The sequence below is a fragment of the Setaria viridis genome, chromosome 7 (genome assembly GCF_005286985.2).
Source record: "Setaria viridis chromosome 7, Setaria_viridis_v4.0, whole genome shotgun sequence".
NCBI classification, from domain to species: Eukaryota; Viridiplantae; Streptophyta; class Magnoliopsida; order Poales; family Poaceae; genus Setaria; species Setaria viridis.
The window spans coordinates 30637433-30773370 of NC_048269.2; the positions used below are offsets into that span (position 1 = coordinate 30637433).

Genomic DNA, 135938 nt, shown 5'->3' on the forward strand with positions numbered 1-135938 from the left:
AAACTTCCTTTCAGTAGTGCAATGTGCTCGAAAGTTTCAGAATGAACTACTTATAGTTCAATACTTGCTCTCAGGGTTCAGAATTAACCACTTAATAGTTCAGTACTTGCATCTTTGCAATCCTTAATTAAACTGGAAAAATTCCTAGAAAATATTGATAATCCAGAAGTCAATAAAAGTCCAAAACAAAATTGGTAGTTCCTCGAATAGTAGTGATACACACTAACACACGGGCAGCACCTTGTGCACCACTCCGAATCAACACAGATCTACATAAATTACGTGTTATGGAACGGGAACCAGCCATAATGAACAGGGAGAACGTCTTGCTCACATAGACACAGTTCCATCACAGTCGCCAGAGGGGAAGCGAGCACCATATTCTGTGGAATCGCTGTCGTGCCTGCACCTGGCTGTTCACATTTTGTGGCCTATGTGCGGTAATCCCTAAGTCCACCCACCGATGCTCCTTGTGTTCTTTAATTTCCACTACTCAAAAACGATCCAATTAAAGCAAATGAAAACACGCAGCGCCTTATGTGGATTAAAGAACGCTACTCCCACTTCATACTGCTTGTGCATGTATTTTGGACTGTATACGAGCGTGCATGTTTTGCAAGATGTTGGACTAAAGCGATACATTGTTGTATGATGAGTGTAATTTACTTTAAAAAGTAGAGAGAAGCAACTGGAACAGTGCGGGTACGGCACCAAACTTGGCGTTCCACAAGTCATTCAATCGAATTCGATGATTCGATGATTAGCCCATATGTACTATAGCACAATATAAGCTAATTGTAAACTAATTAGGTAAATGGATTCTACTCATCAATTAGCCACGACCTATACAATTAGATCATATTTATATGTTCTAATTAGTATCAAAACATTGAACTAATTTTTAGTCGGAGTCTTCAAACGGAGCTAAAGTGAAGAGTTGGATGACACGGTCTGGGATGCTGACACGCCATCGAGAGAGACAACGACACTCGGAGTCCAAATGTCCAATACCTTAGACCAGAGAAATTAACAAAACAAGAGCCTGTTCGGTAGTGATTGCAGCAGCTGCGGGCTGCGGCTGCCCAGCAACTCGTATGCTTCAATGCAAATCCCCAGTCCAGTGATCTCAATCTGGAGATGAGGGTGATGAGCACAATGGCGCACTGTATGTCGCCGAATGCCGCTAGCAGCACCCAGCGCATACAACCATAGAAAATGTTCATTGTAATGAATTAGTAGTAATTATTATAATACGAAAGCAAACATACAGTGTAGCATTCTGAGACACTAGCAGACTTCAGAGATTTTCAGTTCGCAACAGTGTCATAGCTAGGATTTTATCATAAGTATGTCACGATAAATTTTTCATACATAATTTGGTTCGATAAATATATAAACAGCACAATCCATATGTAATTCGGTAAGCAATTTCAAAAATTAACAAAACTAACATACCAAGTCTTAAATTAAACACTTGAGTGCAAAAGTTGCATATATAGTATATAATATAATACAAATAGTCCAAAATATGTCTCTGTTCCTCTTCTAATTCAACAATTCTACAAATAAAAAAAATGCATGCATCAATATTTGTTTTAATTACAAGAGTATGAATGGAGAAGAACTGAGGAACACTTCTTACTGCATGCATCAATATTTGTTTTAATTGCAAGAGTATGATTGTATGAATGGAGAAAAAAAGCAACACAAGAATACTTCTTTACTGCACCTGCGCTGGGTCCTACAAGGCTGCAACAGGAACTGAGAAAAGGATTAGATGAATGGCCGAATGTGGCAACCGGTGGGGCTAGCTGCCTAAAGCTTGACATTGCAAGGGTATTTGACACAGTTAGATAGGACTATTTAATGGAGGTAATGGAACATATGGGATTTGGGAGCAGATGGAGGGAATGGTTTTCTATACTACTGCACACAGCAACATCGGCAGTACTGGTAAATGGGTCACAAACCAAAAAATTCAAGCATCGAACTGGACTTCGGCAGGGAGATCCATTGTCACCTATGTTATTCATCCTAGCCTTAGAACCACTGCAAAGGCTATTAGCAATGGCTAAAAATGAGTCCACATTGTCACCAATTAAGAATAGAACAACAAAGATTAGAATAAGCTTATATGCTGATGACACAACAGCCTTTGTTAACCCGATTAGAGAGGAGATTGATCTGGTAAGAGGAAATTTTTATGCTTTTGGCCGGGTGTCAGGGCTGAAGATAAACCTGCAAAAAAGTGTTGCACATCCTATCAGATGTGAGGATCTGAACATCAATTCAATTTTGGAAAGTTTCCCATGTGAAGTCAAAAGCTTTCCATGCAAGTACCTTGGGTTGCCCCTGAGCCTAAGAAAATTGAAAAGAATAGAAGTGCAGCCACTAATTGATCCAGTAGCAGCAAAACTACCTGCATGGAAAGGAAAGTTACTTGCTGGAAGGCTCACTCTTGTGTGATCAGTTCTGACTTCTATGCCAATCTACTTCATCATAATATTTGCACGGAAGAAATGGACATTGAGGAAAATAGACAAAATTAGAAGAAACTTCCTGTGGAAAGATCGAAGCAGACTAGTGGAGGACATTGTCTAGTAAAGTGGTAGAAAACAACACTGCCGAAGAACCTTGGTGGTTTGGGTATCCTTGAACTTGGTGCTTTTAGTAGAGCTCTTCAGCTCCGATGGTTATGGTATGAGTGGACTGAAACTGATCGACCATGGGTAGGATCTGCTACCCCATGTGTTGAGGTGGACAAGCAACTATTTAGAGCCAGTACAATTGTTACATTGGAAAATGGGAATAGGGTCAAATTCTAGCAATGTTCTTGGGTCAATGGAAGGGCACTTAGAGATATAGCTCCAAGCCTCTACAAATTGGCATGGAGGAAAAATAAGACGGTGAGGGAGGATCTAATTGACCACAACTGGACTAGAGGTTTATGGATGATGCAGTTGGTCGAACAAATGGCAGAGTTTGTCATCTTATGGGACTTGGTGTAGAATACTGAATTCAGTGATGAGGAGGACCAAATCAAATGGAGGTGGACATCAAATGGCTCATACACCTCAAGATCAGCTTATCATGCACAATTGAGGGGAACTTACAGTAGTTTTGATGGCAAAGTCATTTGGCAGGCTCATGCTGAAGCTAAGCATAAGTTATTTGCATGGCTGTTGATACAGAGCAAAATACTGACAGCTAATAAGATGGTGGCTCAAAATTGGCAATGCAAACAGGAATGCCCATTGTGTGATCAGGAAGCAGAAATAGCAACACATCTATGCCTTCAATGCAGTTATGCCAAGGAAGTATGGATGCTGGTGAGTAACTGGACCGGGGGGATATTCAAGATACCGGAAGATGATGATGTAGAAGTGGAACAGTGGTAGAGGAGATCACTTGCGCCATTCAACAAGAAGCAAGGCCGATCTGTGGCCGCGTATCTAATCCTCACTGCATGGAACATAGGAAGGAGTGCAACTGACGAGTGTTTGAAGGAAAATCTCTCCGGCCGATGCAAGTGTTCGACATGATACAAGATGATGTTAAGTTGCGTCAGAGAGCTTGCGGTACCCCGAGTTGGTTTAGTGTATCTTAGTTTTATTAATGAGTAAGCCTAGAGAGCTAATTATCCTATGTAATATCGAACTTATTGTAAGCATGAATTTCTATCTCCTTAAATGAATCAGCAGTGCTCCTGCTTTATTTTAAGAAAAAACACATTAGTATTCCTACTTAAAGATATATGTAGTTTCTAGTAGTATGCAGTGCATTTGTGTAGAATTGCAGCTATTTTTCATTTAAAACGCAAGTTTTCATCCAAAACATGGTGCCCTTCTTTTTTTGAAACGAATGGTGCCATTTTTAGCTTCTCTGTGGATGAACATCTTGTGGCCGACAAAAGTTTTGTTGGTGCCTCAACTTAAACGCTGTTGGGCCAGCAGTATAGCAACAATTTCTTTTTTTCGAAAGGGTATAGCAACAATTTTCACTAGTGATCTTTCAAGAAATAATTTTCACTATTGAGGCCTTGTATTCTAGAGAAAACAAAGGGACCCCTAACACAATACTTGCATCGGAAGGCAAAAAGGTTTTCTAAGCAGACATCCACTTTATCGAATTATGACGAAATTAAGATCACGACATTGTTGTTGAGAAGAATTGAAGAGGTGAAACGGACGAAATACTGACATATATCACGCGATGAGGGAGCTTCAAATGATCGGGATCTCCAAGAGGAAGGTGCTGCAAATGCGGATCGCTGGTGATTGCATATAATAATCAGGAATATGAATGACCCATGGTGGGGGAGAACGGATCAGAGGTGGATTGGGCAGCGGGATCCCGATCCAGCTCGCCAGGTCTCCTGTAAGTTTGCGACGGAGGCAGGAGGAATTCCAAAGGAAAAGGGAAAGCGGGAGTTTAGGAGGAACGGGAGTGGAGTGGAGTGTAGAAGGGGCAAAATCGACAATTCACAATCTCATTTCATGCTGGCAGGTGTCACGCCATGTCAGCGAAAGTGGCAAATAGTAGAGTAATCTTCTCCCTCCGCTGATAAAAAATGTAAAAACCATTCTAAAACTAACTATGGCAAAAAAAAATCCCTCAAAAAATAACATGCTCTATTGCATATGGATGATCATTTGAGAAACACACGCATTAGTGATTACTCATAAAAATGTTTCATCCTACCATACTTTTAAGAACTTTATTTATTAATGCATTTGGAAAATCTTGCTAACGTACTATATTAGAAGATGTATTGTGCTTATCACTAATGCGTGTGTTTGAGGACGTACGGGGTGCACATCTATTTGCACACAAGTGTTTATTGTAGGTTTAAAAACGTGTGGAGTTATTAGCGCCTGGACAATTCAAGTGCCAGCGCTCGGGCGCTTATTTTTGTGTAATCAGGAGGGCAATTTTACAGTTAGAAGTGAGAGGTAGAATTCATACATTAAACATGTCGAAGATATATTACTTCAAAAAAAACATGTCGAAGATATATGAGAAAGTTACCTTGTGACTTCTAAAGTTCCTGACTACGACAAAATATTCCATATTGACATTATAAATCTCGGGTTACCGAAGTTGTAGACATGCGACAGCTAAAACAAGAGATGAAGCGACACCTGTCCTCCATACATGTGAAGGTTGTCAGATTAATCATAAGGTTTGGCAGGCTACTATATATTCGGCCTGTTCAGCTGGACTTATAAGCTGGCTGAAAAATTAAAACAGCTGATTTGTTATGAGAGAAAAATATTGTTTGGTGACTGATAAGCCGGCTGATAAGCTGAAGCGAACAGGTCAATTGATTCCACCTAGTTAGCTACTAGATTTTGGTTCCACCTAGCTAAAAGGACTTGTCATCACCGAACCTTCTGAATTCCGTGCTCCAAAGCCGCTAGGATGCCCTCCATTATATAAGTAGCAGCTCCGTCGCTGCAGAATGTACAGCAAAGATGATGGCGAAGACATTCATCGCCTTTGCCATTCTTCTTCTCGCTACCAGCCAGCTCGCCTATGTCGTGACATCACGACAACTGCCAGTAGAAAATCCAAAGCTCGATGCATCGTCTTCACTGATTAATCGTGGTGTGGGAAAAGGTGGTTCCAACGGTTTGTTCTCACCATCGTCTCCTCCTGCTGGTATCTTATTCGTCTTTCTCAAGTCTTAACTAAAAGCTCATATAGTTATTGTCGTTTTGGCCAGGAGAAGTTGGTAAAGTCGGCAGTATTGGAGAAGAGAAGGCAATACTTTATGCACCCAACATGGTGTTCCGTCCTCCCCGCATTACGCCCTGCAAGGCAAGAGCATGTTAGCTTCACTGAAGGGATGAATCAGCATGAATCAATGGACAATAGACCATATCCCAAGTGATTCCGTTATCTTCTCGTGGAATTAAAAACAACTCCTGTTTCATGAATTTATCTTGATGCAACCGATTGAGTAAGAGAAGCATAATTAAGTATATTTGTCTATTTTCCCCTTTTGTTTGGCCTCTGGCCTCTGCCATGAGAAGCTAAGGTTCGGCTGGCTCCTGGTAAATCTTCTCTTCCTAACACCAGCACGCCTGCGGAATTCTGCGCTGCAGAGCAGCTAGGATCATCCCAACATTATAAGTTTAGGCACTACCTCAAAATGATTGGTAAAGCACTTGTTGTCTTCACAATGATTACTGGCACCGCAGAGTGCCAACTCGTCTCTCTTTCCATGTATAGCATCGAACCATTAATTAGACATTTAAGGGCTTTAAATATAGACTTTTGCTACTTCTAAGTTACATAGAAAATTTCGAAGTTAAAAAGCCTTTTCGAGAAATTCCTGATGGACTTGAAATTAGAAGCATAACAAATTGCTAAGAAAAATAATACAACAACTTAATCAAACTTTGGAAGCACTAAACTGTATAGATTGTTTAACTTGTCGAGTCGTCCCCTGGGGCCTTAAATTTGAATGTTAACTCTACTTGAAATTAGAAGCATAATACTTACTAAGAAAAATGATAGAACATCAAGATTAAATATTAAACAAGCAATAAATAAACTGTATAAATCGTTAAACTTGTCGAGTTACCACCTGGAGCCATAAATTTTGAATATTACCTCTACTGGTCCATAAATTTGCATGTTGTGCCATTTAGTCCTGAGTCACTGAAACGCTTAATAATTACCTAAAAGCATATTGATAATAAATTTGCATGTTGTGCCATTTAGTTCTTAGTTGCTAAAAGGCCATAATGGCCTAAAAGCATGTTGATGAACTGAAGTGATACTTTGCAAATTCAAAGACCAGTCAAATTACTTTTCCGGCTTCGGTACTTAAGTGGCACTTCTTTAAAAGTTGAAGGGCTACAATACAGTTCTCTTTTGAGAACGGGGATGATTGCAAAAATAAGTTTAAATGAAGTATCTGCCGAGAAATCCCTTCTCACAAGTCATTAGATCAACATGCAAAACTTTTGCATGATCATGAAAAGATAAATCACTTCTCAGTGGTCCTTACCCCTTACGGCTATTGTGGTGGCTTGACGTGGGCCAGCACTGTGAATATGGTCTGAACAACTGTGCAGATAAGCACGGCAATGGTGGCTAAGACCGCAAGCACAAGCCACGCAACCATGCGGTCCATCGGTTTAGTCTACTCTGGTAGTGGCTTTCCAGTGTCTGGCACATAGACTTGAGGTAGTAGTTGGTCTCAGCATTGATCACTACTTGCTTAACCAACCTGGCAAACAGAGATGACAACTCTTCGTCGCTGTCCATCATGTGTACTATAATCCCTTTATTAACGAGCAATGCCGCATCATCAGGCGTGGTTACAAGTTGAGACATGAAAGAGATATAGGCTGTGAGACCATTTCCATATTTTGGATTCGTCTGTTCCAATGCAATTAAGTTTTTGAAAAGAGCTTCAGTATTCTCATCGATCGGTAAACAAAGAATTTCTATGGTCCCATTGCTGAACTTTACATCCAATAGTGAGTGCCTGTTATATTGATCATGCTCCCTTTTCTAAGTGTAACTCCAGCTTTATGATACTGCACTGCTCGACGCCATCGACTTGGAAGATGTTCAGATTCCAAACAAACCAATTGATGAGTTTGCAAGGATAATTGCTGGATTTCGTCTGGTTTGTGACCAAGACTGGCATATTTCTTTCCAAAATGAAAAGGGAAATTCTTCTCAAAAAATTGAAGAATGCGGCAGAAGGACCGCAGCCTTGCTTGGTCCTGATTCTTCTTCTCAAATTTCTGGCTAGGCCTGAAGTATATATGACACAAGTGGAGCAAGTGATGAAATTTCTTGGGCCTATCAGATGACTGAATAGCGATTGGATAGTGACGTAAGATACTCTCCATGCACTCAGCAATTCTTTCTGCAAGAAAATTTAATTCTGTCTCTGTCCTGTTAAACACTTCATAAATTCCTTCCACGATATAGAAAGGAATTTGGTTTTCAAACAAAAGCAAATCATGGATCAGACAGCAACTGTACCATCCCCCCATTCCAGCAGAATCATTTAGCTCCTGACTGTTCTGGTTCATCGTTTTTTCTTTAGGGTCACTGCTGCTTCGTACCTCACAAAGTTCCAAATTATTATTACTCTGGTAATCTTCGCGAGTTGTTCTTTCAATGTTGGATTCTTCTTTCTTTTCAAGACTTAAGCTTGCTGTGTTGTTGATGGTTTCACTTCGTATTTCTTGACTAGTGCTGCAACCCTCATCTGTTCCTCGGTTTCCCTCTTCATTTCCCATTCCATTAAGGAAGACAAGTATGAAGCACCCATCAAGCAAGAGCATCTGAAGATTTTTTTTCTTCTCCATTTTTGTATCCTCTGAGTAACAGGTCCTTGCTCTTCTCTCAGATCGAACAATCACTTTCAAGTAATCTTGCAAGTTTCTGCTACAGTTCCATTTTTCCTTCTCCATAGCCTGTAAAGGTTCCTTTCCATGGTAATATGGCCCAATGGAAAGAATTATTGGCTCATAAGCAGTCCTATCGACCCCAAGGATGTGTTGTGGGACTTTATGCAGTGAGAAGGGATTGGCCGCACTGCAGGCAAAGTCATAATGTAACCAGTAACTATGGATTTCCTTTCTCATGGAAGTCCCCATCTTGTGAATGTCAATATAATCTGTTCTTCTTTTGATGCCCGAACTCATCATTTGGTCTACACGAATCTGCTTAACATTCATATACAAATTTTATAAAAAAAATCATTATCCTAATGACTCATTAATTTCATACTATTGGAACAGACTATTAACCTGTAGGACTTGTTAGGAACACATAAACTTCATGGGTACATTTAATTCCTCAAATGGATTAAAAAGATCATGTGTTCCAAATTCTCTCTACCTAGGGAATGGCCAAAACGTTCAGGCTACATTTGCAATGGATGATCTTACAGGAAATTTAACAATGAACACACTCTTTATTGCTAGTTACTATGAAATTCCTATGAGATTCAAGCATGAATGCTAAGTTCCTGGCATGCCCTGATAATTGGTTTCCAACAATTAACTTAAAACAATGTGAAAAACAGGCATTAACACACTAGTTTTTTAGGGGATTCAACACAGTACTTAAAAGAAAGATCAGGCTATTGCCAGTTCACCACTGAACAGCAGGAGTTAATTCGTGGCGTGAACCTGGGGCAGGAAAAACATCATGGCATGACCAAGGTTGGGACTCGAATGGGATCAGATTTGGGATCGGCCTCCTGCGCAGAAGAGAGCCCAAACCCAACCATGACACTAAGATTTTTTTTTCCCTGTACAAAGTCAAACGATAAATTTAACTAGAAGACCGTGATTCCACGACCAAATGTCAGGCAGAATAGTCGTGATTCCATGAAGTGGAGACGAACCAACAACTAATTCATGGCGGACTAGAGAAAAGTGCTGTGACGGATAGCGCTAGGATGCAAACTTAAGGGGCATCAAATTGGCTTCTCTCTTCCTTAGATCCGCGGAGGCTGTGAGAAGTTGGAAGCTGGAACTTACATGGCCTCGCGCAGAAGCCGTCGATGAGGGGATTTAGGGCTACTCTCTTGAATTGAGGAAATGAGGGCTGTATAGGGTAAAACGGACGGAAATCTCTCATCAGAAAATGTTGTTAAAAAAGTAGTGGCGGTCAGATCTGAAGGAAAAATAGTCCGGTTTTTCTTTTTCACTCTTTGTTTTTTTTACGGCTCAACGTTCAACGATCTTAGGTGGCGTTCAGTAACAAATCTCATTACACATATTTGGTTGCGGTGGTACTGTAATCGAATCCCTTTTCAATTATCTAAATTATCTAATAAATAAAGTAGATTATCTTGCTATTAAGTTTACAATTTTTATGATCTCTTCCCGAACCAAACATGAATCTTTCGATTCATTTGGCTCTCCCGCTCCTTTTTTTCTCTTTTGCTATGTATTATGGTTTACCTAAATAATATCTATACAAACTTCTTACTCCTCCTCCACCGTAACCAGATACAGCACCCACACCGTAATCTGATTATGTTAACAGAGTGTAACCAAACAAAAAGGTTAATCATTCATTCCGTTGCTAAATACACTGTAATTTGATTCCCTTTACATTTACATTACCTTAGCACGAACCAAACACTATCTTAAACTTTATGCATCATAACCCCTAACTTATGTCATATATAACGTTTCAAAAAGATTATGGGGGCGTTTGGATACCAGGGCTAAACTTTAGTACTGTCACATCAAATATTCGGATACTGATTAGGAGGACTAAATATAAGTTAATTACAAAACTAATTGCAGAACCCCTAGGCTAAATCGCGAGAAAAATCTATTAAGCCTAATTAATCCATCATTAGTGAATGCTTACTGTAGCACCACATTATCAATTTATGGACTAATTAGGCTTAATAGATTCGTCTCGCGATTTAGCCTAGAGGTTGTGTAATTAGTTTTGTAATTAGTCTAGATTTAATACTCCTAATTAGTATCCAAACATTCGATGTACGGAGGCTAAAATTTAGCCCCCTCCTCCCAAACACCCCTATGTCAAATACTCGCTGGAACTCTGAAAGTAGGGTGAGTTATTTCAAAGCCGTAGAAGCCAAACCTAGAAGATATGTTTGTTGAAATACACCGATCACCACGCGGTTTGGGTCACTGCAGCTTTCGCTGAGAAGCCATAAAAGCTCAACGCCCCGGCTCTGCTCGTGCCATCGACCACCAGAGCAACCAGAACGTCCTGACCATGGCTGCGAAAGTTTCGTCACTCTTCCTCGCCGTTCTTTTGCTAGCCAGTCTGGCCCTTGTCCCGCCGGCAGTTGGGTGGAGGACATGCTGAAGGGTGACCGCGAAAAGATGGAAACGCCATTGAAGCCTGCCAACAGTGAGTACTTTCTTCTGAATTTCTTTTTTCCTTCACCATCTGTCGACACATCTGAATGAATCGGTGGCTTGCTGCTCGACTCGTCTTGGGCAGCAGGCGGCATGGGAGCCACCGGAGCTGAAGAAGAGAAGGGGTACTTCGCAGGACAGTCTTCGGGCGCCTTCCCCCGTGCAGCCGGGCGATGCTCTGCTGAAGCTAATCACGATTACCCAATAAATCATGCCTTGTTTCTCTCGATGTCAGTTCAGACTTCAGAGCTATGTTCTCCAATCTCCACTATTCGATCCTGATAGAGAGTCATCACCGGCTTTGTAAATGTTAAGTGATCCCATTGTACTGTAGTACATTATTCCCCAGTTTGTCAAAGAAAAGTGGATATGTATTCCTTAATAGAAGTGCATAATTATGTAAATTGGAACTGTCGAGTGCATTTGCGAAAAAACAGTGTTTGGCAAAGGAAACCAAGTGCCACTCTAGAAGATCGGTGCTGCAGTACGTAATGCCTACTAAGATATTGAATGACTGTTCGCACATGCGTCTAAGTCCATAAGATATCGAGCATGAAGTAGAAGAGTAGAGGAATCGCCTAAAGAGACATAAACAAGGGAAAAGAGTTTACTAGCTCGACCAGAGATTCCTGTAGGTTGTAGCCCCTCTTAAGCCTGGTCAATATCTAGCACAAGGATAAGAGGCAGCGTTCCTAACATCAGACCAAAACAGGCAAACAGCATGTGCGAGCAGTGACTAAACAGATATTGGGGCTCCTCAAGCCATCTGCCTATCGACCGATCAGGCAAACCATTCGTGCTCCCGGAATATATCATAAATATTCCGAAAGTACTTCCTGCTCAAAATTTAAGTACATTCCTGTACTCATGTTTGTAAAGATATGTTTAGCATCTGTTTTTACTTTTTAGTACAAACAAGTAACAAGTAGTTAAAAAACCCCGGTGAAGACCATCTTATTCATTGGCAACTGCTGAAAACAGATACATCGCCCATCACCCATCAGACGATCACTGACCGACTAATTAATTTACAGAGATAGATCAGCCAAGTCGAATGATCTTGAAACCGCCTTGTACCAGGAGTCTGCTCTCTTCTTCCTGTGGGTCTCATCCAACTGCGGGCGAAACACTGTCGTATTCTCTTTGTGCAAGCCAGCAAATACTTGCTCCCCAGTCCATACTCCAGCAGCCAATCCAGCTGCATATGCAGCTCCAAGGGCTGTTGTCTCAATGTCAGCAGGTCTGACAACTGGGCTACCCAATAGATCAGCCTGCAGGTGGGTGTATATGTTGCTAGTAATTAACCAAAGTATCAAATAAATCAGTACAGTTTTTTAAGACTATTGACATACTTTGCTACAGTCTGTTCACGAGATGAAATGAAAACAGTTTTTACACAGGCCAAATCTCAGAACATATTGCTGTATCTACTGTCTTACTGCAGAGTATGTCCCAGAAGTGGCTGGTCCATTTCTGTGGAAGTAATAATCGGTGTTTTCCATGAATCTTAATGGACAGGGGGACAAAAAGAGTTAGCCTATTGCATTTATCCATTAAAGAGTTGCAATTATCCGTTTTTAGAAAGCCAACAAGTACAAAAACATGAACCCTTCGACGTGATGCTAATATTTCTGTTGATGAACAACTGAAATTCATTAATTCTTAACCTTGCTCCAGTTCAGCCATCCACAGAAAATGGAACATGTATTTTTCATCTACAAGATAATGCTCCTAGTGGAAAAGCTAGTAATATAGTACTCCTACCGCTTTTCTTTGTATAAGACTGCTGGAAAGAGAAGAATATTTTAATTTTACCTGGATCTGCATGAGAAGATTATTAACAGTAGCGCCACCATCTACACGCAACAAGAACTCCCCTTCTGCGCTCTTTACTTCTCCTGCCTCTCCAGCATCCTTGTGCATGGAGCTGAGGACATCATTCACCTGAAAGCACATACTCTCAAGCACTGCTCGAGCAATGTGTCCCTTATTTGTGAACCTTGTGATTCCAATGCAGATCCCCCTTGCATCATCCCTCCACCATGGTGCAAACAACCCGTTGAATGCGGGCACGAAGTATATGCCACCTGAATCCGGCACAGTTTCAGCCAACTTTTCAATTTCAGCTGCTGTCTGAATGATTCCAAGACTGTCCCTCAGCCATTGAACTGCTGCGCCTGCAATGGCAATAGATCCTTCAAGAGCATAATTAGTGGGTGCAGTTGGGCCAAGTTTGTAAGCAATGGTGCTAAGAAGACCATGGGAGGACTGGGTAGGCTCTTCCCCTGTGTTGAGAAGGATGAAGGCACCAGTTCCATAGGTGCTTTTCGCTTCACCCTTTTGGCATAGCTGCCCAAGCATAGCAGCATGCTGATCTCCTAGACATCCTGAGATGGGGACACCTGCCAAGGGGAACCCATCGGCAACCACACCTATTTTCTCTGAATTACTGATTATTTTTGGTAAAATAGCTGCAGAAATTCCTAATGCATCAAGTGTTGGCTTATCCCAATCAAGTGTCTTCAGATTCATGAGCATTGTGCGAGATGCATTTGAGCAGTCTGTGACATGCTTCCCACCAGCAACACCTCCTGTAAGGTTCCAGATCAACCAGGTGTCTATTGTGCCAAATAACGCATCACCTGTCCGGACTGCATCCTTGACAGCATCAACATTTTCCATCAACCATAATAACTTCAGAGCACTGAAATAGGTACTGATTGGCAACCCGCATGTCTCCACAAAGTGGGTTCTACCGCCTGATAGCTCACTTTCCAATCTCCTGGATAGTTGAAGCATGATGAGAAAACTGGACAATATCAAGATGTTAACAGAAAACTAGTGATGGACAAAAAGAAGACCTGCAGACAGGGCTTGTGCGAGCATCCATCCACACAATGGCATTGTACAGCGGAAGGCCAGTGGATTTACTCCACATAACAGTGGTTTCCCTCTGATTTGTGATCCCAATGGCCTTCAAACCAGCAACCACATTGTATTTACCATCTTTGGCTTTGTCAACTGCCTCCTTCATACAAACCTTCACAGTCTCTATAATCTCCATAGGATCATGCTCAACCCACCTTGTAGTTCACAATAATAAATAGAACAATATCAGAGATCATGACTAAATAAAAAATTAATCAACAGCAAAAGAAAGTGAAATTCATTATGATAGTTGACATCGCTTTAAAAAAAAGATGACACCAGATTACAGACTACAGTGGCTCAAACCAAATAGCATAAAAAGGAATGATGAAAGGTATAGTATATTACTCCCTTTCACAAATCCACAGAGAAATGGAAACAATAGTGAAATAAAGAAAATATGTGATATTCCTTTAAATCTACCAAAATTACAGGTATGAACAACATGTTCAAGCTTAGAGTAGAAAATTAGCAGTCTTGAAAGTTCAGCATGATAGTAAATATAGTACTATTTTTGGAGTGAGACAATTAGTTAGACGTTTTTCCAATAACATGGGTAATTAAGGGAAACTAAAAGGAGCCAATTGATAAGTCGCCGAATTGATCTAGCAGAAAAAAGTTCAACCTCACGTGAATCCTTTTGGAACTTGTGGTAATATGTTTTCTTAGAGTAAACATGACTCAATAATCATCTAAGTTTCTACTCATAAGTTCAGAAGAGAACTACATGACCCTAGTTGTACATTGGATAGTCCACTAATTTGCCAATTAAGTTATTAAAGTACATATGACATGTAACATGTGAGTCTCACTCTCACATGTCTTAAAAGTTAATTATTTTTTTTGAGAACAAGAGAGCTGCGCATCTTTGTATTAAGAAGAAATATCTTAAAATTTAATGATGAACCTTCAAGCAAATAAACCAAAACATTAGAACCGCAAAGCTAAACATCTTAAAACTAGCAACTCCCTAATTCCCTCCAAGTCAATCAACGGTCCAGAATCCGCACAGGTCACACCACAATCCTTAAAGCAAACACGCTACTCAACCGATCCCCTTCCCGAGATTTGCCGAGAGAACAGGAAACCCGCCCACACTCACCCTGCCTCCGGGTAGTGCTGCTTGAACTCGAGCTGGTGCGACGCGACGGGCTTGGCGTGGCGGTCGTAGACGATGAATCTGGTGCTGGTGGTGCCCTGGTCGATGGCCGCCACGTACACCTCCTCCCCTTCCCCCGCCATGTCCCCTCTCGCCGGCGCCCGCGAAGCAGGACGAGAGATCGGCTGCGGTGGAGGTCGGGAGCAGCGACCGGCGAGTGTGAAGGGAGGACCGGAGGTGGCGTCAAACAAATCGGTGGCAGTTGGGAGCTGGACCCCGGAGAGGCGGAGAGTTTATAGGCCGCGACGAGTGGATCCGATTGGGAGGGAGAAGGAGGGGCGGTGGGCGGGAAAGTCAATGGCCGTCGCGCTGTCTACACTGCTGCGCTGGGCGCCGGGATCTTGGGGGACGTGACGGGATTTTTGGCGTCCGCGCCGCGCCCCGGCAAAAGCTGGGTTTTTTTTTGGATAGCGCCGGCTTGTGGTTGCTGGCTGTGATCGCCTCGCCTGATTGGTTTCTCCACGGCGACGGACAAACCGTGCAGCGGGCGATCACGGGGATTATCCTAAAAAACAACGGCGGCTAAGCATCGGATTAGTGCGTCGTGTGTGTTGACGTTGGATTGGGGAACTGTCTCATGCCGAATCTTATCCGGATAAAGACGAGCTGAGATCGCATCTTGAGTTCAGCGGCAGGTGCATTGACGTCCCAAGCCCGTGCTGCCGATTGCTACTTGCAGAACAGCAAGACACATGCACGAGAGTCCATGGACCTTACTGGCTTGCCGCAACTGGGGCAGTGTTTTGGATCGGAATTAAAGATGGGGAGATACCATCATTTTACAAAAGAGAAAAAAGATGCAGACTGTTCTTCGCTACCCGTCTCGTAAACGGCCAGTCATTCGAGTACTTGACACTGAGAGTTGCCTGATTGGCCTACAGGTCAACTTGCCGCAATCGGCACGGATCCTCCGCTCTCACGCCAAAGCTTTGTTCTTTTGGTATACCTTTTGTGCACGTTCAGAAGACCCATTGGTAGTTTGCTACCGCGTACTAGTACGTGACAAGAATCAGGACGGGTACACCTAGGAAAGGGGCAAATTTAGCTGGAAACATGGCGGGTAAAATAACAAGTTTAAGCCAAACTCCGTCGAATCCTGCAAGGATGCAGACTGCAGAGTTACCTCAGCTCCGTGATGGAGACAAACAGCACATTCGGCCGCCTCATTCAGGTTTAACAAAGTGCTCCACTTGTCGTGCAAGTAGCTTGTCTGAAGAAGATGCGTCAGGGACAACTATTGGGAACCATGGAATAGGATAAGATAGAATGGGCAAAAATCATTATCTCCTTCAACCACTTCCTCTGAATTCTGGACTCTGAAGGAGAACCTGTTATACAAAATATGCAGACCCCGTGGCAGTGCGAGCTGCAAGCGTCGGCGAGCACACAGAATATGGCTGCCACCGTCCTGCTCCGCTGGATCGTGTCTGATGCAGCCGATCCAATCGGATTGGCGGCAGTTAGTTCATTGGCAGAGCTCCGGCGAGACCACGGCGACAAGGTCCCTTCCAAAAACATAGCCTTTGCATCCGGCAACCCATCGAAATCAATGGCAAGGGAGGAAGTGGTGGGTGGGTATTAGTATTTGCTGGGAGGAGTCGCACCAAACTCATCGGTGCAGGATTGCGCTTGCGCAGGCCGAGCTTGGCGCCATCATGACTCGGTCAGGTTCGCTGCGGCCGCTGGACGAACGGCCGGCTCCTGGGCAACGGCTTGATTGAGCAGCATTATTAGGTGTCGTTATTGCCATCAGACTAAACAAACTCACGCATCACGCGTCATTTTCTACGATTCCATGGCTGCCGTGCACTTTTGCTTTCTTTTCTTTCCCGACGAATTCGACAGCAGCATTAGGTCATGTTTAGTTCACTTCAAAATCCTAACTTTATCACATTAAACTTGCGGTAAATGTATGGAGTACTGAATGTAGACGAAATCAAAAACTAATTGCACAGTTTTGTTGTACTTTGCGAGACGAATCTTTTAAGCCTAATTAGTCAATATTTGGACAATAATTCACAAATACAAACAAAACGCTATAGTATTGCTACAGTAATTTTGACGCCCAAAGTTGGGCAACTAAATCAGGCCTTACAGCAAGTCTAGTATTATGCATTCACAGAACAGGCCACGTGCATCGTTAGGTGTAAATGAGACAACAGAGCGACTCAGCGTGTGGTTCGTGTATGTACATTTTCGTGATGGCTCTAACGGGGCTGAGCTCTTTGTAGTTGCCACGCGGATATTAAATCAGCCCGTTAAAGCCCGGTTGGTTTCCTTCTGTACGGCCCATAAAGCCCCAAGGATATCAGCCTGTTAAGCGTGTGGTTCTTTGAGCCCACGAGCCTCCCCTCCCGGCTCCCGGGGCTCCCACGGCCCCAACCAACAGGCAGCAGCACCTCTGTCTGTACGTTTCGCACTCGCCGACGCGGCTCGCCGGCTGCCCTTCCAGCGGCGCGGTTAAACCCTTCTTCGTAACACCCTCGCCTACCCATTGCCGCCGCCGCGAGGTCTCCGTAGTACCTATTGCTGCGCATTTCCCATTGCCTTCACCACCATCCGCCCCTCAGCTAGCGCGCGTTCCTCACCGCTGCGTGATCGTTCCCACTCTGGATCCCTAAGCATGGCGATCACGGCCATGTCCTCTTCTCTCGCGAATTCTCCCGTCGCCGGCACCGTGAACTCCAGGCTTATGCGGAGTCACGCCGCTACCGGCGGGACCTTCCACCTCCCGAGGATCAGTCGAGGGATAAAGTTGCGCTCGTGCTGCGCTCCCGCTCCCCCTTCTGATCCCGATCCCAAGTGGTGGGAAATGCCCCTGAGCCCGGATGATCTGATCGAACCGACGGGGCAGGGTCTGGAGGAACTCGGGGCCATGTGGAACGCGCTGGTCCAGGACCCTCTCCGGCCGATCTTGATTGCATTGCAAGAAATCAAGGCTACCAAGGGGGACTTATTCCGCTGTCGCTGCTTCCACGCCGGCTTTGTGTCCGGTACGTCGTCAGTCTCGTATATTTGTATCAAAATGGTTCCATTGCTTGTAGATTTAATTAATAATCTAACCTTGCATAATTCATATCTTATCTTTCCTCTGGTAGTTAATAATTGCTTGAATAATTTGAAGTTAAAAAATTTATTCATACCTACTGCATTTGTCCTCGTTGTTGTCACCATTTTACTTATGCTGTTATGCATATACTCTGTTGGGGACCGCCCCACAACGCGCCCTGAACGAAGCTGGCGCGAACCTCTCTTCGACAACCGACGCTGACCTCGTCATTTTACTCTTTTACTTATGCTGTTATGCATATACTCCAATATTAACTGAGGCTCTACAAACACTTGAGTTGCTTAAAAGACAATGTATATATTATGTGCAGGTCCATTGCTAGCTTCTTGTGGCTGGTTTTTATCAGGTCTATAAGACGGCACCCAAACTATGCGTGGATATTGTTCTAGGGTATATATGCTACAAGTTAAGTGTTTTAGCAGCTGAACTGAAAAGAAATGGGAAAGCAAACAACCTTTGTGCTCGGATGCAGTTTGGTGAGTTCAAAAGATCGATATACCTTTAGTGTTCACTGTTCACCACATTAGCAATTTTCGTTTTTGAAACAATCAGGTTCTTTGATCTGACTATGAAAATACTGCACGTTTAAGATGTTGAATCAAGGAACTACCCAAAACCATAGGATTTTCTTTTCATGTCCATGCCAATTCGTGCTGGCAGTTGTGGCTCACATGTCAATATAATAGGAAATAGGCAGGGCATCCCACATGAAAAGGTTGGCTGACATGTGTAAACTCTTATACAGTATCTTAAATGTGCAGCTCTTTTTTATGTAGACAAGCCAACAAACCTGCAGTTTCCTTAAATTTACTCCAAATTTCAGCACTTATTATGGCAATAAAGCCTAAGAGACGCCTTCAGCTTTGTTTGTATATGGTAACATATGATCAAAGATAGCATAAAATATAAGTTGAAGCAAATTAATTAACAAGTATATGGTTCAAAACAATGAGAAATATTGTTTAGTTATTATTTAAGCATTTGGTGTCTTGAAATTGTTTTACCTTTGCTACACATATGCAGGAATTTATGGAGCTGCACTAGTCTTATATGCCCTTTTTTGTTTTTGGTGCAGTTCTTTTGGTTGTTCTGTTGTTCAAGGGTGACCACTCTAAGGTATGGTTCTTGTTTGGAAGGAAATAGCCAAACAGGCCTCAGGTCAATTTTCTTGAGAATTGTTTATTATGCTTCCTAATGCACCTTTTTTTTGCTAGGACTCCTACTTATACTTCACACGGATTATCTGGTTAGTATATTGTTTATTAATTGCTGAATACCTATGATAAAAATCCTATGACATATTAAGGGTTCGTTTCTTACCTTGTAAATATATATGATTGATTAATGTCTTGTGATTGATTTTATTGCATAGTTATTAGCAAATCATGGAGGAAATTTCTCAGGTTTGCATTTGCATTATTGCTAGGTTGCTACCAAACCGTTTATGTTGGTTGTGTTGTAATAGGATGAGCATAATGCTACGATAGTGTCAATGTTGGTATTGCTATTTAGGGGATCACCCTACAGATTTATTTTGAACCTACCTGTGCTCATGTTCATTGGCCTTTTTTTATCTACTGAAAATGGAAAAATTTTAAGAACGTTAACAAATAGGAAAGATAGGGCGGTCCTCATGTACTGGTGACCACAATGGTTTCTTAAAGTTTGGAGTTGAAATACTATTGACAGTAAATATTAGAATTCACACAATGTCCCAAACCTCTCCTTATGCTATATGCAAATATGCAGCCTCTGAAATCATGCAGGAACCTCACGAGAGTTTGTGAAGTGTGAAGTGAAACTAATATACAATAATAAATTATAACTTCATATGCTTTGTACTTTCTTTACTTTTCATTACATAAGCATTATTTTGCTGTAGATATGACATGTATGTAGTGGGGCATATGTAGCGTGAACCAACAATTTTGTGTTAGTACATCACATAAATATTTATTCAAACTAAATTGACGTCAGTCATTGACAAGAAAAGGTAAAACATTGGTCCCATGAATTAATTCTCATTTGTTTTATCACCTGAGGCTTTTGGTGTTTGCACTTGAAATTAGAATGTTGAATGCTAAAAGCCTGCAGGCTGCTCTGTTTCTATACAGCATCTGTTTCTTTTTAAATATTTTGTTTCAGTTTGCACCCTAAATCAGCATGACTTGTATCTTAGCCTGGTTGAGTATACCATTTTTGAAACAGCTATCTGTAAACTGCAGGACCCTTGTTTTGCATGTGTATGCATGTGTGGTTGTATAGGAATGCCTCGGTGTGAAGCATCCCAAACGCTACCTAGAAGCAACATTTAAGACACTGCTAACAATAGGCGGAGTGGTAAAAGTGCTAAAGTTTATGTTTTTAGGAATAGAATGAGTTGAATGGTACATCTTTGGGGATTTGATGAAACAATGAGACTATATTAGTAGATTTCTTATAAGACTCTGGTTTACATATCGTGAAGAATCCAACATGATCCCTCGGATATAGAACAACTGCAAATACAAATTGTTCAATGCAGCACGAGAAATCGTTTCGAATGGGATTGGAATTAGCCTTGGATGGCCCACTGCAAACAAGAGAATGGGTCTCTGTTTATTGATCAAGCTGACAACATCGACCAAGCTAATAACAACGGCCAAATACGATACACCCCGTTGCGACTTGCGAGAATGTTTCATCTCCCTGCTGCCAGCACAGCACCTTGCAAAGTGTGCTGGGAGTTGGTTCACTCAACTCTTTCTTCCTCTCTCTCTCACGCACAAAAGCAACTTGCACACAAGCAAGAGACGAAAAGTTACATGGAAACAAATCACTTGCACTATACTGAACTGAAACTGAGCACATGTAGGCCAATAGAAACTGAATACGTACATTGGCATACTAAGGTACTTCTTTGAGCATTGCCATGCCATGTTACTGTGGCCGGTTATCATGCTCTCGGAGCATTCTGATATCAAACAAGAGATCATGATCACAGTCACATGATAACCGTCACAAATAATGCGATAGCATTTTGCATTGATCACTAAATTATATCCCATGAAATAAACAAAGCCCTCAGTATACGTTTTCTCGAAGATCTGCTCAGCAAACTCAAATCCTCAACATTCAGCAGACATGCCGAATGAGCTAACAACACTGCGAATCTTTGGTACGTCTCCCTAACCGCAGCCGTTCGGGAGATGCCGATACCAGGCTGATCGGCGCTCGGGAATCGGGGGCATTCACCACGATCGTCCAATAGTAGATCGACCGGTTTCCGCTGCTTGGCGCCGCCGCCACCTCGAGGACAGCGGAATTCCGCGACCGCAGGGGCTGAAGCGCTCCTCCGTCCAGTCGCTCGGGGGGAAGCCGACCTGCCATGGAGGTGCGGCGGGCGGCGGCGGCGAGCCAATGCCGTCCTACATCTCCACTCGGCGGCGAGAAGCATCCCCGAACGAGATATGTCCGCGGGGCGGCGAGTGCGGGGGCGGACGGGCGGTGCCGTCAACCTGACGGAAGCAAGCGCGGGACGCGACCTCGCAAGTTGCGATGTCGCCGGCGCCCGGCGCCTGAATAATCTCAAAGAACCCCCTGGTTTGGATCGATATTATTAATCGCGATCCAATATTTACATATAGACCCCGTGTATTTACATATAACCCCTTAATTTGGATCACGATTAATAGTTGTCGTCCGATTATTTCCAATTAGGTCCCTAACATTTGCATATAGCCCCCTGTATGGGGTTCCCTCCCGCCGTCTTCTCCGCCGGAATCGAGGAGCCCCGTTGTCCCGTCTCGCAGCAAGGACTGGGTGGTCGCCGTTTGCGACTCCGAGGATTCGGACTGCGTGCACCGACAGCCAACGCCGGGCTGCTCTGACAGATCGGCGCGGCGGCGGCTCCGGGTCCGGGCTCGCCTTGCTCCGATCGCTCGCTGACGATTCTCCGTCTGCTACGGCGTCCTTCTGGCCAGGCAACAACCTCCCATCAAGGAGGGACGTCGTGCAGCTCTACAGATCCAAGGGCACCAACGGGATGCGCGCATCTGTTTCCCCGACAGACAAGCAAGCCCTGCGCGGCTCCGGCACCGGCCTCATCGTCCTCGACGCCGACAACGGCGATATGTCCTCGGCCAGCTCGCCGGCAGCAGCTCCAACGCGGCGTCGTGGGTACGGAGGTGCATGCTGTTGCCGGCGTGTTGCAGCAGAACTCATACAGCGCCAATCCCATGCCCATGGCGCACGCGTTCGAGGGCAGCAACGTATGAGGTCTCTGGTAGGAAGGTGATCAACGACGGGGACGGCCAGATTGCCGGAACGCGCCGGCGAGCCACGGCATGCCGCGGAGGCGGCGTCCTTGCGACTCCGGACGATGCCAAGGACTGACACGGATAAAAATTCCAAAATTCTCGACAGGTTCACCTGAATGAGCATCTGCCATGCCGATGGGTTCTTGCCTGGTGTAGGGATCTGCTTCACGTTAGCGACAGCATTGCGACCACAGCCTCGCCAGGTTTCGAAGACAAGTCTGGGGTGCGGCGCAGCCAGTTGGCGCCCCTCGCCGGCCAAGTCACCGACCATCTGCCTCTTCTAAGTCAGCGACCGCCACGCCTTCGGCCAGATTTGGGTTAATGAACTCACAGGTGATTCCAGCCGTCAAGAGGATGCATTGCCGGGATTGCCGGAACGCGGCGGCGCCCCGGCGAGCCACGCCATGCGGCGCTGACGGTGTTCTTGCGCCTCAAGGGGTGGACGGTATTTCTAATCGCGTCCGGGGGTGGACGGTATTTCTAATAGCGTCCACCCTTGGGTCCCCTGCCTCCGTCCGATCAGGTTTGTGCGGCCAGGATGTTCTTCGGATTCCTCGTATTAGAGATCCTCTTTACTGTGCCTCGTCTTCGTCCATCCCTTCGACGAGGTGACTCTGCCTCTGCGGAGGCTCCGGCGAGCCGAGCGCGGCGCCGGCGTCTGCCGTCGTAGTGAGATCAAGAAGGGACGATACACCACGTATCGCGAGACCAAGAATGTAAGGATCTGCTGCATGGTTGGGCGCTGCCGCTTGGATCGCCGTCGACACTGGCAGCTCGTCGCTGCAACCGCCACCGTCCATCGACCATAGTTTCCTCTGAGCGCAAAGCTCAGCAAGGCAGCAACATTGCCGCTGCAAATCTGGACATCTGGTATGGCATTCTTCGGCGCCTGTGGCGTTGTGTTGACCATAATCCTCTTCTGCATCATTCCCATGGACAGCCGGAACCTGGCGGCGCTCCGGCGAGCCACGGCGTGCAGCAGAGGGGGGCTCCGAACGACCTCAGTGACAAGGAGTGGTAGCCACAGATTCTGCGAATCACGAACGAAGCAACTCTCTTCGTTGTGAGGCACGGATGCCCGAGGCCAGAGGCGATCGGTGATGTGCTGCAACTGAAGTTGCAAACTCTGATCCCTGGACACAGTCGATTTGCTGTGTGAGGTTCAGGATTCAGAAAAAGGTGCACTGAATCATCAGCATACAGTAGCCGTGTGAATGTGTTCTCTGGTAGATATCAGAAACAAACTGCAGCTCGTCGGCAGGAGAAAGCCTCGCAAGGTGGGCGTGAGCGCGTAGTGTCCTCATGGCTGGAGTAGTGGAGTTTGAAGGCGATCCGGCACTGCACTGGTGCCGGTGCCACACTGAATTCGTCAGGCCTGCACAGCACAGGTGACAGGACTCTGCCCACTACACAATAATGCGTCAGTGAAAAGAGAAGTTGACATGGCTGGCCTGCCACGAACCTCTGCCAATCAATCAAGAATGTCTAGGAAGGGCGCGCACTCCTCAACTAGATCATTGATCAAGGTGTGGCCGTGTGGGGTTCCGGACAGCAAATGGTAACCACGCATAGAAATAGACACCCACCACCGCCCAGGCATCCGTTCGCGGACATGATGAAAACATGCCGGAATTCAACACGAAACAGCTGCATATAAGCAACACCTGAAAGCTTAATTGAGTCAACGACCATAGACCATCCATAGTTTATGCCAACGAGAGCTGCTTTATTTTATCATTACTCTCCCAAAAGGATGAGCAGCTGCATTCTGTTGGAGACCATGCTTTGGATCCTATGCATTATGCTTCAGTCCATGTTTCACATGACATGCGGCTGTGTAGCTGAGGAGACGATTGCTCTTATGCATCTGCTATCTTCGTTGGTCAAGGCTAACTCACTAGTCCCTGACTCATGGGGACAGAGCGACGACTGCTGTTCTTGGGAAAGGGTCACATTCGACGGCAAGGTCGCACGAGTGTCAGGTCCTGACCTTACCAATATGTACGCTCCCATAGGGAAGTCTATCGCAGAAAGTGAATGCTGGAACCTGAATCTGGCGGTTTTCTCCCCATTACATGAGCTTCAGCTCCTGGAGTTATCTCTGAGTTACGCTTGCTTGCATAATCTTGATGGTACGTAAACCTTCTCCCCATGCAAAAGACTAGTACTTCTTCTCTTTTACCAAAGCAGCTTGTTCATGACTCAAGGAAAGCTCCAATCCTCAGGTCTTCAAGGGTTGACAAAGCTCAGGCATCTCAACCTCAGTGAAAACAGTTTCATTGGGAATGATACCATGGGATCACTCGGCAAATTGGCATCTCTTGAAGTCATAAATCTTGTTAGAAGCAATATCAGCGGTACTCTTCCAAATACAGGTACTTGAACAATAAGTAATTAAACATTCTTTCATGTTGGTGTTGCTTGCACTAATTAATTATTATACTGCATGTGTATGCATCAGCTTTCAAAAATCTCAAGAACATGCGAGAATTGCATCTAAGATCCAATCAATTGAGTGGAAGCATCCCATCATCCTTATTCGAGCTTCCACGCCTTGAATACTTGGATATTTCAGAAAATCTCTTCCAAGGGCACATACCTATGAGCTCATTTGCAAGTATTTCTTCAGCACTGCGGACTCTAAACTTATCCGGAAATAATTTAAATGGAGCATTCCATTTCTTCTGGCTAAGAAACTGCACCATGCTGGAGAAGGTTGACCTGTCCGGAAACAGTGATTTGTCTATTGATGTGAAGTTCCATGGACTTGTACCTCCATTTCAACTGAGATCACTAGTGCTCTCTGGGTGTAACATTGACGACATCATCATTGTGGGACCAAACTTCCTAGGCACACAACGTCATCTACAAATGCTTGACTTGTCTCACAGTAACTTGACAGGTAGTATTCCCAATTGGATCTTTACGAACATAGCGACTCTAGTCTATCTGGATATTGCAAGTAACTCGCTAGTAGGATCAATAGATCCAATGTGTCAACACCAATCTGCTCTCCAAATGATCAACATCTCTAGTAATCACCTTGTAGGGCAGCTTCCAACCAACATCGGCTCAGCGTTTCCGGGTTTGGAAGTCCTTGCTGTTTCTAATAACGTCATTTCTGGATATTTGCCACCATCATTGTGCAACATTATCGACATCATAATTGTGGACCTATCAAACAATAAATTTACAGGAGAAGTCCCAACTTGCTTGTTCACTGATTTGCCTTCGCTGCAAATCCTGAAGCTCTCAAATAACAATCTTGGAGGTTCAATATTTGGTGGGTTGGCTATTTTTCCGTAGGGGCAATATACCTTGGCAGCAACAAGTTTGAAGGAACACTCCCTAGCAATCTCTCGGGCAATATGGTAATTATGGATTTAGATGCTAATAAGTTGTCTGGCAAACTCGATGTTTCATTTTGGGATCTTTCTTCACTTGCAGTTTTGAGTGTTGCTAGCAATAACTTAACTGGCGAGATTTATCCAGATATTTGCAAATTAACTAGTCTTCAGATTTTAGATATGTCAGACAACAACTTTGTAGGGTCTACACCAAACTGTGCCGGTGAGTTGCAACTGTATTTTCTAAACATGTCTCGGAACTCCCTCTCAGGATTCTCCCATGGTTTTATTAACAGATCCCACATTACAGTTCTGGATCTAAGATTTAATCAGTTCATCGGCAGTCTTGATTGGATACACAGCCTTTCTCAAACTAGGATGCTTCTGTTGCGTGGGAACAGGTTTGGGGGCCAGATCTCCCCAAACACATGCCATCTCCAATACTTAAACATAATTGACTTATCAGACAACAGAATCTCAGGTTCATTACCGCCCTGCATCAGTGCCATCTCGTTCGGATATCATGCACATGACCTCGACTTTGAGACCTTGTTCAGCTTCATCGTCTTCGGAACCGGGTTTTCTAGTATGGACAATGATGATCCAGCTTTCACGTATGACACTCATTATGACCTGCAAGGCTTCACCTTCTTCAACCTGATGTTCGGTGTTGATTTCTCTGGAAACATGCTGTCAGGAGAAATCCCTTTGGAGAAATTGTAGATCGGAGCATTGTCATTCAATCACCACTGAGGAACAGCGTACCGTACAAAGAGGCAATCGTGAAATACTGTAGCAGCTGCCCAGTCTGCATTTGCGAACTTGCATGGATTGGAGCGTATGACTAGAAATTTTGGGTAACTGCCGGTGTTTTCGTAAATTATCCCATGTGTAAATGTAACTTATTATTAAAAGATGGCTTTACTACTTGTAGTGACCCTTTTGGCAGGTTTTTCTTGCTTCAGTGTCTTTTGGAACCGATCCGCAGGGTGCAGGAGTGAGTGAGATATCCGTTATACGTACAGGCGTTCAGATACAGCGAAGGCCTAGTGACGGTCTGACGGACATGTAAAACTAGGCGTGTTTGGCCATCCAGGATTGACGTCAGACAGCGAGGATTCATTCTATTCTATGATTAATTCGGCTGAAGACTGAGATAACTTTCGTAGGCCACCTTTAATTCATTCATTGCGTGGACGACCGGGCACGGCGGGGCGTCAACGCGCTCATAGAGGAGCCTGGTCGTCGTGCCATGGAAGTCAAGATGCCAAGGACAGCAGAATATGGTAACTACGCAGAAATAGATCTCTGTCCCACCCCACAAGCCACAATCCACGCCGGAGCTGAAGACGAAACACCTGAAAGCTGAGTTCATCACCATAGTTTGTGCGGGCAAGAGCGCAAAACCTTTTCGATCAGCGCTCTAGCAAAATGATGAGTGGCTCCTTTCCGTTCAAGATCCTATTTTGGGTCCTATGCATCCTGCAGTGCATGCCTAACATCACATTTGGATGCGTCCCTGAGGAGAGGATTGCTCTTATGCATACCCAATCTTCGTTGATGAAATCAAACTCCGAAGTCCCGTCTTCATGGGGACAGAGTGACGACTGCTGCTCCTGGGAAAGCGTCACATGCAACGATGACAGCACACGAGTGTCGGGTCTTCACCTTTTTGGGATTCACGAAGGCGGACCCTGGAATCTGAATTTGGAAATCTTCTCTCAATTTCATGAGCTTCTGCTGCTGGATTTATCTTGGAATATGCTGTCTGGCTTACAAAATATTGATGGTATGTAACTTGTTCCGTTCCCATGCTACTCCTACCTCTCTTTGACCAAAGCAGTTTATTCATAGTTCAAGCAATTCCTTCAGCTCTTTGAGGACTGACTAAGCTCCGGAATCTCGACCTTAGTGGAAACATCTACGAGGATGATGATATCATGGGATCTCTCGGAAAATTCACTTCTCTTGAAGTCATCAATCTTGCTATGAACAATATGAGTGGTACTCTCAAGAATACAGGTACAGCAATAAGTAAAGATTCCTTTATGTTAGTGCTGCTTGTAATGATGAAACTACATGTGTATGTATCAGCTTTCGGAAATCTCAAGAACTTGCGAGAGTTGCATCTACGTCAAATCAGTTGAATGGAAGCATGCCAGCATCCTTATTTGAGCTTCCACGTCTCGAGTACTTGGATGTTTCAGAAAACCTCTTTCAAGGTCATATACCTATAACCTCATCTTCGAATATTTCTTCGTCGCTTCAGACTTTCAAATTATCAAAAAATAAACTAAATGGGACGTTTGATTTACTCTGGCTAAGAAATTGTACCATGCTCAAGACTATAGGCCTATGAAGCTCTCCACCATAAACAATGGATTAGAGATATTGTCGGACGGGCGACAGTATCCGCATTCCGCAATATCACAGTACGTTAAGCTTTGGCATGCGGTGGACAGAATCCAGTTAACGACAGGGATTGAGGACATTGTATCCTGGAGATGGAACCTCTCTGGAATCTACTCCGCGAGATCAGCCTATAGGGCATTTTTCCAAGGAGCAACAAAATTTGCTGCAGCCAAGACCATTTGGAGAGCATGGGCACCTCTGAAAATCAAGTTCTTCATGTGGCTTGCGGTAAAGGATCAGTTGTGGACAGTTGACAGGAGGCATCGTCGGGGCCTACAAGATCATACATCTTGCGCATTCTGTGAAAAAGAACGGGAAACAGCTGATCACATCTTCGCCAGATGTTCCTATACTCTGCAGGTCTGGGAGGAGATCAGTTCATTTCTGAACATTCAGAATCATGCCCCAACGTAGGAAGTCTGTCTCATCAACTGGTGGCTGCACAAACGGAGCGGTCTGAATACCCTGAACAAGAGAGGATTGGACTCTGCGTTTATGCTAATCTCCTGGAAAATTTGGAAGGAACGTAACGACAGAGTCTTCAACAGATCGCCGGTAAAACAGCATGGACGGTTGGTTCGCGAAATCTCTTAACAAGCTCACCTATGGTGCAGCGCTGGTGCTAAGCACCTGTCCCTCCTAGGTTGGCCGGCGTCAGTAAGAGTGCCGGGACAATAGCATCCCTTCTCTGAATTCGCTGTTTGTCGTTTGGTTGTTCATCCCTTTGTATAATCACTAAATGAGATAACGCGTGTGCGTGCGCCCGGTTAGCCCGCGTTGTAACTTAACTTTCTATCATTTACCTCTTCTTAATACAAAGATACACAGCTCTCCTGCGTATTCTTGAAAAAAAAAAAAGACTATAGGCCTATGCAAGAACGATGATTTGAATATTGATGTGATGTTCCGTGGACGGGCACCACCATTTCAGCTGAGATCACTAATGCTCGCTGGCCGTAACCTTGACGACAGCATCATTGCATTTCTTGGCACACAACATCATTTACATGTTCTTGACCTGTCTAGCAACAAATTGACAGGAAGTATTCACAATTGGTTCTTTGTGAATGAAGCAACTCTAGCCGTCTTGGATCTTTCAAACAACTCTTTGGTAGGATCATTAGATACAATGTGGTGGCACCAATCTAATCTTTCAATTGTCAACTTATCTTTGAACCATTTTGAAGGACAGTTGCCAATCAACATCAGCTCAGTCTTTCCGAATCTAAGAGCTCTAGATGCTTCTTGTAATATTCTTTCCGGAGACGTTCCACAGTCATTGTGCAACATTAGCGGCATGAGAATTATGAACCTATCAAATAATAAATTTACGGGACAAGTGTCAGCTTGTTTGTTCACTACCGGTGATCCTGGGCTAATCTTGAAGCTCTCCAATAACAACCTTGGGGGTCCAATATTTGGTGGGGCTAGTAATTTGTCCGCGGGGCAAATATGCCTAGACGGCAACAAGTTTGAAGGAACACTCCCTAGAAATCTGTCCGCTAATACCATGTATATCATGGACTTACACGATAACAGGCTGTCAGGCAATCTCGGTGTTTCGAATTGGAATCTCTCTCCATTTTTGACTGTTCTGAGTGTTGCTAGGAATAGCTTAACTGGTGAAATTGATCCTGCTATCTGCAAATTAACTAGTCTTGGGCTTTTAGATCTCTCAGGGAACAACTTTTCGGGGTCCATACCAAATTGCAACAACAACTTAACATTGAGCTTTTTGAACATGTCAGGGAATTCCTTATCAGGCTTCCCTAGTGTCTTTTTTCAACAGCTCTTATGTTACAGCTATGGATCTAAGACATAATCAGTTTACCGGTACTCTCCACTGGATACAATATCTTTCTCATATCAAGCTGCTTCTATTAGGTGGAAACAGGTTTGAGGGACATATCTCCCCAAATTTGTGTCATCTCCGGTTCTTTACTGTAATTAACCTCTCACAGAACAGACTTTCAGGTTCGTTACCGTCTTGCATTGGTGGCATAGCGTTTGGGTATCATGCAGACGACCTCCAGGTGGTTTAACAATGGTTGGCAAATGTCCATGGAAACGGGATTTGACGATTCTGATTATTTTAATGATCAAGATTTTGAGTATGTTGATCAGTATGGCCTCCAAGGGTTCACCTACTTTACTAAAGGGAATCTTTACACATATCGTCACAGTTTCATCAATATAATGTTTGGCATCGACCTATCTGGAAACATGTTATCAGGAGAAGTTCCTCAGGAGATGGGAAATCTGAGTGTCAAGTCCCTCAATTTATCACACAATTTCTTTACTGGCAGAATTCCAGCTACCCTCACAAATATGAGCTCAATAGAAATCTTAGACTTATCTCACAATGAGCTAAGTGGAACGTCACGATACCATGGGAGTTAACCCGGCTATCGTCGTTGGAGGTGTTCTCTGTGGCGTACAACAACTTATCAGGCTGCATACCGGACTCCGGTCAGTTTAGTACGTTCAGGATGAATAGCTACCAAGGCAACAAGAACCTCCGAAATATGTGCCCTGCTAGCTTAGTTCCTGCTGCCCCTGCACCAGAAGATGTGGATGATGATGAGACGTCTAATGATCCAACCCTTTACATGGTCACCGCTGCTTCCTTCGCGTTGGCATTTTGGGCTACAGTTGCATTCACATTTTGCCATTCATATGGGCGCTGCCATACTCAGACTATAGATCATATCATTGGCATCCAACTGACCACCTAGTTGAAAATAAGTAGTCATCATGAAATCCTGTAATAGCTTCAAAATTGCACGTGCAACCTTATACGTTTTGCGTTTGACCTGAAATGCCGAGAGAGATGTAAGATGGCTGTATGACACTATTAGAAGAAATGATGAATTGGACTCGACAATCTCTGTTAGTATTTTAGCCGGAAAATTAGGTTCTGTTTTCCTTGTGTACTGTCAGCTCATAATTTTGAGAAAAGAATAGTGGCTAGCACTGAGAAAGACTACCAGTAATAATACACAAGAATACGGTTCGCACCCAAGTCTTCCGGTCAGAAATAACTTGCTAGCCAACAAAGGGAGCGCCACTATGCATGATAAGTGCTGGAGGCTACTAATTCCTCCTCTTGCTTGTTCTTGATGATCTTTTACCCTTGCCTCCAGAATCTGACTCCATATGAAGTGGCACCAGCGTACCACCCTTGACACCATCGTTCTTCTCTATCGACTTCTGCAACTTGATGGAAAATTTGAAATCCTTGATCTGCAACAAATTTTTCACAACATATGTTAACGGGTGGCCCTTGTACTACCACTCAACTACAAATATAAACCTCTGAAACGAAAATAATGACAAGCACCTGTTCTTCCAGATCACGAATTGTTTCGTCCTTCGATTTCAACTGTGCCTTTTCCCTGCGAGTGCATATTTATCAAAGAAACAAAAAAGGAAAAGTTACGGTCCCAAAAAAAAAGAACAGAGCAAGAGACCTTTTCACCGAACTGATACTTCAAAATATATAATGCCATCTATAATCTAATAGTATTATTTCTGCTTTTAAAAACCATAATCACACCATTCCTTCTTCGCCAAAAAAAAAGGTATCAAGCATACCTTTCCTCAATATCTCTTAGTGTCTGACGCCACATGTCTTGGCTCCTAGTTAGTTTTTCATTCTTCTGCAAGTGAAAGGCAGAAAATAGTTACACCAACGCAAGGAGTCATGAGTTAGAATGCTAACAACTAGTTGCGCTTGATAAACATGCATGAGACAAAATGCTCACATCTGCAACTTTCTTTTTCTCCGCCATTAGGTTCTCGAGCTTAAGTTGGAGCTCTTGAAGCTTATCATTCACAGCTTTATCAACAGCTTCAGAGATGCGGCGTTCCTTGTTTCTTTTAGCCTCAGACAAAAGTCCCTCATAATACTGCGAGTATGAACAATATATGCAGACATATGCATGAGAGAAACTACGATTTCAACAGGCCAAGAAAGTTCATAGAATCAATAGCAACGACAAAAAAAAAACTTAGCAGTTAAGTGGAGTGCACCTCTCTCTGAGTTTCGAGTTGACTTGCCAGGAGGCGATTGTACTCGTCCACAATCTATTAAGAAGAGTGTGCATGTAACTTGTCAAAAGAGATTACCAGTAAGGTATGTCGGAGTAATGCAAATTAAGTGGACTTAAAATTTCTTACTGTTTCAGCTTTGCTGCTGAACATAGCTCCACCCATGTCTGAGTCATCATCGCACGTGCAGTTCACACAGTCATCCCCAGAGTATTTACATTTTGACTTGAATTTAGCATTTTTCGCATCACTCTTCGAGTGATTCAGACGATGGACAAAACTATCACCAACGTAATCCCAAACACGCTGTGTTTCCAAATCTAGCGAATAGCAGTGCTGAGTGTCTTTCCAGTGCTGTTTTGCATGGCCTTCTTGATACCTAGAACATGGAAATCAATATGGGCAAAACTAATGTAGAAAGAGGTTGAACGAACCCAAAGCTGTGTATATCAAAATTCTTCTGATGACAACAAATGTCCCACATCATTATAACTGGTCTTTCCATGTAGCAGTCTTAACCACTGAGTAATTATGTACAGTACTTTAACATGAACACCCTTAAGATGCCAGAATGACTCAGAAAATATTAAGTCAGTAGGTAATGTAATGGCATACCTTCCACATCCAACAAAACCGCAAATCACACATATCCAGAGGTTTCCGGAAGTTGGGCAAACAGAGCAAGTAGAATTTTCAGGCTGCTTCTGACAAAACTGACATACCTGAAATGGAAACAGCTCACGGTAAAGGGCTAAAGGCACAGATCATGCTAAAGAAAGTAATGCCTGTGATAAGAGAACGGATCAGGAGCACCCAGCCCTTGGGGTGCTCCCGTGCACCCGGCCGGGTGCATCCGTTGGATGCACAGCTAACGGCCCAGATGCACACGCTGTCTATGATGCACTTTTGCGTTTTAACCCTTGTAGTTTTTACAAAAATGCTGTACATCTGGACCATTGGTTGTGCATCCAACGGATGCACCCGGCCCGGTGCACAGGAGCACCCCAAGGGCCGGGTGCACCCGATCTGTCCTCCCTGTGATAATGGAAAGAAAGAGTTCTCGATACACCGGAGGCAACTCTATAGTACTTCAAATTGAAGTACTAACAATAATTTGGAGTACATGAGAAAGCAGTTGCTCCTTATTTACAATGTTATGATCCATGTATTTTAGTATAATGTCCCCAGGACTCACATGTTTGCCATTACAATTCAATATTTTCCCCCTTGCAGTGCAATTACTTGCTAGAATGTACATGCAGGCAGTGAATGTTCAGAAATCAGTATTGACATGCCCCTGCCGCTGGAAGTTCCTACTGGGTGCCCAAGATATCAAATTGACACGTTCAAGGTCCCAAGATTCTTTAAGAAACTTTATGTCCAAATGGTTATTCAGTACCAAATACTAAGAAAAGAATGACACGACGAGGAATTCACCATTCATCAAGAAGACTATCCAATTAACATGACTAGACATTTTGTATGACATAGTTTTCACTGCAAATGCAAATCCAGAGCATTTATACATCACACAAGGAAAGAATAATAGCCGTGAATGATTGTGTGCTGCCCTAGAAGAGCAAATAATGGGAAGAGCAAAAACAGCCATTCATTACCGGACAAGATGAATTGACCCACACTGAAACGCATGAACACTGGAAGGAGTGATCACAAGTAGTTGCCAAAATCCCACTGATGTCTTGGTCCAATCTTTCTGATCAATTAACACATGAAGATGGCAGAGAATAGTTAGGCATGCAATGCCCTAAACAAGACAGGTAACAACCAGCAAAATATGAGAAGTGAAAATAACAAATGAAGTGTTGCGTCAAATAGAAAGGCATTTAAAGTTCAAACTATGCCCAGGAAAATGAGAAATTTAGTATCTATTTATGAAGTGCCACGTGTGTACATAATGTTGAGTACCACGTGTATGTATGTAATGTTGGTTGAACAACACAAAGAAGACATAAATCAAGTTTACTTTATCTGAAATAAAAAACTTCGATGCGTAATTTGATAGAACATGATCAATATGGGTATCGAGCCTACTAGGTTAGAAAGCTACACCCTGAAGGCAGCTCTAAAGCAGTTCATCAAAATTGATAGGCATTGGAAACACTTCAGGAAAACGGTTATTAGTTAAGTCTCAAGGAAATAGAAATAGATTCCCAACCTCAGAGATGAAGTTTCCAAGCACAGAACAGAAGTGCCTAAATTTCTTCATCAGAGGTCTCTTTGGAGACATCCAATAAATCTCTTCATCAGAGATCACAACAGGAATTCAAATGTGACATTATGGTGACATTTACAAATGATTGCGATTGTATTGCAGAGCCCCCAAAGCAACATAAATAAGAAAAGTTAAGATCACCTATGCAAACAGGGCATATCGGAAGTTCGGTGGATCCAGCCGGTGGAGTTGTGGCAATCTCCGAAGAAGGTGTATACTGCACAGCTGCTATAAACAGAACATGGCACACCTCTCCCTGCACCATGGAACAAAAGGTAAATCAGGCACACTCCCCAATTTAGCAAGGGTCTGGCATATGATCAGCAAACAAAACTGAAATCCAATTGACAATGTTATCAACCTCTGAGGATGAGAACCTCCAGCCGTTAAGGTCCAGGTAGAACCCATCAGCGCTCTTCTGGTCCTCAAACTCCACAAGGACGCTGTACCGGTCCTCCACTCCATCATCCCTACGGTACAACGGCGTGTGTAAGTAAATCGCTCAACAAGCAGAGAATGGCGCGATTTGCTAAGGAAAGCGATAGCCGGTAGTTCACCTGATGAAACGGATGTCCGAGGCGCGCTCGAGGTAGGGGCCACAGAAGCGGATAAAGTCGTCCGGCGAAACGCGCGTCGGAACGGCGAGCACCAGGAGCCGCGTGCCGCGCCATGGCTGCGAGAAAGAGGAGTCAACTAGACGTAAGCGCGCGAAACAGAAAGCACACAAGTACTAGTAGAGAGAAACCGAGGGAGAGCAGTTACCGGGAGGAGCGAGTCGGAGGCGGGCTGCGGGGCGGCCGGCCCGTGGGAGGAGGAGGAGGTGGCGGCGACGGCCGAGGCGTAGGAGGAGGAGGAGGTGGTGGAGGTGGACGACGACGAGTGGTAGAGGTGGATGACGCCGCTGGTGTGGTGGATCCTAGGGCTTCGGGCGGGCGCCGCGGAGGTCGCGCCGGGGAGCTCGAGGGGAGGTATGGACGACGTGGTGGTGGATGGGGGAGGGTTGCTGGAGGGCGGGGAGAGGGGGTGGGAGGTGGCGGCGCCGCCGCCGCCGCTGGTGCCGACCTCGTCGGCGGCGGCGGGGAAGTCGACGGACTGGATTCGCAAGACGAACATGATGATGGATGGGTTCGCTGGGCTTTTGGGCCCTTTTCCTTCTTTTTTGCTGGACGAGTTCAATTACTTTGCGTTTTATTAGCGATTTCTTTAACTAAACAATTACAGCGAGTTTGGCTTCAGAATAGTGTAATTGCCCCTCGACCCACAGCATGTTCACCACCCCAATCACTGTAAGTTACGACTGAAGGTTAATGTTTTCTTATGGCTGATGATAAGTGTCGGTATTTTATACTCGGCAACCTACCGAGTGGTATCTCGAGGTAGTAAACTGGTTGGTGGGGGATCACCGGACCTGAAATTTGATGGTAAAATCAAGGACACAAGACACAGATTTATACAGGTCCGGACCGTCAGAGTGGCGTAATACCCTACATCCTGTTTGGAGTGTTGTATATTGTGCTCTGCACTTAGGTGTTGTTTGGTGTTGAGGATTTGGTCCTCTATTGTAGTTTTATGAAATCTTAGCCTACCGATCTAGGGAACCCTACCCTCCTTCATATACTCCAGGGGATGGGATTAGTAGTCAGTTATAAAGTAGGAGTCCTAGTAGGATTACATGGCATGAGTTCTAGTACGATTACATAGGAATTCTAGTAGTACGATTACATATGAATTCTAGTAGAAGTTCTTACGGGTATTGGGAATCTATTCCCAACAATTAGTTCCAACCCGCTTCAATTCTCAAAAGAAGGGGTCGGAAAGGATGCACGGGACGGCAAAACGGTGGCATTGGCAGGGTGGTGCGGCGAGAGATACCACGATTTACAGAGAAAAAGATACGTTCTAAAGTTGTGAGATCTTCATCCATTGTTGCAGCCCCTGAACCATGATTTAGAGTTTTCAGGCAATGCTCTTCTGTTCGATTCCGAGCACAGAGCTTTTATGAACATCCATGGATTTTCTCCTTAGAATGAAATTACCTGTTTGGGAGCACGATGGTTTTATCTTGATCAAAGCATTCACTGTTCGGACTGGCATTCATGCTGTATTGCAGCACACGGGCTTCATTCTTCTTGAGGATTTGTGATATTTGCGGCACTTCTTTCTGCTGAGAATACTCCGTCGTACTCTCTCCGTCCTGAAAAAAAAATACAATTCGGACTCCGAACCTGGACATATTTTTTTTCGGTACGGAGGGAGTAGTGTTCGAGCTCCTTTTATTTTACCACTGACCAGCGTTACGACTTTGCCAAATGGCAATCATGCGGTATGAACGTGTCGTCTAGAGCACACAGGAACGGCACGCGCTCATACCTCAAACTACGATGACTACTCGTGCGGTCAGAGCAGAACGCGCGAATCTTTTGGATTCACAACAGTAGCCGGATCATTGCCTTCCCGCCAAAAACACTCGTCTCCTTTCCCTACCCCCAATGATCAGGTAACCACTAACAGAACGATGCTTAGCTTTATCTACAGCGCTAGCTTCTCACTCATCAGCCACCAGCTCCCAGTGAAGCAGTGACAGATTTACCCTACATGGCTGGGACCCGCTTCCAGTGAAAGGGTTCAGAGTTTCAGACACAAACGAGTGGCCGCTGTTTTCTTCAGACAACCCACACGCTAGTCGTACCCGGCTCTAGCTTTTGGAAGTAACCCGCCTCGGGAAGTGGCTCGGAAGTTGATCAATGGTGGTGGATTAGACAATCAAAGGCATCGTCTCCTAAGCAGCTGCAGCTTTCGTCTTTTGATGCGACCACAAGCAGTCGCCGCGCCACCTGTTGGCTGCACTTGCACACAGTACACGTTCCTCTCTTCTCTCTGCGCTGCATAGCTCCTCCACTCCGCTTCGCTCGCCACGGCGCCATGTTCACCGACGGCATGTCGAGGCTGGCCGTGGCTGTGAGCGTGACGGTGGCGCTCAGCCTGGCCATCTTCCTCACCATCCTGGTACTCCTCCTCGCCGACCTCTTCTGCGCCCACCTCCGCCGCCGGCGCCTCCGCGCCGAGGCGTCCCAGTCGAAGCTCGGCCCGCTGTCGCTGTCCCCCGCGCGCACCGAGGACGGGTCGGTGGCGACCACAGCGGCGGCGCGCGAGGCGCTCTCCGGCACGCCGCCGTTCTACTACGCGCACGGCGTGCTCCACGCGCCCAACACCAAGGACCTCCTCCTCGCCATCCCCAAGCTGGAGTCCGCCGTGTGGCGGTGGTCGCCCGCGCGCCGCTCGACGCCGTCGCGCTCGGGCTCGTCGACGGGCTCCTCGGCGCGCGGCGACGGGTTCATGTGCATCTCCAACCCGGTGTACGACCGGGGCGGCGCGCGGGGCCAGGCCGCGCCGGACGGCGGGGACTCGCCGCCGTTCGAGACCCCGGGCGCGTCGCCGTCGCCGTTCGGGATCACGGAGGAGGGGGACGAGGAGGAGGGAGGGTTCTCGCCGCCGCTGTCGGCAATGCGGAGGCTCCCGCCAGTGGGCGTCGTGGCGTATCCCCCGCCCTCGCTGAGCTTTGCCGATGCCAGGCCGGCGCTGACGGTGACCGACACCAACCGCGCCTCCTCCTCCTCCTCGTCCAATCTCACCGCCGCCCACTTCTTCTCTTCATGGTCATCGAAGTAAGAGATCACTTGTATGCGATGTAGTGAGAGGGGCGATGTGCTTGTATGATGCAGCTTGATTTCATTCATTATTTTGGTCATTTTCCTGTTCAGTCAGATACTCACATCACCTATCGATCTCCGCGGTCCTGCTAGTTCTTTGCATATTTCATCTCCACTAAAATCAATCTTTGATCAATATTCTATTCATCACTAAACTCGCTAACTTTGTTCAACTGCCAATGAGAAAATGTTCACAGATATCTTAATAAGTGAATGATTAATCTCACTGTTAAACAGAAGAAATTACAGTTTTGCATCGTTCGAAGTTGAATGGCATATTGGCATTTGTTGAGTGCTTGGGCGGTCGTCGCTGAGTCTCTTTGAGCCTGAGCACCGGTACAGAGGGGGTCCCGTTATGCTGTGATCAGGCTCGGCTGGCGTCGAGTCAGTGGGTCCTCGGCATGACATCAAACCCAAGAACACTATTCCATAACCGAGCTGTAACTTTGTTGCACAAAAGGTCCCAAACTGTTGACTACACCACAAGTCCACAATTACCCCATTGCAGATCGTGCAATAAATCCCTCACTGATCGACAAAGCGTTCACAGACAGAAGCACACCGCCCCCGTCTGATAGATGCCATTGGAACATGCAAAAGCAAGCTCCCACACGCCCCTGCATGTGTTCGGTAACTTGGCAATTGGTGAAGAAGGGGCAATGCATATCTCGGGGGCGCCAAAAGAAAAGGCCGAGCCCCCTCCTCTGCTCCTGCATATATTGGCCATGGTGGCAGCGCTGAGAAAAGGCGTGACGTGTAATTATTTAGCCGCACGAAAAAGCCTGGGCGAAACGTGCATCCTTGGCCTTTGGCGGCTTTGGCCTGGCCTGGCCTGGGCGAAACGCAGCAAAGCCTGAGGCGGTCACGAGCTCTGCTGAGCTCGGCCTGAAGGCCCGAACCAAACATCACGAAAAGGCAAAAGGCGCTACCTGCCTCGGTGGAGCTACCACCGGCTAAGGCTCTACCTGACATGTTAATATTCATATGCTGTAGTGATGCTGTTCACATGAGTCGATTTTCTCTCTCCTCCTCCTCCCCTTCACGAACGTTGGAGGAATCCACAAATTGTAGCCTCTCCGGTTCCGGCTCCTCTAACAACAGTGCGCGTGTCAAGAGAAGCCGGAGCTACTCCAAACGCGCCCCTACTCGTACCTATAGATGACTCCGACGCCCCCAGTTGTTTGTCTCGACGAGCGCTGGCTTTTCCCAGGGTTTCAGCAGCGGCGTGGCTCGCGTGCCGAAGCTGCTCCTGCTGCGCCCTGTGCCGTGCGCATGCATGTTGCGGCGTTTGGGTGTCTTGTCTGCATCTTCATTGAGCCCCTGCTTTTGTTGCTTGCTTCAGGGCATCCCTAACGGGGAGCTCGGAGCCATCCAACGTCTGACCCCTTCCCTATTGCGCGTAGTGCACATTCCGAGGGTACCTGGCATGCCATTTCTCTCTCCCTGTCCCTCTTCCGCGTCATGTGCCCACTCGCCGTGTACTCCTCCATCCAAAAAGAATGCAACTCTCACTTCTTAAGGAGTCAAACAATTTTAAGTTTGATCAAATTTATACAAAAAATACTAACATTCACGTTTCCAAATAGATTTAGTATGAAAATATATTACATGATTAATCTATTAATATTTATTTTGTACCATAAATGTTAATACTATTTTGTATAAATTTGATCAAATTTAAAATTAGTTGACTTCTCGGAAAGCGAGAGTTGCATTCTTTTTGGGATGGAGCCACGAAGGGAGTAGGATGGAGATTGAAGGCATACTCTATCGACGAAGTCATGTTTCAACGAGGGGAAAGGGAAAAATTGACGGAGGAGACCACGGCCGGCGACGAAGGAGGAAAGGCCGTTGGCGGCGACATGACATGGATGAAGTGACATTGCGTAGGAGAAGGAGAAGACGACGACAGTAACAGGAGAGGGTTGTGATGGCAGTGTGCAGAGGGGGCAGTTGCGACGCCATGGCATGTGAGGAGGAGACAACAGTCGCAGAAAGGCTCATGAGGACCTCACCCCTGCCATCGCACTATCTCTAGCGGTTACCATTGCCGACCTTGCCCCATTGGCTGCCTCTCCGCCATTGCCACCGCCTCGCCACGCTGCCCTCGCAACCCACCACCACGGACTGTCTTCCCTAACACTTCAATCCCTTCTTCATCTAAAGCTAGCGGTGGTGGAACCCTTGATCCGTCCCTCCTCCTGAGCAGCATCGCAGCTACAACAAAGGGGATGAAATCCCTAGGAAACATGACTGTCTGATAGACTAGAAAAACATCTTACACGGAAGCAGACGAGTCCCTCCCTCTCCACATTTTTTTGATTTTTTATATTTAATAATTTCTTATTTTAATAATCATCTGGAATAAAATTTATATGTCTATACCTATATAGCCATTTCAAACAGCTAGTTGGCTAGAACTAAATGAAATGGCTGTAAGGTCTTTGAAAATTTATGTTTTGCTGCCAACTCAAGCGGTGATTGCTTTATCGATTTAGAAAAAAGGTATAAGTTATATTTATAATTGGATTGTGATTTGAACAAAAAAGGTCAGCTATCTGTGCTACTTTTGTTTTACATTTAAGTAGTTGACTGCCGGGACTCCTATATTTATATTTATTTTAGTGTTCAATTAACTCAATGCATAAGATCTGAAATTTTCCAAAATGTTACGCGTGCATCTTTATTGTTTCATGTGCAAGAAGTTTTATGTATATAATAATTAGATATACGTTAAAATTAACCAACTTTTTATCCTTAGCAACCATACTAATATAACTTATACATTTTTATTTTACATATCAATAAAAGTCACCATTTTTAGTTGGTGGATTGAAAATAATAAATCCAGAGACCTTATACACGTTTCATTTGGCTATAGTCTTTTAAAATGGCGATAGGTTGACATGGCAACCATGCCAGAAACATATAGCTATTTGAAATAGTTACTATATAGGTATAGATTTGCAAATTTTTCTTCTAGATAATAATTTTTTTAAAAATAGAAATTATTAAAGACAAAAATGGAAAAAAAGTTCCTCTCTCCACGAGCGCGGCGCACCCAACAACCCAAACGAGGACCGGCCCACGGCGCTCTCGTGCGCGGAGGCAAAGACGGCCGAGCGGCCTACTGGTTGGGCTGAGCCGCAACGAAGCCCAGGTGCGCGCCGCGAGCGTGCACGGTGCACCACCAGCCACCAGGCAGCAACGCCAACCCATCACCACTAGCAGCGCCGAACCGCTCAAAATCCAAAATCAAAATTCCCCGTTCGTCTCGCCGGCGAACCCGCAAATCGAACCGCCCATGGCGTCCTCCCGGATCCCCATCGTCGACATCCTCGACGACGACGACGACGACCTCGCCGCCGCCGCATTCGCCTCCCCTCCCTCCTCCCGCAAGCGCTCCCACGGCTCCGCCGCATCCACCTCCTCGGCGGACTTCCTCGACGCCTTCTCCCCGTCCCCTCCCCTCCAGAAGCGGCTGATGCTCGCGGCGGGGGACCCCATCGTCCTCGACGATACCCCGTCCCCGCCGAAGCGGCGGTCCTCCTCCTCGGCTCCCAAGCTGCCGGTCCTCGTGGTGGACGACGACGACGACCCCTCGGCCCCCGATGACGTTGTTAGGGAGAGACCCTATCCTGTCCTCGACTGCGCCGGTTTCTCCGAGACGCCGGAGACGGCTGCGCTCAGTTCCTCTAGCCTCGGCACCGTTGTTGCTGAGACCCCGGGCTTCACCTCCCCGCGCTCGGTTGGGCCAACTGCTGCTCTTGGCCTGTCGTCTGCTACTCCGGCACAGAAGTTCTCCAGTAAAGTACCCTCACTGAGACTGCCTTTCCGGCTGATAGATGAGAATTATTTTTAGCATGTTTCAGCTTACATTAAGAGATAAAAGAAAGAATTGCAATGCGGTTGTTGATTATGTGAAATTTAATCTTTATGACTCACTAGTTAATTTACTTGTGCGATGCTATAGGCCACAAATTTCATGTCACCTGAATGAGAATGCCTAATTAAAAAATTCGCAGCAATGCATTGTATGTCCAGTTGTAACAGCAATGCATACTATCTGGTAGGAATAACGCTCTCTCTATTTTGCAGGAGTTGCTTCTCTGATATCTCTGGACAGTGATGATGAGGATGATGACACCATCTACAAGAACTCCTCGAAATCATCTGCTGGGTGTGGCACAACCCTAACAAGAATGCCAGTAAGTCACAATTGTAGTTTATGTATTGCTGTACTTTCTAAGTAGAATATTCTACAAAAGGGAAAACATATATGACTAGTCGGTATGTCTGTTTATGGATATACGATACATATTTCAGCGCAGGTTATTCTTGCATAAGTAGAAACATTATATACTATTCAAGAAAGACACTGCTTCATTGCAGAAACAGGAAAGACAAAACATCCAAGCTGTGCATGACTTCTGATTAAAATTAGATATGTTAACTCAATCAAGTGACAAACATAATGTGTATGTAGGAAGCGAAGACGAGGCAGAAGGAAGATGATGCTCAACAGATTGAAGGGAAGGAGAGAAAACAACCGGTATGACTCTTATATAAAGAAACTCAAGTTTTAGTGTTTTAAGTTTAAGTGACAATGTGTTCTTGCATTACATAGGAAAAGAAGAGACTAACAAAGGAGGAGAAAGCCAAACAGATGGAAGAAAGAAAACAAAAACAACAGGTTTGGCCCATAAAGTGTTTCATAGAACAATATGTCTATTCATGCACATGGTAGATTATTCGAGAGCATATTTCTTGTTTCCTAGGAAGATAAACTACGGAAGCAGGCTTTGAAAGCTCAAGTAGCTGCAAAGAAGAAGAAGGACAAAGAAATTCAGAAGTGGGAATCAGGGAAATGTGCTTTAGAGTGCATTACTGCTGAGATTGACTCAAGTATTATTAAAAATGGCTCAATTGGAGGTTTGTTTGGCATTGGTGATTCAAGTCGTTGTACCGAACTATCTGTCGATGTTGACTATATCCATATTTTTCTACTGCTGATATATCTGCCTGTTTCCGAGCAGGTCCTCTTCTTTCAAGTTTGTCAGAGAATGGTCTTCGTTACAAACCTACAGATAATAAAATTAGTGGATCAATCTTGTGGAAGATGGATGTTCCTGATGATATTGCTCAAGAGCTTTCCAGTCGTGATGCTTGCGATATGGTAATGAATGTCTTTCTACAGAATCTCTCTCTTTCCTAATATAACCACATGTTATATCCTAATTCGACATGTTTGTTTTACAGAACCAAGCTTCAGTCTCAAGAGTGGAATATATTTCGATTGTGCTTGAAGCCGAGGAATTCTGTGATCTTATAAGCAGTGGATCATTCTTTAATCATGTTCAAAGAGTTCGGAATGAATACCCGTCCTTCACTGTTTGCTACATCACTAATAAATTGATGAGTTACATTAACAAATGGTAGCTCCTGTAGTCTGAACTACATTTTTAACTGTTTAGTTTGAACTTTGAAAAAAAGAAATTGTTCAATCCTTTCATTGTGTGTTCACTGCCAAACTTCAACAATATCTTTTGAACCTTTTAAATGCATCAAATATAAGTAGGTAGTGATGCTACTTATAGCTTCTTTCTTGCTGATTATTTGTTGGTGCTTGCCTGCACAAAGTGTTCACAACTGCTGCCGCTAACAACTTGAAGTCTAGTGTCATTTTTTCTAATTACTTTTTTGCTAAAATATTATGTCAAACAATATGCTGGCTAAATTAGTCCTATCATTCGGTTAAACAAGTGCAAGTAAGATGCTTGTGTAGTTGTATGAAATCCAAAGTAGAGCCTTTCTAGTTTCTATGATCCCTATAGTTCTGTTTGACCCTAGTATTTCAAACTGTAGCCTAGTGAATAAGTTGATACATTAATCCTCCTTCCCCAAATGGAAACTCTGTGCATAAATTACAAGGGAAGGGAGAAAAACTTGCATAGCTGAATTGTGTGCACTAAAAAACTGTCAGAAGAAGGTTGAGTAACAACTACTGGAACCATGCTAGGAAACCAAATATACATCCATGGAACAGACAAAAGTCACAAAACGAATACTAACAACACTAGCTATTACAAACACTACATTTCAGTGCTTGGTGAATGAGAGCGTAGATTGAGGAAAAAATGAACAGACAATCAGCCAATGTGCTTTTATTAATCACAAAGGATGGCAGTGCACCGCTTATAACCGGTCACCACTCACCAGCCAGTCAGCCCTTGGGGTGTGGCTGCTGTTCATTATGTACCTACATTTGGGCTCTTAAGGTGTTATTGTGGACATGCATGGCGTGGTAACTTTTATGTAGTAAAAAGTGCAATCTTTATCTGAACCTTCTAAAATAAAAACTTGCTCTTTTGTCATGTCAGTGAGCAAAGTCAGTACAAGAACAATTCAAATACTTGGAAACGTCCACCAGTGGAACAGGTCTGTCTCGAATTGTATAATATTTTCATGAACTTTTCTTATCCTGGGAATGTGTAAAAGGTATTCTTTTTTATAGGTTTTGTGCAAGCTGGCAACACACTACACTAATGTTCACTCTAGGCAGTGCATAGATGAAGCTGAAGTAGCAGAGCATCTTGTTGGCTTGACATCTAATCTTGCTAAATGCAAATTCAGGCAAGTTACATTCAGTTAAATGAGGATTGGTAACTTTGTTCATTGTTTCTAGTGAAAGTAGGATATTTGTGATGCATCTGTAGTATCTTCCCCATCCATGTTAGTATGTTTATACTGGATAAACAGCACTGTCCAAAATGTTGAATGTACAGATGGTAACCAGCTGCTTACCGCTAACCTGGACAAAAACAGGTTTATTGGATACAAAATATTTTTTATTGCCTAGGTAACATATGTTCTTTTCTTTTTGACTCAGGAAATATCTGAAGTATAGAACTTTGTGACCTATTTTTTTACTGATCTAGATCAGTATGACTGGTTACAGCCAATTTTTCACCCTGGTTGTATTATTTACATGTTAAAATAGAAAATTTAAGGCTTCTATTGACATTGAAGTCACAGCATTAGTATTGCCATGTTTCTCTGGGAAGATACAAATACACAATACATCTGTTATCATAGTAGAGCACTTCTGTTGTGACCTCAAATGATGTTTTGATGCAGTACCCAGTTTCCTCCTTGTATTCACTGATGTCTTTGACTAATATATTTTGTAATAGTGCAATAAAATACAACACTTGACATGCACTAGTTATTTGTGACTAATTTTTATTAATACCATTTGATGCATGTATGTACTTTGATTTTACTGTGATTTGCAATTCCATTTTTGTTAATGCCCCTCTGATTGTTCTGCTTCTGCAGGAAACCATTGACATGGTTATCTGTGCATGCTAATGGTGCGATTATTTCGAAAGGTTTTGTTGATAAAAATCTGGCTAAGAAAGACACCTGGTAAGATCTGGTTATAAGTATATATAGAATGTTATCACTTTTCGGTACAAGATAAGCAGCACATTCCAATTCACCACTTCGTGGCTTTACTTGCAATTTGTTTCCTATCTCACTTTTCTTCAGTGGAATGGAGCTTTAGTTGTAGTTTGAAACTTCTATACAGAATCTAGTTACTCGTTCCTACACTGATGGGATTGCTTTTATGCAGTGTCTAGCCTAGCCTTTCTAGTACCTGACTTCTTTCTTGCTTAGTAGTGGTGTTCTGGTTGACCTTTGGACTAGGCCAATTGGAACATTATGCTTATTTTGAATTAGAGAACTGAGATCTAGCTTTTAGTTCATTTTTTTCTTGAATTCTGTGTTACAGTCCTTTCTTTAATTTGGCTGTCATGGGCTTGAACTCATGTATTATATTTATATGTGATAGGTTGAAAGCTTTAATAGCGATTCCCGACATCCAGCCAAGATATGCTATGGCGATCCGGAAAAAGTACCCCTGTATGAGATCCCTCCTGAATGAATACATGGATCCCAGTAAAACTGTGAGTGCTTTCCTTTTGGTTCAGAGGAGCGCAATGTTAGGCACCTACTTTGTTGTGTTAACCTGTCCCTGCTACAGGTTCGGGAGAAGGAACTTCTGCTTAGTGACTTGAAGTGGGAAAATATCCTGGGTGAGGAAGCCAAGAGATTGGGGGACAAATGCTCAAGGAGGGTTTACAGAATGCTCACGGCACAAAATGGAGACTTTGATACAGATGATGCTGAAGCTGGCGGTAGGGCTTCGAGGTAATGCTTACTCATCTGGATTTGGACCTTGGCCATCAATGTTTACATGACCTCGTGATGGCAAGCTTGTGTGCATGTCGTCTTCTGGTCACGCTTAGCTCAAATGCTCGTACTTACTGATGCGCTGTCAAGGTGAAAGAGTCGCATTAGCTCATGCGATCTTTACTGTAGAAAGCATCACATGCTATGTTACTCGATGGCACATGATGTATCTGTATATTTTGTTCATCGTGCTGTCAAAAGCTTTTGGTCGTATGCTAGGAAACTGGATGATAGTCCATGTGTATCCTACCAGATGTGCTTACTGATTGTAAGTTATGTGGACAATTGATATGGAGCCCCAACAAACTTGTTCCACTTTGGAAAGTCTAAGATACTCCAATCCAGAAAGGCACAAGTAAAAGCTTGGTGTTGAAATATGAGTGTGTTTTAATATTGTATGGGCCCTTCATCGACCAGTCCTGCATTTGTCCGTGTCGGCAGTGTCATATAAAGCACCTTCTGGTGCAGCCGTGCGTTGTACGAATACCCGCATTAATCCACTGAAAGATGCCATTGCTCTTTGTCTTTGTGGAGTACAGGTTCAGTAAAACGAGTGCCTTGGACAGCTAGTTTTGCAGTAACTCCCTTCGTCAGAATATGCTCTGTCAGAATGTGTGAAGCACCTGGTTCCTTCTTTGGTGAACACGATCGATTCTTTTCTTCCTAATAACAGGATCAAAATTGTGGCTTGTATAGGAATGCTAAATTCGAAGCACATTTGGGGCAGTCGATTGAAGAAGAGAGATCTGGGACAGGCATCGTTTTCGCTGTAAATGAGCCCTGTCCGTGTGGTCTGTAGGGCAAGCCGGAGAGAGATGGCGATACATTGATCGAGTACTGATGGTGCATGGGCGGCATGTGGCCTGGACAAATCGACGTCCCCTCGTTGCAGCTGCCGCCTGAGCCCTGCCGGCTGGGGTGGTGGAGCACGGGACACGCCCGCGTGCTCCAGGCACGGTCGCACGGACGAGCAGGAGGCCTGGAGTAGGCAGCATGCACTCCGGTGGGGAGTGACTACGGAATCCAGATGCTCTGCTGGGGCTCGCCGCTCGCGCTCTGTTTCAGATTCCAGCTCGAGCCGATGCATTCAGCATGATTCTGTCGATCAGATTCAGAGGCGTGATTCCGTTTTCCAAGCCACCAAAAAAGAAGTGTGATTCTGCTATACGCCGGCAAGGGGGCCAGAATGTCTACAAAACCAATGGGACCGTCAGAGCGAAAAAAGGAGCGGAAATTGCTTAAGAGAAACGCCAAGAAAGGAGGAGATAGGAAAGAAGGGAGGGGATAGGACGGAATTGATGCACGAGTAGGCATCGCGAAAACTGCCCCCATGAAATCCTGATATCTTAGGCCAAATCCCTTTTGGATTCGTGCCTAAGTTAGGATTAACAAATGGCGGCTACTCCTGCAAGAGATCGCCATCAAGTGAAATTTCGCAGCATTGCAATGACGAGACTGAGGCCTAACCGTGCCCCATCATTTGCCTCGTGACAAAGAATCCCTCTCTTGCCTTGCATCCGAAGCCGACATGTACATTTTTTTTTTTGAAAAGTAAGCCGACATGTACATGCCTTGCACAAGGGTCGTCGACACGCCAAATGGGGGCCATGGGCACGGGCCGGTACGCGATTGTCGTTAAGGAAACCCCATTATGTTTGATCACATGCAACATTTGCCGAATTGCGAGGTGAGCACCGTGTCGTCGGAGCCGCTGGATTTCACGTCCCATAATCCATGTGCTCAATGACAAGCTGCTGTCTAAGTATCTCGAGCAAGCCGCCCCGGTGGGGCATCACGCAAAACACCCGGTTTCTTTGGTCGCCATGATGAGGTCATGATGCAGTTTTCACGAGGGTGGACAAGTTTACATTATCCTCAGCTGCCTGCGTGTAGCTTTCTTTGGCCTGTGAGGCAGATGCCAAATGGTCCATCGTTGATTAGAGTATAAGATGGTAGCTTCACCTACAGGCATTTGTTAACCTCTTGGATGCGTGTTGCTTCTCCATTGGCAGGCTGCGTGCTTAAGGCTTTCTTGATCGGGACACGTTAGCAAAGCAAAGATGGTAGATGATTGGTAGTAGTAGCATCAGCATCCTACTGGTACTAGTATGAGGTCGCTCTTCTTTTGCTTTGCTTTCCTTCTCTTGATAAAACACCCCAAATTCTGCTTAAAGAACACCCAGAATTTGCTTTGGCTTGAAAAAAAATTGTTGGATTGACGCCATCATTGCACGTCGCAGGGACAGAAGAAATGATGGAGAAGAAATCTCACGGGAATTGAATATATTCACATGGATGGATGGATACGCGGCAGCACAGCTTGAGGCAGACGGTAGTGACGGGTGAACATTCTTTTACCTAGTTGGCGCACGGGCATCTGCGATTCTGTACGAGACGAGACGAGCGGAATCGCCGTCCCAAAGAGAGGAATCTCTCCCTACGGCATGGCCACCTCCGCATGCCCTGTAGCCATATCCTTCCTGCCTCTGCCTGAGCCATCTCTACAAGCAACAAGAAAGAACCGGCCAGTCACTCACTTGTCACCTTCACAAGCCTCGCTGAGAACCGTATACCTACTTCAAACACACACCGAGCATACGGCAGCCTGTTACTGTTCCGGTACTACATGGTGGTCAAGGTTTTCTGTAACAGTGGCAAGCCTACGGCCGTAGCCTTGAGCTTTTGAATCATGTGCCTTTGCTTAGACCAGGAGCCTCCTCTCATTGTCAGGGGTGGAGACCATGCCTTCATCTTTGCCAAATGCCAACCCTTGAATAGTTGGATTGGATGGTAGAACCACTGGGTCGTCTAATTTCAACAAGGCTACTGGGCGCAGTAGGATCAGTAGGAGTACTCTATAATTTTGACGGGTTTAAATGCGGCCGCACCTGTAACCAAACCGACCCAGAGTCGCAATGCGAATTTATCAACTGCTTCTTTCAATGTCAGGTTTGAACTTCGAAAGTTGCAGCTAGGTTGCCTGCTGCCGGTTTCGCCCATAGTCCATCCGTCCTTGTGGTCATTGTCATGGCAGTACGTCCGAGTATGGGTTTGACTCACCTGCTAAAGTTTAGCACCTATCACGTTAGATGTTTGAATATTAATTAGGAGTATTAAATGTAGACTAATTATAAAATTAATTGCACATATGAAGTCTAATTCGCGAGATGAATCCATTAAGACTAATTAGTTCATGATTTGACAATGTAGTGCTACATTAACCATTGCTAATGATGGATTAATTAGCTTTAATAAATTCATCTCGCGAATTAGCCTGCAATGAATTTTATAATCAGCTCATATTTAGTCCTACTAATTAGCATCCGAACATACAATATGATACGACTAAAGTTTAGCACCTGGTATCAACCACTCCCGGCTGCCCGCCTAAACGGCAAGCGAGTCGCAACTTGAATTGCCAACATTTCTTCTCGGCTCGGTCGCCGTTGCGTCATGGATGGATGGATGGATACAAGCTTGAATGCGTGAGCCCGTCCGGCCTCATGTCGCTACCGCTGACAGGGGAGGCATTACTAAAAGACGATTAGTTGCGGCCCCGGCGTGGTGGTTACTTGCCGCTGGACTGTGTCATTAGCTGTGGAGTTACAGCGATCGATGATGCCTAGAGCTGTAGTAGAGCATAGCTGGGTGGGCAAAAGCTAAGCTACGAGCTGATGACAAGGGTAGCCTGGATTAAAATGCAGCGATGTGTGCAGGTGGCGTGCTACGGCTGAGGCGTCCCTCCCTCGGGTGCAGGTGCAGGCAAGGCAGGGCAGCAGGTGCGCACCGTGCCTGTCACAAGTTGGCGTAGGAGGCAGCTGGATTAAAGAAACAGGAAAGAGCGTTGCCGCCGACCCTGCTGGGTTGCTGCTGAGTGTTGCGCGGCGTCGGTTGGGTCGCCTGGAACCGAGCGGAACAGCCGGCCGACGCGGACGGTGAGGGCTCAGGAGATGTAGGGAGCAGAGGAGCAAGCAGCGCACCCTGCGGTGGTTGTGGTTTTGCCTTGCCGGCTCGGCGGGCCGTGCAAGCACGACGCGAACGCGAACGTGAGAGAACGGGGCGCGGCTGGTTGGGGTTTGGGTTGGGGGCGTCCCGTTTCGCTCGCGAGCCGTTGGATCACAAGCCTTTTTTCATCAGGCGTTGCCACGCCGCGAGGCGTCTCTTCTCCTCGAGTGGCAAGCAGGTGTACACAAGGCGGCAGCAGCATCGCGATCACCGCATCACGATTCACGACGCGGGGGGTGAGCGAGCCTCGTGATGCAATTCACGTCTGCCCACGCACGCCCCGCCCGGGAGACCTCAGCGTCGTCTTCGGCGTACCGAGCCGCAATCACAGGCAAGAGTGTCTCCGCCCGTCGAGTTCACGGCGCAGCAGCCCAGGAGTAGGAACAAGAAGGAAAGGGACAAGCGGCTTCGGGGAGCAGCACAAACACCCAGACGACACGCACCCTCGCTGTGATGGAGAAAAAACAAAGGCGAGCGCCTGTTCCCGGCGGTAATCACCCACCACCAGCAATCCACCTGCTGCCACGCCGCGTCATCAATTACTATAGTACTAGTTTTACCCATCAGGCCATGGGCGTCACCCCCGTGCCGTGCGCATCGGGAGCGGCGCGGCAGGGCCGTGGAACGGGGAACAGGAAGCGGCTCGAGCCCTCCGCCCGCTGCCGCCCTGCCCTGCCCTGCCCTGCGCTCCCCCCGCACGACACATCGGTCGCCACAGCCGCAGGGAACCGGCCGGAAATTATGACTCGCCCGTCGCCCCGCTCCTCTCACTGCCCAACCCAACCTGGCAAAGCCGCGCACCGGCAGCAACGGATCACAGCTACCGATGGCCACCACCACCGCCACTCCACCGAGGCGAGGCGAGGCGAGGCGCGGCGCGGAGAAGAAAAACCCACCCACCCCAACACCATGAATCCATGACGGATGGGATGGCCGACGCAACGCAACGGGGTGGGCTGGGAAAAGGAGCCGGAAATCGGCGCGAGTCCGCCGCGAATTCTCACACGATCCCTCCCGTCCCTCTCCCCGCCGTACGTCATGATGGTCGACGGATGCATCGTGCGCGCACTGTGCGATGGGAAATCCCAGTCAAGCCAGACCCAACGAGATGGATGGTCCAAGCCAACAAGGCCCAAGGGTGGTGCAATGCTGTGACTTGCGTGCGTGGCCGTACGCCTGGGCGCTGTGCTGCTGCGGCGGATGGCATGGCCCCTACTACCCCGTTTGGACCTGCGTGTAGTGTCCATGGGAACCCCCCCTAGCATTAGTATTGGTTGGCAGGGCAGGCCAAGCTGGGAACAAAGGCGCTCTGAACAAGTGAAGAACCACCGCTGCAGGCTAGTAGTAGTGTACAGTTGCAGGCTCGTCGAGCGTTGGCGTGTGGGTAAACTCCGGATGGCTTCGGCGGATGGCAACGACGCCCGGCCCCGGCCCCGGACCCCCTCTGAACTCTCCTGTCTGTGCGTGTACTCATTTCATCCGCGGGATTGGTCTTTGATCCCCTGTGGCATCAGTAATTGTTTGGTTGACTCGTCGCGCTTCTGCATGCATGCATCGACATTGGGCGATCATGCATTGCAGTTGCAAATGAGCCCACACGGGGACAGGGTAAAAGCTAGCTAGATTCCATCCGTGACAATCCCCGTCACTGTATGCTTCAAGGGGGAGCAAACCAAGCTGCCACTTCATCGGTATGGGCATGTATGGTCACAATTCAGCGGTTCTCGTGAAAACAGTTGCGGTTCCTCGATCGCCTTCCGTTGCAGTCTTGTCCGATGGCCCATGCACAATTGCGCAGACAGAGGAAGGCGCTCATACGGTTTCAACTTTCAACTGTATGCGGCAGGTCAGGATACGAGCCTCCCTTAACTGCCGCCATGACCTTGAAGTTGCAGACTGCAAACAAAAATGAAAAAACAAACAAACGCTGAATCTCGATAGTCAATGGTTCTAACAGTCCAACGATGACATGCCAAAACGGCCCTTACCGTGCCTGTGCGGCCGTGTGCGTCCACGGTAGGCAGCTTTTACCAAGGCAGCCAGCGGCGTGCCGGCGTCCACGTCTGACGGCCTCCTCTGCCACTGTAGCAGAGCGCACTAGTATCCGGCAAGCCCAGGGAAAAATGGACAGCGTTTCTGGAGAAACAGAGACCAAACAAAACCTCGGTAGAAAATGAAACGAAATGATGGGTGCTGCTGCTGATCAGAAAAGATGCTTGGAGAAAAGGCACGTAAAGCCACGCATCATCCATCACCTAAACAGCCGAGGCGACTGGTAAACCAAAGCACCCAATCAAGCTGATAAAAACGTTTATCTACACTGTTGCTGATTTGCTGGAGAGAGCGTGCTTGCCTTTCAATGGCACCAACTTTGCGTCGTTCTTGCCTGACTGCCAGCCAGCAAGTCATCAGTCCATCCCTTCTCATCCACCATGAGTGCTCGCTCGCCTACTGCTCTCACCTTCTTTACGTTTCCGCGAGCGAGTGGCAGATTGGCAGCGTGGCTAGCTCCACCATCCAGCAATTTTTTTTTCCTGTTGTTCAGGCAGGGTACTTTCCAGCGATTTTCACCATTTTCCTGTCAGAATTTGGTTGCTGGCCTGTTAACGACATTGATCGATGAGAAAGCGAGTACTTTGCTCCCAATTTAGATGCTTTCAAGCCGGCCAAATGGCAGCGGACGCAAGAGGAATAATCCATGCATATGCTTCCCCGCCTTGTGAGCATTTTGTTAGCTTTCAGGGAGATTATTATGATTTATGAGCAGCTGCTACTTGTACGAAATTATTTGCAAACGGATTATTCTTTCATTATCCTTTCCAATCCTGACCCACTGAAAAGACAACCGCTAACACAAACAATCGTAGAGACTAATCCTCCTCATTGCAACTCTGAAGAACCGGTCAAAACAGAGACACATGCGCAGAAGGGTGGCAGAAGATAACACCAGCAGCACTATTTTGGATGATGAGAGAGGAATCCTCTCGTCCGAACTTCTGAGGAAAGAAAGAAAGAAAGAAAGAATCCATTCATCACATTCGTCAGTGACGGCTGATGAGGTGAGAGGTGGTGAACCCAAAAGAAAAGAAGAAGAAGAAAAAAAAGAAAGCTGGCGCCGCATTTAGGCGAGGTTCTCTACGTAATTTAGCCCAAAGTGGCAAGGGGAAAGGTAAAGACTAAAGAGCAGAGGGAATCCGACCCAAACGGAGTGGGAACTAAAACAAGGCAGCAAAAGCCATGGCAGATTGGCAACGCATTTCTCTCCTCTCCCAGCCAGCCGTATATTCGCTCATGGCCCGGGGAAGGAGGAGGACTAGAGGAGGAGGAGCACGAGCCCCGTCCGTCAGATAAAGCAGCGAGCAAAGCAGAGCACGCGCCGCGCGACAGGGCAGCCAGGCATCCGCATCAAAGCCAGGCACCCTCGTTTACCCGAAAACTGCGTGAAATTAAAACGGCCAGCCTCTCACGAAATGCTCATGAGCGGGTGGCTGATGAGCAGCCTCTTTCCGTGCAGTTGAACGGAGCACACACAGAAGAGTCTCGTCAAACTGGTAGCAGTGATTCTCAGGCCAAGACGCAGGTAATCTAGGTGAAGGACAGTGATGGTGTTAGCTCGCTCATGCAGCAGTGAATTTCACTGATCACCGCTGTTAGTTTTCAATTGGTTGTTTGGGGGTCGGAATTTCTTTTCTTGTGACGGGATGGATTCCATTTTCAGACGACTCAGGGATTAGGACGGCTTCTTTTTTTGAAAAGCTCACTAGGAGTCTAGGACTGCTTCTTCTTTAAGCTTTTTTGCATGAATTTCACAGAAAATTTGCGTAAATTCTGCACCGTGTTGCTAAAGAGAGCTCTGGCGTGTGAAACTATTCCCGTGTAGAGAAGAGCTATCGGCATTGCTGGAGTTGTTGGTACGTGGTGAGTTGCTTCCATGCTTTTCATGCATGTAAACAGGGAAGAGAAAGAGATACTGGTTCTTGATTTGAAGATTTTTCTTTCATGCACTGTAGCAATGCTTTTTATTTCCTTTGCCCTGTTGTTTTGATCGAACAAGTCAAGATATTGTAGCGTGGCTCTTCATGTCCGCCCTCGTTTTAAGCATTGCCACCAGAACATAGGCACCTGTCAACCAAAAATTGACACTGGGACAAAATGAGACGCCACATGGACAATCACAGCACGATAGTAGCCCGGAAATGACCTGTAGTTTTACGGCCTTTAGCAGGTGAAAATAAAATCGCCAGGAATCCTCCACAGCTCACAAGTTGATGTGTATAATAAATTGCCAGAAATCCTCCACACCTCGCTTTCATATTTTTCTCATGAGCTGACAAATGTGCAGCCATTGCACACAACCCAACTAACATATCCCATGACACTTGGATTACACCCGGAGATATTCAATGCAAAGGATGCTACCTTCAGGCAAGAAAAGATATTCAATGCAAGGGATAGATGAGCTTGGGCATAGCCATCCTGTTGCCGCAGTGCAGGGACATGCAAAGGAAGAGAGAGAGAAAGGGAGGAGAGAGAAACTGGCATTGCTGTTGCTGCTGCATAGCTGCAAGGCTCCAAAAGGGGCAGGGCAGGGAGGTCATGTGAAAGACAACACGATACAGGCCTCTAATCTTTGGCCCTTCTTAAAGGAGCCGCTGCTAATTCTAATGGGGCGCATTTAAAGGTTTTAGTGGGGGAGGAAAGGGATCCTTGCAAGACCCCAGAAGAGAGAGAGAGAGTATGAGAAGAGGAGAGAGAGAGAGAGTATGAGAAGAGGAGAGAGAGAGAGGAGGGAGAAATAAATAAACCCGAATTCAGCCAAACTTCTCTCTCTCCCACCTCCCTTACATCCTCTCATCACCACCCCCACCCTCTTCCCCCCTGTCTTTCTCCCTCCCCCTCTTGACAAATTTTCCTCCACCCATTCCCTTCCTCCTCTTCTCCACCCACTCCACCGATCCCCCTCTCTCGCTCTGAATTCTCTCTCGTCTTGCTCACCGTACCATCTATTCTGCTGCGTCGCTCTTGGAATCAATCCGTTCTTGTTTCCTCCGTCTGTTGGGTTGATTCTCTCTCTTTCTCTCCGTGGAGAGGATCAAGAAACAGGGCAGAGGGGGAGTTTAAAGAGGAGAAATCCAAACACTTTCGTTGTTCATCCTGGATTGCGATTCTTGCGAGTTGGTCAGAAACTCTGGGACAGTTTCTGGTACGGTTTGTTGCATCTCTCTGCCAATATGCTCCTTTTTTCTGTTTTTTTTCTAGTTTTATCTCTTGATTTGCATGCCAAAACATTCCCTCTCTTCTTTCAGTACATGATTCCTTCGCAAATATGTGTTTTGTTTCACTTTGGTTCGTTCATGGTTCATTCCACCACAAGTTCATCAAACCTGGGCACGCCTCTTGTTGAACTGCCAAGAATTTTTTTTTTCAAAAACAAAATTCTCGAGTCCCGTGTCTGAAAAAAAATCATTTTTTCTGTATGCTGTGCGATACAGCGATAGATTGATGGCTTCGGCGTTCTGGGTTGGGTTAAATTTCTTTCTCTGCTCCCATATTTCAATCTCGTGATCGGAGAGCGAATCGATCCTTCTCTTTGAAACCGTGGATGGCTACCTCTGCCTTTCCCTTTATTTTTGCTTCTTTTACTGCGTCCTTTTGCAAACCGATAGAGAAGGGAAATTAAATGCAAAAGAAAAAAAATTGTATTTTTTTGAGCGTCCACAGAAGCAATGGGGTCCATCTGCATGCGGTCCATCTGTTTAGGTCGCATGCATTGTACATTCACCGTGCTTTGCTTTCACCCATTAAAATGCATGCATCACCACAGCTTTTTGCTTGCGACAGCAACCCAAACCATCAAGTTTGGTGCACGCGTACGCCACACCAAATGCGGCTCATGCCAAGATTGCTACAGTCACATAGTTACCAACACCCTCTTTGTTTACTTGCTGTCCACCACTATTTGTAAAACCAAAACAAATGCAGTTACTTCCATATACTAACAAACAAGAGTAGAATTAGAATAATTTGGAGTGCAGACAACGTACCCTGGGCATATTTTGTTAGTATCCTTCAGTGTTCCATCCATTGCAATCTACTATTTTCTTGTGGTTTTCTTGTGTTCTGGTAAAGTTGGAGCACATATCTGTTGCCCAAATTTTTCATGTTTTACTTGCATTTACAGGTCTTTTAAACCACTACTTGAAAGACCAACCATCTGAGATGCAACGGCCACACATCAATTGAGATCTCGCTGCTGTAGTTGGGCCACAATGCAAGGGCAGAGGAATTCCATGGAGCATTTTGCTGATGTTTTTGGATTCGACGTTGCATCTAGTTCAGGCAACCCAGTGATGGATCAGCAGGCATATTGGAACAATGTTCTCGGATCGGTAGAATCACAGAATCTTCAAGGCTATCAGATGAATCATAGTGATGCCACCATCCCCTATGGAAATGAGCCACAGCAAGATGGCACATTTCTTGGTTTCTGGGAAGCAGGCGAAGCTAGTTCAAGTGGCAGTGCACTAAACTACGGCAGCTCTAGCAATGCCAAAACAGAGCATCTTAACATCGGCGGTGGCCTGAGGATTGGTGAAAGGCGACTGGTAGCTGACAATGACCTTTCTCTGGATGTGGACATCAACCTCAATGCCAATGTTAATGATCTATGCGGTCAAAGTTCAAATGCTAATTGTGCCTCTCAAGATCCTGAGCAGTACGGTGGCTGTAATCGTAATGGTATAAATGCTCAGCCATCCAACCTGAGGTTACATCCGTATAGGACATTCCTACTAGGTGCAGAGCAAACGGACTCTTTTACTTTGAATCCTAGTGAAAATCCTTTGGGTGATTTTTCATTAATGCAAGAAGGCATTGATCAAAGACCAGGGAGTTCCCTGGATGGTCGCCGGCTAGCATGCAAGAGAAAAAATATTGAAGGAGCCAACGGGCAGAGTTCAGCAGGTGCTAGCACAAGTTATTCCCACAGGAATGATAATGCCTTCCATAACATTGCTTCTTCAAGTTACAATCCTGCTCCTATCAGAAATTCGTCCTCTCCAAATTGCTTGCTGGTTCCAAGTTCTATTGAGGATCAACTCCCACGTTATGGAACTAATGCAGGACTGTCATCTGGTAGCTATGATCTTAATGGAGGGATCAACAATGCTGGGAATTCACAGAGAAGTTTCCGGGCAAGAACCACTACAGCTCAACAGATTGCTCCCTGTACTGTATGGCCCTCTTCAAATGCTGTCAGACTTTCTAATTCATGGAATCACCAGCCACCTCATCTGCAGAGTACATTTGATGACCCCCAGGAGGTTATTCCTGTGGTTAGTAGCCTGAACTTGCAATACCAACATCCAGTGAATGTTCTTGGTGCCCCACAAGCTGCAAACCGTTTCACTGGTCATGGAGCTTCATCATCACGAGCTGGCAGTTTGGAGAATCGAGTTATTGGTAGTGAAGAGGTTCTTAGGAGGAATGTGGTGCCTACCAACTACTCTGATTTAGTCCCCCCTGCTGCAGTAGACCTGAGGCGTTTGGTTCCAGAACCATCTAATTGGAGTTCTGATGGCCGAGGCACTGCAGTATCAGGAACTATTCCTCCTGTATCAAGAGCTAATACCAGTTCAGCAGTTAACCCACCAGCAGGATTCTCTCACCAAAACCTCAATAGACGCCACCCTCGAAATTTGTCAGAGGTAACATTTTTCCATTGTTCGCATTTTGGTTTTCAATTTGATTGCTCATCTTGTTTGTCTGCTGATCTTCTTATTTCTTGTATAGGAGATTGGTCGCCTATCTGGAGCACTCCGTGGTCATCAACCCCCACGCTTAAGGTCAGGTTTTCTGTTGGAGCGCCAAGGTGATGGTGTTTGGGGTGTTCCTTTATCAATGAGGGGTAGGGAAGGAAGAAGATTAATGGAGGTATGTCGATTGGTTCTGTTCTTTTTCTTGTTCTTCATCTAACTTCTATGGTATCCACGTTGGAACATAAAAGGCATTAACATCATCATGTGTTTTTGTGCGATCGCAAAGATGACACTAAATCAGCCTGGATATTAGAACTTTCTGGTAGCTCTCCTTGTCATCTTGTGTTTATCTATGCAAGCATCTCTATTCTATTATCAGACAAAATTGATAGAAGCTGCTCCACTAGAAATGATTTTATTTCATGTTGTTTGTGTTCTTTCATGATCCCTCATTCGATCAAGCATGCTTCTTCATGCTTTTGAAGGCCCTAAAATGCTGCATATGTTTTTTCTATCAACTATTTGCACATATTATCACACTTCTGGTTGATGTGCCTTTTTTCTTCCTTTCTCGTTCTTAGACATTTTCATTTATCTTGTTATAGAGAAGGGGCAGACTTCGTGCGTTTCTTATATATCCCACAAGATACTGTAACCATGCTGTTCTATTTTCTCCTTATGTTTTGATGCAAAATACTGCTCTCTGTTATGATGCCTTTTCTTTCCTTGGCTTTTTTGTTGCATGCGGTAACTACTGTGACAGTCTTGTAAAGGGTGCATGGTTCCTTGTCTTATGTCAATCCATAGAGTTCTAATTATTAACTTGACAACAGATTCGGAATGCACTTGAAATGATTCAAAGGGGAGAGAATGTAAGGCTTGAGGTAAGTAACAGCAATAACCACGAGTTTTTTAGCTCTCTATTTGCTATTGTTGTTTTGGATATGCCACCAAGATAACTGAATTTGAAATTGTTCTCTATGGATTTTTTTTTTAATTTTATGTTGCACATGGTTTACGCAACTTACTGGTTAGTAGGGTCATACTTCAGTTAACGTAGTGTTAAGCTTGCCAGGCCTGTGTTACCCTGTAATTTAAGAAGTAAAGAAAAGTACAGGGTCATAATCATACCAGACCATTTCTTCAAGAAAAATAATCATACCAGACCTATAGTGGAGAAAAATAAGGACAAGGTATCAACTTTCCCGTTAGGTTCAGCATAAGGGAAACTTAGATACAAGTAGAACATAAGTTGGATAAAATGATTTACCTATTCTTACCTACTGCAGTCCAAAATCACTATGCATTTATTAATTGCAGAGGTTTTATCTGAAATGGCAAGTCTTGCCCTAAGGTTAGAAGTTTTGCAGTGCCACTGTTTGGTATTTCATGAACATTCACACAAGTAATAAAACTGAAACAGTTCAGAAGTTATTAAGTGCCCATGGGTATTTATCTGCTAACTCTTGAGGGATTTTCTTCTTACTTCAAACCTATTCTTTAACAGTCTATCATCTATGGTGGCGTCGACGCTCATGACAGACACAGGGACATGCGTTTAGACATAGACAATATGTCCTATGAGGTTTGTATTCCTTAGTGAAGCACTACCTTTTATCTTTGCCAATACAAATTCTGACCAATATGGTTGCCTTCTTTCAGGAGCTATTAGCACTTGAGGAAAGAATAGGAAATGTTAGCACTGGCCTAAGCGAGGAAGCAGTGATAAAGCTGCTCAAGCAAAGGAAATTTTCATCATGGAGACTAAAAGCATCTTTGGACCATGAGCCATGTTGTATCTGCCAGGTATTTTATATACTACTGAGCCATGCCTTCTTCAGTTGGCCATTGGTATTTCAGTCAGAAACATCAAGCATCTGGATTCTGGAATGATTGTAGTATTTGCATTTTGTTTTTTCTCAGGCTATATTGATTGAAAATTCAGTTGGGTCACTTAAACCATGAAATTATATTTATTGAACAAATAGTAAAAGAGCAAGTTATTTCTGAAGCTGTAACCTTGTCCTGTAATACCACTATATCTTCAAAAGTAAAATCTATTCTGGCAGGTCTGTGGATTTGCATGAATTAACAGTATGAACCTGTGGAACTAGGAGTCAGGGAATCATCTATGCTGTCCCTTGTGATTCCCATGCCCTTGATTTCTAGTGTTTCAGGCATAGAATTACACCCCCGAGTCTGGTATGAATGGCTTAAAGGTTTACAAGGATTGGCATTGTTGTTATAACTTATAAATCATGTGCATTAGTAGTTTTTTTTTTTTTTTTTTTTTGTGTGTGTGTGTGTGTGGGGGGGGGGGGGGGGGGGGCAGTTAGCATGCTCCCCTGAAACTCTGTAAGGTGCATTTTTTGTGCCTTTGCTGTAGTTAGGGAAGCAGGGCTGTAGGGTTGCTTGCAAGTGCTCCTGCATCACTTAGAATCAACTTTCGTTCTTAAAGCAATGAAATAGTAGACTAGGGTATTATATACTTATGTCCTTTCTTCCTCGTCCAGGAGGAGTATGTTGATGGAGACAATCTTGGGAGACTGGACTGCGGGCACGACTTCCATGTTGGCTGCATCAAGCAATGGCTGGTGCTGAAGAATGTGTGCCCCATCTGCAAAAGCACCGCGCTGAAGACCTGAAACTGAACCGAGGCTCGTCAGAGGACACCCATGTTCTATGTTCATTCGATCGCAAGATCATTTACCGATTCATATTGCTGTGCTTTTTGGTTGGGAAATTTTGCCACTCACCTTCGATTGGGAAAGGAATTTTTTTTAAAAAAAGGAGAGAAATGGTCCCTGTAAACTGCTGGTGCAGTAAATAATCCCTGGAATATGTCTCCCTGCATTTAACCAAATATTTATGGCTGGTATAATGGATGTCGTAGGTTTAAAAACTTCAAACGATTGCATGCTGCCGCCCTCGTGCCATAATTTTGCTTGATCTGGATTTCACGTGCTGGCGCAGCGAAGAACCTCATGATGCCTGCCTTTTTTTTTCTTCCATGGAGGATGGTGCTTGCATTCAGAGTTCCAGAGTCAACTTGTTTGAGAACTCAACAAACAAGGCACGGCGCCGTGCTGAGTTTTCCAGGCACTATTGCTGTGCTGGCCTTGGATGGATCCCCCATGCTTTCGTTGCCCCTGCACTTGTTCCTTGTCGGCGACAGGCGCCTTGCCGCGAGAGCCCGGCACGAACGCAACTCCTCGGCGGCTGGCTCGGCGCCGTCGCTGTCCACCCATGATCCATCCACCCATCCAGAGGGGGGAGTCGCTGGTCTTCTCGTCCGGTGGCTAAGTGTTAGGGGCTCCCGTTGTGGCCACACACACGGCGCCATCCCTGATGGGTACCCGCCGCGCCCGACGCCGCACAACTGGATGCAGCGCGTCCGCCTCGGCGTGACGGCTAGGCTCAGGGTTGAGTCGCTGTATTCTCACCTGCAGGGCAACGTCTCCGTTCGTCCCGACTCGTCACGTCTCCCTGCAACGTGTGCTAGGTTTTGGTGAGGCTTGTGCTAGTTACTTTGGAGCTGCAGGATTCCGAAGCTTCTAGATCTTTCTGGATGCATCCAGAGCTCTGAAACCTACGGCTGATCCGTTGTGTTTCTGAAGACTTGAAGTTCATTCGTATGGCTGGGAAGGTTAGATGGGCTACGTTTGCTGCGGGCTGGGCTTTAGTTTCCTTTGTGATGACACAAACAGGCCCATCTCTCTTCAGGAAAGCGTCTGACGAGTGACGATAGAAATTGGCCGGAGCAAGACGGCGGCGGATTTTGTGTGCGGCTGACGGTGCGTGCGCCCGAAATGAGGTTGACGGAAGGCGGAAACAATTGCTTCGTTGACACGATGACTTGCTGGTTTCGTGGGTGGCGTGTTGGGTGTGATTGGGAGGCTGCCAAAGTGGCCGAAAAGGGGGAGCCGGTGGCCACAAACGGCAGCTGCAAATCGCCTTCCGGCAATTTCCCTTTTCATTCGCGCAATTGCAAGAACAGCTAGGCTGGTCGTCTCATCTGGAAGAGGGGGGAGCTCGACCTGGACGGCTATGGGGAAAAAATCTGAAAGAGGAACGTATCCAAAGGAGAATTGAGATTTCATACTTAGGACTAGTGGAAATACTCGACGAAAAATGAAATTTGTGTCAAGATTCTAGTACACAAATGTCACGCAAAAAGATAGGCTCCATGCTTCAATTGCTGCACCCTGCAAAGAGTCAGAATTTCGATGTCCGTCCAGGTTGTGTTTGAGTGTTCAGTGTTGTGTAGTGCATGATGGGCAGAGGCGGCCCGGCCCTACCTGAGAGGCTGAGAGAGTAGTACATGATGGGCAGTTCACTGTCCCTCCGACACTATCTATGAGAAGTAGCAGAGCCGTGGGGAACACACGCCGGCAGATCTCAAATGAAAACCGCCTCGCTGTCCTCTCTGCTCCTCCGGTCCATGTTTGCATTACTTGCCGCATGTGCCCATCTGATCAGTTGCGCTCGCCTTCGCCGCCGCCGCCCAGGCCCATGAAAATCACGCCCGCGCGCACGACGGGTGCCACCGGGGCAGCTCAGACTTGAGATCGATCAGAGCCTCCGTCCACCTCCAGGGCGCACGGCGAGACGCTCTGCGGCCGCGGGATCTACGGCCGGCACGGCTGCCACCCTGACTGAACTGAACCATGGCCAGGGGGTGCTGGGGCGGCGGGGCCGGGTCGATGCCCATGAACGCCGACGGCTCTCGGTGGCGGTCGGGGGGCGTCGGCTTCGTCGTTGAGCTACAGAGGAAGTTGGTGGTATACTTGTCATGCACAAGGCGGCGATCCATCACGCAAGATGACGCGCGGCTCCCTTCCGCTTCCGTCGCCTTCCCTTTCGAATGTGGTGGCCTAACCCCCACCCAACCCGACCCGACGCGACGCCATCGGGATCACCCATGCAACGCAAGCATCGTTAGCACCGGCACTGTCGCCCCGCCCTAATCCTCCACTACCTGATCACCAACTCACCCTCACGATTAATTAGCGACCAGTACTGCTAGTAGTAGATAAGCTAGACCATCCGTAAGCATGGCTTGTTCATCCACCCGTGACCGGTCCATGATTGCTTCCACCGGCACCGGAACAAACGAAGCCACGAAGAAGCGCGGGGAGAGGTTTCCGGAGTGCGGCGGGGTTGGCGGCCGGCGGGGGCGGCCTGACCTAACGCGGATTTGCGCACCAACCGACAACTAATAACCGGAGAGTAGATAATAAACAAGCAAAGGGCGGGCGGACGCGGGCGAGCGAACAACTGGATCACGTCAAGCGGTAAAGGATTAAGAAAAAGGCAAGCACACACAGGGGGATCGGAGGCGAGGCCCGATTCGATTTGATTAACCAAACGTACTAGTGGGAGGTGCTTGCTAATCGCTGCTGCTTATCTACTCGGAAACGAGAGAGAGAGAGAAGGATGATGACTTGTTTTTCTTATCGCTGTTACAGCTGTCCTTTTTGACATTTGGAAAGACCGCCACTTGTGGCCGCCGTCTCCGCCCTCCCCACGCCGCCCAAGCCCGGCCCAGCCAGCTGCCCCCCCTCCCTCGTGCTTATCCACAACGTACCGATCGAAAACCCTTCGCCCCGCCGCCCGCCCGCCCGCCCGCCGACCAGGACGAGGACGGAGACGGATGGACGGGTTGGCTGGGAGGTAGGCGCGCGGGATCATACGCGGAGACGGAGACCGTTGGCGCCGTCGAGGGAGTGGATGATGAATAACGTCGTCGTCGAGTGAGTCTTGGCGGTGGCCGCCGCTGGCTGCTCGCTCGCTCGCCTGCCTGCTGCTTCACTCGGCGTCGGAGCTCTCGGGGCTCGGCGCCCGGTTGAGATCCGGGTTCTTGGCGCGCCCGCTCCACGCCGCCCGCTGCTGCTGCTGCTGCTTCTGCTCCTGCTGCTGGCGGTGCTCCTCCTCGTCGGCGTGCAGTTGCAGCTGCGGGAGGTGGTGGCCGTGGTGGTGGTGGTGGTGCCTCTGGCGCTCGCGGTGGTGCGGCGGCGCGACCATCATGCCGGTCTGCAGCGCGTCCACGCGCGACCCCACCTCGATGGCCTTCTTCCGGATCGACGCCGCGGACAGCGTGCCGCCGTCGGGGTCGCCGCCGCGCGCGGGCTCCCCGCCGCCCTCCGCCATCGCCAGCGCGGGGATCTCGTCGGGGAAGTTGAGCCGCGCCGACCGACCGCGCAGGTAGAACACGGCCGTGTCGTAGGCGCGCGCCGCCGCCACGGGCGTGGCGTAGGAGCCCAGCCAGATGCGCGTGCGCTTGTGCGGCTCCCGGATCTCCGCCACCCACTTGCCCCACTTGCGCATGCGCACGCCGCGGTACTGCCGCCGGGGCTGCATCTGCTGGTGCGGCGCCGGCGCCTGCGCGGCCGCCATCGCCGCCGCCTGCTCCTCCATCTTCACCGCGGCTGCCGCGGCCGCCGCCAACGGAGCCATGGCTGCTGCTGCTGCAGCAGCAGCTGCAGCCGCCGCCGACTCCTCGCTGGAAGACCGGTACTCGCCCTGCATGAGCTTATCAGCTAGCTAGCCGCCGCCCTCTCTCCTCTCTTCTTTCTCTCTCTCTCTCCTCCTGCTGGGCTGTTGTGCAGCAGGAGTGGTATCGGTAGCTGCTTTTGGCGCTGGCCGGCGTGGTTTTCTTCTCTTCCCTCCCGGGCTATCTATTTGCTGGGTGGTATTTGTATTGGGATTTTGTGGGTGGAGGGGGGTATGATATGATTAGAGTTTGGTTGGGATAATCATAAAATAGCGCGGGGCGGAAGCGGGCGGGCGTCGACGGCAGCACTGTACTGTGCTGTTTGGAAGGGAGCCCCCCTCGCCACCGGCACGCAAATTGTTAGGTCCACCGGCTAGCTTGCATCCGGACGTCGGACAGGTCGATGCCATGCCACGCTATCCGGAATGGACGACAACTGTGCGAGCAATTTTATGCTGCCGCTATACAAGTACTAGGTGCGTTAGCAGAAATAATTTGTAATACATGCTACTGTTGCGCAGCCAGCATCAAAATTATTGCTTCGTGATGCTCTACCTCTTTTTATAATTTTTTTTTCATGAAAAAAATCTATGATCAACAATGAATTCGCTTATTCCGAGTTTATTTATACACATATAGTTGTCTTCTACTGAGATCTTCACAAGAAGGATATGCCATTTCGTAATTTTTCTCTTCTACAGCTCTATCACGCTCCTCCTCAATCGTGCTTCCTGATGAATCGAAACGCTAACAATGGAGCTTTTTTTTCGCATGCAGTAACCCAATGAGGTTTTACACGATTTGGCAGTAATGAATCTCTCGTTTCTTAGTGCCGATGGCACCATGCCGTTCGACTTCACCTTGTGCCGTAGCTCAACGTCTAGTAAAGAATTGTTTTGCAGCTGAAAATAATGTGAGCCTTCTTTGTGTTGACCTTCTCATTTATTGCAAAAAAGGAAAAGAGAAAAGGCGACATTAATACTTAATTATGTCCATTAAAAATACTTTAAATGTCTGCACAATGTCAATTTTTAATTCAATATTGGTTGCAAAAAAACAAATAGAATGAATTCAATAATGTAGGATTTGCCTCTACATGATATTAGGTGAGGTATTTCAAGTCTCTTCTGAATCATAGAAATCCTACAAGAAATCTCGATAAATTCAATCCATGAGGACAGAGAAGAGGCTTACGTGTTGCACACATTCTTTACTTGCATCATCATTGGAGTACGCAAATGATGCAACAATTGTAAGGAGTCAAGATAATGCCACGGAAAAATAATCCGTGGATCATGAGCCTCTTGTTGTCACAATCCACCCTTCCTTTCTTCATCACCAACCCTCGTGCACACCTGTCGCCACATCGTAACCCGGTTGACCTCGCGCAAGACTAGCTAGAGCTAGCCACCTCCCACCGGCTACCTGTAAAAACTCAATTCAACCACTTGCCATGGAAGTTTTTCACCCCCATTGAAAAATGCGTGGCGATATTTTCATCTCGGCTTACTACGGGCTTATCACGAGAGTATCCGGAACCGTCAGTTCATATACTAACCCGATGCTCTTTCGTAGTGTGAAACTTTGGTTTGAAGCTATGTCGTCTCGGCAGCCAATACTTTATGCGCTAATAGCAACATGACAGCCCCGATAATTGCTTCTTTTAGGTGGACAGGGCAGCCGCCGCCGGCCCGCCGCTCGCGTGCATAATTGCTGCTGTTGCTGGGGAATAGCTGGCCGGCGGCCGGGCTTTCCTGCCCTAGAATCCACAACCAAATCATGCAAAATCTAAGCGCGGGAGCAAGCGAGCTGGACCGACCGGCCGGCGGGCACGCACGTACCGAACCTGCCCTCGAGACGTCAAGGCAGCGCCAGTACGCGGCGTGGTCCCGCGGAGATTCGAGTTTGTCGCGCGAGCCGGCCGGGTAGAGGGGTACGCCGTACGCGGCCATCAGGGCCAGGGCCAGACGGTGCAGGCGCGGCTCGTCGTCGTCGGCAGGGGCAGGTACGTGCAGGTGGACGCACGTTGCTAGCAAGAGGGCACCGTACGCGCGCGGCTGTGTGGTGGATAGGATGCGTGGGCGCGCGAGGGAGGCCGGTGGTGGCGCGGACACCGGGCAGTGGGGTTCGTTCGTTCCAGGGCTCCAGGCATCCAGCGGCGGCAGCAGCAGCAGCAGCACAGGGACGGCCAACACGACGTGTCGCTTGCATGCGCGCGGCCGGCCGGGAGGCATGGGCGGATCAAAAGGAGGGAGGGGCTGGACCACGCGCACGAGGCTCGAGCTCGATAGGTGGACAATAACGTTGTACACTCCTGCTACTACGTGCTGTAGCCTAGGCAGCCAGTAGGTGCCATAGGCTATAGCTCGATCTCCAATTCTCCATCGCGCGAGCTAGCTTCGCTAGTGTATAGTGCGGTGCATCGGGCCGGCTAGCTAGCTGATCGTTGTGGCAATAGCGGTAGTGCACCAAAAGGCACCTCGTCTGTTCAGGTCGAGGCGAGAAAAGGTAGCGGGCACCATGCGTGAAAGGGGCTTTTCCGTTGCGGGTTTGCCGCGGCGGACTCCAGCAGCACGCGCGGAATAATGGACAGCTCTGCAGCTGCTGGCTTCTGATTTCCCGGGGGAGCATCTAGCGTGGAACCCAGAAATATTCCCCTGACGCGTTGCTCTACAAGGGTTGTGCCAAAAAGGAAAAGGTGCACCGGCGCAGTTTTTGCGACGAGATGGGCAAGTATGATGCGTGGCACCGTCAAGGGATGTTCTCTGCCGACGTTCCGTGGGAAAGAAGAAGGAAAAAAAAATGAAACGATGGTACACTGATGTCAAACGCGGACACTGTGAGTGTGACAGAGCGCCGCTGTACTAGACCTTGTACAAGGACAAATGGATGGGATAATGATTAATCGTACGTGCCGGTACTTGCGGTGGAGATTACGAGTGGACAGGGGGAAAGGGAAGCCAATCACTCGGATCATATCATATCAGTTATCAGTGGGTGGGGGGATCAGCTATCCTCGAGGACGCCGCACTTGACTAAGGTCCCGTTTGGATCTCTTAGGGATTATGGCAATCCTGATAGTAGACCCTGATTATAAGGGCATGTTTGGTTATCATGGACTAAATTTTAGTCCACCCACTTTGGCTCCTTTTATTAGTCCCTAAAGTGCCAAATAGGTGGACTAAAGGGTTTAGTTCTTTAGTCTAAGGAGGGTGGATTAAACTGGACTAAAAGGTCGGACACCCTGCCCTCATTTATTGCCTCCCTCCCGCCTACCGTCATCGCCGCCGGCCTCCCTCCCGCCCAGCCCTCGCCGCTGTCACCCCGCCACCCTCTTGATGGAGAGGAGGGGCCGCGGCTCAGCCTGCTTGGACGGGATGAGCGCCCGTGGCGCACCCATGACGCCGAGAAGGAGGCGGAGGTCGGACCAGCAGAAGGAGGCGCTCGATCCGCCGGGGCCGGCGGCAGCGGATGCCATGGACGGTGTGCGGGTCAGGTGGCTGCGCACCTAGTTCCCGAACCCCTCTCAGTGGCCGGAGTCCTCGGCATCGAGGTCACCGGCGGCGAGGCGCTCGGCATCAGGCCCCTCAATGAGCGGCGACAGCGCCTTCCCGTCAGGTCGCAGACTGCCAGAGCGCGCGACGAGCTGCTCCCCCGAGGTACTGCTGCAGTACCTTCTCCGACGGCGGCTGCCGCTGACTTGCGCCGCCGCGGGATCATCATCCTGGCCAGCGACGCGATCCGTGGCGGCGCCGGAACCTTGCCCCTCGACCTCGCCGACTACAGCCCCCGCACCACCTCCTCTTTCAGCGCCGCGAAGAACCCCTGCCTCCGCTCCTTTAGTCGAGTGAGAAGATGGTGAGCAGGGAGTTTCCATTTTCAAAATAAGGGTAGTATCATCTTTGTTCATCTGCATTAATGGACTTTAGTCCATAGATCCAAACATGGTAGACTTTAATCTATGGACTAAATGAACCAAACAGGGGCTAAGAATCCGGATTCTAAATAGTAATAATCTAGTTTGTTTGGATTCTAGTATCATGATCCGGCTAGGGATTGGTTGAAAAGCTCAATTGTCCGTAATGCCCTTAGTTTGATTGAGAATCTTAGTTTGATTGAGAATAAGAATTGAAATAGGAGTAAAGTTGTCATTTCCCAACCTATTATATCCAATAGCTATAATCTCCAATAGCTAGGTTGGAGGAGATAGTGGTATTATTAGAATCTAGATGGGTAGATTCTTATAATCCATCCTAGAATCCAACCTGTTTGGATCCATTTGGATCCATTAGTGATTATTTTAGCCGGATTATATAATTCCTAAGATCCAAACGGAACTTAAATTTCACGACCGGCAGGATCAGCAGATGGAGGGCCAGCATCGTCGGCATTAAAAACTGACGGGGGCACACGTCCTGACGTCGCGCGCGAGCCGTGCGCCAGGGCCGATCGAGTCGGTAGCCAGTACTCCTTCCTCTGTACTTGCTGCAGCAACGGGTCATCGCGTGCGTTGGCTTTGCGGTTCGGTCTCGGGTCTCCAGAGAAGAGAGAGGAGACAGGAGAGGATAGCTAAACGCCTAAACTAAACGAAAACGAGACGCGGGCACCTGTGGAGGCGCCGTACGTTTGGTGCACGTACTAATTTGGCCAACGATCCCCAACTAACCGCCCCCGTTCCGTTCGGTCCTGCCGTGCGTCGGCTAGGAGGCGCACCGGCAGCGCCGACATGAGGTGGGCGGGTCCAGGTGGCGTCGGAGGTGATGCGCGCCGACGTGGACGTGGCCCCCTCGTCCACGGAATCCCCCCCACCCACCCCCCGTGGCCATGGCCCATCCATCCTCTCCCATATCCGGACACGGGACGTCAATTTGCTTGCCAGCGACGGCATCGGCCGCCCATTATCTAGCCCTAATCATTCACGCTAATGACGTCCGCGGCGAGGTTAGCGTAGCCAGAGCCCCCGGGTGGCCAGGCTAATCGCGTCGCGTCCCATCCATCTCTTTCCCCCCGGCCGCAGCGTACGCATCTCCTCCCTGCTGCGACGGCACGGCGCTGACGCGTGGACCACGCTGCGGCGTAGGGGCCAGGTGTCTGCGTGGTCGCGTTATTGCCCGGTCGGTGGGGGCGCCGGATTGGAACGGAACGGACCTGGGGTGGAGGTCGGTGCGGCGGCCGGGCGGGCGGCCAAACGTGTTGAGCCGGCATAGGGTGTGGGGGACATCCCCGTCTCCTCCGTCCACGATCGCGCCGCGGCGTAGGTCGCCGCTGGCCGGGGGCGTCGAGTAGGAGTTGGGGGCGCGGGCGTGTGCAGGTAGGTGCGTGCCCCAACCGATTTCAAAGACTTGCGAGGACTGGAGGAGGAGCAGGCAGAGCAGGCTAGTGGGAGTTCTGTTAGGAAATCGCGCAGCGGCCGCAACGACCCGCACAGTCCATCAATGATGTCGGTGGCGTCCACGCATTTACACGGCCCGCGTTTTCGGCTGGCGCCGGCGCTACCCGAGCTGGCGTCACGCCCTGCCCAGCCGGCCGGAGCCGGAAGGGGGGTCGTCGAGTCAGGTCGTCGTACAACAACTTCCCTGTAGACCGACCGAGTTCGAAGCGCATCGAGATCCATCCAAGCATTATGCTTCGGTCACCTGATTAAGATTAACCTGGTCCCGGTACGGGGTAACTGCCTTCATCTGTTTGGACGCTCATGCTCCTGTAGTCCTGTATCTGTATCTGGGTGTACGCCGCGGCTCTGCCCCGCCCGCGTTGAATTCGAATCAATGCGGTGGTCGGAGGAGGAGATGAGAGGGGGGCTCCCTCTGCCTGCCGTGGCAGGCGTGCGATGTGAATGTGTGATGCCCGTGCGACAGGGGGTCGGTCGGTGCGCCAATCAATATGGACGCGCGGCGGCCGGCGTCGAGCTGTATATTCCGAATGTACCAGCACCGATCGCAGATACTAGTACCACTACCTAACCGGGATCCAGTGGCGCCGCGCCCGACCGTGGCCAAGCAGGCCACCCGCCCGCCTGCCCTGACGACGGCGGATCAAGCGCCGGCACGGGCGGATGAGCACCGAGGTCGTCGTCGGCCGGAGCATGCGAAAAGATGGGTGCCGAGAGCGACGGGTGGTAGGGCACGCCGTAGTCCGTACAGTACAAGCAATAGAACGGCAATCATGCCGGGCGTATCTTCATGATCTGGGCATTGGTAGTATCTCTGGGAGCAGTCGGAGGAGGTCGGAGAAGGAGGGTGAGGTGAGAGCGCACGCAGCAAGCGCCGAGGCGGGGCTCGCAACAGCGACGGGCGGGCAGTGGGGAGGTGGAGGCTGTTGCTGTCTTATCTGTCCGCGGCGCCCCCCAATAAACAATGCCAGCCAGCCAGCCAGCCGCGCCCGGGGTGGAGTAACGAGGAATACAACGAGCCGCTCGCCTCACTTGTTGCTTTAAAAATCAGGCTAACCAAGGGGGAAAAAAAAATACTATACCACGGAACGGAATCATTTGGCCATTGCTCACACGGTTATATACTATACCATGGAACGGAGTAGCACAGTAGCAGGAGTATCAATAAACGGAACGGGGGCGTGGGAGCGAGATGGGGTGGTGGCGGGGGGCCGGGGACAGAGTGGATAATGCTCGTGCTCTGGAATTCCACCACTGCCGACTCCGCCGGCAGTTGGACGGTTCCAGCGTGCCGGTCGGATTAAACAAACGCCCGCGAGGCCGCAAGTGGCCTGCGGCGGCCGGGGCCGGTGCGTGTGCGTGGTGGTGCGCCGGCCCTGCTGGCCCCGCCCCCCGCTTGGCGCGTGCGCGCGCTGCCGCCCTAGTGGCCTAGTGCCGCCTCGCTATCCGGCGCCAGTGTTCATTCCGATCGATTCCCGCCGAGGCCGCCGGCCTGCACGCGCCGGTCGCTAGCTGCCGCCAAGCGGAACCGGCGCCGACAAGGAACGGGACGGCACCGAGGGGACCACGACCACGCGCGATTCCGGAGGAGGATCCCCTTCGTTCTTGGACCCGTTTTTGATTTGGGGCAACGCCGGCCGGGGGTCCCTAACCTAACCCTACGTTCTGCTGCCTACCTGCCTGGAGGGGAGGGCATGCTAAAATCTAGGGCCCCGTACATGCATGCCGTTTGTGACCAAGAAGGTGAAGTGGTCAGGAAATGCGGCATCTGCTGGGGTGTTTTTCAGTTGGGACTAACGGCCAGCTCGGTGGATTGGATCGAGCGGAGCGTGCCCTCATGCAGCCGAGTGGAGCCACGCCGCATGCATGTGACGCCGGCAGCCGAAGCGCAGGATGCCCCCCTCCAAACGGGGCCAGGTCCGATGGTGTGACGGTCGACCACACCTGACAACTTGTTCTTCTTTTTGGGGCTAATGATTGCTCACTTGCTTGGAAAGGAGGAAACCCACTCCGCCCAGCGACGCTGTGCCTGCCTCTGCTTGCCAACATGGCCTCACCCAAAGAAAAGAGAGACGCCGCCCGCTCGCGAGCAAATTGACCCCGCGCGCTAGCTCTCCCTATCATATCATCACTCGTGCCGGTCGTGGACGTTGGAAAGCGGCACCGCCACCGAGCCGGGCCGCGCGGCGCGGAGGACGACACCCAGGACCACGGCACCCCAGACCAACGAGCAGGCCGCGGCAATCGGGCAGCTCTTTTCCCTGCTGGCGTCTCTCTTTCCAGCCAGCCTCGGCAGCTACGTTACGTGCCTGCGCTTAATGCGTGCGTCTTTCTTGTGGACACAGCAAGCTTGCTTGCCAGGTTCGGAAGGGCGCCGGCAGATTGCCATGCACGCGTATCCTGCTTGCTTGCTTCTTCTCTTTTGATTTGATTCCTGCAGGGAGCTAGCATGCATCTGCTGTTTAATCTGGTGTTCCTAGGCTCCTAGCTCTTTTATTGTGCGTAACCTGGCCTACCATGGCATCATGATCCGCATTCTGGGTCAATTCAATCAGCAACTGCAGTTGGTACAGTGCAGGTTAAAGGACCATCATCGAGTGCCTCTCGTCTAATGCAAACAACGCTCTGCTGCATCTTGACTTCTAGAGGTCTGCTCTGCTGCACATGCAACGTAGCACAGCAGGAGGAGCGCGAAAGCAAAGGAAACAAAATACGGTGGCGAGAAACAAAATGATGAGCCGTGCCCAATGTTGGCCCATGGGCAGTTACTGAAGTCAGTGCATTGCTAACTTTCCTAACAGGCCGTGATAATTGGGCCCCGCATCTCGTACATAGGGAGGGAACGGCATACGTATTGCCGGCCTATGTTCCTGTGGCCCAGTATCTGTTCCGCTTCAGGCCCATCAATCATATTGTTGCGTTTTACAGTACATCCCAGCCTACTACCTACTGGACTACAGCATCGATTACTTAGTTCCATTTCTTTGACTGAAACATCCAATCAGTAGTTGGTCAATGCACCAGAGACCAGACAGACCAGACTCACAAGTAGCTCTCGGCCGGTCAGAGCATGATCAGTTCTCTCTATGGTCCAATAATGCAAGTGTCCAACCCCCTACAAGTTACAGTGTTGCCAAACTATTCCAAATTCCCAACACCTTGCCGACCACTCGTGCACAAAGTGCAAGCCTACATTCCTCTTTCGCTCCTCCTGTGCAGGTGATGCCGCAATGGGCAGCGAGACTACCGACTGGTGGAGACGACAACGACAACGCCATTACCGGCCGGGTGGCTCACCTCCTGTCCCCCCTCCCAGTCCCAGCTAGACGGGACGGGACGTCTCGGCCAGCCATGAGTGCACGCATATATAGCTGGTAACATGAGCTAATAGTGCGTGGTTGCCAGTTCTAGCTCGGTCCAGTCCATTCAAAGCTACCCTCCCTAATGGGGGAGGCCACTGCCATCAGATCTCATGTGGGCTCTAGCCTCTAGCTATTGGACAAGGGCCGGACAGAAAGCAGAGAATCTACCGTTGGCAGTAAGGATACAATTGGACTGAACTTTAATCCCATCAGATCCTCATCCTGACATCCTAGTGCCATGTGTGCTTGCTTCAGAACATAGACTAAGCATGTATATTATTCTGTACAAGTACAACGGAACAGTTTGATCCTCAGAGGTAGGGATTGTCAAGATAGGAATAGGATCACGCATGGCGTTCGCTCTGAATATCTGATCAAAGCAGAGATTCACTTGCATGTGGGTGTTTCGTAGGAGATCACGTTAAGCGTGCTTTTAGGTTGAAGCTCTTAACAAGATAAGAAGATCAAAGTTGCCGGCGACGAGGTGCGTATGCCGTGCATAGTTTATGGCTGAGGCTCTTGTCTTCTCGTGCCAAATGCGCCACCCCGTGAGGCGTGAGCTCACTACTGACAGCCCATCCGATCCTTGAGTATAACAAACTACTCCCAACGACGAGCTGAGACTTCAACAACGGGAGAGCACTGAACTGTAAGGTTGATAGTTCCGAGGAGCTAGCTGAGCTAGGCTAGTCTAGCTGTACGATGTTGCTATTTGTGGATACCATGTGCCAGCACACAGTGCAGCCAAGAACACTGAATACTGAGCTATCGTCAGACAGCATTGTAGGAAGGGAACAAAGCCAAGCAGCAAGTGGGACTAGCACTACGCTGCTGGTCTAGATGCCATATGATGTTATTGGAAGTTGGACCATGGATTCTGACCAATACGGCAATACTTAAAGCATTCAATACCAATACGCAATACTATTTTCTTTTTCTTTTTCTTTTACTTCTGCTACTACTAGCAGGATGGCACGAACGGAACGAGCAACATCATTTTTGCCTGTTTTTACAGCGAGACATTCCTCTCGTTTTTCATTTCAGAAGTTGGCCATCGCGTTCCAGGACCGTATTTTGATGCAACGAGACCATTAACGTTCATATGGAGCATGGTGGTCCTCCGTTACCGAGCCGAGAGTCCCCGCCGCGCCGTGTATGGTAAAAGTAGAAGTAACAGTCAACAGTGCAGCAGGCCTACAAAGTATGTTGTATAGTGTTACGTGACGACGGTACAAACACAGCCTACTTCTACTGGCCGAATACTGATCCAATGATCCACTTAACACGCCAAGCTGCACTGCGGATCGATGCCAATATGCCATCAGTTGCTATCTCGCTCTCACGACGCACACGCTACGTACTAATGTACTATACGCTAGCGGCTAGCTCACATCACTCGTCACTGTACTGTACCCGATCCGCTCTTGTGGTATACTAAACATGGCGCATGGACTTATTTGACTGCAGCTAGGTATTAAGAGTGCTACACTATTTGCACTTTCAAATCGGATCTAATGGCGCACGTAAAAGCCACTGTTCACCATAACTTTCGATTTTTCTAGTACAGACACTATATACATCGTGCAGCAGGTTTTGATCAACCTCGCTCCGTAGCATTACGCGAAGCGGGATTCTGCTGGGGATCATGCAAAGCCCCCACGGCTGCCATTCATGTTTATGAACCTCCACTGTGTCCCAAGATACTCCCCAGAGCTACAATAATGAACTTCTCCAGGCCGAGAAAGTCCGTTCCATGTGACGAGCGTGCCTGAACTCTGATCTGAAGTCCACGACGTAACACATGTTTTCCGTGGATCGCGAGACGGCAGCTTCTCAGTCTACAGGTCAGTAGCCTGCTTCGATCGATTCCATGTGTCTGCTCAAAAACATTTAGGTGGTGTTTGGATCCAAAGTTGATGGGTTAAAATTTAGTCCTTGTGGGGTGTTTGGATCCAAGAGCTAAAAGGTAGTCTTCCTTGAGCTAATGACTGATTTGCCCTCATTTATTGATCATGTCTCAAATTCATTTTTATTGACTCCATGCACATGCACATGCACATGCACATGCACGCCCAAGCCTCTACTTCCTCCGGCCATGCACAGGCACATGCACATGCACGCCCAGGCCTCTACTTCCTCCGGCTATGCACAGGCGCCGGCCATGCACAGGCGCTGGCCAGGAACAGGCGCCGGCCAGGAGGAACACGCTGTTGTTCCTCCTGGACATTGAATAGTTTTTATTCGTACAATTACATCATCGTTCAAACATACAATTCAAATACTCTACGATCAAATACAAGAAAAAAATACTCTACGATCTATTATACAAACTTGAGGCTATTTGATCACGGAATGCATTCATATTTGTATCTTCGTCCCTTGATTGAGTATTTTGTGTTGGCGGTTGATAGGTTGATGCTTCATGAGGAACATAGTTCTCATCACGGTCACAACGATCAAAGTCCTCATCCTCCATATGACTCTCTCTAATAAAGTTATGAAGTGCCATACATGCAACAATTATCTGACTTTGCTTCGGCATTGGATAACTTGGCACTTTCAACAAAATCCTCCACTTCATCTTAAGAACTCCAAATGACCTCTCGACACAGTTCCTAAGAGATGAATGAGCGAAGTTAAAGGTCTCTTTCATACCTTTGGGCATCGGCCCCTCCCTAAACTCTGTAAGATGGTACTTCGTTCCCATGTAAGGTGCAAGATAACCAGGCCGATTGGGGTATCCAGAATCCACTAGGTAAAACTTCCCTGCAAATACAAACATTATTGTTACAAACAAAAGCTATAACCAAAGTGGCATATGTACTGAATGTGCAAAAACTTCTGGCATAACATACCAGGAGGGGGATGTGGGAACTTGTCTTTGTATTTGACTCTTGCATCATTGAAAACTCTCATGTCATGTACTGAACCAGGCCAGCCCGCAAGAACAAATGTGAACCTCAAATCAAAGTCACAGACCGCAAGCACATTCTGTGTAGTGAAGCCCTTTCGACAAAGATGTTGCACCACCTTGTTATTTGGCACGACAACTGGTATATGAGTGCCATCTATTGCTCCTATACAATTGTTGAAGTGTGGAGAGAATCTAGGATTCTGTAACCTACGGTGCATTGTTCTAAATTCAGGGTCAACCGGCTTAATTATGTCAGCTGCTAACTTGATGATACACTTCAAAACTTTGTCAAAATTGCGGTGAACTATATCTAATGATCTCTCTAATCTGTTCTCAGCTTGTCTGACTGACTGAGGTGCACCAACCATCTAAAGAAGCATTCCTAAGGCCTCTACTGAAGAGCTCTTTGATGTGGACTTTAGGCCATAAGAATGCACCAATAGACCATGAAAACGATCAAACAATTCTCTACTCATTCTAAACATGTTATAGCATTGCACACTATCTGTTAGATTTCTCATCACCCAATCATGGCCACTTTCAACCATCTTTCTCTTCTTAGCTTTATTGAAGTAGGTGTCATTGTACATACCAAATAGAAGTAGATCCTCCGTGAATTGCCTCTCATATTCAATGTCCTCCTCAGTAATAAGCCTTAAAACTTCATCGTCACTTGCATCACTGTCCACATCCATATCCTGAGACATAATACAACAAATTAATCAGTTAAATTCAATTGTATGTACTACTTGCACTTCAATACAGAGTCAACTTAAATTCATTCAAATACAAACAGGTCAAAACAAATTCATTTCATCACAAACAGTTCAAATCAATTTCATTTCAGCACAAACAGTTCAAACAAATTTATTTCAGATCTAACTTCAATTAGTACAGACAGTTCAGTTCAACACAAAAGTATCATCACAAAGACATAATCCTAATCTAGGTTGTGTTGCCTGCAATATCTCCTCAAGAAGGTCAGCCTTCCTTCAGTTGTGGATATGTTAATGAAGAATTCCCTCAAGGAATCATTTAAGCAGATCTGAGAAACAGCATAGTACTCAGTACTAGTTTCATCCACCCCACACTCCAAAACCAATTTCTGAGCCTGCTTAATGTTGTTGGACAACTGAGCCATCTTCTTGTCTTGCCTATTACAGACAGCTTCCTTGATAAACTGATTCCTTTCAGCTTGCTGCTTAGAAGAGAAACTAATGTAATCCTTCATCATTTTCACCATTGGGCTTTTGGTCTTCTTGTTTGGACTTGAAGCTGTTGTACTGGTACTACTTTTTCTCTTGCGGCTGCTTGTACTCATAGAACTGTGATGATACTCTGGAGGTAGCTCTTGCTCAGGAGTGTCTTGCTCAGGTTCTTCATGCTCTTCAGGCTCCTCAGGCTCTTCAGGCTCCTTAGGTTCTTGATCATCTGCATTAGTGTATCCTGGCACAAAAGAACTTGAACCATCCACAACTACACCATCAAATATACGCTAAAGCAGTGGTAGATACTCAGGAGGCCCATACATTAGTTTCATCCATTCTGGATGTGTTCTACACATGTAGTAGCTGAAGTTAGATTGCAATCAGATGGATCCTTGCAGCCTGCACATATAATAGATCAACAAGTACCTTTGTTGCAGTCTCCCACCACTCTAAGGTTGCAGTAGGCCACCCATTTTCATTATGGCCTAAACCACTGTCGGAATGGATGTCTTTTATGAACTGATATATTCCCTTGAGCTGCCTAATCCTATTAGATATCTGTTTCCTATCATGCCTCAGCCCTGAACCGCAGTAATACTTTTCTATGACGAGCTTATACCCTTTTGCTGTCATAGTCCCTTTAATGTAGTTTCCCATTTCAATTTGATCAACAAGTAATTGACACAACAAGTTGTTATTCTGCTCTGATGACCAACTTCCTCTGTCAAATTTACATTTACCGTATACATCACAAGAACAAGCATTTCATATTACTCTAACAGCAGTAGTAAATCTCATGAACTTCTCTGAGATCAAGGGTTTAGGACTCGTACCTGACAGCTTGGAAAAACTTCTTCGACTTCATTGTCTTCAATGTCGTCGTCGTCGTTGCCCTGCCGTCGAACACGTCGACCGCGGCCACGGCCTACAGATGCACCAGCCGCCGCCGAAGAAGCTCCACGCATCCCACAGCCGGCGGCGGGACCCGGTGGCAACCGACCGCGGCGGCCGCGACTGGATGACGACCATTCGTCGCGGCCTCCTACGGCTCCGCCACAGCTCCGAGCACTGCGTAAACCGAGTGTGCAAGAGCTACCTCTTCTGCCACCACGCGCTTGAGAGTGATGAGGCCCCGTGCTCTCCGATGCCGCCAGTGCGCCGGATTGCAGGATCCCCTGATACCGCCATCGATGACCAGTCATTCGCCTGCGAGTTGAGGTCCAGTGCCTCAATGCCAATCCGGGGACCACTGACAGATCCCGACCCCGGATACTGGCTGCCCTCGCTGGCGAAGAGGTCGAAGTTGCCGGAGAAGAAGTCCCTGGTGCCGTCGTCGCCGAATCCGTACATCGGCGACTGGTGCTCCGGCGAAACTTGTAGCTTCTAGGCGGTTGAGGTGCTCCGGCGACTGGTGTGGTGAAGGGAAGGGGACGGGATGTAGATGTGGCGAGAGGGGCGGCGGCGGTGAACTCAGCACAGAGGGGTGGCGGCGGCGATGCGGGAGCGTGTCAGAGGAAGGGGAGGCAGAGGGAGTCGGGCGATAAGGGCGGATGCAGTGTAGATCTGGCGAGAGGGGCGGCGGCGGCGATGCGGGAGAGGGTGGTGGCGGCGGCAATGTGAGAAGAAGGGGAGGCGGGGGGAATTAGGCGAGACGGGCGGAGGCAGTGGAGATCTGGCGAGCGGGGCGACGCGAGGGGTGTGCGAGAGCTGGCGGCGGCCTGCGCGGAGGAGGGAGATGCGGATGAGGGCGACGGGCAGGTGCGGAGGCGGAGGAGATGGCGGCGGCACCGTGGGGCTGAGCAGAGATGGTGGGGCCGGCGAGGCGGCGGCGGCGGGCGAAGGAGGCGGGGCCGGGAGGAGCACGCGGGGAGGAAGGGAGAGAGTGTGGGGGAGGAGAGAGTGGCGGATGAGGGCGACGGGCAGATGCGGAGGCGGAGGAAGTGGCGGCGGCACCGTGGGGCAGAGCAGAGGTGGCGGGGCCGGCGAGGCGGCGGCGGCGGCGGCGGGCGAAGGAGGTGGGGCCGGGAGGAGCACGCGGGGAGGGAGGGAGAGAGTGCGGGGGAGGATAGAGGTGCGGACGAGGGTGAGGGGCAGGTGCGGATGAGGGAGGGGCGCGTGCCTAGGGTCCTGTGCGAGGGGAGGGGTATGGAGTGTCGAGGATCACTTTTAGCTCCTTTTAGAGCCTCTTTGAAGGCTAAATTTTAGCTCCAAAATTTTAGCTATTTCTCACTTTTAGCCCACCTGTTTGGATCCCAAGACCTAATTTTTGAACTAAAAGTGGAGAGCTAAAATTTAGCTCTTGGATCCAAACAGGCCCTTAGGGCCCGTTTGGTTGCTTTCATGCGGCCTGACCATGCTCGGCGCATGCATCCGACGAGTGATTGGTTAGCTGCCGCACCGCTAGTCAGGCTCCGCGCGTGCAACTGAAGGACGATTGGTTGCTTGCATCTTCATCTGGCTCGTGCCTTCGCGTGCAGAAATCAGCACTCAGCCTGGCTCCCGAGAAACGAAACTGGATCTCGTTTCTTCGGAGCCTGGCTCGCTCGCTGCTGGCCCGTGAGTGCCTGTCTCCCAAGAGCCGAGCCGGCCGGTACCAGAAGAGAACCAAACGCGCCCAGGGCTTGGTTGCGGGCATCCCCGTTCCCGTGTATCATGTGCGCACGATGACGCGACGCCTGAAACTTGCTGTTTTCTCGCAGGTGCAGGCAGCCGGTTGGTTGTCGCCTTGCGCGAGGAAGACGGAAGGGATGAGAAAGATGCCGCGGGGACGGGAGGGACACGGACATCGATGAGAAAATCTCCTGTCGATGTGGAGGAAACCAGGGCAGGCGACCGCAGTAGGCTCGCAGGGAGATCCCCAAAAGGCCCTTGTGTTGATCGATGGAGATGGTGGAGCATTGGCATTTGCAATCAGAGAGAGACCGGCCACTGGTAAATAAACGAGGAAAAGGAAGGTAAATAAAGGCCAAGCGAGTCCTCTGGCACTGCCTGTAAAAAGGAGATGACACAATCAGATTCTCATAGAGGAGAGGATAAAAAAGGAGCCGGCAACGAAGGGCTCGCTTGGAGAGTGGAGATGACTCGACACTTGGAGAGCTCTTGTTTTTACTTGTTCAGCGGCACTGCAGCAGCGAGACCGTACGGCGAGCATCTTTCTTTTTTTACCGGTCAAATTTCGATGCTGTCATGGGTGCAGGGATGGCAACAAACTTTTGTTGCAGGAGATGGTGGCGCAGAAACAGAAAGCACTGGGGTTCCTGTGACAAATCACATGCGGTAACACAGGTGCATGCGCATCGATCCGAGGCGATAGCTGCCTGCCTGCCGCTCCGCGGGACGCTCCATCTGGTGAGGTCCCTTCCTGACCCGTCTGCGGAAAGGAAAGGTTGCCTGCTTGCTTCACCCGTTCTGAACCCTGAATAAATTGGTTGGTGCTGATCGGCCACTTCCTTTTGCCACTAGCATTAGGAGTGGTACTGTTAGTTAGCGGTAACCGTGATGAAGCTGGGCACATGGCTATTAATAGCTTGATTTGTGCTCATTAAGGAAGGGGAAAAAAGAGAGGTTGCCCATGTCCTGTGTCCTCCGCCCTGTCTGCTGTTGGCCTCAAGCCTGACGAGGAAGCTGCAATCGCTTTGCTGTCTTCCAAGTTTCAAGGTCCCAACAAGGCAACCACCACCGCACCTGACAGGAAAGATGCTGCCCCAAACCAAAAGTAATTAACCGCTTCTATTCTACTAGTGGTATCATTATCATACCATCTCGCCCTTTCAACGATCTGTACCAGTAATAAGAAGCAGACAACTGCTAATCCTCTGTCCAAAATAGGCTATTTTTTTCTTATAGGAGAATAGAATCGATCGAAATAGTGGAGTTCTAACGTAACCACGGTCGTAAGCGTGATTCATGACAGTGTGAAGGCCTCCCGGCTTTGTTTCGCATGCTCTCTGAGCTCTGACGCAAGTACGCACCGGTCGCCATTACTGTAGCTGGTACGAAGTTAGGTCTTGATAAGACCGGTTGGTTGGGGCGATGGCTATTAGCTAATCTCGTGGCCGTCTATTGGCCAGGCGCCTTGCCGTTTGTGTACCCTGAGAGGAGCCCGGTGCGACGCCCACTGCCGCCGAATAAGGAAAGCATTTACGCCTAAATCGACCGGCCAGCAGCTATTAGCCGGACCGATCCCATCGATCGCAGGGGAATAAGAACCGGGACCATGACCGACGATGACGAGGCTGTTGCTGCAACTACAGCCAATCAGATTCCTAGCTACAGTGAACATGGCCTGCCCTGCAGTGTGATCATGTAGGCCAAGCCAAGACCATCTTGCTTTTCTCTCGTAGGAAGCCATAGCTAGGGTCGTCGTTGCCTCACGTAAGAGATACGAAAAGGTGTGTGTGCACCGCGACATGACTGACCCGGGACGGTTCCCATCTGCTTTGCAGCTGCTAGCAGTAGGCTACTTGCCCATTGGCGCCGGCTGCCTGCTTTCATTAGGTTCTAGAATAAGGCCACTTCAGCTCGGAAAACCATCATCAATGCCTGTCTGTGCATGCTTTTCTTTTCTTTTCCCCCTTGCTCTGTCATCATGGAACTCAGCGATAACAATAATCTAGCCATGCATGCCTGCCCTGTCCGACGTGCTCAAGTGGAGCATGATATTGTATTTTGTTCATCCAACGTATGCAGCGGTCGAACAATTCTTTTGTGGGCAGGCATGCGGCCACGAGGGCCGGAAATCATGACCGGGATTTAACAATGCCCCCCAACTTGCCCAAAACGATCAGTGGAGCGTCACGTTGCTTCGTAGCCTCACTAGCTTGTGCTTCCCGTAATAGTAGCACCTAATACAATACGTGCATGATGATGCCCACTTCGTGGTGTAAACAAACGCCCCAGTTGCATGCCTTTTCCCCTCTGCTTTAGAATGAGTGAGGAGAGAATGGTGGTCTGTTGATAACTGATTGGCATGTTTCAATTTTATTACGCGCCTAATAGGAGCTTTCTCGGTAACCTGATGATGATGGATCAACAGAAAGCACCCGAACTATCAAAAGCTGCCTAGCCCTAACCGTGATTGGCAATACATGGCTCCGACTAACCCTGCAGGTGCGGCGGCTCTTCTGTCCTTACACTTACCCACGTCGGCCGCATCACGTCATCGGGTCTTACTCGTACAGGGCCCTAGCTACGTGACCGATCAATGAAGCTAAGAATGACCAATCAATTCTGACGAAGAAATTGAAGAAACAAACAACTAGAGTGATTTTCAGATGCGGACATCGGCCAATAAAACGCATGTTCAGAAACACCCCAGCTTGGCTGCTACTGCAATCTAGGAGTAGATGCAGTATAACCAACCAACCAACCAACCAACAACCAAACTTGCCATTATCGGACTCACTACCAGCTCCATCGATACCTCTACGTCCCGAAAGATACTTGGAGCAGCAGCCGCAGTCCCAATCATAGTAAGCGCGGCTCGCCGCAGGGCTTGGACAAAACATACCAAACCCTAGATACCCACAAGCCGTGACTTGCGAGCTAATCGGTTCGCCTCATCAACCTTGGCGTGAGGCCGTGAGCCCGAGAAAGTGCGGCGTACGTCTAGAGTCTAGCCTCTCTACTAGATGGCAAGCTAGAGGAAGCGTGTTGGCAACTTGGCACATACGACGCGTACAGCGCCACCAACTGTGAACAAGCAAACTGCCCTGCCCTGGCGACCCTAGGACATCCACTACTTGACCTCCTCGTCCGAGTCCAGGAGGCCTGGCTCGCTCGTTCCTAGCTGGACGCCGTCCGTAGCCGGGGCCCAGAGCCACGGACACGGGGACGTCGTTGTAATCCCTCCCAATTTCGGACGGACCAACCAACAACCCGGCTCGGCGTCGGCACTGCGTGCGTAAACCATGGCGCCCTTTCCTTATTCGTGCGTCCGTGACGCTGCCGGCCTCGCCTTTCCCTTTTCCTTTCTCCGGCTGCCATGGACTGGACGGCGGGCGCACATGCACGCGCGCACGCAACTGGGCTAGCCTGGGCGGCGTACCTGCGGCGGTAGCCTCATGCCATTTGCAGCAAGCTCTGATGGCTCATGCTTTGGACAACGAAGCAGTTCGTTCCGGCTTTCGGTAACATGAGTAGTTTTGTCTGTCTAACATGGATTGTCTTTGGCGCCTACTAGTAATAGCATGACCTTCTCCGACGCTGCCTCGCTGATTCTTCTCCGGGAGCACATCGACCTCTGGGTTCACCGCGCCTCCCCCCGCATGGATACGGACCCCCTCCAGGACTGGTGCCGATCCATGGTCCATGTAAACTCCTCTTGATAGGCTGCGCCTCCCCTGTTTTTCTTCCTGATTTCCTACTGCCTTTGGCTCTCTGTATTTGCAAACGCCTGTTTTCTAATTAATGAAAAATGGTTCAGGTGGGCCGCTGCCCCACGTCGTTGCCTTAAAAAAAACCTTGTCTGTCTAAGCTAAGCGATTCAATTAGAATTAGCCTGTGTCGATTTCTTCGTTAATGGGTGTTAGAATCTGATACCCTTATTATGCGTAGGAACCCGGATCTTGAAAGGATACGACACGATCTTGCATCTTATAAGAACAATGTAGATGAATCTCGTAGAAAATACTAAATGATGACGTTGAGGCAACCACAACAAAAGAATAGGATTTTGGCAAAAACGACCGCGGATTTTTTAAGCACAACTCCCCAAAGAGTACAAGTGATTGTCGCTCCCTCACAACCTTACTCAACCCTCTAGAACCCTTTGATTCTTGCCCTATACAAGAATCTAATGCTATAGAACTCTCTAGCCTATCCCTCTTGAGCGCTCCTAATTGCCTCTCACAAGTTTTAAATAAGATTTTGGTGTTTGCTTTTGACACCTCCTTATTTATACATGAAAGTAGGAGTCCTACGTCTAGTAGGGTAAGGCGTAGGGTTCATCGTTCAAGTCGTAGAAATAAAAATTCTAATAGCACATCCTATAGAATTCTAATCCAAATAGAATTTGAGTCACCTTACAACAATGGCTAAAGCTGGACCAAGTGGCCCTGGTCTAGAAGTAGAAGAATTGAAGGGCGACGGGCTAGAAACACGAACACAGGCTGGTGTAGTAGCACTGCGAAATTAAAGGGGGCAGGACATGGAGGTTTGCAATCTTTATTTAGCCCTAGCTGGTGGCCATTAGGCTATACGGTCAACAACAGAAAGGTAATGCTGGCTACTGTTGCCCAGTCCTATGCATAGCATGCATCTTTGTGTTAGCTCCTACTGCCATTGTGACACAACTTTTATTAGACTTGGATAAGAGAGAATAATCGTACACTGACGAGGAGAAAAAAAGAAGTACTCCTATCTCAGTTATTGGTACGGGATGAACAGCGGCAACACGCACGCCGAGCCGTCCAGCTCCAACCCGGGCGAGACACGCTTCCTGGCGCAATCTGGCGTTTGGGATGACGCGATGCGATCGAGGCCCTTATTGGAGAGTCAACATGCGCATCATGGCTACTCGTACCTTCGGAGTTGGAAGACCCATGCTCATTTTGTTGGCACGCGGCATATTTTTGTTCAGACAAAGCTGTGGTAAATTGGTCCATTGTACTGCGGCAACACATGAGAATTGTTGAAAAATGGAACTAGGTTTCATCACAAGTAGCCTTGCACACAGAGTACTTAAGCATGGAGTTTCGTGCTCTAAGCCATGTGTCGCTCCTTCATTCACCCGAACTTCAGCTTACCGCCGCCACTATCAGGACAAGTTAGAGGTAGGGCTAACCCGAGGCACAAATTCAAGAGATAGGTAGTGGAAAAGCAATGAAATCTTCGACAAATATAAATTAATTTCCTCCAAAAGACTTCACTATAAGTCTGAGGCTGTACTGTTGATAGAAGAAGGGTCTGTTTGGTTGGGCTGTCTCCCATTGCTGCCTCCCGTAGGAGTTTGGGTCGTGTCTCAGTTCCATTGTGGCTGATCATCCTCTCTTTTAGGTTTAGGTATCGTGAAAAGTGATACCTGTGAAGATCGTGCATTTCAGTCACATTCAGAAAAAGCTGCTGTGAGCTGTGATGAAGCTGAAAGCTGTTTGGTTGGAACTGTGAAACTGTAGGTTTGCTGGAGACTGTTGATATTAAAATTGATTGTAAAATATTATTTTGTTTACTAATTCGCATGCAAATTACCATTTTAGAACGGAAAACTTAATGTCCGTTAAGTTTTGCATTCACCATTAACATATGGTCCACATAAATAAATTGATAGAATTTTACAAAAGATATATGGTTCATATAATGATATCCTTCTTCAACATAACTATCTCTCTCGCACTGACCAAAGCATCAACTATCCTACTTCGAATGGTATTCATGTTATCCTCATTCTCTCCATCTGGATTGTCATCTCCTTGTGCTTATGCTGTGGCACTGTGTTGTAGCAAGTACTCCTTATCAACATCACATCTATCAAACAACCTATCTTGCAAATTGTTGTCACGAATAAAATTATGCAAAGCCATACACTCTAGAATTATATGCTTCTGAGTACGAGTAGGAAAACTTGGAATGCCCTTCAAAATACGCCACTTCTACTTCAAGACTCCAAAAGCCCGCTCAATGATATTTCGAAGAGATGAATGTAAGAAATTGAACATCTCATACTTCCATTGAGAAGCACACCCATTACAAGTCGAAACTCTAGTATATGGTATGTACCTCCTTTGTAAGGGGAAAGATATCCTAGTCGGTTTGGATAACCACAGTCGAGACCTATAAAACCAAATCAGTAAAGGCAAATAACAACAGAAGTATTGATAGTAACAAAACATGTATACCTTTAAGAGGCACGGGAAATGAAGGAAAATTTGCTAAAGCATGATTCAGGATCCGGTGTCACGTGGAGAATCCGACCACCCAGCAACCACAAAGATAAATCTCATGTCAAAATCACAAGCAGCTAGCACATTTTGAGATGTATACCCATGTCGACACGTGTGGTTGACCACTTTCTCTGCTGGCACTGCTACTGGAACATGTGAACCATCAATAGCTCCAATAGCACCTTTGAAATAAGGCCAAAAATGATCCTATTTGACCTTTTCATGTTCAACAGAGAAAGTAGGATCTCTTGGCTTGATATTGTCCTTTGCTAACTTACGCAAACAATTCAATACTTCATGAATCTTGGTGTGAACTATCCAAAGTGATCGGGTAAAGCGGTTTTCAGCTTGAGAGAATGATTCAGGTCCTCCAACTATCCACAAGAACATCGCCAATGACTCCATTGATGATACATTGTTGCTTGATGTCAAATCGTAGTTTGAGATGAGCAAGTGCTATGAAAATATCAGGGCTCATCCTAAACATCTTATAAAAGTACCTCGGATGACCCATGATCCTCGTAACCCATTGAAGTCCAGTTTCTGGTGTTTTCCTATATTCTCCTTTGTGCAAATACTGATAAGTGTATTGGTCCCCCATTTGACCAATAATGGTAGCCTGCTAGGAAAGTTCAGCTAGAAGCAGTAGTCCTTTTTGTTCTTTTTTGGCCAAATCTTCCATGTTGGCATCCATCTACACAAGATATGGACAACAATGAGAAGAAAATATGGACAACAATGAGATAACAAAAATTGACCAGCAATGATAACAAAAATTGGACTGCAATGACAACAAAATATGGACAGCAATAAGACAATATAATATGAACAACAATGAATGGTTCTTAGATAATGCAAGCAAATAATCTTTTAGAGTACAAGCAACATTATTTGAAATGGTTCTCACATAACAGGAGCAAATAAATGGTTCTAACAACATCACACTAGAAATAAATGAATGAAAAGTTCTACAGGCGCCTCATCAACTCCTTCTCATGCTCCCTCTCAAGCAGATCGAACCTTCCTTCATTTATTTCAAGCGAGCTAAATACCTCCCTAAATTCAGGCTTGACGATTGGGAAGGTGGTTGTGTGCATTAGAGCAGTTTTTTCTTCCACCCCACAATCTTTCACCATCTGCATTACCTCTTTAATGCTAGGGACTTGATTGGTTGGACGAGCTGATGAAGCTTCAGCACTTGTGGAGATCTTCTGTGCTGCTGTTTCTATCTTCAAACATGTATTTTTGTATAGTCAAAAGAATGGGCTTTTCTCATCCTTCTCTTCAGTAGCAGTAAAGCTGTCCTTGCATTTCCTTTTTTCCTAATTTTAATTTGTTCAAAGCAGCCAACTTAACATCATCGTTATCTGGATTTTTTGTACCTCTGCCAGATTCTCATCACTTGACTCATCGGAGGAAATATCATCAGGATATGATGCACTAGCCCTGCGAACATGTGTCTTATCAAACAATATATGCAGATCATCAAGGTGCTTAGGTCCTTAATTCCTGAACGTTATATCTTTGTCTGGATTGTTGGATCTCTAAAATAAGATGATAAAAGTTAGCAAGTCATCTGCAAATAAGAACAAAAATTGAATAATTACAGTAAAATTCTTATAGCAAGATGTTTAGCCCATCATTCCTTAGAGCATTCAACAGTTTGTTTTGTCTCATTCCATCCAAGCCTAGTAGCACAATTATTGACTCCATAAACCAAGTATATTCCTTTTTTATATTGTCCAACTTGTTCTTCAATTATTTCTTTGTTTGCATAAGACTGGTTTTTTCTTCATACTTAAATGATATATTTTTCCAACCAGTCCTAGTGAAAATTTCCAATGACCTATTCCTAGCTTATATCTCTCCTTTGCACATATCAATGAGATGGTTCACATTGACATCACACCAATCAACTTTATCAGCCATTCTTCAACCAAGCAAAAAAAAGTTTTCATTCAATTCAGTACCAATCATGCAACAAGTAGTTTATCATTCTTTTTTTACTAATCAAGCATGCTAATCTGCTGTGTACCATTCTGATTGGATGCTACTGCACATACAGAACCTATAAAAATAGAATGCACACAAGCACTAACAGCCTAGCAAGTTGATATACCAACATTGTTGCTGACAATCCTACCAATCCTACTAAACTATAACCATGGTTGCTGCAGCCTAGCAAGTTCAACCAATCGTACCAATCCATAACCATGGTTGCTGCAGAATTATAGACTAACATTGGAGACACTCAACCAATAGTACCAATCTAGAATCAGTAGGAAGGAAGAGGAGGGAGAGGTACCTGCAGATCTTGGGCACCACGAGCTGAAGAACCAATCGAGCAGGAGAGGCAGGGAAGGAGCACCTGCGGCTCGCCGAAGAATTGGGGGAGCACGAGCTGCGGGCAGCCAGAGCCGAGGGGGAGCACGAGGAGGGGCAGATGTGCGGCTATTCTCCCGCCGATCCCGCTCGGTTGCCCGCCGCCGCGCCACCTAGAAGACAGAGGGAGAGAGGTGGACCGCCGGAGATGGAGGAGCGCCGTCGGAGCTCGTTTTAGGGCCCGACAGAGGAGAACAGCGGAGCACCACCAGGGATTGATTCGAGGAAAAAGAACGAACCGGTATCTCATAACGAGTAGTAGGTGGGTAATTTAGATGAAAAGTTACCCAAGGAAGCCGAAAAAGCATGGGGATACCTACTGTGGAAAATGAACTACATCAAAGCAGCTTTCTCTTGAAGTCAAGGAGATGGGATACCCCCTTTGGTTTGGCTTCTGGCTTTTTTTGGAAGCCACACCATTTTGAAAGCTAAACCAAAAGGACCCGAAGACTCTGTGGATCCAAAAGGTGATAAAAAAACTCCAATTCCTATCAACTGGGATAGATGTATCCCTATCATAACATGTTGATATGATATGGCACTAGCATTCTTTTGATAACCACAATACTAGCGTTACTTTTTTTTTCGGATCTAGCCATGGATTGGTGCTAGCAACAGCGGACCTAAATTGGGGTATCCAACACACTGGCTATTCTTTTACAATTAGTTTTTTCCCCTCAAAACACAATACAAACATAGGCGTTCGCATATAAGCATAAACACCCTAGCTCTTATTTGTGAGATTTCCTATGTTTTGACTTTGATTGCAGTATACTCACTGTCTCCAAAAAAAAAGTCATCCTAGTTTGGAAAAGATTGATTTTGACCATCAAACGAACTCCAAAAAAATTGATTTTGGCCATAGAACTCGAAAACCAAATGGCTGGTTTCAAAGGTGGTTCTGCCGATATGTTTTTCTAAACATATTTGAAAGATGGTTGGATAGCTAAAATTACAGCTAAGTTATTCGGAACAGAAAAATATGAAACCATACTTTTTCCTTAAAATAAAATCCAAGAATTAGTGCTCTACTTAGAGTTATTTGGGTGTTATTGTTCTTGCTTCTAGTGTTTTATTGCTCGTAGTCGCGGCAATCATTTATTTAAATTATGATATTGTGCTTTTTTACCTTTATGTTGATCGATGATGCTTGAGCCCCAGCCTTGTTTGAAACTTGTGTCCACTAGTGTGGCTAGTCATGCAAATCGGATTTTGTTAGTTTTTTTATACAAAATAAATTATTTATGAAATTCTTTTACATATTATACCCAGTTCTTGTTGTAAATGTTGGCATCCTCCTCATAAACATGAGATGATTGACTTACAAGTAGTTTTTCGCCTTACCGCGAGCAAGCCATAAGTACAAAACAAAAAATAAAATAAAAGAAACAACGCTTCTCGTGATAAGAAAAGCAAGCGAAAGACATAAAGAAAGAACGCTTTGGAGCGTGACGTTGATGGTTTGAAGCTGTCACGGCCAAACTACGGCGGAGGCAGAGAAAAATGGCGCCAAGATACAGTACGAAGACGTGACACGCCGCGCTGTGGCGCCACGTCCTCTACTTTTCCACAAGTACAAAGGGCATGCGCCGCAGAGGCACCTTGACTCCCGCCACAAGGCCGGGAACCCCCAAACGGCATGAGCCCCTCCAACACGGCGTCCCAAATATGATCTGCCGACGCGTGAGTCGTGTCCCGTGACATCGATCGGTGCGTGCACGGCATGAACGAAGGGAGCAAGGTAGCTAGCGAGGTCTTCGGTAATGGGGATGAGGTAGCTCGCGATCGCATCAGCTAGCCGCTGCACTCCATGGCTACTTGCAATTGCAGCTAATAAGCAGCTGCCGCGTTGGTCCGACCGTGCTTCCCGTCCTGGGCAAGAGCTATGACTCGCGAGCTCATCGGCCAGCCAATGGGTTGGGTGGCCTCGGACTTTGCCGTTCGGTACCGGCGCCGGTTTGATTTCCCTACCCGGTACGACAACTATGCGCGCACTACTCTTAGCTCTTGGCTCTAGCTCTCCCTGAGATACGATTTCCATGCAAACCACCTCCCTAGTCGCTACTAATGGCGAGTACCACAAGGATCCCTTTGTACGTTGAGTGAAACAACTCGATCGCAACACCCAAGTCAGAAGGGGAAACGAAAACGAAGCCAAGCAAGAAACTTGCTTGCTGGCACTCTCCACCGTTACAGTTACAGTTACAGTTCAGAACGCCCGCTGGTGAGATCACAGGCGGACAGATCCGATACAGTACTCGATAGATCGTCGGACAGGTACTGGTCATGCCAAGGTTTCAATGCCCACGATCGAGACGTGCACCACCGAAATGATGCACAGCCGCCATTGCCTTCGGATCTTTTCTCCTACCGAAGTACCGAGCCTCTCTGCCAATGCGGTGGCGGCACGTAAGCTCCCCCCTCCAAAAACGGAACTCGCCATCTTTTCCCTGTAGGAGGCCGACGTCTCCGCACATACGCACACGCGTCGCCGTCGCACGGCAGGACTGCGACCTCAAACTACTAGCGTGTAGAGCCCCGATTGTTGATGCAGGGTCCTGCTCCGGTTAGGAAACTGGGCGCCCAGTACCTTGCAGGGGTGTACCAGGATGAGTTGGAAGTTTTGGGCCGAGATGCGAGGTGTACCCCATGCCATGCACAAAACTTCTGCTGGATGCTTTTACTTGCCGGCTTTGTTTGACAGGCTAGGCCGGGCGTCATGTCATGATTGTCATGTGTGTGATGCGCGGTGCTCCAAGTCCTGGTCGTCCGGAGCTTGGTTGAGACCAGACTAGCAGACTACTCTCTTCTGAAAATCATCTGTTTCTACAGTATGTATTTTTTTCCTTACAGAAAGAGGAAAATGATGAAGCAGCAGAGAGCATCTGATCTTTGTGCAGACCAATCATCAGAAGGAGAGTTAGCAGGACGCAAGCCGCGCCGTATGGTTACCGAGGCATTGAGAGCTCCAAGAAGGCAATAATACTGGGAGACAGGCAAGGACGTGTAGCTGGTGGCTGCCACTGTTGAAGCCCCCACCAGGACCTCCGATCGAACTGGTAATTTACGACGTCGGAAATTTCTCCGATTTGGCAGCGCTTAACTTGCTATTACTCCCTCCATTTTTATTTTTATAAAGAATGGTATGACTTGACACGATTTTTCAAATAACACTTTAACCATTTATTTATCTTATGTTATATTATTCATGGTTATAAATTTATAATTATAGTAGAATATATTTGATTACGAATCAACTATATAAAGTTTATATTATAAAAATAAAAAAAATTAATAGTCAGATTATTAGTTAAAAATTGCAAAATTTGAATCTTGATATGCGTGTGTGCCTTATAAATAAAAACGGAGGGAGGCTGATAGGTTGTTGTTTCTTTCGCTCAAACTGACGACATGTCGAGCTGATGCTGGATGAACAGGACAAGTGCCAAGGAAGCTTGGTCTTCACTGACTCTGCCGTTGTCAACACGGTGATTGTGCTTGTTGTGTGTGCGGTCAAAAGGAAAATGCAATACCGTAGTAAGGAGGTGTTGGAATCCATGGACTAATTTTTAGTTCGGGTCACGTCGGATATTTAACACCAATTAGAAGGACTAAACAAGAACTAATTATAAAACTAATTGCATAGGCCGTGACTAATTTGCGAGACAAATCTATTAAGCCTAATTAATCTATAATTAGCACATACTTACTGTAGCATCACATGATCAAATCATGAACTAATTAGGTTTAATAGATTCGTCTCACGAATTAGCCTTCATTTATGCAATTGGTTTTATAATTAATCTATATTTAATATTACTAATTAGTATCTAAACATTTAATGTTACTGGAAGTCCCTGAACCAAACAGGCACTGCGAAGAAAAGAAAGACCTGGCAGTCGAGGGAAAACCTGCGGCTGTAAAAAGTGGTTAGGGTAAGTCTCAGGTTGCTCATGTTGCATGACATGACTTGGCTGCGAGCTGTATTAACGTGCAAAGCTACAATTTCCTCTGGGAAAAGACACTTCCTGCAGCTAAAACCGTCTCCTTTTCAGACTAAACATGATTGATTTTCTGAGCGGCATTCAAGTAGTATCGTCGAATTACCTGGCACAATTGACCGTGCCCCCTCTGTAGAAACGTGATCTTTTGTCATGAGTTTTTATTTGAAAGTTTCATGATTTTTTTTTCAGACTACGCGAGACATATGACCTTGAAAAGCTTATTATTAGTTGGTTTGTACTGCCACGCTAGGATTTCCTACTGTAAGTTATCCTAATAATTACCTGAGAATATGATCTTTTGGTCCCAGTCAGACCGAGTCAAGGTTGCAGTGTTTTTATCCGATCCTGAAGTGAGAACGAAAAGGGGTCTCGCCTCTCACGTAGTACGTCGGATAAGCATGTCCACATGTGACTTGGCTGCAGGGGGGCTGCAGCTGCAACCATGGCAGATAAGCAGACGCCAGTGACGGCCCGAGCCCCACGACACGAGCTCTGCCTGCCTGCCGCTGCCCCTGTCTCTGCGGAGCAAACCGTCCCCTGCCCACCCTGTGCCGCCCCCAAAAGGTGAAGCCCCACGCCAATACAAACCGGGGCGTATGCGTATCGGATCCTAGCGCAGCAAAACCACTTTGACGAGCGAATGATTTGATTACTAAGGTTGTTGCCCGCCCTAAGAGTTGGTAACACACGTCTTGTTTGTTTACTACTGCTGCTGCTGCTTCGTCAGGCAGCTGAGCTGAACAAGCTGGTGGATGTGTTGTGAGTGGTTGCCGATGCCGCCTGGGCATCGTCCTCGGCGCGCGTCTTTTATAACCGCGCGCGCACCTCCCTCTTCTCCTGCTGGGCCGCCGAGCATCCATCCCGTCCCACCATGCCGCGAGCCGGAACTGGCCGCAACTTGCAGCCGCGGCAACCATAATCCTCTTCCTCCTCTTGAGAAAGAGAGAGAGAGAACTCCAGCCGGGGCTGGTGCCTTTTGCCTCCTCTGCTCTCCTAGGTTGGGAGAGTCTTCGCCAAGGGGATAGCAAAAGAGAAAGTACTTGCATACCCCAACAAGGCAACAGCGCCTGCTTTTTGCCTCCTTTTCTCGCCCCCTCCCCCCTCCTCTTTTGGCCGGCCTCCTCTCCTCTCCAGCTCTCCTCTCTCCGCGTCTCGTCCCCGTCTCCCTCTCTTTGTTCGTTTCATCACTCGAGTTCGTTGGAGTGCGAGGCACGGAGGAGATCGAGTCGACAAGGAGGGCAGTGGACCACACGGTGACCAGCACACCTAGCCATGTGGGATCTTAATGATTCCCCGGCTGCCGAGGCCGCGCCGCCGTCCCCGTCCGCCGACGACTCCGGCGCGTCCTCCTCGTCGGCCGCCGCGCCCGTCGAGATACCCGACGACGCCGACGACGACTCTGCCGCCGCCGCAGCCGCCGCGGACGCCGTGGTCACGCGCCAGTTCTTCCCGGCCCCGGCTGCGGCGCCCGGCGCGGCGGGCAGCGCGCGCGCGGGCTGGCTCCGCCTGTCCGCCGCGGCCCCGCCGCCCGCCTCCAACGGCGCGACGGCCTCCGGCGCTGCAGGGGCGGCGGCGTCCAAGAAGAGCCGGCGCGGGCCGCGGTCGCGCAGCTCGCAGTACCGCGGCGTCACGTTCTACCGCCGGACGGGACGGTGGGAGTCGCACATATGGTAAGTCCCGTTGCCGCCGTCCTTTCCTTTCTCGAGAGCTCGAGGAGAGAGACCGCAGCTCGCGAGGAGGCTTGCTATTGGATTCCTCTTGTTTTGGGCATTTCTTGCTTCTGCTCCTTTTGCCTTTCATAGCAACATCTTATCAAAGTTATTCTTACCAGCTGTTACCATGCCATGCTCTCTCTCTTTCTCTCTCACCATCTTCTCTCTCCTCTCTCTCCCCCCATGCTCTCTGTTTGTGCAATGCAGGGATTGCGGCAAGCAGGTCTATCTGGGTAAGTTTCATTCATGTCCATCTTGTCCATGCCCATACTTGGGACTGCTACGAATCGCCCAATCGGAGGCGTCTTCGGTTCTGCTCCCAGTCCCAGGTTTCGATTCCTCACAAATGGCTTCTTGTTGTGATGACTTGCAGGCGGATTTGACACCGCTCACGCGGCGGCTCGGTAAAGCCTCTGCCTCTCTCTTTGTTCGATCTTTATTGGCTCCCTTGCCTTCACTGACTCCCATGTCCAGTTCTCCGCCAATCGCAGCCGTCTCGCCGTCAAATTCTAATCTTTGTTCGGTTTGCCTACCAACCCCAGGGCGTACGATCGGGCGGCGATCAAGTTCCGCGGCGTGGAGGCCGACATCAATTTCAACCTGGAGGATTACGAAGACGACATGAAGCAGGCAAGTCGGCGGGATAAACAAACAAATTACTACAACGAGCAGCGAGATTTCCCGTCTAATTATCGTGTTCGTCTGCCAGCAGATGGGCAACCTGAGCAAGGAGGAGTTCGTCCACGTGCTCCGGCGGCAGAGCACGGGGTTCCCCCGGGGCAGCTCCAAGTACAGGGGCGTCACGCTCCACAAGTGCGGGAGGTGGGAGGCGCGCATGGGCCAGTTCCTCGGCAAGAAGTATGTGGCATCGATCGCCTCAGTTCCTTCCCTTCCTCCCTCTGCTCTCCGACTCCCCAACCACCTCGTCTTTCCCCATCCCCGCATCATCATCATCGGCTCTTCTTTCTCTGTCGCTGCGCCTCTCACCCCATTCATGGCTGTCACCCTCCGGTCTGTGTCACTGCAGGTACGTCTACTTGGGCCTGTTCGACACCGAGGAGGAAGCCGCCAGGTAAAATAATTGGACCCGCACTGTGAGCGCGCTCGCGAGGCGCCTCGCCATGGGCGGTGGTGAACTGATTGATGATGCCCCGTGTCTGTGGGGATTGCTTGTCGGGTGAGTGCAGGGCGTACGACCGCGCGGCCATCAAGTGCAACGGCAAGGACGCGGTGACAAACTTCGATCCCAGCATTTACGCCGAGGAACTCGAGCCGGCGGGTTCGTGTTCGTGCGCCTGTTGCCCCATTCATGCGCCATCACTGTGCGATTAGCTAGCTACAGGCGTCGTCTCTGTTCATGATGGACAGTTTTTTTTTCCCTCACTGTATGTGCAGCGGCGACGACTGGCGGCGGCGACGAGCACAACCTGGACCTGTCGCTGGGAAGCTCGGCCGGGAGCAAGAGGGGCAGCCTTGATGGCGGTGGCGCCGGCGACGACGAGACCTCGGACCAGCGCGTGCCCATGGCGTTCGACCTCGACTGGCAGACTGCCGCGGCCCGGAGCACGAAAGCAAAGGTATCCATTCATCCTGTCAGTTATTTGGTCCCGCGTTCTGCATCGACGACATATAAAATTGTTCTAACAAAGCAACAAATTGCTCGTGTTTGAACTGCTTGTGTGGGTCGCAGTTCGACGCGAGCTCCAAGCAACCCCAGATGCCTCCCTCCTTGCAAGGCGCTCACCACCTGCCGTTCAGCCCCAGGCATCAGCAAGTGGGTATTTGCAATCTGTTCCTCGTTCCTTGTTCCTCGATGGGCGCGAACTGACACTTGTTTAATTTGGTGCCCAATTGCGGCAGTTCCTGAGCAACGAGGGCGATCCGGGGACAGCGGGGGGCCTGTCCCTGGCGATCGGCGGCGCGGGCGCCGTTGGCGGGCACTGGCCTCCCCAGCTGCTGCAGCAGCAGCAGAGGCTGTTGCACGGCTGGGGCAACGGCGGCGGCACGAGCTGGCCGCTGCCGCCGCACCCTCCGCCACCGACCAACGCCGCCGCCGCCGCCGCCGCGACCGCAGCTGCAGCATCATCACGATTCCCTCCCTACGTCACGACGCAAGGCCCGACGAGCTGGGTTCAGAAGAACGGGTTCCACTCGCTGGCCAGACCCACCTAGAGCAAGAAGGACCAGCGACCGTGCATCGACCGATCGTCTTCCACGGCAGAGAGATCATCTGACGACGTTCTAAAGCCAAAACGATTCCTCGAACCACGGCGACGTTTACCGGAGACGACAGACAACTGGACGCAATTCTTTCCTCCCTTTTTCTCTTCCATTATTGCCCTTTTCCCCTTCTTCTCTGTTTCTTGATTGGGTGAGAGACATGGATCCGAGGATGGATGGACATGTAAATGAGGAGTTCCCGAGAAGACGACGATGAGTGATTGGTAGGCGTCGCATCGAGCAAGCAGTGTGTCTTTTTTGCCGCTTTTTTTCACCATTGGCCAGCACCGATGGCACCGGGGTGTCAACATCACAGCTCATTTTGTTTGGTCTCATGTTGCATCACTCGCTCGCTGCACGATGGCCGTGGTTGGGGGAAATTCGCTGCGTCCACCACCGCCGGTGGGCCGACAGAACCTCCGTATGTGGTGTGGATTACTATCTTAGAATATTTGTGGTGTGGGTCTCGTGCTCGTGTTAAACCTAGTATTATGTGGTAACTGTCATCATCAGGCAGCACTCGAATAAGATACTTATTAACCTTGAGATTACTGCGGCTCCTGTCATGTGGAAGCGTATGGCTTCCTACTGGGAAAACTGATAGGGTGTCCAAGTCTGTAACCATCACTGGACAGTAAATCTCTCCTGTAAAGTCCTTTTCTCCGTTGTTGTTGTTGTCCTCTTGAAACATTGTCTCAATTACGCTACCTGTTATCAAAATCCAGATAACCATTCAGTACTTTCTAGGTAGATGTTATTTTTTTCTTTTTCTATTTTTTTTTAAAAAGGGACGTTATGCAGATTATCGGCAAGAGTAACAATAAATGCAGTAGTAAACATTTGGATATTGATTTTAGCGGCTCCCAGTAATCTCTTGTTATTTCTCATGTTAACAGGAGAAAATATTTTCATGCTGTCAGAATACGACCCTATTTCCCGGTTATTTGTGTAAGCACAACCTTTGCATAACCTGATTGCCTCCTCTTTAAAAGAAGAAGAAGATAACCCTAACATACTACAAGGAGGGATGGTACATGTATACAAGTATTTTTGTTGTTGATGAATCCACTTTGCATTTCCTTGGATGTGGTTTAAAATGTGTCGCCTAGGCAGCTCCCTGAAAGAGAGGAGAAGAGAAACAGTCCCTGGTCAAGTGGACCTAACGTTTTCGCAGGGAAAGGGGATTCCTTGTTTCTAATTCGGGCACTGCAATAATTGAAGGGTGAAGAGGAAGAGGAGAGAGAGCAGCAGTATCGTAGTCGTGGAGCAGGGGATGGGGCCAGGCAGGCCAATGCCGCCGAGAGAGGGGGCCAGGCCAGCAGCAGGCCAGGAGGAGACACAAGCAAGCAAGCAAGAGCAGCAAAGCAAGCAAAAGGCTTAAAGTGGGCTGGGCCAGGCGCCCAAAGGCTGGTGGCGCGGTAAAGCTGATTCCAGTAACAACAACTGGCGGCTTTGGACATGAGTTAATGTGGACTGCTCCGATGCCCTGTCGCTCTCCTCGGCCCTCCGAATCAGTTCGCTCTCCGTCGTCTCATCGACGTCTCGCTCACACACAACGCAGGGATGAAGGATTCATTCATTCATTCATTCATTCATATGGATGCCCGTGCTCAGTCCTCCTCCTCGTCAGGCTCAGCCCTCCCTGCCACCACAGTAATTGCCGGCCATCCCCTGTTCTGATCACTCCCAGGTCCCAGGATCATTGATCTTTGCATGGTCTTGTTTCGTTTCTCCACTGCTGAGCGGCGAACGCCCCGGTTCCTGTCAAGCACCATCTCGGCAGGGAAACGCAAACCCATCTTTGGCGCATTTGCATGTGTTCCAGATGCTTTTGCAGCTAGCGTCTCCTGCGTCGTCTTCCGTGAAATTTCGTGCCGTCTGCGCGTTTCCGGTAATCGTCTTGCGATTCCAAGTAAGCGCGCGGCAGGCAAGGACGAGTCCGTGAGTCTGGGATTATTGGGAATCCCAGCTGAAGCAACCTGGCAGCAGCGACGACGCACTTGGGGGACTTCCAAGTCGACTGCCTTCTTCTGGTGTACTCCCCCCTCCCATTCGTGCATTTTAAGGGTTCAAAATTTTTCAGGTTCAAAATTTATCCCAAAATAATCCTCTCCCAAAATGCAATGATTACATCTTTAAATGGGTACAAATATAATTTCTTAATAGAATAGATCCCTTCACCAAACTCACCCAAACTTTAAAAGTGCATTTGTTTTGGTACGGAGGGAGCAAGGACGGACGGACCAAGCGGAACAGATGCGACACCTGCTGCACATGGATTCTATACTGCTAGTTAACTAGTCCGCAATAGCGGCAGAACAGGCTGGACAAGTGGTGATCAGCACCTGTAACACCGATCGGAATGGTTGCAATCTGCAACTGCACGTATCTGTCCCTACCTAAACAACTAGACGTACACGGAGCAATTGCTGCCCTGCCACCATGGTAATTGCCGCGGTCGCTTCGTCCATCCAGTCACCCGGCCATCCCCATCCCCTGTTCTGATCACTCCCAGGTGACCAGGTCCCAGCTGGTTCATTGATCTTTTGCATGGTCTTCTTTCGTTTCTCCCCTGCCCGGCCGGCGAACGCCCCGGTTCCTTTGCAACTTTGCATGTGTTCCAGATGCTTGCGCAGCTAGCGCCACCTGCGTCGTCTTCCCTGAAATTCCGTGCCGTGCGTGTGTTTCCGGTAATCGTCTCGCGATGATTCCTTGCGCGCGGCAGATACGCAAGGGCGACGAATCCACGGTCCGGGGTTACTAGTCGTCTTCAGCAGCATCATTTCTGTCATTTCTGTGGTAGGGACGTCCAGCTGAAGGCAACTCGCTTTTCTGGTGTAACGACGTTGGACCGACCGAAACAGATGGGACGCCTAGCTTGCTATATGCACATGAATTTTATTCACTGCCAGTTAACTAGTCCGCAATAGCGCGGCAGCACATAGGCTGATCGAACAACTGGCGACCAGATCAGCAACTGTACTTCGAACGATTGGTGATCAGCACCTGTAATAGCAGCGACCCAAATGCATGGTTGCAAGCTGTAAACTCAGCAACTGGAGTATTTGTATCAATGTATGTCCCTACTAAAACTAAGATGTGCAAGGAGAAACTCGCGACCGCGCTGAAGTGATAGATGCAATCTTCTGTCTGCCACAGCCCACAGGCCAGTCACTAGCCTGCAAAACGCATGGTCCAAGTCCAACGCACCCATCGGCTAGCAAGGAGCGCGCTGCTGCGTGCTTGTTCCCGCGCGGCCGTACGTGCGGGTGCGTGTGCGCCCCAGGCCAGGGCCAGCCGGCTGCCGTGGGCGCGGCGGTCGGCGGCCCGTCTCGGTCACCGGAAGAGACGATCGAGGCGAGACCCCACGCCGGGCGTCATTGGTTTGCCGGCAAGTGCGGGGCACTGGTGCGCCGTGCGTGTACAGCTTTCGCGCATAAAAAGATGCCAAATAATGCTCCATCGCTCGCTAGGTTATCATCATCGATCCATGCACGCTTCCACTCGACGGGACAGGGGACACTTGCTAGTATCTATCCATCAAATTCAGAGAGTGCTTTAAACCTCGCGTTCCCAGCTCTCCATCGTGGATCGGCCGTCGATGCGTGCAGGCGGGCCCGAGTGCGGCGTGCAAAAGGTCGCCGGGGCGCCGCCGTACGGGCCTGCAGGCCGGTAAAAACTTCCGAACGGGGGCCGGCCGGCCGGCGCATGCAGTGGGTATAGGAACAAGCGTCATGCATGGCATGGTATGCATGAAGCGTACGTGACAGCGATGATCCATGGCCTAGCACAATACCATAACCAGCGGATCGCCCCCGCGTCGTCCCGAAGAGTGACACGGGATCCCACCGCCGGTCCTCCACCTCCATCACTGTTGGTCCCCCTCCCTTCCTACCTCCGGCATCTCGTCGGAGGCTGGAGGGACTGAGGATCTATCCTTCTAATAGGTTTTAGTAGATCAATTTCATTTAAGGGTTTTAGTTTCTTCATGCCGCGGTTCATGGTATTGGAGATTTATTTCCTCCTCCTCTTTTCTGGCAACGGCAAGGAGGTAGGGTGGATTTGGTCTGTCCATGGTGACTCCAATGAAGATGATAGCGGCAACTACGGCATCGGCAACTTCCTTAGCATGACAACATGGACAATTAGGTTTCCGGATGGTGATATCGAGGTGGGGATGATGTTGCCATCGTGGAATAATTTTTTCCAACCCCTTCTCCGTTTTGTCATGGTTAGATCCAACCACAATGAAAGGCTTGTAAGAATAATTCTGCCCTTTGAGCTAATGTTGATCAGTCTTGGGTTGGGTAGATTGGGATCATTTTCTCTTCTTCATCGGTGGTAGAAAGAGGAAGAAGAAAGATGCAAGAAGGAAGAAGAAGATTTTGCTCGGTCCAGCCTACAGGGATGTTGGTCGTCATTCTTTGGGCGCTTGTTCTCAGCCTGCTTGCTGAGCGTATGCCTGTGCGGCCTTCTATATGAATCTTTATACATGTTTGAGATTAAGATTTGGAGCTGCATGACGCGTGAGTACAATAAAGATGAAGAGCAGTACTTGATTGTTTTTAAATGTAATTTTATTTTCTTCAAAAGTGTGCGAGATGATGATGTACTCAGCTTTGATTTAATACAATTCTTCCTTTGATCTTAAAAAAAAAGCATGGCCTAGCATAGCATGTCCTGTGTGCCCGACCCGTTGCTGGACCGATGGAATCGACCGGTCCACAGGAAAGCAGCTAGCTGAGATGGTCCGATGGACGTCATGTGACGTGCATATCAGCAATTCAGCATATGCACAAAGCGCAACGTGGACGAGACCCATAACGACAAGCTACATGGGCGGAAGAAAAGGAAAGCACAGAGGTGGACGCACGCCTGCCGCCGGCCTGGCCTAGCTAGCCAGCGCGACGGCCGGCAAGGCGCTGTTCACCGATCTACTACGACGCGAACGTACAATGCGGACCGATCGATCGATCGGTATCGAAGGCCAGGCCACACACTCCCTCCAACTACCTGCCGCATAGTGCGCCTAGGCCGCTAGAGTAGCCAGCGCGCTGCATCGATGGATCGGCACTGCTTGGTCCGGGCAGCCGTGGAGCCGGCTGCCTGCCGGCCCTGTTGGCGGCCTGGCCAGCCTTCCCGAAACGGAAAGTGGGCACCGACGCGCAGCTATCACGGCCGGAGCTGGTTATTTGCCGCGGTCCAGATCCAGCGCCAGTGCCCCCGATGGCGACGTGAGAGCGGGGCGGGGCGCCGCACGGAAAAAGGGGGACGACGCGCGCGGCCCCGGTCCGCGCCAGGCCGGGGACGACGCGACGTGCTTGCTCGCATGCTTCGGCGCGCGCTCGTCTCCGCTGTGCTTTGCTCCACTGTTTTTTAACGCGGCGTCGTAGGCTCGTAGCGTAGGCGTAGCCGGCCGGAAGGCCCCAGCAGAGCGCAGAGGCGGCCGGCGGCAGGCGATGAATTGGTGGTGTCGAGGACACGCCTGCGCCGTGGGCTACCTGTACTGTACGTGCGCGCAGCGCATGCACGGTTGGATCTTGTCGGCCGAATGTTTTTACTGCCGGCCCTTGCAAGTTGCTACCTCATGCCGTGCGTCAGTGTCTATATATCGTGCAGTAACAGTGGTTGAAGTGCTCCTGCAAGCAACGTACGCCGATCGACGTACAGTTGGAGTTTACCACCAGTCTGAATCGTGCGTGCATGCATGCACCACAGCGCCAGTGTATATGTGTGCCATGAGCACAAGGGCCCGTGCCGGCAGGGAGACGGGGCCGGGGCCTGGGCCTTGACGGTGGCAAGCGATCGATCTGGACGGTGCGACGCGCGCCGTGACGGGCCAGTACTTGTCTGTGTGTTTGCCCCTTCGGGTGAAAGATAAATCTCCCTCTTGGCTCTTGGCAAGGGAACGCCGAACGCTCTTCGAACGACACGCCATGCGTGCATGGGAGAGAGAGACCCTGGTTGCTCCGGAGCAGGCGCTCTGACGCCGTGCGGAGAGCATTCCTGTACACGGACAGATCGTAACCACGAGGAGTTTCCGTGCACGCTTGCACTTTGACCGACGCAATGCATGCAGTCTGCGGACTTTGTGTGCGACCGAGGCTGTGGAGCGAGATATACACGAGCTGCGACGTCGACGATGTACGGCGTAACGCGGTCGCTGACTTGGGGTGCTGATGGCATGACCGTGATGGCAGAAGTCGAGGCAAGCAACTAGCTTTGGGCTCCCGTATCCCGTACAGTGGTATAGGCACAACTCGCGAAGCCCGTGTCCACGCCTTGACTCGCAACCAAACGATCGACGACGACGCCTGTTTAGTTATGAGAGATGGTGCACGTGCAGTGGTTTGACCCACAAACCTTTCGCAACACCGCACGTAAACGATAGTCGCCGGGCATGAGCATGACGGCACGGACGCATACGATACGCGGCCCGCACACATATGATGAGGAGGCTCCTCACGACCTCACCAATCGGGCTTATCAAAAATTCAAAGCCACACGGGATCCAGACGAGCACGAGCCCGCCGCACTCCTCGCAAGCGGTCACGTCTCACGACGCACGTGATCGCGGCCGGAGTAAGAAGATTTGCCCACAAATTAAAGCGGGCTTTCTCCGGCGTGGTCCGGTGTTCGCTTGGGCTGGACCCATGTGCGCGGATTGGAGAAACAGCCCAGCCCAACTTGGAAGGTCTGTCTGCATCTTGTGGCCGAATTTTGATAGTGGGCCGAATTTTGACTGCCTGGGCTGAAGTAACGGCCTTTTCTTTTATAACTGGGAGCTAACTTCTTCTCGTTTCACCTAGCCAGAAAACGAGAGCTCCAGGCCCGCCGCCGGCCGCCGCATCTATCCTGCGCCGGCTCGCCTCACCTCTACGCGGGGGTTGGGGGGGGGGGGGGGGGGGGGGGGGGGGGGTGGTGGTGGAAATCCCCATGGCGTCCACTGCGCCGGCGCCGATGACTCCGCAGCTCCGTCTCGCTGCGCGCCTGCTGTCGCTGCTGCTTGTGTACCCCTCGTTCGCGTCTTCACCAACTGCTCCGGATTCAGACGCCCCGACGCCAATGCGAGCGTGGACGCTTTATTTCTTGCACCTGCTGCAATCCGACTACACTGCGTTCCGGTTCGCGTGATGGTTCTGGTCCATCTACTCGCGTACAAGTTCGATCACAGGTTAGTAATGCGCGTACTAAATTTGGCATGACATTCTAGGTTCGAATGGATAAGGACACTGCCATATTGGGGTTTCGCTTTCGCTGAGCTACCAACCTTTTGGCATACCCCAACACAGTGACTGACATTATCTGCATCTTCCAGTGGAGTCTGCATGTTTTTTTTTTCCAGTCACATGCCATTTAAGTTCATTTGATTCTAGGTTGTTGAACCGTCTGTGCACTGTGCGCAACAGCGTAAAGTATACTTTACTCTGATCTCTCAAACGAATTCTCTTGACAGAAAAATACTGTATGGTCAGGGTCTGTAGCTGCATCCCTCGCAATAATCAACACAACAATCAGATAGGCTACGACACCTGGAGCAGACGAATGCAGAATTTAAGAGGAACGAACAAAGGCACCCAATTTATTGGAGAACCAAATGCTGTTGCACGCAACTCTCCTGTCCACCGGCGGCACCGCCGACACTTTAAAGCTCCTCAATTATGAAAATCTAGACCGTGTCATGCTAATCTAACCACTCGGCTGGCTCATCACCGGCTTTGCAAAACTGTGATTAACCTGTGCAATGGAGGCTGCCTTTGGGCCCGGGACCCTTGCGGCAGTGACCCAAAACCGAAGCTTTTGCCCATGGTGATGCTAAGATCAGTTTCAGCTTTGCTGTACTTGTGTCATTTCAAGGGCCTACAAGGACACCTTTATTTGCCAGGTAGCTCCCACACGGAGAGCTTTGTTCTTATACCCGCCTCACCTTTTCCGTTTTCTCCCTACCATCCACCTTTGTGTCCTTGTCCTCATCTCCCCTTCTCCTCCATAGGATGCTGTCACAGGCGCACAGTGAGTGACTCAGCGGCAGCTCATTGTTGGTGAGCTGCGGCAGAGCCACTCCACTACTCACTGTCACTCGAGGTCAGTTCACCACTTCATCTAAGCTGCCTTCTTTGAATCTTTCTTCCTTCCTTCTATGCTACTCTTGTCCTTTGGATCTTGTCGGTGTGCGTCGAGTGCGGTGAGTGAGCACGCACTCCATGTTCCTTGTTTGGTGGTTGTGAAAATGATGGGGGAAATCGGTTGCCTGATGGAGAACTCAGGGGAATGGGGGTTTTCAGATGGTGATGTTTTTGGCTTAATTGCTTCATTGCACTTGCATGCATGCCAAAGACCCCGTTATCGTAGTAGTACTGCTTAACGATTGACCCTTACGGGTGGCTTTGTATTCTTGCTTAATTTTGGGCGAGATTGTGTTGTACGGTCGTACCATTGTTCTTCTGCTGATTTGAAATAGAGAATGCTCTTTCGTGGATAATATGTCCACTGTCCAGTGCGTAGAACTTTTTTCCATTTCTTGCTTGGGCTTCCTCTTCCTTCCGTTCTTTCCTCTTCTCCCTCTCCTCTTGCGGGTAGTTTAGTTCTTTGCCTGAAACATTGGTGCAGCCAATTCACAAGCAGCGCTAGAGTCAGATAGTGACATGTTGGCCCCAACCTTTAATCAACTTGACCGCTTTGTTTTGTGCTCCACTGTCCACTGCATAGACTTTTAAGATTTGTATTAGGCTGCTACAAAGAGTAGTAGCGTTTGGTGCGATTCTTACTGCATTACAGCTGCAATTTTGTTTGGAACCAAATTTATTCACACTTTAGGAGAAGCATCTCTTTATTATATGCTAGTGTTTACAGTACCTTCAGCTCTTTTGACTTTCTGGACAACGTACTCGTGTCACATAAATGTTTTCATGTACCTACCAGTATAGGAAGCTTTATTCGTTGGGTTGGCCTCACTTTTTATGGTAAGCTAAATGCCAGAAATCGATCACTTGTGGAGTTCATGCAGAACCTGAATTGCTGGCTGAATTTGTACTAACAAACACTATTTCAGGAAACTCTGCCATATTCCTTAAACAACTAGTCTTTTGCTGTGAGTGGTGTGTACTAAGGGTGGAGCTGAAGTAACCTCATCCTTTTGTTTCTGTTTTAGTGAGCATCACTTTCTGTAATGGAAAAAAAATCATATTCCAGTTGTAAAGAAACTGTTAACTATGACACGTGGTTTAGGTAATGAGAACGATGATCATCTAACTAGTAAAGGTAATGGATAAGTTGTCTTCCAAGGTTGTTTCTTAACAAAATGCAAAACAGTGATGGAATCAAATATGTAATATGGATGAAGGATATTATGTACAATAGATTAAACAACATCAGATATGCAGTCCCCTTTTACACTGAAGAGATACAGTTTCTACAATTGAATGTACAAAGATGACTTGATGATAGTTGAAGTTGATATGTATCATGTGGTATTTATCTTGCCACTGGAAGCCCTAGCAGATATTCTTCCTGTATCCACCCTTAAACATTTTTTCATCTGTCTTTTTATGCCCAGGAACATTGTTGAATACTGATCGAAATTAAGCTTTCATTGATGGATCATAAGGCATGGCTTTGGAGAAAGAAATCATCAGAGAGGGAGCTGGAGGTACATCATCTGTACTTTTTAAATTAAGGAGTTTATATAAAAATTTCAGATTTTTTATCTGAAACTTCATTTTTTCCATGCAGAAGGAGAAGGTTCTATTGTTAGAGAAATCCTTGCAAGATTTAAATGAACAACTTTCATTTGCTCATTCTGAGTGTGTTGAGAAGGATGCTATTTTAGCCAAACAGGCAAAAGTAGCTGAAGAAGCCATATTAGGTATTAATGTACTCATTTGACTATTATTGCCTCACATTTTCTTGTATCATAGGATATGTGCTATTTGCTGGAAATTCTTTTTTTTACATTGTTTGTATTGCTAACGAACACTAGGTTGGGAAAAAGCGGAGGCTGAGGCACTACTTCTCAAGACACAACTTGATGATACACTGGATGATAAAACTGCAATTGAGCAAAGGATTTGCCAACTTGACGAGGCTTTAAATGTTGCAATGGTAGAGAGGGACTCGTTAATAAAGGAAACAGCTCAAATGATTTCATGTGAACAAGACAAAGTTCAGAAGCTGGAAGAAAGTTTAGTGGAAAAAATAAACATAATTGCTAACTTAGATGCCGAGAATGACAAACTTTCTGAAATTGTCAGTGTTAAAGAGAACATGATCTCAGAGCTAATTGAATCGAAGGGACTAACAGAATCAAACCTCAAGGACCTTGCAAGGAAGCTAGAGTCAGCCGAAAGAACAAATTCTTCACTTAGATATGAGGTTTGCATGCTGCAGAAGCAACTTGAGATTCGAAGCGAAGAGAGGAAATTTAGTCTCAAATCTGCTGATGCTGCACACAAACAGCATCTTGAGAATGTAAAGAAGATAACCAAACTTGAATCAGAATGCCAGAGACTGCGTTCAATGGTACGCAAACGATTACCAGGTCCTGCTGCCATTGCAAAAATGAGAAGTGAAGTTGAAACAGTGGGCAGTGATACAACGACCACAAGGATGAGAAAGTTAAATTCAGCGGCATCACAGAACTCATGTGTTTCGGTACAGAACTCTCATGATGCATTGCATGGAAATTCGCCGTTGCTTGCAAGGCTACATGCAATTGAAGATGAAAATAAGGCCATAAAGGAATCTCTTTCTAGAAAGGATGGTGAACTTCAGTTTTCTCGGACTATGCTTGCCCGCACAACTTCCAAACTTTCCCAAGTTGAAGCCCAGCTTGAAGAGTTATCAAGAGGCCGGGCTGGTGCTGAATTGGTTAAAGGTAGCCCTACAGTGGTGGAAAACCCTCTTTCATCTATCTCTGAGAATGGCTGCAATGAAGATAATGTTAGCTGTTCAGGCTCATGGGCATCAGCCTTGTTGTCTGAACTGGAACACTTCAAGAAGGGGAAGCCCACAGCACATTCTAGTAAGAGCACAGCACTATCAGACATGAGTTTCATGGATGACTTTGCAGAAATAGAAAAGTTAGCGTCGGGATGTAATGATAAACCTCTGGAACCATATGTTTCAAAGAAAGAGGTCACAGAGTCATCTGGAAAAGAGCTAGTTCCAGTTGATGTCTCTGCTGGAACAACTGACCAAATTCACCAACCTAAGATTGAGAAGGCTGTCCTGAAGTTAATTGAACTTATTGAGGGAGTTATCCAGAAATCATCAAAGGACTGTAGTAAGACAGTTGTGCTATCTGGCGGAGAAGAGAATAATGGCCAAGAAATGCTATCAGGCTATGTTGCCCGTGCTTTCTTGTGGAATATATCAGAACTTACTTCTGTACTGCAAAACTTTGTCTTCGTGTGCAACGAGCTTCTGTATGGGAGTACTGATGTTGAAAGCTTTGTTCATGACCTCCAACTCACATTGGATTGGATAATCAACCACTGCTTCTCACTTCGAGATGTATCAGACATGAAGGAAGCTATCATGAAGCATTTGGAATTAAACAACAGTGATGGACTTGAAATTGTTGCGGTAACTGGGCACACAGGAATCCATACATCAGATGAACCTAGAACGGCGGAGAATGCTCAGACATCTATATTGTCTGACTCAGGCTGTATAAATATGGGATCTAAAGATGATGTTAGCACACAGAAGACAAGTAATGAAGTGGCAGTCTCTAAATTTCAGGGGATAGAAGAAAAGGCTTCACATTTGCGGGCAGAACTTAATGAGTTGAAGGAATCTGGAAAAATAACAGCACATGTTGATGGTAAATTGACAATGAATGAATGTAGCACACGTGAATCCATCTTCACGTCTGGACTGAATAAGGGCAAACAAGAGGGGATTAGTTGTCCTGAATCCAAGCATCAACTTGAGTGGTATTTCTTTTTCATCCTTGTCCTTCCATGGTTGATAATATTCAGTGTTTTGTCTAACAAAAGTTATTTGCTTGCAGTTGCTCTGCTAAAGAAGGCTCAAAAAATGTTGCTGACAATGAAGAGAAACATCTGCAGATGGTGAGATCTTTATCGATCTTTCTTGTCCTTATCATTTCCCAGAAAGAAATGGACATTGGATTTGTATATTTTCAATCAAGTTTCTGTACTGTGATGAAGCACATTCTATATTTTCAAATTGGTTCAGCTGTAAAACTGAGCAGTATAATCTACATTTTCTTTTTCCACCAGGAAAGCTGCTTTTCTTTGTTTAAATGAGTAACTGAACCTTAAACCAATGCACGTTTTCTCTGCCCAAATTACTAACTGAACCTTAAATCCTTTGGGTCACAGCAGCTGGAGATCTCAACAGCATCAGAGAAGTTGATTGAGTGCAGGGAGACAATCCTAAACCTGGGAAAACAGCTGAAGGCGCTGGCATCTCCAAAGGACGCGATCCTCTTCGACCAGGTGCTCCAGACCGCAGCTCGGTCAGAGCGAAAACCCCGATCGCAATCACTAAGCGAGATGCTATCTATGGAGGATGGCGGATTCTATGTCCCAAGCTCCCCGAAAACCAAGGAGATCATCTGCACTGAACCAAGGGCTTCAACTGAAAGAAACCTCTCTGCCGACGAGGGAGATGATGGTTCCGCCGCAGCATGCAGTTCCTCGCACCCTATGCCAGTGGCACAACCCGTAAAACAGGCTTGCAGGGTGAACGGAACCTGCAAGGGCGAAGCTGATGTGAAGGTGGTAACACTTGCCGTTGTCCCGAGGAAGCAGAAGGGGAACGGCAGCTTGCTGAAGAGGATAATGACGGGGAGGAGGAAGGAGGCCAATGCCATGGCCAAGCCACAGGTGGTGCTGAGTTCTTAGCTGACAGAGAAGGATGGGAGCCTCGGACATGGCGAGTCTTTGTTTCAGGTGTAAATTAAGTGTGTGCGTTTGTGTGTGGATCGGAGCCGTGTTCAGGTGAGGTTAGTAATAAAGGTGCACTGTGTTGTGTATAGGCTGTATGGATTAGTATGGTATGTGACGTAGTGCTACTCATCGTGACCCTGAAGGCGGTTTACCTGCTTGTGTGTTCTGGGAAGGTTGTTGTACCTGCGTTGAACTTTGATAATGGCTAGTGGTTTATCTGCATGTGTTTGTGTGCTTCCTCTGTGATAAAAGAACCTTGTTCTGAAAGACAACAGATGCCTGATTGAGATTTTGTTTCCGAACTTGCTCATATACAATGCAGTGAACTTACTCTGTGATAAAAGAACCTTACTGTCACAGTTTGTAGTTTGGGTCGAATACTATGGTGGAGCACCCTGACGCTCCCAGAGAATACAACTTGGCATTGCTACATCATTTCAAACCAAATTGTAACCTTAGTATTGTAGTTAGGACGTCTGCTTTGCTGTCAGAAGCAGGCGAACAAAAGCAGGGACATACTAGCATTTCGCCTGTTAGAACACAGGCCTCTACATTCCCTGTAGTAAAAGCGAACGCCCGTGGCCCGATGCCCCCCGGCCGAGCTGAAGCGGAGCAGCCTCCTGCGCGGTGGCCCATGGTCGGCAGCGGCACCCAACGAGACGGGCACGGGTTACCACGGCACCACCAGCGCAAGCCGCCGCAGTGCCGCGCGCGGCCGGCCAGCGGCCACCTCCCCGGCCCCCGCCTGTGCCGCTGCCGCTTGCGCCTGCGCCTGCGCCTGCGCGCGTCGTTTTCCAAGCGCACGTCGAGTCCGTGCGCGCCTTTGCAAAAGGCCGCGACTGACTGCGGGGTAGTCTCGGTAAAGAGCGACATAAGCGCACCCCGTTCGCATCGCATGCACGCGCCCCTCTTCTTCCTTCATCTCAGCTCGCGCCCGCGCCGTCCCGTCCCCTCGACCCCTCCTCGCCTCCTCCTCTCCCCGGCCGCCCGCTGCGCCGCGGGTCCGCCGGTTGCTGGCCGGGGGCCGGGGCGTGCGTGGGCTCCCCCGGCGGTTGGAAACGTACGGGCCCCGGCCAGTGACGCCATGCCATGCCGCGCCTGCCTGCTGGGACTTTACTTGGGTTCGATCAGCTGATCGTCTTTTTTTCAGCGTGCGATGGCCTGGCCCAGCCTGATGCCCCCTGACGCCGTGTCTCCCAACGGTTTCCCCACACCCTTTCCGCTCGTCGGCCTGGAAACAAGTTCTGCATGCCACGACGGGGCGTTCCATACTTTCACGATCGGCCGGGATTATCTGCTCTTGTCCGCGTATTCTGTTCTTCATTCACGTGACCTGCACGGCAGAGAGATACTACGTACGGCGCAGTGTACGCCTTGGCTCAACACACACACACACACCTTTACCGCTTTTACATTCCTCGCAAAGGCATGGGGCGTACGCAGCAGCTCCAGCTCTGGTCATTTCTCTCGCTGCTGCTATTCGTACTCGTACAGGCTCATGCTGTGTTTCAGATACACTGCACGGCGTACGAAGCCCCCGACCAAGTCAGTATGATTGGCGTCAGAGAGCATGTTTCATATGCAATTATCACCATGATGTCATCGGTACATGTTTAAAGCGGAGCCGAGGAAGAATGTATAAAGCTGGAGCGGAAGGCCTCCGTCAGGCCTGGGTATAATTGCCTCATAAAGCCTGAACTTGCGTCGCCTACAAGCTTATACAGAAATCATTTGCAGCGCGGAAAGGATCGATCAGTCTCGCCTGAAACTTTCTTGCATGGCCTTATAAGTGTCGTGTAAGCAATGCATTTACATACACACCTTGTTTATTTTTTTTTGTATGGTCAATTAAATGAGTAGTGTTAGTGTCATGCAAGTTCGTAGTGTTTGTTTTTCTGTTCTCTTGACAAAGTGCTTGTCATGCATGATAGCGCTTATCAACTCAACTCTGGCCTTACCCGACATGCTTATCGTGTGAACGCTACAATGTAGGGTCTACAAACCCTGCTAAATGGGGTGCTCTGTGTCATTGTGCGCCTCTTTATGCAACACGCGGGCGGATTACATGCACTTTCTTCCACGCGTTCATATATACTTAGCTTGATGCAGCTTAACAATCATAGTGAAACCCTAATATCGTGGACTAGTGTCTTCTGTACTATGATGCTGTTGCTGCGCCAACCAAAGCTCTAGTAGTGATTTTGTTTTAGCTGGCATGGTAGCAGTCAATTGGATTGTCAGAGTATACTACAAGCCGTATATAGCTACCTTGCCTTTGTCTCATTGTGATCTCAAACATGCAGTAGCCTGACCAAATTAAGTATTGGGTAACTGGTAACTTTTGACCACTCACGGTGACAACAAAGGATACGCAGGTTTAAGCAATCCAAGCATGTCCATACTAGAATACAAAGCACACGTGGATGCGACGACTAGAGTTTTCACGACGACTAAACCAATCCAGGAGACCATTCATGCATCTTGCAAGAAGACACATCGATCGAGCTTGCTTGCACATACGCGAGGCCTGTTAGTTAATTAGCTTTGATTTCCCCTGATCAGGACGCAACGGGAAGAGCTCCAGGGTCACATCGTCCGTGCAGTCGGCTACTACCTCCGTCGCCGGCGCGGCATCGCCATGGACGTCGTCACCCCAGGTCCTGCACCTCCGCTTGCGGCTGGATGCATCTTCACATGATGCTTCCTCCTCCTTCCCTACTCCAACCTGCGGATATACGATCATGGAGATCAATAAGTAACTCATCAAGCACATTCTGACATTCATGTGTGGAAGTGGAAGGATACTGTTCACTGCATCTATATGTGCATATATTCATGTATGGCTGCCATTGATCATTACTTTGGTTTCAGGTGATGGTAGAGATGAAGTGGTGCTGAGGGTGAGGAGAGCTGCGCGCTTCTGCTTCTGCCGCTCGCGGGCCTTGTGGTTCTGGAACCAGTAGAACACGTTCTTGCCCTCGATCCGGCCATACTTGCCGAGCTCCTCCGTGATCTGCTCGATCTGGAACGAGTTGGGCGTGCGCATCCCGCCGCGGTACAGCATCTCCAGCACCTTTATCTGATCTGGCGACGGGTTCCATCGTGTCGTGCCACCCGTCGGCACTTGCACCTGCAGCTTGCACAGTACAAAGATCATCAGTTAGGTCGTCATCAAGTCAGCGACCACCTACGTACCTTGTTACTACTGCTAGTACAAATAAGTAATAACGAGTGTTTATTTGGTTTCTAACCGTGCAGTTGAGCAGCCTCGAAGCATTTCTGACGCGGGAAAACTCGGGAAGGACGACCATCTTCCTCGCCTCAGGGAACGAGATCTTCGGCGCAAGTGGGCGCAAGCATTGCAGGGCCAAGGGGATGGCAGATGAGCTGAGAGACTGGGAGATGGATGGTGGAGACGACGACGGCGAGGCCGCTTTGTCCAAGTAAGCCACATGGAAATGGTGAAGCCTCATGTTTATAAACTTTGCAGTTTTCAAAACTTGTGTGTGGATGTAGACGGAGTATATGTAAATGGAAAGTTGGGGAGCTAGGGCTAGGTGAGAAAGAGTCCCAGCGTCCTTGCGTGTGTTTATATATGGGGAGACCGGAGGCGATCGATAGGTAAAGGGCGGCGAGGGTTTTGAGTGTGTTTGTGCGCGAGATCGAGGTAACAGTCGAAAGGCGTGCTCTCATGTGGGGCGACAGGGAATGTGGAGATTGCTGGAGGGAGGGCGTCAGCATTGGTGAATCGCAATCATCATCAGGGAGCCACGAAAAGCAGGCGCAGTAATAAAGGTGAAAAGGTAAAAATTCTCGCATGGAGCTCTCTTTCTTTTCACCTTTCTTGTCGAAATTCATGGCGATTGACAAGGAATATATGAGGGAGAATGTCGATTCTACTTCTCTGTACGTTTGCATGCTGTTAAAGGTAGTTTGAATCTATCCTAGCTAGATCAGTAAACCTTCACCTAGATTGTTTAATTTGCAGTGTTATTATTAGATCGAGCGATAGTTTTTCTCTCTCCCTCAAAACTAATTAAAATGGACATTTCACTGCTGATCAGAGCACAGCTAGAAAGTTCCATGCTACCAGATCGGAGTTCAGTAATCTTTATGCATGTATATGTACTTATTGTGATGCCCTGATCAGTGTGCTTAACTGCTTGATTGTGAGCTATTCATGCAGTAGATATATTTTGTAAATTTTGAAGGAACGACCAAGTAACTTAGCAACCTTCTACCAGTTAATTTTCACCTGACAATTAGTCAATTACTAACCTTATGCGTGTATATATCTTCATCTGACAATTAAGCATCTGCACGATCGGAGTTCATTAACCGTACGCGTGTATATGTATATACGCACCTTGTAATGCCCTGTTCTGGATGTTTATCAACTGCTTGTCATGCAGTTGATCGAGTAGTAATTTGTAAGTTTGAGGTTGTATATGTATATACATCTGCATGATTATTGTTGCACATCATCATAAACCAAATAAAGGCCAGCAAAAAGAGACGCGTATCCTTCATTCCTTCTCCACCATCTGTAAGATTGGTTTCTGCCATGCCTATGCGTAGTACGTGTAGCTACCCATAGAAGCCTACCAAGAGTAGACCATCACCATCTAAAACCCCCGTCTCCATATCAGCCCAGGCCGCCATCAGTGAAGCTGCAACATGCATGCTAATCTATGATTGGAAAAGGCATTGATATGCAGAGGAAAGCAAGAACCAGCATGATGGGTGGTGAGGTTGACCTCGGAGTTAGCGCCGCCACCCGCCGTTGAACCTGGAACAGGATACTGCACATGAACAGCTAGCCTCGATCGCTTTCCTGATCATTAAACGAGGCTGAATCAAGAAGCAACATGCAGGTGGTGAGGGAGAAGAAGAAGCCCATTCCTAGCTAATGACACATCGCTGTCACGCACATCATTCTCGGGAGAAAGTTGCCGGCCGGGTACACCCAGGAAAACGAGGCGCATGCATGCTTTGCTTTGCTTCTTCCGTAGTTCCATGCGAAATACAGTAGCATAATTTTACAGGTCGATCTCAGTGCAATCACAACTAGTAGTTGATCGATCTTGCATCTGCATGCGTGCATGGGCTAGCTGGTCCTGGCATCGGAGCGAGATCGATCAGTCGGGGTAAGCTAGCTGCTTTGTTGTTGTACTACCAGCAAGCAACGCCTGCAGCGAGTGTCACACACGCAATGGCACACCGATACAGCATGCAGTGTCGGGGGGCCGTCAAATCGGTCGGGCTTTTACTCCCCAGTAATCATGGTATAACAAAGAGGAAGAGGCCCCCTGACTGACTTTCCGGTGAAATTAGGCCAGGGAGTGAGTGAGCCAGGCATGCATGGGGATTATTAACGCATGCATGCGTATGTGTATGGATGTACGCCTGCTATCTGTGTGCATACGGCGTGGGATTAAGTGAAAAGAGATCGTGGCAATCCCGATAAAGCGGTGAAATGCCAAAAGCCCGGAAAAGGGAAAAGCTAAAACGAGCGAGCAGCAGCGTCAAGCCGGCGGGCTGACGTGCAAGACGTACGGTGTGTGGTCTGCGGCGTGCCGCGCGAGTGGAGAGGGGACGCGCCGTGGTGGGGATGACGTGCGTGCGAGCAAAGCGTGCTCTTCTGTCTTCTCTGCATCCCCTCCTTCCATCCGAATGCCACTCTCAATCTCTACGGCGACATGATCTCCTCCATCAATATAATCGCTCGCTAGCAGCCACCGTCTCAACCAATGCCCAGCAGCAGGAAGAAAATTCAGTGGGGACGGTCCCCAAAGTTTCTTCCACACCAGATGGCCGACGCGTGGGAAAGGCTCTCAGCGATTCAGCTCGGCTCCCTCCAAGGCTAACGTGCAGCTTGGCTCCCTCGTCTCCTGATCATTTGATGGCGATTTGCAGCCGATGATCCAAGAGGGGAGACCAATTCAAGACGACTGGTTTTGATCCAGGGGGCGGCCCGCCAACAAAAATTCACGCACGCACGGAGCACGGTTCGACTTTTCCCTTTTTGTTTGCGTGTGATTTTCATTGTTGCCGTTTGTTTATGTACTTTTTGTACCCTGCGAAGAAAATGCTATCACTGTCGTCGATGGCCTGTGTTGTTTACAGGCAAGGCATGCTGCTCGGAATGGCAAAAAGTGATGTGCTGCATGGGAAAGGAAATGAATGCTACTCCAGTTTAATTTGCGTCATGCTTATGTTTGGAAGTGGGTTGCCTGTAAGGCTATATGTGGATGTTTTTAATGCATATGTACATTGACATCGCAGGCTCATCTTTTTTACAGTTACGTGTGCGGTGGATGACAACAGATTCACAAAACAAGATTCTACTAACTGGAAACATGAACCAAATATGCATCTGACATGGGAGAAGTCTATCTTCAACATAACATGAAGCGGCAGATAACATTATGCCACAAGGGTCCCCTGCTGAAGTAAAGGACCTGCTTAGGAACTAGATTACTCCTATGTCTCTGTTCCAAAATGCACCATCAAACATCGGTGTCCATACTTCTGAAATATGTGGACTGAAAATGATTCTCGCTGAAAGAAGATTCATGTTACCAAATCAATGTTCAATGTTTACTGAATGCGCTGCAATTTTGATAAATGGCAGATACTCATTCAGAGCAGCAGATGTAGATATAAATGATCATGCAGTACAGAGCAGCAGCTGGGATTCTCTTCCTTTCCATCTTCTCTCCTCCCTGCAGTAGAGTCAGATAATGTTCATAGGATTATATTCATTTTGCAGAAGCATAACTGTGTTACAAAAACGAGTGCAGATGAAAGAAAATGCAGGGCAAGTTGAAGCAGTGAAGATGCTTACAGTGATTGTTTCTTCAGAAACCGAGACTTGAGGTGTTCTTTTGTCAAATGCTTGCTTTGTGTGGTGGCATTCAGAATTTCAGATCATGCCGTCCATTGGTGTACCACTTGAGCATAGGCTTGGAATCCTGTTCTGATACATTCTTGCAGAAGCTTTCTGGAGATCGCTATGCACTCTGACTGGCCGGCCAAGCTATATGGGCAGCTGGTCAGCGAGATCCATGAGCAGGCTCAGTTGTGGTGCAACGCTGGCGCCAAGCATTTGTCTCTTCTTGGCTGGCCGGCGGCAGTAGGCCTGCTAGCTACTTAATTTCTCTTTTCATCCTTTCCTGGTGGTTGTTGTGTGTTTTCTCTAAGTACAACATTTAGATAAGTTGATCCGTGTGATTGTGCCCAGTCGGCCCGCGTTGTAACTCTTAATACAAAGATACACAGCTCTCCTATGTATCCTCGAAAAAAAAAGAAGCTATGCACTCTGACATAGGAATGCTACGCTATGCAGTCTGACAGAGGAATGCTATGTTCACAGCCAGGTGAAGAATCTCTACTTTCTGATCTACATAGGCATGGAGGAGTACCGCACAACTACACAATCATGCCAGGTTCAGGCCAATCTCAGCTTGTGGAGCAAAAGAAATATCGGCAGTTTTTTGGCAGCACAAATTTGATCTCATAGTGTTCAGAAAAAGAATACGTGATACACGCGAACGTGCCAGATGTCTCAAAGTTGGTACGGACATAAAGCTATTCATAGCCAAGCAGGAAACCTTCCCTATCAAAGAGATTCTAACTGCCAATCCAGGAAAAGTTTGAGCAACGATAATGGTTGGACATACTACCAGAAACATGCATATTGTTGGAGATGCAAAGAAGCACAATGGTTGGTTTAAGTATCTGAACCCACAAATATGTCGCACGGGCATGACAGCTTTTTGTTGCAACACTCTTATCCTGAGTCGTTTCAGATGTTCAATTGTGGATTCATTCTGAAAGTGGAGAGTTGCGCGATCAGGCCAGCTTCGAGATAGCTCCAACATGTGCAACGAAGTAAATACCAACTGGTATACTGTAGAGGCAGCGAACAAGAAATTTCACTGTATTCAGAAACCCAATAGCCTGATGTGCCTGTGATACATCAGCACTCAGGACAATAAGCAGATTTGTCAAAGTTGATTCTATCAGGATATGCTTGTGGTGGAAATGTAACTGATAAATCTGTAAGTACTTCAGATTGAGGAACTTGTCAGCTGCCATAGGTGTATTAAACGTAGACTATTTACAAAACCCATTACATAAGTGGAGGCTAAACAACAAGACGAATCTATTAAGCCTAATTAATCCATCATTAGCAAATGTTTACTGTAGCAACACATTGTCAAATTATGGACTAATTAGGCTTAATAGATTCGTATCGTCGTTTAGCCTCCACTTATGTAATGGGTTTTGTAAATAGTCTACGTTTAATACTCCTAATTAGTATCTAAACATTCGATGTGACAGGTGCTAAGTCAGTGGAAGCAAACGGGTATATTCCAGGGCATGACTACTGTTACATCATAACAATGGTCCAGTGAGAGTGAAGGCATAAGATTCTGTAAAACATGGCATCTAGGTGTATATTTCTACTCGATTCATGGAATAGCACAAAATCTCACTTCATTTAGCTATTGTGGATGCAAATTTGTAGCCCTGAATGTCGCCGCAATAAACACCATGTAAGTTCGCTACACTAACAGGCCACAGCTTAAGAGAAATGATTTCTTTCATGCCTAAAACAAGGCATGAAACGTGGAGATGACCAGCAGGCAGCACTGCAGCAGCGATTCTAGCACAGAATACAATACTGACCAACAAGGCATGTATATTGGCGTGCATTCAGTGGAAGAGAAGAACAGCACAGTATGTCAAATCTAAAACAAATGCAGTAACAGCAGGTGCAGAAGCAATGGAACTGGAAGAGCAACAGAATCTTCAGACATCAGAATTTCCATTCGAATCTAAAACAGAGGGCAATATCAGCAGGCAGGTGAGGCTATTGAGAAACCAAACACAAAACAAGGAGCAAGATTCAGATATACCTGCGGAGGGTTAGTATTAATTAATTTTGAAGTCTCCGCAGCAGTACTGAAACAATCCTCTGAGAAGGGGGTTCACAAACCAAATTCAAATCATGCAGGGAGGAGATCAACAGTGCATGCAATCGCAGAGAAATCAGATGCAGAACCAAGGGGAAAAGAGGTAAGTCAATTCACCAGATTATGATTTCACAGAAGATCAGGCACAAATTCAATTCCACTGTTGCATTAACATCTATGGGGACATCATTTGACCACAGTAGGACACGTTTGACACCTGGGAACATCCTCTCCCTGCATTACCTTTTGTTATCTTCTAGAAGTATTGACAGACAAAAACACCTCTCTACATCATTATGGTAACTATTCTCAACCCAACACAACCCTTTCTAAGCGAAGTATCGACAGGTCTAAGACCACAACCCTTACCAAGCATGTAATCCCCCACCCCCTCAACAGAACAGCCCCTACTCCTCTAGTTTATGTCGATGTCGAGAGGTGTCTCCTGATTGTAGGTGTCCGCGCAGTACTTCCTCGCGTTGCACAGCTTGAAGTGGTTCTGGCTGCGGAACTTGTTCGCTGCCTTGACCAGCTCCTCGCCGAGCAGTTTCGTGGCCTCGAGCTGGCTCCCCATGAGATCGTCCCTAAAACCCTCCAGCTTGTTGGTGAGGTGGCGTATCTTGGCGTCGCGGGTGTTGTTGGAGAACTCGAGGACAATGATCGTCGCCATGATCAAGCTGCTCTGCAATATGAAGGAGACGAAGAACTGGACCATCAGCGCTAAAGCTCTTGATCCCCATTGCCACCACGGTGCAGAAGCGAGCATGATCGTCTGCGAACTCATCCCCTTCTACAACCCCGAGACCGACATCGGGCTTCAGACGATCATGCTCGCCTTCGGCACCGTAGCAGCGATGGGGATCAGGAGCGTCCCCTGTTCCGGGAGCAGAGGAAGTTACACCTCCGCCTTCCCCAGCGGGAGGATCCCCTATTCCGGGAGCAGGGAAAGAAGCAGGCGGAGGAGATAGGCAGGCGGGAGGAGACGGCACACCGGCTACACTGGCCGAGGGGGTGCAGTACGTCACGCCGCCGCCTGTGATCTCGCCGCACCTCGATGCCAGCTATGATGGGGAACCCCTCCGATTCTGGTCGCTGGAAGATTACATCGGCGGCACGGAAGCTCCAGGTTTGGCGGCGCGCGAGCTGGGAGAACATCAGCTGCACCTGGGCAGCGCAGAAGAGCCACCCACGTTCAAGGAGGCAGAACAAGACCGACGGTGGCGGCGGGCGATGACTGAGGAGATGGCCTCCATCGAGGAGAACCAGACTTGGACACTCGTTGATCCGCCGGCAAATTTCCAGCCGATTGGACTGAAATGGGTGTTCAAGGTCAAGCACGACGAGCAAGGCAATGTCGTGAGGCACAAGGCACGGCTGGTGGCCAAAGGATTCGTGCAGCGCGAGGGAATCAACTTCGAGGAAGTGTTTGCCCCGGTGGCGCGCATGGAATCCGCGCGCCTGTTGTTGGCTCTAGTGGCGACGCGGAACTGGGAGGTCCATCACATGGACGTGAAATCCGTGTTCCTCAACGGCGAGGTACCGCGGGCCTGGAACATCAAGCTGGACAGGCTCCGCAGGCCTGGAACATCAAGCTGGACGAATGAGCCATTTCTGTCAAGTTCTGCACAAGATGGGCTCACTTAAGCAGCAAATGGGCATGGTGGATTGATCTGAGTTCAATAGCTGCCCAACGAGCTGCAATTGAATGAGAAGCTCTAAATGATTCTCTCAAAATTCTGGCTGTAAACATATATAGCTAATGTTTCTATTAGGGTGCGATGTTTTGTAAATTATTGTACAGTAGTCGAACCAATGTTATCGCTCATATATATATATATGCCCGGTCAATATAGGTTATATTATGTACTACCATGTGGTAGATCCAAGGGCATTTGATTAAACAAATTAAGCACCATTTTTTACAGTAAGTGGATTACGCCATTGTGGTACATGGTAAAATGGTACTGTGATAACTCCATGACGTCACTATGGTAATTACATGATCTTTATTTGGTATGCACTACTAATGCACATTTCCTAATTCTTCACAAGTATGGATCATGCAAGCACATTGCTCAGTGTATTTACCTAAATAAGCAGTATTGTAACTATTTCATAGTAATTTGGTCACAGCATTATAGTACCAGGTCCTTAGACGTGATTACTGTCAAACTGTGGTAAGTTGGTAACTCGTCTTCCTAACTTTCATTGTATATTGGTCCCAAATTATACTAACCAGGTCCTTGTAATTACTTGCCGCCTAACTGTTGTAACTCCCGGCGTTGATTACGTCCGGCTCCCGGCGTTGATTAGGGGACATGCTCACGCCTGGAAGCCAGAATCCCAGACGCACCGCGCGGGTTGGATCGATATCACGCTGGGTACGTGCGGTTGGATCACGTGGACACAAAATAACTTATTCTATAGCTGGCTACAAAGTATCCTTTCCCTAAACAATTAAAAGTTATGACAACCTATGCAATGATGCATAGTTATTTATTGGACTCGACCCTCACACACATGCAGCTAAAGAAAGCACTCAGATTAGCCTAAAACTTAATAGTTATGCAACACTGCAGAATGGTCAAATATTGGAAAGTCAAGGTAACTTAACATCTATAGCATGGCACCGACTGCAAGGCTCCCAAACATTTAACTTAATTGCAGGAGGTACTCTTCCCACGATGAAGCTACTGACAGCCCTGAGTGCATTATGTGCTTCCAAGATCATATCCCTGGGAATGGAACGGCATTTACTTTTCTTTTGGAGAAAACACCTACGAACATCATCACCGATGAACCCAGCAAATATGGTGTCCACTGTAAGACTTTCAAGGGATGTTGCATTCTCGAGAATATGACAAGTTAGCTCAACCATGCTTTTTGCTGAGCAGAAGCCATTGATCTGCACCTTCCTGAGCCTATCATGTTTGTGCCCAAGAATCTGCCTCATAGGCGAGGCATTCCCGAAAACAGAATCATGCTTCATAACATCCTGATTTACCTGCGCAGGATCAAATTAAAGGTCCCTAAAATCTAACCACAGATATTGCAAGATAAACACTTCTTTTCTGAATAGAATTGCAGGATGAAAAGCAACTTACACTCAAGATGAAAGTCTCCAAGGCAGGTGAAGCATCCAGAAACGAAACCAAAGACAAATAGTCATAGGATGGGGAAAATGCCTCATAACCAGCAAGATAAATCTGTAAGCACTTCAGATTGAGGAACTTGTCAGCTGCCATAGGTGTATTAACCCTCTGCATAAAGATATCATGTTAATTATATTCCAGGGCATGACAACTGTTACATCATAACAATGGTACGGTAACCTGAAGTTTCAGAGGATACCTCACTAAATGAAGTTAATTTAAGAGTTTCAAGAGTTGGCACAGTGGAAGGAAGCTTAGTAATAGCATAAGTGATAGAGTTGAAATTATTTGAAAGCCTAAAATCTAGGCTCTTCACTTGCGATGATTCTCCAAGTGTGAGGTGTCCTGGGTTACCGAAGAATTTAAAAGTGTGAAGGTTTGGAGCTTTGCTCTCAATCACTTGGAGCATGTTGCATTCAAACACACGAAGGAAGCTGAGTCGCTCCAGCCAGAATGGTATCTTCAGGGAGATTAGATCACTGCAAGAGATGAGTTCCAAATGCTCCAAAGCGAAAGAATTGGAGAAAAGATTCCCCAACTCATCCCCTGTGATACACACTTCATATAGATGCACCTTTGTCAGACTTCTCAAGCAATCAAATCCAACCGGGGGACGGAAGGCACAGTTGGTGAGGCGGAGATGTCGAATTGAGTTTCCACACCCACCAAATAAAAGTGAGCACGGGAAGCTGTACTTTGTCTTGTAATTACTATGCAGAAAAATTGTGACTTCTTCAATCCCAGGTGCAATAGCAATCTGAAGCCAATGATTAAGACGACAAATGTCAATCTTGCAAGAATCAGGGATGTCAAGAATGAGTGTCTTCACACCAATGCCTGAGTGATTTTTTAGAATTTGGTCAACTCTCATGGTGAAACACCTTGCTACACCACCCTTTCCACATGCATTTCGTTTCACGCATAGTGTTTCCTTAGTGAAATTTAGATTGGGGTGGCATCTCCAAGAACGTAAAAACGTACGAGATACACAAGCAGAATGGGCAGCATCTCGCAGTGGCATTAGGGAATGTATATGGCACCAGATATCCTGCAAAAGAATGAAAAAAAACTTCAACATTGGAACTGTAAAGGCAAATAATTTCTTCAGATTTTTTTAAAGCAATGGGATTTCGTGGAGTAAAATTCTATCACAGGTGATCTCTTCATGTTTGTACAAATGTGCAGTGATACGGAGGGCACGTTTGGATGGTTGCCAATCTTAGCCTTACCAAATTTTTGGTTAGCCCACACAATTTGGCAATTGTTTGGATCACTGCCAAAAATTGGCGTGCCAACCTGCTTGACAATTTAAATACCTAGATTGACAATTTAAAACAGATGTGACTAGATTCACCATGTAAGGTACTTTCTAAAGAAATTATCGGTCAAAGCTTCATCTTACAAACCGTGTCAATGTCCTAAACGACATGTTGTATTTAAATCAGAGGGAATATTAATTCCAAAGTATCAATGAATATTTAAACAGCCTAGCAAGTTTTGACAGCTACAAAACAAGATACATGTTACAGGCCTTCTCAACTACACAGCAGACCAGTACAAGGATGTGCAGTTCAATAGGATATCTGTACTAGATGAATGAAGGATCGTAGTGAAATCAAACCTGTGCACGGAAATATAGAGACTTGTAGAAACTTGGTTGCAGCATAGCATTGAAACAATGTAGTAAAGTGTCTCACTTATGCTCTAGTTCGCAAGTGATCATCTTTCTTTTTATCCAAGCATACAGCCATGGTTAGTCCTACTTTCTACCAAGAGCAAGTGGAAGGTTTCATATTGAAATGAACCCAGGAATTCAGAATGGAGAACCACAAAGCAAAGCCCTGACACTTCGTCTTAAAGTGATATCATGAAACAAAAACTGCTAAAGTGCTACAAGCTAGCTTTTAACGACTCATGTCAATCTGCTAGCAACTAATGACTATCTTTTTAATGCTACAGAAGATGGTAACCAGGCTACAGAAGGATGTCATTTGGTTATGTGTTTCCATCTTTTCCATAGGGGAAAGTAAACCAAAGGTGCACAGGCTTCTGAAAGCTGAATATTTTAAATAAACACTTTTGTTATGGTTGCCGTGTATGTAACTAAACTCACCTAAGTATTGAGGAAGCTAGACTTTAGCCCTCAGTGTCACAATAATGAAGAAGTAAATACTAGATCTCTTTCACAAACTTTTATGTAGCTAGCATAGGTCCATCAATTTGATAAGTTCGAGAAAGCATACTGATGTTTTAGTTTTGATATAAGCTTTCCATAACCAACATTCATGCCGTACCTCAGGAAGGCCTGACCCTGAATATCTTGAAATTTTACCACCCTCAGAACGATCATCTTCTTGACAGAGCAAGTCCTTTTTCTTGGGCATTTCAGTAGAATTTTGATCTGCAGCATATCATGCATGTTACTGAGCAGATATAATATCAATATTAACAGAAGAAAACAACCAAGTCAATCATATAACATGTGCATAACAATGCAACCTTTTCTACTGTTCAACTTTTGCGAGAATACCAAATTATTTACTATGGAACTTATTACACCAAAGCATATAAAAGGCAACTTGTTTCAATTCAAGGAAAATGCTAGAATGGACCCATGAAAACTTGCAATAAGCCCTCTTCAAAAATATTGCCATCTCCCCAAGCACATGATGGAGAGGCCTGCCAGCCAATGCGAGTCAATATCCTTTCCCAAGCATCTTCTCCCTGTGAAGGCTCACATGAATCTCAAAATCTCACACTAGCTGAACAAGGCTTCACAGCTAACTTGACAATGTAGCACAAGTCTCAAATCATGTCTTTTTACCTCTTGTCATGTCATGTTTATGGATACCACTAACCATGATAAATATTTCTTTTTTACCTCTTGAATTCTCCAAATTATTCTTGGACTCCATAAAAACGGATGGCTGGAGATGAATTAGGGCTGTTTGACCCTACTAAACAATTTTTGTGCGTGTGTGATTTGGCATCCACAACATTAAGATTCATGGTTGAATAAACATTGGACAGCCAGCTTAGATAAAATGGTTATGACAAAAAAAAAAACTTATGCAACACTGCACAGTTAAATACTGGACGCTACCTAAACAATGAAGAGTACAACAGCGTATGCATTGCACACTTAAGTATTGGATAACCGCACATCTATAGCGTGACACCGGCTACAAGGCTCCCCAACATTCAACTTAACTGAAGAGGGGACTCTTCCCACGATGTATCTTTTGATAACGCCGAGTGCTTTATGTGCTTCCAAGATTAAATCCCTGCGTATGGTCCTGCATTCACCCGTTTTTTTTCAACACAGCACCTACTAGTGTTACCATCCTCCTTCGGATTATACATGGTGTCGACTGTAGGACTTCCAAGTGATATTGCAATCTCCCCAAATTACATGATGGAGGAGCTCATCAGTTAGTGGAATTAAGATCTTTCCCTACCACTTTCGTCCTCCTACCTCTGAGGCTTACCTCGGATCCCACATCAACTAAACAACCCTGCTACCTTTACATGGTGGCAAATGGCACCTTCAGCCGCTTCTCAAATCATGTCATATTCACTAGAGTGTTTGAGTTGGTACTGTTGGTTCTTCTCAAACCATTATGTGCAATTATCATTACTTGCTCAGTAAATATTTTTACCTCTCAAAATCTCCAGCCAAAGTATTATTTCGTAATGAGCAAATCCACATTTGAACAAAAAATGAGTATGGTCGAACATTCTAAGGCTTGAAGCCCTGCTCCTATGAAACAGGAAAAAAGAGCAATCTTGGTCAATTTACGGTCAAACAAACACTCGGAAGACTGCCTGCAACAATCCAAATGTACCAGTTTGCTCCTTCATCAAAAAGGAGATATTTTTTTTGGGTTAATTGGATGTGTGCCATTATAACTTTTAAATTTTTGAGCCACACCACGACTGTTTGAGTTATAGAATGCAGGCCATTACAATTTTAAAGTTGTTTAAGATATGCCATTTTCTACGTCTTTAACATCATTGGGCCCACGTGCTGGTCACTGTATTTTCGTATGGACTAAAAAGCCCTGGTATAACACCTCCCTCAACCTCACTGACGCATCGGTCCCACACCCGTCATCCCCTTCCTCCCGATTCATCTTCTGGTCACCCCCTTCCTCTCCGATTCATCTTCTGGTCACCGGATCCAATCGAAAGAACAGAAGCAATCGATTCTTAGGAACCAAACTCGGATAAAAAACGAATCAATTTTCACTTGCAAAAGGATCCGTTCTTTGGTTCTCAGTTTGTTCGCAAAATATTGGGTACAGAGAGGATCAGAGGAAGGAGACCGTGGGCACGAGCTGGATCCGCGAGGGAGGAGCAGTGGGAGAGAGGCAGTGACCTCCGGGCCTCCGCAACGCCGCTACCGCAGCAAGTTTGGCGCAGTCGCGAGCGCTTGGTGGATCTGGGAGCTTGACGGTGCCACCATCCTATAACTCAAATAGTAGTGGTATGGCTCAAAAACTTGAAAGTTATAATGGCACATATCCAATTAACCTTTTTTTTTTCTTCTTCAAAAAAGAACGTTAAGTAAACACCAAAACAAGCAGAGACCATAAAAAGTTAATCTTTTTTATGAAGAAACATAAAGGTAGCAATAGAGGCTCGTCCCATAGGGCCATGGACCAAAATTACGCAGAACAGGTAACATATGTCAATTGAGGTCATGAACACAAGCAAAGACGAATAACAGAGAGGTCGAGCGGACCAAGAGGTGGCTTACTGCGGGCTTGGATTCACCAGCAACGCCTCCGCTTCTGCTTGAGCATGAGGCGATTTAGCGACAGCATCCCTATGGCACCTGGTATCGAGAGCACAAAGGCGGCGGGCAGTCGGGCGACCTCTCTCCTCCCTACCGTCTCTGCGTGCGCAAGAGTTCGCGTGGTCCACTGCTTGTATCTCCTCTAATCTATCTGTCCCGGTTTCGATTCGAAACCAAAACAGCGGAAGAGGGCGCAAGAGGAAGAAATCGAGTTGGCGTTGCTGGGGGCGGGGAGGGGAAGAGCGGGGCTCCCTTTTTTTTTCCTTTGGGGAGAGAGATACGGGACAGAACGGGATCACGGGAGCAAGAGCAACTCAAAAGCTCCCTTCAAATTGCCCAAAATCTTATTTAGAAAAAATAAAAAAAAATTACTTCCAACAACTCCCCCTACTTCCGATAAAAAGCAGCGACTGGTCCTTTCCCGATCCCAGAATTTCCTCAGCGCTGGCTGATACCCCAGCGCGTGGCTCCTAGCGGTGCCGCCTCCCTACGGTTGCCGCTGCTCCACACGCGGCGCCGCCCGCGCCCTAGCCTTCTCAGCGGCCGCTGCTTCCTCCTCCTGCTGCCGCTTCTGCTCGTGCAGCTCCTGTGACCGTGACACCTCGATCTTGATCACCACTTCCTACTGGCGCCCTAGCCTTCTCAGCGGCCGCTGCTTCCTCCTCCTGCTGCCGCTTCTGCTCGTGCAGCTCCTGTGACCGTGACACCTCGATCTTGATCACCACTTCCTACTGGCGCCCTAGCCTTCTCAGCGGCCGCTGCTTCCTCCTCCTGCTGCCGCTTCTGCTCGTGCAGCTCCTGTGACCGTGACACCTCGATCTTGATCACCACTTCCTACTGTTGATGCTACCTTTGCTCGCGGAGGCCCTGCATCTCCTCAACCTTGAACGGTGCCGACTCGCAGCCCCCGGCGAGTCCTGGTCGGCCGGCGGCGACGGCTTCGGGGAGCTCTCGCCGGAGTCTGGCATTAGAACAACTTCCACAGGGTGATCCTGATTGCGCGGCGTCTCTTCCCCCTCCTCCCATTTCTTCTCTTTTTACCTGCTGAAGGAAGAAAAGAAAGAATCAGGGAGACAGCAGGGAGGCGTCGGGCCGAGCCCAATTACGATGATGTGGTCTGTTTTGAAATATTGACGTATATTTTTTCAAAAAAAAATTTCCCCAAAACACACATCAACCCACAGACTAATAATTAGCTCATAATATTTCAAAACAGACCATATCATCATAATTGAATCCATCTCACTGGGCTGCCCACCTTCTCCCCTCACGATCACCTCCCTCTCTCGCGATCTACAGCGCCGTCGCCGCCAGAAACTCCAGTCGCCCCTCCCAGCGGCTCACTGAGGCTTTTGCCGCCCGACCCATCCCTACGATCTCCAACGCCAATTGGAGATAGGTAAAACGGAGCTGGGTTGGAGAAGGCCTGCTGAATACTGAATGAGAAAAAGAAACAATCTTGCGATCCACCAAAATAAGGCTAGCTATACGGTCAAACAAGCATTGGCCACACTGCCGAGATTTGACTGTTCTAAAAAAAGAGTGGAGATTTGACTTACTACGGGCTTGCATTTGGCGACGACGACGCTGTTGCTGCGTGTTCATGAGCAGATTGAACTTTAGAATCCCCATGGCGCGAGGACGCCTCGAATCGATCCGGGAATTCAAAGGCGGTCGCCAATGTTTCTCCGGCCTCTCTTCCTCAGTCGAGCTCTCTATTTAAGAGGGAACAAGGCGCGTCGGGAGAAAAGAAATCGCGTCGGAGCCGCCGGCCGGGGTCTTCCGCGAGAGGGAGAGATCCGACTGGAACCAGAGCTCTGGAACTGATGGAACGCGCCGTCGAAGTAGGAACGCAAATCCGGCAAATCCGGGAGTAAAGCTGCTGCGTGGGCTGAAATCGGAAGGCTACCTTTGCGGGCTTGGAGTACGGACTTTTCTACTCAAACTTCCGTTGTTTATGGGATTTTCTACTTTGGGCTGTTTGACAGACTATCACTTCCTACCAGGAGTCACGACCAGTGAACTGAAAGCAAGCTAACAGGACTATCTTTTTGACTACGGAGCGCTAAACTAAACTAATCTTAAAAGTTCAAATCAACTGGCACCCATACAACGTACTAACTACTAAGCACCGGGAAACTGTGTTAACTAAGAAACAGAGAACAGAGAACAGGACATGTGTTGAAGTGTAATATATCACATGATCAAAATAATCCAGAGTGATGGCAACATATCGCCTCAAAGAGAACAAAACATCAACATTGCAAGTTAGTGAACATGACCTAAACGATGAACAGTTTATGCTTCACTATATGCATCGTTCATAGTTAAATTTTGGATAAATTACAGTGACTTGACATCTATAGCATGGCATCGGATACAAGGCGCCCGAACATTTAACTTGACCGTAGAGGGAACTCTTTCCACGATGTATCTTTCGATGACCTTGAGTGCTTTATGTGCTTCCACTATCATCTGCGCGCTTTTGGAAATGCATTTGCTAGTTTTCCGGCCAGAGCACCTAACGATGTCGTCAGCATCCTTCCCCTGACTAAATATGCTATCCAGCGTAAGACTTTCAAGTGCTGTTGAATTCTCGAGAATATGACATGCTAGCTCAACCATGCTCTTTGCAGAGCAGAACCCGTTGATCTGCACCTTCTTGAGCCTGCCATGCTTGTGTTCAGGAATCTGCCTCAGATGTGACGAGGCATCCCCAAAAACCGATTCATGATGCATGTCATGGTGATCTACCTGCATAGCATCAGTATTAATTAATGTCACTGGAAATTGAATGGTTCCACGACAGATATACTAAATATCTTTGCAAGATGAACTAGTACTCACGCTCAAGATGAAAGTCTCCAAGACAGGAGAAGCATCCAGAAACGAAACCAAGGACAGATAACCATAGGCTCGGAAAGTAGTCTCATCATCATCATCATCATCATCATCATCATCATCATCATCATCATCATCATCATCATCATCATCAGTAAGGTCAATATTCAAGTAATTGAGGTGGAGGAATTGGTTAGCAACCATTGGTGCATTAACCCTCTGCACAAAGATTTCCCTTAATTATATTGCAAAAAGAGCATGATACAGTTACATGTCATAACACTGCTATCAAATAATGTTCAGATTATACCTCACTGCCAGAATATATGGTAAGAGTTTCAAGATGTGGCACAATCAAAGGAAGCTTGGTAATAGCATATAACTGATAGAATTGAGCTCAGATGAAAAACCCAGATTTAGGTTCTTCACTGGTGATGATTCTCCAAGTAAGAGTTGTACTCGCTAACCACACAACTCAAAAGTGGAGAGGTTAGGAGCTGTACTCTCGATCACTCGTAGCTTGTTGCACGAAGACCATTCAGCCAGCTGAGCCGATCTAGCCAGAATGATATCTTTAGGCAGACTAGCTCATTGCAACATCTGAGTTCCAACTGCTCCAAACAAAAGGACCTGGAAATAAGACACTCTAATTCATCCCCCGTGATACGCACTCCATTCAGATACAGCTTTGTCAGGCTCCTCAAGCAATCAAATCCAACCGGGGGGGGGCGGAAGGCACAATTGCTTAGGTGAACATACCGAATGGAGTTTCCACAGCCATCAAGTAAAAGTGAGCAAGGGAAGTTGTACTCTGCCCCATATATTGCAGACAGGGAAAGGCTGACTTCTTCAATCCTCGGTGAAATAGCACTCCGTAGCCAAATATTAACATGGCATGAGTGATGACCATCGATTACAATCTTCAGTGACTTCACACCAACTCCTGAGTGATTTTTCAGAATGTGGTCGACTCTCCAAGTGAAACCCTTTGTTCTATAACTTTTTCGACATGTGTTTTCTTTCAAGCCAAGTGTTTCTGCAGTGAAGGTGAGCTTGGGGTGGTATCTCCAAGAACACAAAAATGTGCGTGATACACAGGCAGAACGGGCAGAATCACGCAGTGGTATTAGGGAGTGTATAAGGTACCAGATATCCTGTACAAGCATGGAAAGAATAGTTTAACACTGGATTGTAAAGGCAACCAGTTTTTTATAAAAAAAAATGTTGGGACCATACAGAGAAAAATCATATCCCATGTGACCTGTTCATGCTTGTACGAGATGTGACGCACACTGAGGAATATAAGAGCACTGAAATGTAATCCTGGTAGCTTAAGTTAAGCTTCTGCAGAGAAGTTCCTTTTCTATGTTAAGTTAAACAGTACTTCCTAGTATGAAGTATATAGGTGTATTAGGAAGTATTTATTCTTTCCATGTACACTTGATGTATTTCTTTTACTCCAAGCCATGTTGGCTATATATATAGAGGTCACCCCCTCATTAGAGTATGTGGTATTTTCCAATCTACTTCTCTACATGGTATCACGAGATTAGATCGTGAGCCTCTCCTCCTCTCCCTCGCGCCTCCCTCGTGAAGCCCTCCTGGCAGTGCCCCTTCTACCGCGCCGCAGCCACCCTCTCCGCTGCACCTCATGCTGCGCGTGCCCACCCCCCTACCGCGCGCCATGGCCACCCACTCCACCGACGATTCCTCCCTGTCCGGCGGTGACCCCCTGACCTCCGGCAACGCCACCACCCCTCCTGGTGGCTCTGGCGCCCCTGTGCCGCCTCCTAGCCCGCCTCCTGGCACCGGCGGTGGTGTTCCTATACCGCCACCTGGTCCACCTCCTGGCGCCGGCATGGTAATTTGCCTTGATGCTCGTATGATAGCAATGGGCAGTAATTAGACATGAGCAAAGTGTGGATCGACTGGGTCAGCAAAAAGCCCAGTTCGGGCTCACGAACAGCTTTCGGGAAAGTCTTTTCAGGCTTTTTTCTTTGGCCACGAACAGCTTTCGGGAAAAGCCTTTTTAAGCATTTTTTGAGCCCATGAGCATTTTTTTCAGGCCACCCAATCTTTTTAGTTGAAAAATAAATAAAAAACAATTAGCAGGAAAATGGCCACCCTGGCCCTATAAAAAAATGCAAGTCGAGCTTAGCCCCGCAGGCTCGAGTAGGGCCGTCGGGCTGGATCGAGCCAAGTTGCTCATGTCTAGACCTGAGCAAATTTGGTCCAATCCAGCCCAACAGCCTGAGTCAAAGCCTAGCGGGCTAAGCCCGACCCGTGGCCTTTGTAGGGCCGGATGCGGTGCACATTTTGCCTGCTCGAAAAAATTCCGGACGGGCTAAGCCCGACCCAAGTATTTTTTTTATCTTCCAACTAAAAATGACCGGACGGCCTGGCCAGAGGCCTGCCCGAAAAAGCTCGAAAAGTCCGACTCAAAAGTTGTTCGTGGGCGAGCTGGTCACGTTTTTCGACCGGAATTATTTTGGGCTTTTTGCCCTCATGTCTATTTTTTTTTGAAACTTGGGTCTCCTCATGTTTAGCAGTAATAGAGGAGCCGTCCTCTCCCTCTCACATACTCCGTCCAAACACCACCCCAACGAAAAAGACCCACCTTTCCGTTCCCCGTCCCGGCGGCGCCAGTTCGAATACTCGATTTCTTCCTTGCGCCTTCTCCTATCGTTTCGGGCTCAGTTCGAAATTGAGAACACGACCACGTCGCGGATTTAAAAGATCTAGAGACATAGGGCGGGACAGATAGGACACTCACACACACAGAGTGACAGAGATAGTAGGGAGATCAGAGGTCGGCCGCCTGCCCGCCAGCCTTTGCGACCTGGATACTTGTATTATGGGGATTGTATTATGGGGATTGGTGTTCAAGCAGAAGCGGAGGCGTCGCCGATGAATCCAAGTCCGCAGTCCTCTTAGTCCCCCTCAACCCCTGTGTTATTCATCTCTTCTACTTGCTCAGGGCCTGAATTGAAATCTGTGCTGGTGTGCCCTATTGACGAGCCTCTATTGCTTTTTGTACGTCCTCTTCACTTATAGGATTAGTTTTTAATGGTATATCCTGGTAATGGTTCAGGTTGACTCATTGTTTTCCGTGAAAAAAAAATCTCTCCTTCTTGAGGGAGGAGTAAATTGCTTCAATCTGATTGATCTAAGCCGGCCATCCACTGTTTGTTTAACAATGAGATCTTACTTGGTGGAAGCCGAATCACCAAGATTGCTCCTTTTTTCCCCTTCTGTTTTGTGCGTAATAGTAATAGGGCTTCAACTGAACCCAATTTTGTTCACATGTTGATTTGCTCATATAAGAATCATTTGAGGGCAGATTTCAACAGATAAAAAGATTTAATGATCAAGTAAGATACTCGTGTATAATGGTCCGAGAAGACCCAGTGGTTCCCACCCAAACATGCGAACATGACTTGATTTGAGAAGCGGCTGAGGCGCCATGTGCTACCACTTTTACTCCTCATCAATCGATTGAGATCTTTCTTATGTATCGGTCACCTAAATTTGTACTAGAAATTGAATGGAGATGGGATTCGGGGTTAGGTTTTGGGGGTTTGGGGGCTTACTCAAGTGCCCGACTCTAGAGGAAGTTCTTGGGTGGCTTGTCGGCTAGAGGTGGAGGCGGTATAGACTGCGGGAAGCGGAGGCGGCGAAGGCGCCGCTGGAGCGGGGCGGTGGGGACCCCTGGTGAGCAATGGAGGTGGTGGGGGCGTCGAGGGCCAACGAGTTAGCGGCGGCAGCAGTCGTGGGCGGGGTGGAGGTTCGCCGCCTGAGCCGACAGGGAGGCGGAGGTTGCGGGGGAGCCAAACGGCTGCCTTGGGGCTTCAGGAGGAACGGAGAAGATAAGAAGAGGCTTAGGGTGCGTTTGGCTTGGAGACAAGGTGGGACGGGATCATCCCATCCCCGTTTTTTGGGATGGGACGATCCTATTTTATGTTTGGTTGAGAGGGATGGGTCCGTCCCAGTTCTTTGTTTGGTACGGGGCATCGAGGGAATGGGATGGATGACGATTTTAATACCGTTAGCTATAGTAAATGGACCCTACCTGTCATCTAAAAAGTGGACCCCACTTGTCATTGTCTATTCAATATTTTTCTTATATTTTTTCCTTGGCCTTATCCTTCTTCTGGCCGCGCTGCCCCTGGGCCACGGCCACGGCCGCCGCCACCCCTGCTCCACCCCGCCTCCCCTAGACCACAACCGCGCCGCCGGGGAGCTTGATCCGCCTCCCCAGGGCCACGGCCGCACCGCACCGGGGAGCTCCTCCGCGCCCCTCCGTTCCCGGTGGTAGCCCCTCCGCGCCCTTGGGCCACGGCCGTTGCCGCCCTTGCTCCACCCCGTCGCCGCCCGAGGTAGCCTCCTCCGCACCGGCGGACGCCCGTCCTCCGGCCGTGCCGCCCAATGGCATGAACCACGTGAACGGGGGATGATCCTGTCCGCCACTTTTGGTGGGGCGGGGATGTTCCCGTCCCACATGTTTCTCAACCAAACGTGGGACGAAGTGGGATCGTCCCGTCCCATCCCGTCCCATCCCGTCCCACTTCGTCCCTGCAACCAAACGCACAGAGAGAGTCAGAGAGAACATGAGGGATAGCATCTGGATCGTTGGATCTCGATCCAACATTCGAAAATGGTGATTGATGGAAAAACACAATTTCAATCGGCTGATGAGGAGATAGGCTCTAAAGTAGATGAACTCAATGGGCTAGAGTACCCCCACCTTGCTTTACGAACCCTAGGAAACTTTGAGTAAGATTGGCATCCTCGGTATGTGTACTAGATTGCTTGGGTGCTAAAAGTGGATAGGGAAATAGCTCAGATCGTAGACTAGAAAAAGGAGTGAAGTGTGGCAACCATAGGTGGGCTTGGACAGGGGTAGAACTTAAAGAACGTATGAGCTGAATAACTTCTGCATTAGTTTTTGTTTGTTTAATCCGTGTACAATCTCGCAACAAATCCACAATGGAGGCAACTAGAAACCTCGCTGACGGATGCAGGAAAGAAGAGAAGACTATATACACAATCAACAGAAAAATGGCAAAGCCAACCGACCCAAGAGGATCGCTGCAAAAGGAATCAATCCGAGGATGCAAATGCAACGGATGGCCCGGCAGCGTGCTTTGGCAGCAGGCACCCAAGCGCTTCGATCAGTAGGAGATGTCGACGAGCGCGATCATGGCGTTCGCGACGATATCCTCGTGTGCCGCCCTCTGCAGCTCGTCGCGGAGCAAGGCGCGCCGCTGGCTCCGCGTCCGCGGCGGCGTCGGCGGCCGCCGCACGGCGCGGCGCGCACCGCTGGCGTAGGGCCGCAGCTCGGCGTCGTAGAAGGACGCGAGCTCCCGGAGCACGGCGCACGCCCGCGGCAGGTGGCGCGCGAGCGGCAGCGCGAGGTTGAACGGCCACAGCAGGAACGTGAACTGGAACGCCTGCAGGAACCCGCCCGCCACGGCCGGCACGGCGAGGAGCAACACGTGAACCGCCATGGATCACGATCGGCCTCTCTCTTCTTCTTCTTTTTTTTTTCTGAGCTCTGTGATCGACCGCTCCACTGCTGCTAGCTAGATGGTGTTGTCTCTCTACCCCTGTGTGCTCTCCATGGCTATGTGCCCGAGGAGCTCGAGGCGCGCGTGTTGGTGGTTAGCAAGGACCTGGCAAGCCGGCCGTGAACGGAGAAGGGATTGTAGATACCTTGCTTTGTGGAGTGGACATTGGCGAAGGGGTCTTATAATCGGAACCCGCCACTATTGACTGTTTGGAGTCGCTGGTTTAACAGCTTCTTGTGTGATCCGATCCGCTAATCCCTCTTGCCGAGCGATGCTGTAGCGCACAGATTTAAGTTGGATTGGATGGGCGGCGACATTATATTGATGCCATTCCTTTGCTTACGTTTGTTTGTGTCCGGAGATTCTCGCGAGGGACCAAACATAATGGCATCGTCGTTTTCCTGGTGGGGAACAGGAGGATTATTCTTTGGCTTTGGACCTGCCGATACGATTGTTCTAGGGGAAGGCTCAAGTGTGTGGAGTAGAAGCCATTTTTGCTCAATGATGGTTGTAAAAACACGTCTCTGTTTCGGTCACAAACAACTACAGCCATCATCAGTCTGCAACAACCAACAACTTCAGATGTATTTTGTATGTGACACGTATTGCTCAAAGTACTTCTACTGTTGCTCTGTTTGGATTTGAACCTCCCCCTTGAAAATCTGGAAAAGTCCAAACCGGACGATTGGTTTACGCATCTACGTACTACTGGCTTGTCGGCTTGCGGCAATCAACACGGGCGGGGCCAGTGGTGACGCGTCCGTCCGGCCAAGGCCACCGACTACTTCTGGAACGGAGCAACAACCTCTGCCAGAAGAGAAAACAACGTTCCATTCCATTTCTGCAGATGGGCAGCGCAACATCGTTTTCATACAGAACTACGTAGCCCAGACGATGGATCAGACAGCGGGGCCACTCCAAAACACAGCAGCACACCGCAAGTTTTCTTCTGTTCACGGGAAAAAAAAATTGATGGTGCCCGCATATATCTAAAGTTGTAAA

At 47.8% G+C, this 135938-nt stretch overlaps 13 protein-coding genes, 1 long non-coding RNA gene and 4 pseudogenes across 22 annotated transcripts; 11 read left to right on the forward strand and 7 right to left on the reverse strand.

Moving 5' to 3' along the window:
• Nucleotides 1-6826: 6826 nt before the first annotated feature.
• LOC117863381 (uncharacterized) lies at nt 6827-8725 on the reverse strand. The gene has a single exon (XM_034747053.2). The coding sequence runs from the start codon at nt 8709-8711 to the stop codon at nt 7482-7484; it is 1230 nt and encodes a 409-aa protein (XP_034602944.2). The 5' UTR covers nt 8712-8725; the 3' UTR covers nt 6827-7481.
• Nucleotides 8726-10580: 1855 nt separating this feature from the next.
• Nucleotides 10581-11293, forward strand: LOC117864338 (uncharacterized). The gene is made up of 2 exons (XR_004642387.2): nt 10581-10881; nt 10975-11293. It is a non-coding gene; the product is annotated as an uncharacterized lncRNA (long non-coding RNA).
• A 433-nt stretch (nt 11294-11726) lies between these two features.
• On the reverse strand, nt 11727-15412 carry LOC117864337 (glycerol kinase). The gene is made up of 4 exons (XM_034748400.2): nt 14920-15412; nt 13751-13972; nt 12705-13671; nt 11727-12160 (listed from the first exon to the last, which is right to left on the reverse strand). Exons 1-4 carry the CDS (start codon nt 15057-15059, stop codon nt 11918-11920), a joined length of 1572 nt encoding a protein of 523 aa, XP_034604291.1. The 5' UTR covers nt 15060-15412; the 3' UTR covers nt 11727-11917.
• A 2187-nt stretch (nt 15413-17599) lies between these two features.
• On the forward strand, nt 17600-20425 carry LOC140223515 (uncharacterized; annotated as a pseudogene).
• Nucleotides 20426-24038: 3613 nt separating this feature from the next.
• LOC117864515 (receptor-like protein 8) lies at nt 24039-25793 on the forward strand. Its single transcript, XM_034748650.2, has 3 exons — nt 24039-24476; nt 24570-24719; nt 24806-25793. Exons 1-3 carry the CDS (start codon nt 24053-24055, stop codon nt 25648-25650), a joined length of 1419 nt encoding a protein of 472 aa, XP_034604541.1. The 5' UTR covers nt 24039-24052; the 3' UTR covers nt 25651-25793.
• A 620-nt stretch (nt 25794-26413) lies between these two features.
• On the forward strand, nt 26414-29085 carry LOC117864517 (receptor-like protein 13; annotated as a pseudogene).
• On the forward strand, nt 28669-30838 carry LOC140223516 (uncharacterized; annotated as a pseudogene).
• LOC117864514 (BRAP2 RING ZnF UBP domain-containing protein 1) lies at nt 30268-35514 on the reverse strand. Of its 2 annotated transcripts, XR_011898720.1 has the most exons (13): nt 35149-35514; nt 34944-35059; nt 34748-34856; nt 34528-34642; nt 33770-33867; nt 32769-32875; nt 32283-32532; nt 32136-32189; nt 31868-32011; nt 31698-31762; nt 31444-31498; nt 31122-31346; nt 30268-30916 (listed from the first exon to the last, which is right to left on the reverse strand). XR_011898720.1 is itself a non-coding variant. In XM_072294975.1 (12 exons), exons 1-12 carry the CDS (start codon nt 35497-35499, stop codon nt 31197-31199), a joined length of 1614 nt encoding a protein of 537 aa, XP_072151076.1. In that variant the 5' UTR covers nt 35500-35514; the 3' UTR covers nt 30975-31196. The 2 variants fall into 2 exon arrangements, 1 of the variants encoding a protein (XP_072151076.1); XM_072294975.1 differs by lacking the exon at nt 30268-30916 and having other exon boundaries at nt 30975-31346.
• A 1555-nt stretch (nt 35515-37069) lies between these two features.
• On the forward strand, nt 37070-38134 carry LOC117865074 (uncharacterized). The gene has a single exon (XM_034749156.2). The coding sequence runs from the start codon at nt 37309-37311 to the stop codon at nt 38053-38055; it is 747 nt and encodes a 248-aa protein (XP_034605047.1). The 5' UTR covers nt 37070-37308; the 3' UTR covers nt 38056-38134.
• A 3194-nt stretch (nt 38135-41328) lies between these two features.
• Nucleotides 41329-46729, forward strand: LOC117862500 (crossover junction endonuclease EME1). The gene is made up of 12 exons (XM_034745991.2): nt 41329-41902; nt 42195-42304; nt 42583-42648; nt 42724-42789; nt 42875-43028; nt 43133-43272; nt 43356-43531; nt 44477-44534; nt 44611-44729; nt 45435-45524; nt 45952-46066; nt 46144-46729. Exons 1-12 carry the CDS (start codon nt 41401-41403, stop codon nt 46312-46314), a joined length of 1767 nt encoding a protein of 588 aa, XP_034601882.1. The 5' UTR covers nt 41329-41400; the 3' UTR covers nt 46315-46729.
• An 8214-nt stretch (nt 46730-54943) lies between these two features.
• LOC117863209 (probable E3 ubiquitin-protein ligase HIP1) lies at nt 54944-61023 on the forward strand. Its single transcript, XM_034746826.2, has 7 exons — nt 54944-55560; nt 56539-58063; nt 58149-58289; nt 58948-58998; nt 59622-59699; nt 59777-59920; nt 60628-61023. The coding sequence occupies exons 2-7, from the start codon at nt 56627-56629 to the stop codon at nt 60757-60759; spliced, it is 1983 nt and encodes a 660-aa protein (XP_034602717.1). The 5' UTR covers nt 54944-55560; nt 56539-56626; the 3' UTR covers nt 60760-61023.
• A 2369-nt stretch (nt 61024-63392) lies between these two features.
• LOC117863210 (uncharacterized) lies at nt 63393-65027 on the reverse strand. Its single transcript, XM_034746827.2, has one exon. The coding sequence runs from the start codon at nt 64640-64642 to the stop codon at nt 63923-63925; it is 720 nt and encodes a 239-aa protein (XP_034602718.1). The 5' UTR covers nt 64643-65027; the 3' UTR covers nt 63393-63922.
• Nucleotides 65028-67332: 2305 nt separating this feature from the next.
• Nucleotides 67333-68450, forward strand: LOC117864871 (uncharacterized; annotated as a pseudogene).
• Nucleotides 68451-93458: 25008 nt separating this feature from the next.
• Nucleotides 93459-97419, forward strand: LOC117865130 (APETALA2-like protein 5). 2 transcript variants are annotated; one of them, XM_034749247.2, is made up of 10 exons: nt 93459-94418; nt 94668-94693; nt 94834-94864; nt 95003-95090; nt 95170-95318; nt 95488-95532; nt 95648-95739; nt 95856-96037; nt 96151-96234; nt 96321-97419. In XM_034749247.2, the coding sequence occupies exons 1-10, from the start codon at nt 94021-94023 to the stop codon at nt 96630-96632; spliced, it is 1407 nt and encodes a 468-aa protein (XP_034605138.1). In that variant the 5' UTR covers nt 93459-94020; the 3' UTR covers nt 96633-97419. The 2 variants fall into 2 exon arrangements, with proteins under 2 accessions (XP_034605138.1, XP_034605139.1); XM_034749248.2 differs by having other exon boundaries at nt 93467-94418; nt 95173-95318.
• Nucleotides 97420-103658: 6239 nt separating this feature from the next.
• On the forward strand, nt 103659-109819 carry LOC117863977 (filament-like plant protein 7). Of its 4 annotated transcripts, none has more exons than XM_072294941.1 (6): nt 103659-103854; nt 106237-106329; nt 106413-106545; nt 106660-108616; nt 108694-108754; nt 109028-109819. In XM_072294941.1, the coding sequence occupies exons 2-6, from the start codon at nt 106276-106278 to the stop codon at nt 109550-109552; spliced, it is 2730 nt and encodes a 909-aa protein (XP_072151042.1). In that variant the 5' UTR covers nt 103659-103854; nt 106237-106275; the 3' UTR covers nt 109553-109819. The 4 variants fall into 4 exon arrangements, with proteins under 4 accessions (XP_072151042.1, XP_034603820.1, XP_034603822.1 ...); XM_034747929.2 differs by lacking the exon at nt 103659-103854 and adding an exon at nt 104607-104765; XM_034747931.2 differs by lacking the exon at nt 103659-103854 and adding an exon at nt 104607-104765 and having other exon boundaries at nt 109031-109819.
• Nucleotides 109820-111880: 2061 nt separating this feature from the next.
• On the reverse strand, nt 111881-113145 carry LOC117865091 (WUSCHEL-related homeobox 4). Its single transcript, XM_034749173.2, has 3 exons — nt 112849-113145; nt 112458-112727; nt 111881-112322 (listed from the first exon to the last, which is right to left on the reverse strand). Exons 1-3 carry the CDS (start codon nt 113068-113070, stop codon nt 112128-112130), a joined length of 687 nt encoding a protein of 228 aa, XP_034605064.1. The 5' UTR covers nt 113071-113145; the 3' UTR covers nt 111881-112127.
• A 7836-nt stretch (nt 113146-120981) lies between these two features.
• On the reverse strand, nt 120982-127555 carry LOC117865007 (putative F-box/FBD/LRR-repeat protein At5g56810). 4 transcript variants are annotated; one of them, XM_034749077.2, is made up of 6 exons: nt 126490-127555; nt 126056-126196; nt 124025-124131; nt 121930-122778; nt 121683-121838; nt 120982-121582 (listed from the first exon to the last, which is right to left on the reverse strand). In XM_034749077.2, the coding sequence occupies exons 3-6, from the start codon at nt 124112-124114 to the stop codon at nt 121178-121180; spliced, it is 1500 nt and encodes a 499-aa protein (XP_034604968.1). In that variant the 5' UTR covers nt 124115-124131; nt 126056-126196; nt 126490-127555; the 3' UTR covers nt 120982-121177. The 4 variants fall into 4 exon arrangements, with proteins under 4 accessions (XP_034604968.1, XP_072151110.1, XP_034604966.1 ...); XM_072295009.1 differs by having other exon boundaries at nt 126109-126196; nt 126490-126543; XM_034749075.2 differs by lacking the exon at nt 126056-126196 and having other exon boundaries at nt 126475-127555.
• A 6732-nt stretch (nt 127556-134287) lies between these two features.
• Nucleotides 134288-135275, reverse strand: LOC117863051 (uncharacterized). Its single transcript, XM_034746630.2, has one exon. It carries the CDS (start codon nt 134874-134876, stop codon nt 134541-134543), a length of 336 nt encoding a protein of 111 aa, XP_034602521.1. The 5' UTR covers nt 134877-135275; the 3' UTR covers nt 134288-134540.
• Between the last annotated feature and the right edge of the window lie 663 nt (nt 135276-135938).

Coding starts and splice junctions, on each gene's coding strand:
- LOC117865091 (XM_034749173.2), bottom strand. CDS start 113,070: ATGAGGCTTCACCATTTCCATGTGGCTTACTTGGACAAAGCGGCCTCG. Junction 112,728..112,848: donor CGAGGCTGCTCAACTGCACG/GTTAGAAACCAA, acceptor TGCAAGCTGCAG/GTGCAAGTGCCGACGGGTGG. Junction 112,323..112,457: donor TACCATCACCTGAAACCAAA/GTAATGATCAAT, acceptor GTATATCCGCAG/GTTGGAGTAGGGAAGGAGGA.
- LOC117863051 (XM_034746630.2), bottom strand. CDS start 134,876: ATGGCGGTTCACGTGTTGCTCCTCGCCGTGCCGGCCGTGGCGGGCGGG.
- LOC117865130 (XM_034749247.2), top strand. CDS start 94,021: ATGTGGGATCTTAATGATTCCCCGGCTGCCGAGGCCGCGCCGCCGTCC. Junction 94,694..94,833: donor CGGCAAGCAGGTCTATCTGG/GTAAGTTTCATT, acceptor GATGACTTGCAG/GCGGATTTGACACCGCTCAC. Junction 95,740..95,855: donor CGAGGAACTCGAGCCGGCGG/GTTCGTGTTCGT, acceptor CTGTATGTGCAG/CGGCGACGACTGGCGGCGGC.
- LOC117864337 (XM_034748400.2), bottom strand. CDS start 15,059: ATGGCGGGGGAAGGGGAGGAGGTGTACGTGGCGGCCATCGACCAGGGC. Junction 13,973..14,919: donor CAGCACTACCCGGAGGCAGG/GTGAGTGTGGGC, acceptor GTGAACTACAAG/GTGGGTTGAGCATGATCCTA. Junction 13,672..13,750: donor CGCACAAGCCCTGTCTGCAG/GTCTTCTTTTTG, acceptor TCAACTATCCAG/GAGATTGGAAAGTGAGCTAT.
- LOC117862500 (XM_034745991.2), top strand. CDS start 41,401: ATGGCGTCCTCCCGGATCCCCATCGTCGACATCCTCGACGACGACGAC. Junction 42,305..42,582: donor CAACCCTAACAAGAATGCCA/GTAAGTCACAAT, acceptor ATGTGTATGTAG/GAAGCGAAGACGAGGCAGAA. Junction 44,535..44,610: donor AACGTCCACCAGTGGAACAG/GTCTGTCTCGAA, acceptor TCTTTTTTATAG/GTTTTGTGCAAGCTGGCAAC.
- LOC117864514 (XM_072294975.1), bottom strand. CDS start 35,499: ATGTTCGTCTTGCGAATCCAGTCCGTCGACTTCCCCGCCGCCGCCGAC. Junction 32,876..33,769: donor GGGTCAATTCATCTTGTCCG/GTAATGAATGGC, acceptor TTTCCATTTCAG/GTATGTCAGTTTTGTCAGAA. Junction 32,190..32,282: donor TCAGCAGCAAAGCTGAAACA/GTAAGAAATTTT, acceptor TCTTCTTAATAG/ATTGTGGACGAGTACAATCG.
- LOC117864515 (XM_034748650.2), top strand. CDS start 24,053: ATGCCAACGAGAGCTGCTTTATTTTATCATTACTCTCCCAAAAGGATG. Junction 24,477..24,569: donor TTGCTTGCATAATCTTGATG/GTACGTAAACCT, acceptor TCCAATCCTCAG/GTCTTCAAGGGTTGACAAAG. Junction 24,720..24,805: donor CGGTACTCTTCCAAATACAG/GTACTTGAACAA, acceptor TGTATGCATCAG/CTTTCAAAAATCTCAAGAAC.
- LOC117865007 (XM_034749077.2), bottom strand. CDS start 124,114: ATGCCCAAGAAAAAGGACTTGCTCTGTCAAGAAGATGATCGTTCTGAG. Junction 122,779..124,024: donor CAGGGTCAGGCCTTCCTGAG/GTACGGCATGAA, acceptor ATTCTTTTGCAG/GATATCTGGTGCCATATACA. Junction 121,583..121,682: donor TGGAGACTTTCATCTTGAGT/GTAAGTTGCTTT, acceptor GATCCTGCGCAG/GTAAATCAGGATGTTATGAA.
- LOC117863210 (XM_034746827.2), bottom strand. CDS start 64,642: ATGCAGGGCGAGTACCGGTCTTCCAGCGAGGAGTCGGCGGCGGCTGCA.
- LOC117865074 (XM_034749156.2), top strand. CDS start 37,309: ATGTTCACCGACGGCATGTCGAGGCTGGCCGTGGCTGTGAGCGTGACG.
- LOC117863381 (XM_034747053.2), bottom strand. CDS start 8,711: ATGAATGTTAAGCAGATTCGTGTAGACCAAATGATGAGTTCGGGCATC.
- LOC117863977 (XM_072294941.1), top strand. CDS start 106,276: ATGGATCATAAGGCATGGCTTTGGAGAAAGAAATCATCAGAGAGGGAG. Junction 106,330..106,412: donor CATCAGAGAGGGAGCTGGAG/GTACATCATCTG, acceptor TTTTCCATGCAG/AAGGAGAAGGTTCTATTGTT. Junction 108,755..109,027: donor AAGAGAAACATCTGCAGATG/GTGAGATCTTTA, acceptor TTTGGGTCACAG/CAGCTGGAGATCTCAACAGC.
- LOC117863209 (XM_034746826.2), top strand. CDS start 56,627: ATGCAAGGGCAGAGGAATTCCATGGAGCATTTTGCTGATGTTTTTGGA. Junction 58,290..58,947: donor AAGGAAGAAGATTAATGGAG/GTATGTCGATTG, acceptor ACTTGACAACAG/ATTCGGAATGCACTTGAAAT. Junction 58,999..59,621: donor GAGAGAATGTAAGGCTTGAG/GTAAGTAACAGC, acceptor ATTCTTTAACAG/TCTATCATCTATGGTGGCGT.